General features: G+C 54.8%; 1 protein-coding gene and 1 long non-coding RNA gene across 4 annotated transcripts; both read left to right on the forward strand.

Moving 5' to 3' along the window:
• Window positions 1-636: 636 nt before the first annotated feature.
• On the forward strand, window positions 637-74,382 carry LOC101938240 (peptide methionine sulfoxide reductase MsrA-like). Of its 3 annotated transcripts, none has more exons than XM_065576975.1 (6): window positions 637-861; window positions 49,295-49,363; window positions 50,133-50,252; window positions 59,413-59,517; window positions 64,810-64,916; window positions 72,158-74,382. In XM_065576975.1, exons 2-6 carry the CDS (start codon window positions 49,345-49,347, stop codon window positions 72,332-72,334), a joined length of 528 nt encoding a protein of 175 aa, XP_065433047.1. In that variant the 5' UTR covers window positions 637-861; window positions 49,295-49,344; the 3' UTR covers window positions 72,335-74,382. The 3 variants fall into 3 exon arrangements, with proteins under 3 accessions (XP_065433047.1, XP_065433046.1, XP_005286214.3); XM_005286157.5 differs by lacking the exon at window positions 637-861 and adding an exon at window positions 32,345-32,511; XM_065576974.1 differs by lacking the exons at window positions 637-861; window positions 49,295-49,363 and adding an exon at window positions 32,344-32,511.
• Window positions 74,383-85,769: 11,387 nt separating this feature from the next.
• LOC135977264 (uncharacterized) lies at window positions 85,770-119,106 on the forward strand. The gene is made up of 2 exons (XR_010594671.1): window positions 85,770-86,845; window positions 98,424-119,106. It is a non-coding gene; the product is annotated as an uncharacterized LOC135977264 (long non-coding RNA).
• The last annotated feature ends 7,856 nt before the right edge of the window (window positions 119,107-126,962 follow it).

Consider the following 126,962-nt stretch of genomic DNA (forward strand, 5'->3'; position numbering starts at 1 on the left):
GAGACTCGTGGCTCCATTGCGCGGTTCCATATTTTGTTTTGCTCAGCAAATCCCGTTCTAGAATCGGCCGCAGGTTGCTTAGTGGGGGAGGGGGGGGGCTTCTTTTTTTTTTAAAGTCCTCAGCAAATATAATTCGATCTCCCACGGAAATCAGAAACCCGGAAGCACCAAAAAGACAGGTTCTTTCACGGGAAAGTCTTTATATTTTTTTTTAAATAACATGCTCCCCTACAATTGCACAAAATCCGATTCCCGTTTCTAAACTCCCATGATCCGAATTCCCATAGCTGCTTCTTGCAGCCGGATTCATCATGATGCCCCCAGTTTTCAGCTGATGCCCCGCCTCTGAACCCATTTTGGTTTTTTCCCCTACATTTTGAAGATTAGCTCATGAAAGACGTTAATTTCATGTCTAAGGGAAGCCCCAAAAGTCCCGTGAGCACTAAACGGACAAAGAGAAGCAAAGAAACGCAAGGCAGGTCCAGGCTGGAGCTAAAAACAGCCGCCCTCAATGACCCTCAGGTGGAGATCCGCTCAGCCTAGGATTTAAACTGTCCCAGGCGGTGGGCGCGTGTGGAATTTGCCTCCCCGCCTTTAAATCGATTGTAGTTGGGTTTGGTCAAGATCCCTGCACCTTGATCGGGTTTACTTTAACAAACCAAACCAAACTCCCCTCTCCATGATGAGTGTAAGCCCAGCGGCAGAGTTCACCAGATACCAGAGCAACCTCCTGATCAGGACAAACAAAATGAAACAAATCCCAAACTAGATCCAGGAGGCAGGTTGCAAGCCCTGCACTTTGTCCTCACAAGGACCTGTTTGGGAGTCAGCGGCACACCAGAGAGAGATTGACAGTAGAGGGTGAGTTTATGGGCAAGATTTGCTGTTAGGGTATTTATTTAGTCAGCTCTTGAACCGCATGGCTGGAATCTCTGTCACTCCTCACAGGACTTGTGTACAAATCAAATGGATCTGAGCTCATCAGAATCAGGAGGGTACATGTGGTGGGGAGCATGGGGCCTGACCCAAAGCCCACTGAAGTAAATTGAAAGACGCTGGTTGACTCCATTTGGGTGCGGATCGGGCCCTGGGTTAGATAGAAAATAGAGATGAAGCCATTGACAATGTAAAGCCCCATGTCACTGCAATATTTATTCACTCAGATCTAACCATCCAGTGCCTTTGTCTATTCTGCGGGCAGGGTAATGGTGGCCCCAGTCTCTCTTGGGTATTAGAAACAGCTTCTGTTGCAGGGATGGGCTGCAGGCCCCTCTGCAGAGCTCATGGGCGTGGGGTTAGAGGGTAAATCTCTGGCAAATGAAGAAGTGGTCTTGTGTTTCTTCCTCGAAAGGCAAAACAATCAAGCCAACCACAGCCGCTCTTCAGGTTGGTTTAATGCAGCTTGAACGTGGTGGGAAATAGGGAAGGTGCGGGGAACATGCTGGTTTCTGAGCCGTAGCCTTGTAGTTGTAAAGGGTAAGGGGGTTGCTGCACCTGTTGGTTTAAGGGTTTTGTTTTCAGAGCTAACAGGGGGATGTCAGGAGAGCGTGAGGCTGGTGCTCAGAAGTCCTGGGTGATGTCAGTGGCTGTGCCACTGAGTTGCTGGTTGAATTTGGGCAAGCCCCATAACTGCTCTGTGCTTTAGGTGGGGGTAATGACAAGGCCTTTGGCAAATGGAAACTGCTATATTATTATCGGATGCAAATAAATGAATGTGGTTTGCTATCCAACCCAAAACTTGCCCAGGGTGTCCAGATGCTACAGGCATGAGCATCTCCTAGAGTCTTGTCCTAGTAATTGCATAGTACTCTGCTATTTAAAATAGATTGTTTCAGTGTGGCTAATGCCAAGGCTTCAAAAGTCATGAATCAGCCCCACTCCTCCTCCAAAATCATGAGATTTACAAAAATATTTTTTAGTTTATTTTTATTTGCCTTTGAGCCTTCAGGATTCATGGGGTTTTGTTTGTTTGTTTCCCCCCACACTCATGAGGGCTAGCAATTTTTTTTTAAATGGAATCTGAGATTCTCATATAATCACCTGATTCCAGGAGCTGGGGCTTTAAGCAAACCACCAAATATCATGAAAGTGGGGATGAAATGGTGAGAATTGGCCACACAATAGTTAGGACCAATATTTTGGTTCTGAGCAGGATTTTGAGCAGCACTTGGCTTCAGCAGAAGCAGAGTTGCTTAGGCCTTTAGAAAATGCCACTTTTTGTTAAAAAGAAATGATTCTATTATTAGTAATATGTTCATAATTTGCTTTAAATGGGAACAATAGCTTGTTTGTATACCTATGCCCTGAATTCTCAGTGCAGGACCAGAGCTTAAATAATTCCCCTGCAGTCTTTGCAAACCCCTGAACGCCGCAGCTCCGCCTGAGAACCAAGAAGTGAAATTGACCCAACATCAACTATTATCAGCTATTTTCATTGTCTTATCTAGGTGGAATTAAAAATAACTACGATAAAAGCAGGCGAAATAAAAGGGAAAAAGAATTTTGAAAATCTAATGTCCCTTCTGCCCTAGCCATCTAGGGATGGTCTTGGTAACATATGAATTTTAAAATATATATATTTTAAATATAGTATTTCTATCCTGACTCTGTCCCTGTAACCCAATAGTAGATTTCTAACCTATAAAAAAACTGCACCCTGGTTTGGGTAGTAACACTAAACAGATCTCTGATTTGTTTAATAAATAAAATTCTTTCACTTTCATATGGCTAAATAATTACAGGTATTTTTAAAAGGAGATATACGCTTACACTCAGTACTAGCAGGCTGCTGTCTAGATGAACAAGACTTGTGCTTGTAACGAGTGGTATGTGCATCCTCTGAAGCCCGCTAGCCCTAAATTCTATGTAAATCGCCCTGATTTCTGCAGTGCGCTACGGCAAATCTTTTGAACTCTGCTGTGTTGTTAACTGATGGCAAAGCCCATTGCAGGGCACGTGGTTTTAATGAAATAAATCTTTAACACGCTGCATATGATCAACAACATTAATGCTTTAAATCACTTTCCTGAATGGCCATAACTAACCCTGCAACATTTTCTTCAGCAAAGGAATCCCTCCCCAGCCTGTACAGATCGTATGGTAGCATTGGGGGCATAGCTGGTTAGGTGCATAGGTGTGTTTGCTGACTCCCCGGATAGCAGGAGACAGTGGTGGCCTTTTGCTGAGCTAAGGTTGGGGAGAGAAATGGGTGCAGGAGAAGGTGACATGTGACTGTACCTGATGGGACAATGTATTATTAGCCTGGCTGCAAAAGTGTGCTAGATGCTTGACACGCACTAAAGACATGGGATGACATCTGAAGTCAATGGGACCAGCATTTCACCTACAGTCCCTGCCTCAGAGCTTACAATATAAATAAGCCTTATTTCTTCTCACCACAGCCCTAATCTAGTGGGTGAGGCGTGACATGGGGACTCTGACTGACCCTGGGCCTACTGTAATACACATAATAACTATAACCCCTTGCAAACAGAGACGGAAACACAAATCACAGGAGGCAGCTACAGAGGAGAGAGGAGCTCCTTAAAAAGCAGGAGACGAGGAGAGAGTTTTCTTATCAGCTACACAACAGAACAAGCTGAAAACAACACGTTCTTCCCAGCCTGGAAGTTTGTGACTGCACCGCTCTCCTGTGGGAAGCCATGCAGGGCCAGACCCTCAGCTACTGCAAACAGGTATCAGCTGCCTTGACGTCAATAGGGTGATTGAAGCCCATTTACTCCAGCCGAGGATCTGGTCCATGATGTTCTTTTGCAAATGGCTTAAACAAAGAAGCAACACAATCCACCCAAATTACAGACTCTGCAAACTGGAATGCTCCCGGAAGAGAAACGCTAGGGAGTAGCCGATGAACATCTGTTATGCTAGAAACTAGAGGCCCCAACTGAGATCAGAGACTTGCTGTGCTAGGGGCTGCACGGACTTGTAGTGAGACTGAGACCGTTTCTGCACTAAAGAGCTGAGGACTGAAGGAGACAAGGCAGCTACAGGATGGGAGAGAAAAGAGCAGCACCGAGAGGGGAGTGAGTAGAGGATTCCAGCTTGGTAACATTTTATACCCCGTTTACACTGGGGTAGTTGACCAGATGAGGCACCAAGCAGGGGCAAATGAGGCCTGGAGCCAGATCCTCTGTTGTCATCCATTATCCCAGTGCAAACTGGGCCTGCTCCGGTTCTGAATCGGTGGCATTCCACGCCCACTTGGCACTGGTGAAAGGGACCGGCCCAGGGTGCAAGGCAATGGGGAATCGGGGCCCCTCGTCTTAATTGGGTTGGTGTGAATCCCTTTGAACATGTACCCCTGGGCTAGTGGGGGGAGGCAGTCAGGCGGCTTGCTGGGAAGGGGAGAGACAGCGTGTGAGATGACAGCTGTAACTGTCACGCCCGCCCGGGGGAAAAGGATTTCTGTGGCAGCCGGCGCAGGGGGGCGTCTGTGGCAGCTGGGATCAGCCAGACGTTCCGTGGCCGCTTCTGTGTCTGCGGCCGAGCACGGCCTGGCACTGTAGTGCCGTGCTCGGGGGAGTGGGGTGGGGGGGGGTGCTGCCCTTCAGAGGAGACCTTAAAGCCAAAGGCCCTTCCCCTTGCTCCTGCCACAAGACCCTTATATGAGCTCACAAAGCATCAAGGCTATTGCCTGGCATGGGAGCCAACCGCGTCATTGTCCTAGCCAAGGCTCAACGTCCCCTCGCTCAGCACAAGCCATTCTAATGACCCAAGCTGCAGGGGCAGCGATTGCTGGGCCCCTATTGGCCGCTGCCCTGGCTTTCCCGGGAACTCCCTCCCAGCATCTAGCCCCTCCTGGCCTTCATAGGAGGGAGGTCAGGATCACTCAAGCGCTTCCAGAGCCCAGGATCTTCCTCGGTCAATGGGGCGGGGAGTCCGAGCCCGATGCATTGAGAGCGGTTTGCTGCCAGTGTCAGGGAGCCTCATTAAAATGGAAGGGGCTATAAATAAGAGATTAGTCATATTCGTTAGAGTGCATCATTTAAAGGGACAGCACCGGTTCTGACTCCACCTTCCTGGCACCTTCGAATCCGCAGGCCTGATCCTTGCCAGTGTCAATCAGGAATAACCCCTTTCCAGATTGGAACCGGGGCCCTGAATCTCTCCCCCCTGTTCATTTTCTCTCTCTTGCTCCCCCCCCCCGCACCCCCATCAATGATTATCATTGTGTCATTCTGCCCTGAAGCGAGATATTTCCAATCCCAGGAGGGGGCGGGGAGGGGGCTGGGAGAGGGAAGGGCTGCGGCTGTTTGTGTTGTGCAGATATTGTCTAATGGGTATTTTTAGCTGGAAGTGATGGGAGCCTGCAGGAGGTCAGCGAAGGCTACAGAGTCCCCCCCCCACACCTCCGTGGCTGTGCCTAGCCGAGCCCTTCCAGTCAATTAGCATGTCCGCGGGCCCAGGCTCTGCAGTGCAGCACACAAGTCTATCGACGGGGAATCGCAGCGCCCTGACCTTGATTGATTGGGATCCAAATCCGCTTGACAGCAATTAATTTTTTGAATTAACTGTCACCTCCTCCTGGTTCCCTCTCCTCCCCATGCCCGCCAGCCTCTCCCCCACCCAGGCCTGGCCCAGGCAGATGAGAATCTAATCAATATGTGTAATTCATTTCTTTTGGATGAGCCTTCTGAGAGCGGGCTGCATCAATCATGCTGTCACCAGCGCAGGACCCTGCCCTCCTCAAGCCTTAGGTCTGCTGCATGCAAGCTGAGGGGCTGGACCGGGGGGAATCCAGGTGTGTTTTTAGCGCTGGACTCGGAACCAGAAACCAGCCAGCTGCGAAGAGCCCCATGACATAACAGCGGGGATGGAGGATTCGATAGGCCGGAGGTAGGAGTGGGGGGTCTGTGTGAAATTCTATGGCGTGTTTCTGTTAAACAGCAGATCCGACAAGATGATCCAAGTCCCATCTGTCCATAAAGCCTACGAATCTCTATATTCTATTGCACTGCAGCCTCTTGGGTTTGATACAGGGGGAAACTTCCTGGCCTCTGTTATACAGGAGGTCAGACTAGAGTCAGTGGTCACAATGGTCCCTTCTGGCCCTAAAATCCATGGATCTAGGTTGTGCTCAGCTTCAGGCACCGTTAGGCTCTGGAGCTGACACATTAGCCCTGCAGGCCTGCCGTGACCCAGAAAGCCTGCAAGCGGGCACAGTCCGGCCAGCGGATTTCTCCACATGAGTCAATAGAGGGCATCCAGGCTTCTGCAGGGATGAGGCCGAGTGGATGGTTGACCTCCTCTTTGTAGCTCGGGTAAATACATTTGGCGTTCCCCGCTGGGTGTTTTACTCCTAGAAGCTGAATCCTGGCTACTTCCACTTAAATATATTTAAAGGGAAGGCAGTGCGTTTAAGTCACGGTTAGAGCAAGAGAGGCGGGGAGTCAGGACGCCTGGGTTCTCTTTCCAGGCCTGGAAGGGAAGGGAATGAGCAATGTTTAGCAGGGGGCAGGGAGTCTGGATTTTTATTTCCAGATTTGGGTGGGAGGGGTATGGTCCTGGGCCTGGGAATCAGGTCTCTTCGTTTTATTCCTGTTTGTGGGTAGGAAGAATATTGAGTGGCTGGAGAACTATTCTTGAAGCCTTCCTTTGGCTCTGCCACTGACTTATTGGATGATCTTGCGCAAGTCACTTCCCCTCTCTGTCTGTCTGAATTTCCCCAGCTGTAAAAGGGGCACGAGTCAGCGTTATTATCTCTACCAGGCCAGTTGGGAGGCTTAATGGGTGTTTTTTAAGCTCTTTGCAGTCCTCGGAGAAAAGGGTGCCAGAGACAAGCGAAGTGCTGGGATTAAAACGATCATTTAACGATCATTTAAATGAAATTGATCATAGTACCAGCAAGGAGAAAATGAAACGCGAGAGGACCAAACATGGATATTAGCATCCTCCGCTAATGCCGCTCCATGCTGCGAGGGCCACTCATCGCTGGTTATCTCTAATCATTCGACGCAACCCATATCTCGCTCGGACCTTGATGTGCAAAGAAATCTGTCAGGGGGTTGGCTCTGCTATGGAGCTCTGCGTGCTTGGGAACATCGTTCTGCTAGGCTCTGACACAGCCCACCAGCTAGCGCATCTGCAGCAAACCTGGCCTAGTTTGGGAGAGCCGGGACGGTGAGATGGGGAGGGAGCAGGAGTCACTTCATGCCACGCCCACTGAGTTCAGTCGAGTGACTGAGAGGCAGAGCTGGCGGGGTGATTTGAGAGCTGCTCCAAAACCCACTGACGTCAATAGGGGCCCTGCCGCTTGCAGGGCCCTTAGCAAACCCTGGAAGGGTAGTTTGCTGAGCCACCATTGAGATAACAGCAGTGACCATCAGTGCCACGGTCTTGGATAGGATTTTTCTGCCTTCCAGTGTTCCTCCCTGATGCTGTGGGATGAGTACGGGGCGAGGAGGGCACTCCCTTTTTTATTTTCATAGTTTTGGGGGTCATCCCGTGACCCACAGGGAGGCTGGAGACCCAGCTACCAACGGGATATGCTTAGTCATGCCTAATGAATAGAAATGCAAGTGTGTGATTGGGCAGCCTGCTGTCACGTGGCCCATTTGCACCTGACACCCCTGATCGGTCTGATTTTGGTAGGGTCTGTGTATGAGGGGGGAGGGGTAGCTCAGTGGTTTGCGCATTGGCCTGCTAAACCCAGGCTGGCGAGTTCAATCCTTGAGGGGGCCATTTAGGGATCTGGGGTAAAAATCTGTCTGGGGATCGGTCCTGCTTTGAGCAGGGGGTTGGACTAGATGACCTCCCGAGGTCCCTTCCAACCCTGAGATTCTAAGAGTCTTACATGGCCCTATTAGCTAGGTCCATTTCCCTGGAGTGGAATACAGAGTCCATGCTGGACCGGGCCAGGGTGCTCTGCACCCGGCAGGATTGAGCACATCAATTACTTCCCTTGAATCCACACAGATGGTTTCATATGGCCCTGCATGCGGGGGGCCAGATTCTGATCTCTGTTCTGCCATTGTAAATTCTGACCGGCTCCAGCTCCACTGACTTCAAGGGGGTTGCTATGGCTTGACGTCTGCGTAACTGAGAGTAGATTTGTAGACGCATACGCCCCATGGGCTTGATGCTGCAGCCATTAAACCAGCTAGCAATCCCGTTGACTCCGGTGCGTCTGCATTGTCAGTATTGGAAGACTGGGTCTCTAGCCAGAGCCAGGAATGAGATGGGAGAATTTCACAGAGAAATTATTCCCTCCTGTGAATCTCAGTCTTTTTATAGCAAGCGGGGGGTGTCACCACGCATGCACAGAAATCTCCAAACCAGCAGATTCCCCCTGTGAACTTGCCATCAACGTATTCACATTCTAGTTGCAATAAAACCTCAGGAGATTATTATTTTTTTTTCATCAGTCATACGCGAAACCCCTCCAAAATATTTGGCCTGGCTGCGTTCCAAGCAATCACATGATGCTTTCATTAATATCGCTAAGCCAGCCTGGTTTCCATTCTATTCTGGTGTATCAGGTGTTACTGATGCTCTCTATTTTATCCCATCAGATCTACATTACGTGGGGCCCAGATCTCATGATGATAAGCGCTTTCGGAATACCTAGATAATTATTTTGATTTTAGTTCCGATGAAGGGACCTTCAGTGTAAACCATTTTGGGCATCAACACGTGCCTAGCAAAAATGGGCCCTGTTTTGATTAGCAGCTTAAAGCTAATGCGACCTAGATGTTCCGAAGAAGTGGGCTGTAGCCCACGAAAGCTTATGCTGAAATAAATGTGTTAGTCTCTAAGGTGCCACAAGTACTCCTGTTCTTTTTGCGGATACAGACTAACACGGCTGCTACTTTGAAACCAATAATAACATGGGTGCTATTAAATTATTCTTAAAGACCCTTGTTCTGCAAACCTCGGCCTGTCTGAGCAGTGCTAACCTGCATCAAGCTACACAGCTGAGGCCTGATTCAAAATCTATTTAAAGACAACTGAAAGGCTCCCATTGACTTTGGTGGGTTTTGGACCAGGCCCTTCCCTTAACGGTTTCCGGAACTGGGGCCTTTGATTGTTTGCTCTTTGAGGCCGGGACTGTGAGCTCACGTGTTTGAGAAACGCTTAGCACATTTTGGGGATGGTAATTTAAATATAATCATGTCTATATGCATATGATATTAATGACAATACCCCCCAGCAATTTGACTTTTATAACTACCTAAGATAGGGGCCAATCCTGCAAACGTTGATCTACAGAAGCAGGGCCGGCTCTGGCTTTTTGGCCGCCCCAAGCAAAAAAAAAAAAACTTGCGGAGCGGCCGGAGCACGGGTGCAGGGGGACCAGCTTGGGGGGGAGGCAGCGGGCGGGAGAGAGAAGGGGGCGGCCAGGGCTACAGCAGGGGCGCTGCCACGCGGCCCCTCCCGCTGCGCCGCCTCCTGCCGCCTGCCGCGAGGGCTCCGCTCCGGCCGGTGGGGAGAGAAGGAAGAGGACTGCCCTGCAGGGCGCTCTGGTTCTCCGCGCCACCGCCCCCTACAGGGCGGCCGGAGCGGAACAAAAAAAACAAACAAAAAAAAAGGTGGCCGTGCCGCCCTAGGATTGGGCAGAACGCCGCCTCCAACAATCTGCCGCCCCAAGCACCAGCTTGCTCAGCTGGTGCCTGGAGCCGGCCCTGTACAGAAGTGTCCGCAGGGCTGAGCTCACAGATGGGTAGTTTTGTTAAATGGCTGTATGCATTTGCTTCGGTCTGCTGCTCTGTACTGACTTTTACTGGAGAGAGCAGTCCACTGGATTGTGTGGTGGTTGTGAAATTCAGTTATGCTGGGGATGGCTTGGGATGGGCATCTTTTGTGAATAATAATAATAATTAATAGTACACCCCTGTTTTGCCATCAAAGGCTTGGAGGGTGCTGCAGAGACCAATCAAATGCCAGAATAATTGAAACATAAATTCCTAATATAGAAAACCCAAATAAGGGCAATTCGGGTGCCTCCCCGCTACCACAATATCGATATTTAATTTGTTATTTAATAATAATATAGCGAGGAAGGTTGTCTCCCCCCAACCCCTTTTTTTTTTTGAGCGACTGCTAAATCTACAGTCCCCTTTCATTTATTTGGTGCTAATAGCCCATCTCTGGAGCTCACTTCTCTCCCAAACCCTGACATGGTGGTGGTCTTGAAAACCAATGTTTTCCCCAGAGATCTGACCAAGGCAATAAACCCGAGTCAGTACAAACAAGTCTCCGTGGAAGAGAATGTTGTTTTGCTTCATTTTTCATAAGGGATGTTGAGTTTGGAGGTGTAAGAAAGGAGCTTGCTCTAGGCAGACTGGAGATCTCCGCTATGCATGAATAAAAGGGGTTCTTCTATCTAATAGCCCTGGGAAGGCGACAGAGGGATCTCTTCTGTTGGGAGCGTCTCTGCTTTCTGGGGGATGTCCTTTTGCACTGGTGAGCTCCGTCGATGCTTCAGCTCGACAGGAGAAAACGAGGTGAGATTTCAGAGCAGGCGAACGGAAAGAGGCGAGCCGTGGCCTTTCTAAGCAAAGGGCTCCGTGTGGGCCCAGTCTCAGTCACGGCTGCCTGGCTCGTTTCCCATCAATCTGCCTTCCCCGGGAGTTCGCGGCGTTGCGGTGGGGCTACGGGTTATCGAGGATGGCACACAACGAGCGTGAAGCTGAGCTGGTTTGGCAGGAGGGACGGCGTTCGTCCAGTGCATCGTGCAAGGGACGGCATTCGATGGAAGCTGCCCTTCTGCGGGAAGGTGCTTCAATCCCTAATAACAAACCCATCTGCACTGCACCATTTCCGAGAGCTCAACCTCCAGGGCTACGGGCCTGATCCTGCCAGGTGCTGAGCATCTTCCACTCCTGCGGGAATTGTAGGATCCAGGCCCTAATGTTTTTTGATGGAAAGGAAACCCCCCCCCTTGCCTTTCACCCCTGGGGACCCAGAGTCCAAATCCCAGCTAATGGCCGCACATCAGTAGTGAAGACTGGCCAGCTTCATGACTGGTGCAACTCTGGTGACTTCAAGGGAGGATCCAGTGGTTTCATCCTAACCCGTAGCAAATGTTTCCCCGTTACGTGACACCACTGCACAAGAGGGGCCAGAATTTGATCTTAGTTGCATTGGTGTGAAGCTGGAGTAACTCCTCCGAAGTAAGAAATGACACTGGTGTAACTGAGCTCAGAATCTGGCCCTTTGCCTCCACTCAAGAGGCGGGATGTGGGACTGGAACAAGAGGGCAATGGTATGGTAGGGCTGAGGGGCCTGGGCTAAGCTGTGTGGGGAGCCCAGAACTGGAGGAGCAGGGGGGTGACTGAGGTGCATTGCTAGAGCTGTGGGGGGCACAGGACTGCTCTGTTGGCAGAGCTATGTAGGGGTCCACAGCAGGATTATCAGTGGATGCTGAAGGTCAGGAGTGAGGGGCATTGGCAGAGCTGGAATAGCAAGGGGGCCGCAGGTCATCAGTGAGGGGCGTTGGCAGGGTAAGAGGGGGCTGCAGGTCAGGAGAGAGGGTCCGTATGCTGCAGGCCAGGTTTGAGGAGCTTTGGCAGAGAACGTCGCCCAGCAGGGGCCAGGCCACTCTCTCCTTTCGTGAGCACTAAACACATCCACAATATTTCTTTTTAACGCAGTGTCAGGCTGGCTCTGTTTGTCCCCCAGCTGCACTCAACACTCTGAACTGCAATTGTGAAAGCCTTAGTGGGTCTGGCCTTAAAAATAATAAACCTGTCCATGGAAGGACTTGATTACAGTTTCAGTGACGTGCATTCACTCGGTGGCCCTCCAGTTCAGTGACTGATCTCAAAAGCTGGGGGAAAGGGGCCGGATTAACATTTTATCCCCATGTTTCAGTCTATTTTTTTATTCTTCTTTTTAAAGAGAAGGGAAGGTAAAAGGGGCTGGTTTAGGGATCTGAGCAGTGTGGAACCTATTTGCTTTAGGGGATGAAACATGTTTTTTTCTTAAGTGGAGAAAATGTCCCTTTTGGCTTAATAAATGCTATCTCCGGTAACACCACTTAGGAGCCTTCTACTCGGAAGACGTAGCGATTCTGCTCCTCTGAAGCAGGATGTTCTAAAGGATGTGGGGGTGCTGGCCTGGGACTCAGGAGACCTGGATTCTATTCCTGGCTTTGCTACCGGCCTGCAGGGTGACCTTGGGTGAGTCGCTGCCCCACTCCCTGCCTCAGTTTCCCCTCCCATCTTTGGCCTGTTTTGTGTATTTAGCGTGTCAGCTCTTTGGGTCCAGGGATGCATCCAGCAGAGAGCCAGCCCACTGACCAGCGCATCACAGAACCCTCTTCAGCCCCAGCATTTCTGTCTCTCTTCTTCAAGGACTGAGTTCTATTTCTCCAAAATAAGACAGTTCAAGGTAGGGCCAGGCTGTAGACCGTGCCTTTCCCCTAATGCTGGGGTCTCCTGCAGGAGCCTACCCATGCACTGCTGGTCTCACCCTCCAGGCCCTCTGCCTGGGAACCTGGGGCATCCTCACTGCTCCCTTCTCCTTCCTAACCCGCTCCTTGTAGGATCGCACTCCTGGGCCATCTAGTCACGACACATGGTAAACTGGGTTCTTTCTCCAGCACCTCTACTCACATTCCTCCCTGAAGGGAGCTGCTTGTTGGCTTTAATCACCCCATCTGGGAGGCAGCTGATTAGACCTGGCTCCCTTAAAGGGACATGCCACACCCCATGACCGATTCTCCCTCTAGGAAAGTACAGCACCTAGCACCGTGAGGGTCCTGATCTCAACTGGGGCCTCTGGATGCTGCAAGTGATGCAGATTCTTCATTGGCGTCATCCTCCTACATTGGCTGACTGTACATGGCTGTGACACCAGGGACGTGGGCAGCGCTAGTCCTGATTTACACCGGTGCAAGTGAGAGAAGAGGCAGGCCCGGGAGCTGTAAATTACCTTTTCTGACTCGACGAGAAAACTGATGCTAAAGGGATGTGCGTGTGTGGGAAGGAACCGGTGCTGAGCTGGTATAAACAAGCATGCCCGGAGGAGACCGTAAGACAGCTTGAGTGGAGGATTTCAAAGTTATTGTGACTAATCTCATGACGGCTCAATTGTTGTTGTTGTCTGTGGGCCCAATCCTCTCTCTGACGCCATAGGAAGAGGTGCCGGGGTTCAAACAGGTTTTTTTACTTTCATAACTGACTTGATCAGCCTGGCGGGGCCGGGGGCTACAGCCTGGCGGGGCCGGGGGCTACGGCCTCAGCACAAATTAAGCCCTGTCAGTCCTTGTGTTCCAAAAAACCATAGAAATTAGTGACGGAAAAAGACTTGTTGGGTCACCCCGTCCCTTCCCCGGGGTCTAGATTGTTCCCTACAGTCTGTTCTCCAGGGCTTTGCTAACGAGCCAGATATCCTAGAGTAAGAGGAGAAAAGGCCTTGGTCCAAAGCTCACTGAAGCCAATGGGAGTCCATCCCTGGCCTTTGGGCTGGGGCCTGACTCAGGAGTAACTGCAGGGAAGCCCATGGAGTTACTCCAGTGGGATGGAAGAATCAGGCCCCTTTTATTTGACAGTGCCCCACATCTTCCCTTCAAGAAACTCTTCTGTGATGAGGAGGTGAAGGCTTGGGTAAGAGGTCACCGTATCAATGGTCAGGATCGTTCAATGGATCGGGATCATTCAAAATGCTAAAACCCCAAAGCACAAGGCTGCTGTTACATTCGCGTGGATCTAATGTAGATCAAAGGCTGAGGACCCCGTGATTAATGTAACTTCAATGGGCAGGTAAAGGGGACCTAAGACTTTTCTGCTGAGCCAGACTTCTGCTGTCTGTGTGGTGGGTACAGCTTGTTCTCTCCACCCGGCTGTGAGAGAGGTGGGCATGGCCCTCTGGTTGTGGGGGAACAGGGCAGAGACAGGGAGGGCCTGCAAGAAACAGCCGGTTAGATCTCATACGGCGTGGGTAGACTAGATCTGGGGCAGAGTGGGGACTCGGGGAACAAATCCGAAAGGCCTCTCTCGGGCGCTCCAGCAAAACCCAGGAATCAATGGGAGTCTTGCTTGGCTCTGCGGCGGAGGCTCTCAAAGCCCCTTACAAAGGCAGATGAGTCTTGTTCTCCCCAATGCAGAGCTGGGGGAACTGAGGCACGAGGACTGGCTTCTCGAGGCCACCCAGGGAATCGGTGGCAAAGCCAGAAACAGAAGCCAGATCCCTCAACTCCTGCTCCCTCTCCAGAGCTCAGCGGAACAGGCCAGCTGAGACATTTATGGCGACGTGACTGAATCTGGGGTGGGGAGTGCTGTCCCCGGGGCTGCAGTGGCCAGGCAGCCCCGGTTATTTGTCTGCAGGAGGGAGGGTGGGTTTTGCGGAGACAATGATCGGGAAAGGGAGACCTTCCGCACAGGGCAAATAAATAAAGAATGTGCCCGTTTATTTTTATTTTTTTAAAGGACACTGTCTCTTTAAGCCCACCCCTGCTGCTCCCGGATTTAGGTCAGGTTCACAGAGCTGATGGTGAGAGCAAATCCCACACTAAACCCCGTTCAATTAAAACCCCAGCCAAGGGGAGATCATTGTTTGCTGCCCCATCCCCTTGCATAGACCCCATCCCTGTCGCCCCTTTCCCCCGTCACCCCACATCTGGGTCCAAACAGATGCTTCCCTGGGTACAAAGGAAGGGGGGAAAGCAACTGAAGGGCTCTTGATGTGACGACGACAATGGAAGAGCAGCTTTCCGTTCCTAGAAACCCTTGTCGTACATCAGCCTGCGGGATAAGGTCTATCTAATCTTCTCTGTCCACCCAGCTCCCATCCATCTCTGCTGGAGAGCTGTTGATTTCAGTGGCGTTTACACCGGGAGATGAACTTGGCCCAGTCCCCCCCTAACATTTTGGGCTAAAGATGCTTGGGCGACTTTTATTCTGAAACAGCTTTTTGGACTCCGGGGTGGAATGGAGCTTCCTGATTGGCTACTGGTGATGTCATAGCCCTGCCCATGCTCTCTAGGATGGGATGGCTTTTATTTTTTGTGTGCGCCCTTCATTTCCACATCTGTCTAATTCTCTCCTCAGGACGGTCCCTGGCATCGAAGCACTGGGCGATCTCTCCCCCTCTTGGGGGGCTGTCATGGCCACGGTGCCTTCGGCCGCCTTCCTTCCTCCTGCAATGACCGTCTGCAGCGCGCCCCAGTCCTTGCCCAGTAGGGGGCGCTGTTAGTTGCCCCCTCCTACTCTGCCGAGGCGCTCGCTGGGCATGCTTCCCCTGCCCGTGTCGCGGTGAAGATCCTCCGCTGGTGTAAATCAGTGGAGCTATGCCCATTGCACCAGCGAAGTCTCTGGCCCAATGGTTTTGCCCAGGTGGCACAGCCAGTGCCCAGACTGGCCGTCAGGTGTGGAGAGGCGTGATGCTCTCCTTTTCCCTTCCTAGTACAAAACCTGGGGGCACAGGGTGCCAGCCCACACCAGCTGATACCCACAGTCATATAGGGCAGTAAGGCTGGCTTTCTATTCAGCTCCTAGCTAAGTGTGTAGCTCCCCTCTTCCACCTCCATCAGGGGATCTTGCAAGAATTAATAGTCTCACAATCCCTACCCCCAACGAACACCCTTACCTTTATTTTACAGAGAGGGAAACTGACGGAGTGGGGCCATGGGCCCTCCCAAGGTCCTACCATGACAACTGGCACAATCCTTCCTTATGGACAAGCGAAATCCCCAGGGTGAGCTAAACGTGACCCTGCCTTTCTATGCATGCAAGCTCTGCAGCTCCCAGGGCCAGCCTGCCTATCTGATCTGTCTGTACTTCTAACGCCTGTCCCCGTGAGCTCTATGGGACTGCTGGTTCCCTCAGCAGAGCGCTCGGGAGGAAGGGCAGTTTGGTGGTCGAGGGACCAGACTAAGGCTTATGTGATCTGGGTTATTATTTATTTGTAGGGACCAGGACCCCACTGTGTCAGGAGCTGTCCAAACACAGAACAAAAAGGCAGTCCCACAGTCTAAGGGTTCAAATCCTGGTTCTCCCACTGCCTCCCGGCATGATCTCAGCAGGCCACTCCATCTCTCTCTGCCTCGGTTCCCAGTCCATCAAAGGCGATAATGAGAGCTGCTTTCTGGCCCCCTGGGGCTGTCCTGTCTCTTTGCGGGAGGGGCTGTCTCTCTTGCTCTGTGTTGGTGCAATGGGGCTTGGGTGGGGTCTCTAGGCCCTACTGGAATATAATAATAATAAAGGGTCAGGCCCAAAGCAGGGGACACAGGCACAGAGCAGCTGGTCTCTGCTGGGGTTTCCCAACCAGGGACGGCTGAGCCAATTTGGATCAAGAAAGGAGAATCCCCTGATGCCCCACCCCCTCCATTGCCCCAAACTCAGTCCCCCCCGGACAGCGCCTTCCCCCGGGGCTGAGAAGGTTTCCTATTAGTTTCCATTTCTGCAGCTGGTTGTGGCTGGGGGCAGGCTGGGCCACGCAGTTCTAGCAAGGCTCGGGGCTGAGCAGGAGGTACCTGCTAAGGAAAGAGCCAATCTCCTGGGTTGGGAAAAACCTCCCGGGACTCAGGCCTGCGCGGTGCCCTCTGTTCCTATGGACTCCACTGGGAGCTGGGCTTGGCATTTGCCTGGCACTCGATTTTAACCCTCGAACCAGGGTTGCCGGGTGACCAGTGACCCTGGCCTAGCCCCTCTCCCCTCTGAACTGGAATCAGGCTTTTCCCTCTGCGTCAGTTCAGGCTTTCACTCCACCCCTGCTCCGAGGGTGTGAGGGAGGGCTGAAGGAGAAGGGTAGTCCCTGAGGCAGGGTGCATTATGCGGGTGGAGGGCAGCTCTGCTTGCTTGGCTCTTGCTGGCTTGTTGAGGCCAGACCCCTTGGCTAAGGGCTTGTCTACGTGGGAGAATTTTTTCCAGTTGCACCAGTATAGTTCTCCCATATCACTCTCCATGTGGACACGCTCATTCCACTACGAGTGGCTTTTTCTTCAGTTTAGTTTAAACCACTTCCAAAGCAACATACGCTAAACCAGAGCATGGCCCTTTTGTTGCAGAAGGCGTGTGTCCACATGGGGAGTCATGCCGGTATAACTATTGCGGTTTAAATTCACACCCTGCTTTCCTGTGTAGACAAACCCTTAGGGATATGTGGCTTAGTGTTTGTTTGCATGGGCGTCTCTGCTCTCCGGATCATTAGCTAAACGGTAATAATGGTTCTGCAAAGACTAATCTGGCTCTCTCCAAGCCAGTATGCTCCCCCCCCACCCCCCGCCAGCCTCATCTCTCTCAGCCATGCTGTCTTTAATTACACCTCACAGAAGGAGTAGGCGCACACGTCCCCCATGGCACGTTAATGTGCGGCAGTGGAATGGAAGCTGTGTCACAGGGAATGTTACGTGGATGGATTCACCTACCAAGCAGTGAGGCTGCCCCTCCTTCTGTCCTCTTCCCCTGATCCTCTCCCTCAGACTAACCTCCGCCCCTTTTTCTCCCAGCTCCGAATTCCCTTTCCCCTGCCACCCCACCATCCCCAGTTACCCTATTTCCATCTCCCTGGCTTTATCATTTTAAACATTGGAATTTCTGCAGCAAACAACTGGCCAAGTTAATTGCATTTCACAGGGAAGTCAAAGCTGGGGCAGGAAATGGTGGAAAATCAGGCTGCAAGATTTTTCTGGGAAAAATAATTATTCCCCGCATCAGCAAAACTCTAGAAACAAATGGATCATAGAATCATAGACTATCAGGGTTGGAAGGGACCTCAAGAGGTCATCTAGTCCAACCCCCTGCTCAAAGCAGGACCAATTCCCAGCTAAATCATCCCAAATTTGGATCTTCCTTAATTTGCCAATCGTCTTTTCATCTTTGGCCATCTCATTTGCCAGCCCTGTTTTCAGTGGGTTTTCAGTTAGTTGTGTGGTGGTGTTGGGTTGTTGTTTTTTTTTTAAATGTTCCCTGAGGACAGTGAATGTAACATGTGCTGACTATCATGTGCTGACTGTGTGCAAATCAAACCCCGCTTGGGTTGGAGAAGCCTGTAGGTGAATTTCAAGGTCAGAGCTAAGAATAGACTAAAATAAATGAAAATCCTCTTTGCTGTGAGCAGAGAAAGGAATAAGACTGGGGGCTGGCAGAGGGGGCTTTTCATCCCTGGATCTCGAAGCTGGGGAGATGGCATTATCACTGTTGCATGGGGGGGAAATGGAGGCACAAAGAGTGGGGGAAAGACTTACCAAAGGTCATGCAGAGCCAGGAACAGAACCTAGCTATCCTGAGTCCCAGTTCGTGACCTGAGCTACTGGACCATGAAAGGCACTTGGGAAAGGGGAGGCTGAGATGCTGGATCTGGGTTCGCTGTTGCTTGCACCACATATGATGTGAGTTTGGTGATCTCAACCTAGTTCTTAGCGGGAGTTAGTCCTTGTCCCTGAAACACCCCTGTAGAATTGGGGACAAGCTGGGGTGCATGGCTGTCTCTGTTCTAGAGGGACCCAGGGTGGGAATAGCAGGATTGCTGCAGGTCAGAACTGAGGGGCTTCGGTGAGTGGAGGTGAAGTCAGGAGTGTGGATAGAGAGAGGGGTGTGGGGGGCAGGGCTTTCATAAGGCCTCTGTCTCCCTTGCCTGCCTCTCCCCAGTGCTCGTAGCCGTGGGCCTGGGTGGGAGAGGTGGTGGTGGAGGAGGAGGGAGAGGGGCCGGAGAAAGAGTCCCAGGGTTCTGACTGCATAAAAATAAATTGCTCTTTAAATCTAATCTCGGTGGTACCTGCCAGGCCAGGAGCTCTCCATGGTGCTGGCCTGGCTGGGCCCTTCCTGAAGCAGATGCAGTCACTAGGGAGCCAGCAGTGGTGATGAACGCTGGGCTCTGCACATCTGGGTCCATAACCTCCATCTTCCCCTGCTGGAGAGGGGCGAGGCTATGGGGCAGTGGGGAGACCAGGGGAAATGAGGGGGTGGGGCAGAGCCATAGTGCAGGAAAGACCACAGGGCCGGTTAATGGGCTGGCAGCAAAGGGGGAAGCAGGAGGTTCCTGGCCGATTCTATTGGCATTTTGTTTTGTCTCCTTCAGTCTAATGGGCCCATTTTGCCACAGGGGGGTCCACGCCCTCCCCCACCTCCCGTGGAGGTCTCTGCCTGCTCCCTGCAGCGAGGGAAGCTTCCCTTCTAGGCCCTGCTGCTCCCAGGGCTGGATGAAAGACTTTTAGGGTACTCTGCACTATGGAAATGGGGGCCCCCACCTTCCCCGGTCCCAGGGGGGGTGGGAGGCCCAAGGGAGCGGTTGGGTCCTGTCCCCTGGACTGTGACATGGCGGGTTGGATCCTGCCCCAGGGCGGGGGGAGAGAGAGAGTACTTGTGCAGCGGTGGCTGCAGTGCCATGGGGCTGGGCCGGCTCCCCTCTATGGTCCATTGGCTCTTTCCACAGCATGCCAAGCAATGCCCCACCCTGCCCCCTTCCTGTCCCTGGCATGGCTTGATGGCTGGCCCCGCCCTGGGCTGTGGGGTGGGGTGTTAATTGGGGCTGGCTGAGGGAAGTTTTGGGTGGGTGGGTTGCTTTTGTATTTTTTTTTCCCAATGGCCTCCCTGAGCTGGGGGCCCTGTGCCAGTGCACTGAGTGCACGTTGGTGAGTTTGGGCCTGGACCCCCCCTCCCCCCCGCCTTCTGGGGGTTGGGGTTATACAGTATCCTGGGGCTGCTGGTAAACGTGCCCCAGGCCACACTGAGTGCGCATGGCTGAGTCACTCGGAGCATCACGGAGGTGCCAGAGAGCTGGGTTCATTTTTTTTCTGGGTTGCTTTGTAATTCTGCAGCTGCTTCTGTATGTCCTGGCCCGCGGCCAGGAAGTGCCCAAACACCAAGGCAAAGGCCCATCTGGGGGTACCTCTGTGTGATCTGCCTCGAGGCAGAAAGAACCTGATACCTTGCTAGACAAAATGATCTCACAAGATCTACAGCCCAAGTCCTAGACCCAAGAGATTCAGGAGTCTGGAAATGATCCTGAACAAGATTCGTGAGAAGAATGGGCTGGTGGCTAAGGCACTAAACTGGGACCCAGGAGATTCTAGTTCAGTTTCCAGCTCTCCCACAAACGCCGTGTAACACATTGGGTGAGTTGCTCTGTACCTCAATTTCCCCATATGTCAAATGGGGATGATAATCATCCTTCCTTTTTCTGTTTAGACTGTAAGTTTTTGGGGGACTGTCTCTCTGTGTGTGACATACAGCACCTAGCCTAATGGGCCCCGATCTCAGCTGTGGCCTCTAGGTGCTACTGGATTATTATTAATAATAATCATACCTAACCTAGACGCTCAGTCCTCGGTCACAGAGTATCCTTCTGTTATAGATTTTTGGTGCATTCTTTGCCCAGCTTTTTCTCTGCATTCACAGATCTGTTCCTTTAAGTTGACCTGCCGCTGCCTGAACAAAATATATCTAATGAGACGGCAGAGGAGAGGAATTGATTCTCATCTGCAGAGCCAGATCTTCACGACTCGTTCCCTGCCTCGGCCCCTTTCATGCATGTCTGAAGCAGGATAAAATCCCGCTGACACAAATTCACAACCGGCTTTGCCTTAGAGGTAGCTTACGAGGCAGGGGCATTTTCTTAAGGGGGACCTTGGGTCTTTGTCTCTCCTTCAAATTGCTGAAGAAGAAATCCTGAGAAATGTAGTATTTCCCCTGAGTCCCAGCCCCTCCATGCCAGTCCCAATGTCGCTGAAAGAATAGGATATAGTGGTGCTGGATGTACAGGTATTGGTACATAGAACAATAGCATTTATAGTAATACCAGTGTATAGGCAGGATGGGATGTCTAGGATGCATCCAGAGAATTAGAGGTGTTGGATGAATATGGAAAGATGGATGGGTATTGTTCAGCTGAACAATAGGATGAGCAAGACATTGTGGGAGGATGGTCTTACAATAGGTTTCTTCCTTCTCCTACGTGCAAGATCCTATATCGATAGCAGGCTGGGGTTAGAGCATGCCGGTAGATTAGGCTGCAGCGAATGGATAAGCCTCTGGAAGGGATGTCTAGTGGCAAGGCAGAGCGAACAATGGAGGGGTAGGAGAAGGTGGACGGAATGTATAAGGTTGCAAAGAGGTTGTGTAGGCATCAGACTAGGGCAGGGCAGAAGGAACAAGGGGACATAAAGAGAATGTATAGAAACAGGCTGGCCAGGCAAAATAGGCGGCGACTAGCCGGGATATGGAGAAGGCGCCAATAAATTACTGAACGCAAGGCGGTATAACATCCGACGACAATAAGACGCGCATATGGAGAGAACTGTTTCCCTTTGGCTACCAAAACAATTCCGGACAGGTCCGTCTGTACATGCGGCTATAGGTGCGTCTATAGGTATGCTGCTGCCCGCATGAAGAGCTCCATAACCACCAGCTCCCCATTTGCCGCTTGAAGCCAGATCAGAGCCCCCCCTGCATCAGCCCCTTCCCAGAAAATCCCACCAGGTCCCCCCCTGTTCCCACCCCGCTTTCCAAATTTTCCATCTAGTCATTGAAACAATAGGGCATTGCAGGACAGTGTATAGCCATTTCCCCCCCCCCCCCAACAACCCCACCCACTCCCCCTCCCCAACGCCCACTGCATCATAATTACCTTAATGTTTGAACTGCAGAGCTCTCCAAGCTGCTGCTTTCTGGCAGAGAGAGAGAGGGGGAGAGCGAGGGAGAGCAGGAGGGAGGGAGGAGGAGGCTGGCTTGTAGACAAATGAAGCCCCAGTGAGAGCGCGAGCTTAGCGGTGAGCTGATGGGTGACATACGGGGGTGTCAGTGTTGCCTTTCGAACCAGAATGAGGCCACCACCGTTGTTAGGTTGTTGGGTCCCCCCTCCCCGCACCACCACTACACACCTGCCTGATGTGTGTGTAAATTTAACCTGTTCGTGACAGGCAGCTGCAGGCAGCATCTTTCATCTCACACCAAGCAAGACCAAGGCTGCAGTATTTGGGTCCCGAAGGGGGGAGAAAAAGCAAAGAGGCCGCTGAAAGCTCTGTTGGCTCACGCACTGCACGAGTTTCCCCAGGTCTCAGCTCAAATTCCATGGGATTGTATATTCTCCCTGTCTGGATAGGCGTTTGGGGTACATCCCTGTTTCGCAGGGGACGACGTTTTTAATGAGCTTGCTCCTGCGAGAAATGGTGATGTTATTATATTGTATTTTATATTATCATCACCTACATGCCACAGCTGAGATCTGTGCCCTATTGTGCTAGGCGCTGTACGAACACAGCGTGAGACAGTCCTGGCCCTGAAGAACTTGCAGCCAAAGGGCGGGAGGGGAAATAGCCGCAGAGAGGTGCAGTGACTCACCCAAGGCCACACCAGCTGTCATGGGCACAGCTGGGACTAGACCATGGGTCTCCTGATGCTCAGGGCTGTGTTCTGGATCATGTCAACCCTCAAAAGGTTGGGGGTTTGGGAGCGAGATCTCTTTCTGATCCAATAGGGAACAATACTGCGCCGGCAGGGAGGTGGACTGGATCATCTAGGACCTGACCTATAGGCCACTGAAGTGGCTCGACATCTTTCCATTGTTTCCAGTGGTTCTAGGGTTGGGCATCTGTGAGATTTTGTTTGTTTGTCTAGATCCAGTGGGCTGGTGTAAATCAGAGACCCAGCAGGTCCTCCTAACTCCATCCCACCAGGCAGGCCCCTGTGCTTGGAAATTACCCACGAGCCCCTACTCCTTGTGACAATGCTGGACGCTATAAGATGGGTGTCCCAGAATGCACTGCAGTGGCCCCTGAGAACTGGATGTGCCCAGATGACTCCATCCATTGTCTCCAGCTAAACCCACACCAAGGACCCGCCACGCTGTCACTGTCCCTGCAACAGCGTCCTGGCTTCGGCACTGAGCCGGAGCCCACTGAAATCAGCCAGTCTTTCCATGGACCTTAATGGGATCAGCCCCTTAGCGCAGCTGCAGTCTCAGAGGCTCGACCCTGATCTAGGGCCCCACGGCTCTGCTGTTTGGGCCCCACGGCTCTGAGCAGAGGAGGGAGCCTGTTCTGTAGCCACTTCCATGCCTCCCCCTGGCCAGAGACTTGCAGGGGGGCTCTTATCACAAGGTTCAGCGGTTTGCTGCCCTGGAGTTGGGAGGCCTGTGTGAATTGTTGAGAACGCTCTTGCAGCTGGAGAGGTGACCACTGCAGCTAGCTAGGCCAGGAATACAGGCTCACGCCCCTCTCCCGAACGCTTCTGCTTCTGGCCTCAGCGGGAAGCAAATGAGCCAGCAGAAAAATGTGATATTTCTGGGCTTTGAAGGATGCCGAGCAGGGTTTGGTTCAGGTTTTCCAGGGAAGTTCCTGGTCTGTTCTTAGCTTTAGCGAAAGCGGGAGCTGAATCAAACTCCCCTCCTGTTTAGGGGTATCTGCAACCTGATCCCAGCTTGGGCACTGCCCTCTCAAGAACGGCTGAAGGAAAGCCCTAGATCACAAAATCCTGCCTCTGGGGAAAACGTAGAACCAGATCGAAATGCATCCCACCCCAATCTGGATTTGTTCCTTCTCCTCACCCCCGCCCCTCCGGAGACACTGGGAGTGGCCGGGTCTCAGGAGAAGGCAGAAGGGGGATGGAAAGGAAGAAAGAAAAGAGGAAAGTGAAAAGGAAAGAAGGGAGAGGGAACGGAAGAGAGTCAGAGGCACAAGATGGCAGCTTGATAAAGGCCCTAAATTTTCGGGCAGCGCCCACCCCTGGAATATATACGCTCCTCTGAGCTCAACACGCATTTGCTCCTTCTGTGTTACTTTCTGAGCACGTTGTTTGTGAATAAATTGCTTGCACTGGGATTTTAATTCATTCTCAGCTGCAATAATCACTTGAATTTAAGATTCTTCCCCCCCCCCCCCACCTAACACACACTTTTACCCTGCAATTTAATCCACAATGCAATTCCCTATTGATGGCTCCTTTAATGACACAGTTTCTCCCGCTACGCAGCTTTCCCCCAGCCTTTCCTCCCCCGCCGAGCGGCCTTTATGCTTTTCATGTCATTTCAATATTATTGGAGAATCTAATGAACTTGGAGCTGTCTGGCTTGGTTTCCATTGTGTGGGGTGCTCCTCTGTTTCCTTCATCCCCTTCCCCCTCCACCGCTTTGTCTTTCCTTCCTTTTATTTTAAATTGATTTATAGGTACCTCTCCCCACCCGCCCCCATTTTATTTATCTGCTTCTTTTCCTCATTTCTTCCTTTGTCCTTGGTTATAACAACGTTGGGGGAGGGGGGAAAGTGAGGGAAGGAGGAAGCATTGGCAAAGGAAGATGGGAATCTCAGAATGTCCTGAAATCAATCCTGCACCCAAAGTTTCTGCAACGGGGGTTGAGCCGGGTTCTGCTCTCAGCCCTGCTGGTGGCAATCCAGAGTAAACTCAATGCAGACGCTCTGGATTTACACCCGGATCAGCCTCCTCTGCTCTGCAACCACGTGTTTATTAAGGAAGGACTAGATGACTCTGGACTCGCTGCGCCGATTCCCACGATAGTGCGTCGCAACGGCTTGTGCTGCTGCTTTTTGGTGCCCTGGGTTTTGAGGCCCAGCCGTAGCACCGGATAAAGCCAAGACGCTGGTGTAAATAACCTAGCCCTTTCAGCTGTCCTGCTTCTCCTCCTCTTCTCCCCTGGGCATTGCAACCAAACCCTGCAGTCAGCAAATACATTTTTAATGCCCTCTGCATCCTCTTACACCCGCGCTGACGCTCCACTAATGGCAGGCTGCTCCCTTTGGGGGCTGAGCCAAAACCCACCGGAGTCAGTGAAAATGCAGTGGCTTTGGATTAGGCCCTAAGCCTAAATCCGGCCCATTGGGTGTGCGGAGGGGAGAGCGTCCATCTTTGTAGCTGGGTTGGTGTGTGTGGCATTGCGTGCGTGTATGTCTGGGGGGAGGGAATGTCTGGTGCTGGCTGTGTGGAGCTGTAGGGTTTGTGTGTTTCTCTGACCGTGTCAGAGGGTTTGCATGTGTCTGCGTCTGACTGGGAGCATGCACAACACGAGAGGGGCTCTGTCTCCGGGGGGGTGCGGCTGTGTGTGTTAATAGCGAGCGTCCCAATTTCATTCCCTCGCCAGCCCCCAGCTCTCCATGGGGCCGGTTGGGGTGTGGTGAGTGGAGCCCCCCAGCTCTCCGTGGGGCCGGCTGGGGTGTGGTGAGTGGAGATCCCAGCTCTCCGTGGGGCCGGCTGGGTCATGGTGGGGACTGGCTGGAGCTTAGAGCCCGCAGCTCTCCGTGGGGCTGGCTGGGGTGTGGTGAGTGGAGCACCCAGTTCTCCGTGGGGCTGGCTGGAACATGGTGAGTGGAGCTCCCCAGCTCTCCGTGGGGCTGGCTGGGATGTGGTGAGTGGAGATCCCAGCTCTCCATGGGGCTGGCTGGGGTGTGGTGAGTGGAGCCCCTCCAGCTCTCCATGGGGCTGGCTGGGATGTGGTGAGTGGAGATCCCAGCTCTCAGGGGGGCTGGCTGGGTCATGGTGGGGACTGGCTGGAGCTTAGAGCCCCCAGCTCTCCGTGGGGCTGGCTTGGGTATGGTGAGTGGAGCCCCCCAGCTCTCCGTGGGGCCAGCTGGGTCATGGTGGGGGCTGGCTGGGGCTTAGAGCCCCCAGCTCTCCATGGGGCCAGCTGGAGCGTGGTGGGGGGCATGCCCAGAGTCCAGAGAGATGACTAGAGGGGAGCTCTGATGCCAGTTCTCCCCATTCTATAGTCTGCCACTGAATCTCTCAGCAGGAATGTGGGGACGTGGCCCATAGGTCAGCCCTGCAGCACCACATGGGTAGCTCATGGTGACCTAAGCGATTGCTCCCACTTACCCCAGGGCTGTGTTTGGCCCGCTCTCCCCGTGCACCAGCTGGGACTTGTCTTTTCAAGGCTTTGGGCTCCTTCTCCAAGATTTCATTTAATTTCTAAAAAAAAAAAAAGAATGAAATGGAAACAAAGGAGTTGCAAGTGCAATTAATGGAGCACCTGGGGAAGAAAGAGAGGAGCTGTGCCGGGGTCTCTCCCTCCATCAGCAGAGTGTTCTCAAGCACTCACAAAGAGCCCTTATTAATCACCTTTTGACATCAAGTAGGAAATTATAGGACACGGTTACACGCCTTCATTCAGGTGACAACCCAGCCCGGGCCACCAAGCGCAGTCGTTGTGGGGAAATTCAACAAAGAGGAGAGGAAAAAAAGAGGGCAGGTTTATACAACAGCCTGGGTCCAACGGCTGTTGTCTGAGCAACACTATGCCCTGGAGTTGAAACACGGGAGGGGAAAGTGAGGCAGGGATGGCATGAGCATGGCCAAGGGCACTGCTGGGAGGAAGTTCCCCACCGTAGGGCACTGCTTTGGCAAAGCTCACATTGCTTAGGTCAGTCGCTGGCATGGCACCGCTGGAGGAAGTTTGCCACACCAGGGCACCGCTGGGAGGAAGCTCCCGCTGCTGGAGCGCTAGCTGGCATTGGCAGGTTATGGGTGTGGGGGGAGCTGGCATTAGATTAAAATTCTTCTTGGTACCAGTGATGGCTAATAGAAAATAAACCCTCCATGGTGGGAAGGCACAGGGGGGGAGAGCTCTGTAGGGCTTGAATGCTAAGATAAGGAAGCCAAGAGCAGAGACTGACTGGGGGGGGGGGGGTGAGGACTGGGGAGGGGACAGGGCAGGAGGCCAAGAGGGAGGGACAAGGATTAGAGGCTGAGAGGGAGTTTGAACCAGACTGGGAATTAATGGGTTACGAAACCCGGAGAAGGAAACAAAGCTGCTGACACTAAAGTCCAAGGGTAACCTCTGTCTGGCTGAGCTGCCGAGTAAGCGCATTGGGGAGCTCAGCCCTGCCCCTTCAGGTCACGGCCTCGCTGATGATTGAAAAGTGCCCGGGGATGGTTATTGAGTCTCCAGGGCTCGATGTTCTCCCTTGTTTTTGCTCGCTGGAGCAGTGCAGTGGAACAGCTGCTGGTGCCCTCCTGATAGCGATCACTGGTGGGAGGCCTAGGTGGGAATCCAACCTTCCCCCTATGGGATAAAGCTCTAAATCCTCCCTAGGATACCCCTGCCTCCCCCTCCTGACTGGTCACGGGTCGGTGAGATGCTGCTTCTTTCCCACAATGGGTCCTGGATGGAGCATTTCCAAGCTCAGCCCCTGGGGGGCAGTCAGTCCTTGGCACAAGGTGCTGAAACGGCCACCAAGGGATCACACAAGGTGCTGAGATCCCACAGGCATGAAAGCGGCACTTCAGGCCAGGCCTGGTTCTCAGGGCTAAGCAGGCCCCACTGGGAACGAAGGGGGCGCAGCATCCTATAGGATCAAGCCCTTAGAACCGTTGTCACTTTGTGGTTTGGACATCTGGCTAGCAGAAACTCAACGGAGACCCACCCAACTTGTTTCACATGAGTCACCAACCAGGCATCAGATGGGTGTGATTTTTGCTCACTACTTTTCTGGGCTAGATTGGTGCAGCTGAGCTAGCCAGACCCCCTGGGAAGGAGTTGCCAATACTGAGAGGGTATTGTTTTTTAAGGAAAAATGACACATCTAAATTATTTGATGGAGGGGGGGGAATTTGAGCTGCAAAATTTACATTAAAAAAACTCAGTGGCACCAATGTATTTTAATTTTATTTTGTTTTATTTATCTGCTTTTAAAGAATCAAGGATATAATCCTGGTAGGGTTGCATTAGAGCAAACAGATGCTTTCGGTCTTAATGGCTTAATAGATTAAAAGAACAGCAGAAGAAGAAAGAACAAATGTAAAGTCTCCATGAATGAGAGAGCAAAGTGTGGGCTTCCCTTCTGTAACTGCTCTGAAATGAATGCAACACTGCTGCCGGACTCTACAGCCAGCACAGAGAGTTCTTAGTGGTTTAAAGGTGCAGGACACAGAAACATAATCCTAATATCATGGTGTCAAGTATCAGGGGGTAGCCATGTTAGTCTGTATCCACAAAAACAACAAGGAGTCCGGTGGCACCTTAAAGACTAAGGGATTTATTTGGGTATAAGCTTTCGTGGGTAAAAAATCTCGCATCTGAAGAAATGAGGTTTTTTACCCACGAAAGCTTATGCCCAAATAAATCCCTTAGTCTTTAAGATGCCACCGGACTCCTTGTTGTTTTTATAATCCTAACAGTTACCTGGCTAAACACAGCATCATTAGAGTAAATTATTTTGGGATAATCCTGAAATTATGCCAGGATCCACCAATTGTTGGTTCTTCGTAGCTCCAGAAGTCCCTGGTACCTCGCCTGTTAGGGATGGGTGTTAAAATAGAGCAGTTTCTTTTCCACCAAAACACCAATGAATCTCTGTTTATTTTGACTAGGCCTCATCTGGTATTTGATACATGGGCTAGGAATTAAATTAAGGCCACGGTTAGTCTGACGTGCCAGAGGCTGATTTTAAAGAGAAGCTGATGCCTAGTGAGGGGAAATCCTTAATTATAAGTGCCTTCCATGCAGAGGACCCAAAGTACTTCACAAACATGAATTAAACTCACACTACCCTGGGAGGTAGGTAGGTGATCTCTAATCCCTTGCAAAGAATCTAGATTAGTTCGAATCTACCCATAGATCACTGGACGTGGGTATATTATCCCCATGGGAGAAGCTGAGGCCCAGAGAGAAGTGACTTGCCCAATGCCAAATGCAAGACAGAGAAGGGGGACAGAACACAGGAGTCCTGGTTCCTTGCTCTAACCATTAGGTAACACCGCTTCTCTGTTCAGTTGCTAGAGCAGGTTTCATTAGTTAGACCAGCTCGCTAGTAAACTGCTTTCGAAAGGGCTAAGCAGCATGTCTGTCTTCTGCACCTTCCCTTCCCGGTATTTTCCCAGCAGGGATATATGCATGTCAAGCCGGCTCTTTGTTTCTTAAGAGTCGATCTGCAGCCCCTTCTGTTGCTTCTTCCTCCACCTCACATCATAATCCTCTGCTGGTGACATCACTGTTGGTTGCCATGGAGATGATTATGTCACCAACACAGGATTATAATTACTTCAGTAAGCAGCCGGAGTAGCCAGGCTCATTTAAAATTGGACATCTGAGCTGCAAGCCCTTCTCCTGGGTTCGGACCAGTGTGTGGATTGATACCATTCTCAGAGCACGCATCCAAACAACAGGAAGCAGATTTATGTCATGCCTTCCTATACAAGCTAACATTATTACATCCAAGAGAGTGTTAAATTGCGTGCAGAATACACCTTTACCCCGATATAACGCTGTCCTCGGGAGCCAAAAAATCTTACAGGTGAAACCGCGTTATATCGAACTTGCTTTGATCCGCTGGAGCGCGCAGCCCCGCCCCCCCGGAGCGCTGCTTTACCGCGTTCTATCCGAATTCGTGTTATATCGGGATAGAGATGTATATGACTAAATACCCTGATATGGTGCTATAGCATACAGATGTCAGGAAGAGGCACAGATTTATGATCAAGAGGCAAAAACGATGGCTGGGTTCCCATCACGGCTTTGGCACTGACTCGCTGTGTGAGCTTGGGCAGATCACCTTCTTTCTCTGTGCCTCAGTTGCACCATCTGTGAAATGGGAACAGTGACCCTGCCTGTCTGCACGGTGAGGAATAATTAAGTGCTGCTCATTACCCTCCCATGAACACATGACGCTCTGTGTAGGTTAGGGTAACCAGACAGCAAGTGGGAAAAATCGGGACAGCGGGTGGGGGGTAATAGGAGCCTATAGAAGAAAAAGACCCCAAAATTGGGACTGTCCCTATAAAATAGGGACATCTGGTCATGCTAGTGTAGGTGCTATTGTAATTCTCTGGTGAGTGTGTGTTACGAGACCCCCTCTGGGCTGATCCACAGAGGAGATGAGGTTTTTTTCAGTCTCTAGCTACACCGCTTTGGCTCTTCAGTTCATGCTGTAGTAGCTCTTGTTTTCAGCTTTGGAGGTCCCCAGTGAGTTGGCCAACAGGGCAGCCAACATCACACTATCATTCTTAGATGCTACTAATAATCCTCCAGCAATGTGCATGACATTGAAGAATACCTCTGTGAGGCATGGCTAGAAAGGGTTAAACAGCCTGCAAAATAAATAACCCTCAAAAGACATGTAGGGAGAGCATGTTTGTGTTTTTGTGTATTTCCATGTGTATGAGTAGGTGACAATGTAATCAACAGTCCCTGAGGTCTGTCTAATTCAGAGGTCAAAAGAACATCCTAGCATTTTAATTAATTGTAAATGTGGGATATCTCGGTATTCATCTCTCTTTGAAATGTATAGCAAATAATCTGAATGGTGGAGGAACAAGCAAATTGCCTTATGTTAATTCTATAGCTAAGTACCGGTGATGGACCTCCTTCAAAGTCATCCTAATTCCCTTTTGAACTCCAACTTGTCAAAAGACATGAATTGTATAAAAGTTCCTTGGGTCCTGATTCTGTCATCTCAGATCCGCTTAGGCTTCGTCAGGGGAAGTTTGAGTCGCAAGACTGAGGTGCCAATTATGCTGGTACGCCCTGAATATGAGATTTGGACATTGGACTATGAACTATTTCTGAAAGAACTCTTTGCAACCACAAAGCTCGCCATCTCTGCTATGAATCTGATCTTCAATGAATTAAACTCATGTCTGTATGTATATTGATTTTTTTTAACCATACTCCCTCTCTCTTGTTTTTGAATAAATTGTAGTGTAGTTACTAAGAATTGGCTGTAGTGTGTATTTAGTTAAGATCTAGAATATCCAATAACCTGGGAGGTGATGTGTCTGATCCTTTGGGATTGACAGAACCTTTTCTTTTATATAATGAAATAAGATTTTCAGAAATCATCATATTTGACTTAGGTACCTGGATGGAGGAGGCGTGAGGCTGGATCACTTTAAGGGAACCGTGTTGTTTGGATTTCTGAGTAACCAGTGAGGTAATAAAGAAGCTGGTTTATGCTGGCTTGGTAAATCTAAGTATTGGAATATCCACCGGTTTTTTGGGGATTGTCTGCCCCATTCTTTGCAGGTTTCAGAGTAGCAGCCGTGTTAGTCTGTATCCGCAAAAAGAACAGGTGCCACAAGTACTCCTGTTCCATTCTTTGCAGTTCACCCTAATTGAGTGACCATAGCTGGCTCCCTGGTCACAAGCTCAGTGAAAAACAGGGGAATATATTTGAATCTAAGGCTTTTCAGGCTGAGATGCTCCTAAGTGACCAGTGATTGGAGGGTGGCGGGGGGTGAGGAGAACTCTTGAAAGGGATTGTCAAACAGCATTGGGCAACCACCTCTGAAAATCAGGTGTCTCAAGTTAGCCATCCAAACCATGAGGCTGCAAATATTACTAGGCATTTTTGAAAATCTCATCTGAGCCCATAAACCTCTGGGCCTGGAAATTCCTCACCCTTCTGGAGGAGGGGAGGGGGATGACCAAAGCTGATCAGGTTTTTAAATCTGAAAATGGCGATGCCTCGAAACCAAAACGGTTTGCGGAAAAGAGTGGGGTTGGGCAAAGGGGTTTTTTTCCTTGACATGTTGGGGGGAAATTAAAAAAACGTTTTGAAATTGCCAAAAGGTTTTGTTTCTAAATGAAAAAAATCCCAGTTGTCCAGCTTGAAGCGAGTTTTCAGTTCAAAACCGAAGCGAATTACAGGAAAAATAAAAAAAATTGGTCAAAATTGAAACATTTCAAAAGGATCAAACCAAAACAGTTTGATGAACCCAAACCAATTTATTTCTTCAGATTTTCCGTTGGTGAAGATTTCCTGAGATTTTTACTCTTTGTCTCAATCCATGAGCATTTTTCTGTATCGGGGGTAGGCAACCTATGGCACGTGTGCTGAAGGTGGCACGCGAGTTGATTTTCAGTGGCATTCACACTGCCCGGGTCCTGGCCACTAGTCCGGGGTGGGGGGCTCTGCATTTTAATCTAATTTTAAATGAAGCTTCTTAAACATTTTAAAAACCTTATTTACTTTACATACAGCAATAGTTTAGTTATATGTTATAGACGTGTAGAAAGAGACCTTCTAAAAACGTTAAAATGTATGACTGGCACGCGGAACCTTAAATCAGAGTGAATAAATGAAGACTCGGCACACCACTTCTGAGAGGTTGCCGACCCCTGTTCTATACCATGAAAGTCTCCGCTTCCCACCCAGCTCTAGGGACGACTCAACAAGTTGCCCCATGTCAGGGTGATAGCCAGCTCCCCTAGACTCTGATCCTGCCATCAGATCCATGCCCAGTCCCAAGGATCCACTCACATGGGTCCAGGGCCAGGATTGGGGCCGCATGGCCCCCCTGGGACCTTTGTATGGACTTCATGAGCTTCCCCCCCCCTGCAAATCTTAAGCAGCAGAGATAGTGGTTTGCGTGGCATCTCCCACAGTCACACTTTAAGTGCATCAGCAGGATTCATTGTGAAAATCCACACGTCTTCCTCAGAGTTTTCCATGGGGCGGGGAGCCAGTCCCCTCTAACCCCGCCCCCTGTATTAGCTCCTCCCCTCTGGCCACGCCCACGGCGTTAGGAAGTTGCTGGCTAGTTAGTTGCACGCGGAGGCTGGACAAGGGGCAGCCCCATTACCTGCGTGCAGCCATGCCGGGCAAAACCGTGCTCCCCAGCCGGGGGGAGGCGCTGCCAGGCAGACCGCAGAGACACCCTGTGGCAGGTACTTTCCACGTGGGCTGCTGCGGGGGAGGGGTGTCAGTATTGGGGGGCCAGGTGCCTATGGGAAGAGGAAAGGAGGTGGGGGATGGGAAAGGAAATTCTCCCCCTCCTCCTGTCTTGCAAGGCTGGCTCCTTCCGGGGGTGCTAAGGAGGTGCAGGCTGTGCCCTGGGGGCCCAGGGGCGGGTGTGGGCTCAGAGAGGGAGGCTGGGAGCTGGCAGGGGGGTGTAAAGTCCAGGGCACGGCTGGTGGGAGTGGCTGTGTGGTAAGGGACTTTGTCTCAAGTTCACGCTCTGTGCCTGGGAAGTGAATCTTGGGGAGCGGGGGGCTTCCTTCCATGCCCCCCCCTCCCTCCAGATTGATTCACTCAGCCCAATCCTGCATGGAAGGAGCTGGGGGTGCTTGTGATGTTGTTTTAAAGATACACTACCCTTCCCCAACAACCCTGCCCCCCCCCCCCCCCCCCCCCGCCACACACACACTCCCCCTCCCATTGATTGCAGGGTTGTGGGGCTTGCTTGCACACATTTATACTTACAGGCAGCTCCAAGACTTCCCTTTGTCTTTGAGGAGCAGGCCCCAGGAAGGGAGGTATAATTATGTGCCACTTGTTTCATCTTTGGAAGCAAAGGGGCGCACTGAGTTGCGAGCTGATGGGCCAGGTAATGTTTGCTGCGGGGTGGGGGAGACATCGCTGCTCTCCTGCTAAGAGGTGGAGTTTCAGAGCCCCCTCTGCTTCCAAAGATCTGGGCCAGCCAGTGTCTTGGCACAGTGTCTTGGCACTGTGTCTCATGGTCTCTGGTCTGGTTTAAAGGTGACTTGAAAATAACTAGGGCCCAGTTGTATTGGACCCCTGAACTCAGGCAGAGCCCACTGGCTTCACAGGCTCCGCCCACACAGACCTGATTCCAGGCCTAGCCTTGCGCTACGTCTCTTTACTGTTTGGGGGGAGCCCTAAGCCGTGAAAACCAACGCAAACCTACGGGAGGCTCAGCGCCCGGCTCAACTGACTGGGGCTACGCTGCAGTTTTAGCTCTGATTCACTGCCATGTTTGGGGATTTGTTTGTTTTTTTGCTGTGTGGACGCACTCTAGGTGTCTAGGGTGACCAGATGTCCTGATTTTATAGGGACAGTCCTGATTTTTGGGTCTTTTTCTTATATAGGCTCCCCCATGCCATCCCAATTTTTCACACTTGCTGTGTAAACCCCCTCTAGGTGTTCCTCCCTTTTCTATGATGATGGTTTATAATGCAGGGGTAGCCCAACTGTGGCTTTTACAGTTAAAGTGCGGCTCTTGGGACCACCCCGCATTCTCCACTGGGGACCTTTGCCTTGCAGCAGGGTGGTGGGGTAGGGGCTTCTGCCCAGCAGGGAGGGGGGAGCCTTAGGGCTCAGCCCCACAGGACACGCCTGCCGGAGCCCCTGAACTTCTGAAGGTTTTCGGTGGTTCAGTAAGTGCGGCCGCCCCTGCTAAAATGCCAAGGAGCACTGGGTCTGGATGAGGACGCCCTGTGCTAAGCTGTTAGCCAATACATATAGTTAGGCGTAGTATACCCCATGTTAATGGGTATTATGTGCACAGTGTTAATAGGAGATGCACATAGGTAGGTGTTGGGAAGTTGTGTTGACTGAATGTCGTGTGCTCGTCCCACAATTCTGTTCACCCACGTCAGGCATCCCACAACACTTTGCAACGCTGAAGTCAGCTTTGGCATTAGAAAATAGGAGAGGTGTCAAAAGAGAAGATGCATGAATGGTGTGTCCTTGCCCAGGCTGGGAAGTACCTCTGCACCCAGATGCTTTGGAATGTGGTAAACGAGAGAGAAGGAATTGGTAGGAACGGGTGGGCTGGAGCATAAGTGAAGTATAAAGTGCTTTTAACTTGTAAGCAACCCTATGATAAAGAAAAGTAATTTTGAGGGTGGATCTTCGAAGCAAACCTACTGGGTGAGATGAACACGCTGCAAATTGCTTCCCGGAAGGCGGAGGGCATGTGTCTCCTTTTTGTATCGTACTGTTTTGTCTTTAGGCAGGAAATTGGCTAAGCTGGGTTATTTGGTCTCGTGAACATTTTTATTATTGAACCGCGAGTGCAGTCAATTAATCGGCTACATCAGTAGCGTTGTATAAACAGAAGAAAAAGACAATCCCTGCCCCCAAGGAGCCTGCAATCCCGCGCGTAACCCCGCAGGGGGCGTCTCTGCTGCAGGAGTGTTGTACGTTAATCGTCAATGTTCCTGTTGTGACCTAACGCTGGATCAGCTGTGTGCCAGCTCAGACAGTCCACGCCCCCCCACCCCCTGCCCCGCTCTTCTCCTGATGGACAAAGGCGGCCTCCAAAAGAGATTTTTGTTCTGTAATTTTTTTTTTTAACACTAAAAATTCAGGTCTTATCTACTCCTGGAAGACTCTATGGATGACTGGAGATCTTGTGTGTTGTGCACGAGTGGGGATGTGAGCCTTTTCTTTAGATTCTTGTGAAAATATTTTGTTTAACTCCAACGCCTTAGAAAAAGGGTTAGAAATTCATCATCCCTATCTTTTCAGAGAGAGCTCACCGATTCTAGCTCTACGCCATCAAATGAGTCCTCCAAGAAGACCAGATTTGCCATTCCTGATATTTCTAGGGTAGAAAGAAAGCAGGAAAGGAAAAAAAACCAAAACCCTGTTGTTTTTTAATAGAACAATCTGGACTGCTTCCAACATAAAGAAGCAAAACAGGGGCACAGGGCCATGTAACTTTCTTTGCAGGGCCCCTTTAAGAAATGCCCTATAGGGCTGGCCTTTCTGAGCTGCTGGCCCATAAGATTGCCTTGCAAAGAATTAGGGGGGGAAAGGGTTCCCAGTTACCTTCCAGTGGTGGATTAGCCACTGGGCCAACAGGGCCTGTGTCCAGGGGCCCTGGCCAATTAGGGGGCTCCTGGAAAAATGGGTGCACCTGCACCCCGACCTTCTCGGTGCTCCTGACGGGGAGCGGGGTCAGGGTGTGGGGGCTTGCTGCCCACCTGGTGCTCCTGCCAAGGACTGGGGCGCACCAGGCAGGGCAGGGGGTGGGGGAGACTGCAGGTGGAAGGAGTGGGCAGGGGCTCCCACTTATTCTGGCCCAGGGCCTCCCAACCCTTAATCCTCCTCCGACTCCTTCATTCACCCCGGTTTCTCATGATCCAGCTGTTAGCCATTTTTCTCCTGAAGCACGCTGGGAACTCAAACAGGTCCTAGAGCTGAAAGGATCAGGCAGCGAGGCTCTGATTTAGCGGCCGGGGCAGGGAGAGGCGTAAAGATTCGAAACGTGCACGGCTTACGTAGAACGAGGCGGTTACATTTGGCTAGAAGCATCTCACTGACGCCTCCCCCCAGAAGCCTTGGGGCAGCCCTGTGATCCTGGCAGACCCGAAGCGGCAGGATCGATTTGGCGTATGCCAGAGGTCCCAGCTGAGGTGGGCCCTGTTGCCCTAGGTTCTGTACGTACAGATTGAGAGAGCGTCTCTGCCCCCAGAGAGACTGCAGTTGAAATAGACGAGGCAGACAAAGGGTGGGAGGAAGGATGGGGGAATTGCCCACGGTCACACACGATGAGACTGGCAGAGCTGGGAATTAAACCCAGATCTCCTGAGTGCCAGTCCGGTGCCCACCTTCCATATACATTGCCGGGGAGACTCATGAGCGCTCGTTGTCACTGGGCTGGCTCGGCGTCCTGGCTCCCAAAATGCCCTCCTGTCGTCGTGTGGCTTGGCTGTGGCATTCTTCACTTCCTGTCCTAAACGGCGGTGTGCAGTCAGACTGCTGCCACCATGGTGATGGGGCGGGAGGGGATGCCTGGGGCTGTCTCGATACCAGAGCCGTAGGGGAAAGGCACTGTGTGAGCTCCTCCGCCCTAGGCAGGAGGGGGCGCGCCACAGGGCCCTGCTGAGGCTTTTGACAACAACGGGAGAGCGATGAGTCTTGTTCGTATGGTGTGCCTGGCAGGATGAACGCTGCAGCGACCAGTCTCCTTTTATTGCCCTTTCCCGGCTCTCTCGGAGGCTAGGCAAGAAAGTTGGCAGGCAGGCCAGGAGTCCAGGCCTTGCTGAGTCACTCGGCTCTGGCTTCTTCCCAGAGCAAAGAGCTCCCTTTTCTAGCACTAGGATCGGACGCTTCTGGCACTTGGGTGCCCCCCCAGAACAACCCTTCTCTCCAGGGCAGGAGTCTACCCCTTGCACCCGTTCCATTGCCTGCAGCCTTCCCCGCATCAGACCTGCCAGGGCACCCAGGGCCTGATTGGAGGCGAAAAGCCCCCCCGCTGGCTACCGCCCCCAGGAAATTACAGATCAGCCTTTGCTATTGCCATTAGCAAAGGCTGCTCTGTGTGACGTGGAACAGGGTCCGACGTGGCCGGTGCCAATGTTCGTTCCTGTGCCGCTGGGCCCGTGCCCGGAGCTGGAGGTAAAAGAGCAGCACTGAATCTGCTTGTGTCCTTGGCGCCTTCCCGGGGGTGCCTCATTAGGAAAGCGGGTTCTGTGTGGTGAGTGGTTGGCTGCTGGGACCTGGCTGAGACCCACTGAAACTCATTTCATGTATCAGCCCCATTGGCTGGTAACCGCCCCAGATGCTGCCTGTGCGGGGGGGCTGGTGGGACCCTGATGAAAGTGAGTGTCCCTGGGCCTCCTTTGACTTCCAGCAGCTTCCCTGGGGACGGGTCTGCAGCCTGCAGTGCTACAGCCTTGCCCTTGCCCCCCCTGCTCCCCAAGTGCAGGCCTGCTTACATTCCTCCCATGCCAGGGACTTCTCTGCCTTGGACCCTGTCTGCAGCTGGCGCGGTGTCTGGGGCCAACCCCACAATCCATCTATTCAGTTAGCAGCCCCGCCGAGCCATCCGCTGCCCCCCTCCCTCGCTGCGAGGGAAGGATCCTGGATTCCCACCCATGAGCTTATCCGTGGGGGAGACCTGTGGGAGGAGAGCGCTGGCTGCGTGGGGGTGGGAGCAGAGCCAGTCAGCCCCAGGGGGAGGCAAGGCTGGGGCTGAGGGCAGAGCAGGGCAGGGGAGAGCGAGGCTGTGGCCAGAAGTGGTTCTTTGGCCCTATGTTCAATCCCCTCCCTGGTAGGGTGGGGGGAGAGGGCTCTCACCCACGTCTGTACCCTCCCAAAGGCTCTGGGAGTCTGGAGGCCCAGTGACCAGCCCCGCAGTGGATTGTCAAGGGAGCGTGCCTGGGGGGAAGGAACCAGCAGGAAGCCCCCAGCGGTGCTTATCCCCGGCGTGTGTGTCCCGCTGAAGCCCCCCTGCGCCACGGGGCCTGTCCGACGTGCCTCGTGCTATTAGCTCACCCTGAGCATCCAGGCGAGAGAGGCTGCCTCCCATGTCCCCGCCCCCCCCTTCGCGCTCGGTCGCCCCCGATTGTATTCTGGGCTTGTGCCGGGGACTGTGCTGCGGAATGAGGCCCCGCCGCCAACAGGGCTCCCATCATGCTTATGTGGGGAGAGGAGGGTGGGCTGTGCTCGCCATGGCAACAGATGGTGTTGCTAGGATACAGCAGAGGAATGAAAGGATGAGAGGGATGCCCAGAAGCCTTCCTCCCTGCCCCCTCCGCCTTCTCCTCCCCAGTGCTCCCCACGTGTCTGTGGAACAAGACTATTCAGGAGATGCTGCCCCCCCGCCAGGCCGAGGGATCAGGGGAGCACAAGGGAGGGGGGGTGTACGAGAGTGCCACCAGGGGGCGCTGCCCTCCAGTGCCCATTAAGCCCTGTTGTTGTGGCTTTCTGGGGGAACGGGTCCCTGTGCTGCTGTGACATCTGGCTCCATGCGGTGCGTGAAATGGGCGCTATGTGTGGGGGACAATAGAGCGCTGGAGCTCGGCCGCGCCCCCGGGGAGGGTGGGGGGTTGCAGGTTTACGATTCCCAGAGGCCATTCCGAAAGCGTCAGGGTGTGGTTCTAAAACCGTGCCCCCTCCCCGACGTGTCCGGGCGCGTCTCCCGGGCGCCGGGTGAACTCTGCCCCCTTGGCAGCGAGGCGGCTTTGATGTCTTCGCTTGCGATGTTGGCAGCGTGCCCTGGGACCGTGTCTCTGGCCCCGGCGTGAGAGTGCTTGGCCTCCTACCCCACTAGGCTATTCAGATTATTCCTATCCATTTGTGTTGCAGTAGTGCCTAGAAAGGCCAGTTGTGCACCCGGCCTCGGTGTGCTGGGCACTGCACACTGGTTATTAGGTGTCTCACCCACGTGCCTAGCAGCTCCGGACCTGGACCAGGAACCCGTTGTACTAGGGCCGCACAAACGCAGAGCCGAAAGGCAGCCTCCGTCCCACGGAGCTTACAATACATGTGTGAGACGAGACGGCAGGTGCGGACAGGCCGGGAGCACAAGGAAAGAAACCCGGGTGTCAGGGCCTGGCGCGACTAGGGCATGAAGGGACATTGGCCTGTGCTAGCAGCATCGACTCTGACGCGTGCAGAGCCGGTCGTGGCGAAGCTTCATGTCGGGCTGCTAGGCTAGGCGTCGGGATGCAGCGTGCTCGCTAACGCGTCCCGCTGACACCCCCCCTCCAATCCTGGTATAGGAGGGATCTGGGAGTCAGGACTCCTGGCTTTTATGCCCAGCACTGCCACTGTTTTGCCAGGGGGGCTGGGGGGTGTTGTCTATGTTGCCCTGTTGCTTTCTGTGCCCGAGGAGTTTGCCCTTCTGCAAATGCGGATTGTGAACTTCCCCCGCACCCCCCTGTCTCCCCACATCTCCTTCCAGGATTTAGGCCAGGCTTAACCTGGCTTGTGTATAACATGATGTTAGGTTGCTGGTGAGCTTATTAATAATACATACATTATAATTAGAGGGGCAGTGTGGCCTGGTGAAAGTAGCACTGGATTGAGTCTCAGGAGACCTGGGTTCTGGTCCTGGCTCTGCCACTGGCCTGCTGGGTGACCTTGGGCAAGTCACGTCCCCGCCTCGGTGCCTCAGTTTCCCCACCAGTAAAATGCAGATAATGACTTAACTATGCTGAAGATCCCCAGGCAGGAGCCCCACCCCGGCATGTGTCAAAGCCCTTCCCACCCAGCTGTGTATAGATCGAAAAGGCCCCACCTGGGCACGCCCGGGCTGGGCAAGGTCAGGCAGGTATGTCATGAAGCTAAGCAGCAGGTCTGAGTGGAAGTGGGCGAGCCAGGCCCTCTTCCTGTGTGGTCTGTAGTGGGGTATTAAGAGGGTTTCCTTCTCCCAGCTGGCAGCAGGGGCTAACACGGGGCAGACAGACGTGAAGGCAGCCTGAGCTTTGGCCTCGGTCTCTGGCAGTGGCTGGGGGGAAGTTGTGCAGCCCTGCTCCCTGGAGTGGGAGGAACTCTATCCAGCTGGAGCCACTGGTTCTGGGGCAGGGTCCTTACCCAGGCCCCTCCCCTCTCCCTAGCAAATGAGGAGAGGGCAGCAGGGTGGGGGCTGGGCTAGCGCCAGCCTGGCTCTCTCTTAGAGGCCAGTTTCTCCAATCCCCGTGTAAACTGGTCCCCACAGCGAGTTCCCCCACCATCGCCCTCTTCCCCGTGATGCTCTTTCTACTCTCCCCCTCGGTTGTTAAATCAGGAGAAATGGGGGCGGACTGATCTCCCTGTGCCTGGGATCAGAGTAGGACGCCCCACTGGGAGTCAGATTAACTCTAGCGTGTATGGCCAGCACCTAACATAATGGAGCCATGGCTTTTGGTTTTTTTTTTTTTTGCTGGGGCTACTGTAATAGGATAATAGGTACCGATGGGATTTGGGAAGGGCTTGACTTAGGTAGGGGAGTGAATGATCTGTACCTCCCAGCGCAGGGTGCTGGCTAAGCTCTGGGGTTTCCTAGTTGATGCTTCAGGCCGGGAACTGGTGATGTGAGTGGGGAATGGGGATGAGGAAGGGATGGCTGCTCTGCAGGGAGCCGTGGGCCAGGTGTCTTAGGGAGGTGGGGGAGGAGAGTTGGGCTGACCCTCTGGTCAGATGAGTTGTGGCTGCTGCTGGGGGCTGGAAGTGAATGGAGGGTGCGGGAGGCAGGATAAGGCAAACCCAGGAAGCGTCTCCACCCCGCTGCTCCCTTCCATGAGTGATGAGACCCGAGTCCTGTTCGGTGTGTGATGGTCCTTGTGGCCTGCTGCCCCAGTGGCTAATCGCGGCCGAGTGGGGGGCTGGCAGGCCCATTCAGTGCCTCGCGGGCTGGGGTCTGCCGCAGAGCAGCTGGCTTCTCCCTCGATCACGCTCGAGTGAATGGGGCTGGGGGTGTGGAGGGAGGAGCTGGGCGCTGGCCTTCCGTCCCTGGAGACCTCTGTTCCCTTCCTCTTGGGATCACGAGGGGAAATGCGGTTGGTGGCCCCCCCACCTCCTCCCGGGGGCTGGCTCCCGCTCCAACGCTGGAGGGGCTTCGTGTGGGACTCGCGCCGGAACAGAGCCCCCCTGCCTCGCAGATGTTCACCCACGTCAGAGACCCCCCGGGCAAAGGCAGCTCCCCTATTCCTGCTGCCTGACGTGCCGGGGAATCTCCTCAGCCAGGGAGAAGGTAGATGAGGGTGGGCGTGGCAGTGCCTGGCTGAGGGGCCTCCAGCGCTGCAGGTGCCCTTCATGCGGATGCCCTAACCCCGCCATTGCTGGCCAGCAGGGGGCAGTGAAGGTGTTATGCTTCTGGCTGTCTCTCTCCGAGGCTGTATTTGCTGCAGGGCTGTATTTGCCCCAGGCCCCACAGGGCCCTCCCATGAGAATATAATATTCTATAATATTACAACTTTTTTTTTTGGAAGGGGCCCCCGAAATTGCTTTGCCCCAGGCCCCCTGAATCCTCTGGGCGGCCCTGATCTGCTGTGGTCTGTATCTGCCTCTTGTCTTGTTTGGGCTCCGGACTGGTTGCCAGGGAATGTCCCAATGATGCTCTGTGCCCTGATTACTGTATCCCTGGCAATGGGGGGTTGCTTTCCCCCCTTCCCCCAACTTTGTCACAGGGTTACAGTGCATTTCTAGGAACATAGGAATGGCCAGGCTGGATCAGAGCCCAGGGTCCTGTCTCTGATGGTGGCCAGCCCCAGATGCCTCGGAAGCAGGTATAAGCACCCCGCAACAGGCAGGTACGGGATAATCTGCCCCCTACGTTAGGGCTCATCCTAATCCCCAGTAATTGGAGAGCAGCTTGAGCCCTGAGGTTTAATATCCCTTCCCCAAATTGTGTCCTCATAAAAACTATCCAGCGCGATCATTATTAGTCATCCACGTAAATGTCCATTTCTGCCCCTTTTCCTAGTCTTCACCTCCGCCCTCTGCCAACCCCGGCAGGCACAGTCGCAGCATCACCAGCCCCAAGCGTCGAAGAACAATGCGGCAGACGCCTCCAGAATCACGAGCTAGGCTTTAAAAATCGTAGCTATTGAAAACCTAATAAACGGTGGAGGTCTCTTTATTTGCATTCCGGCACTGGAGTGCGTGCACGTGTGTGTGTCTGGGTGTGTGTGTGTGTCATAGTTTTAATCTTTTCTCCACACCTATGAGGGCTAGAAACTGCTTTTTTGGAGAGCGCAGAGAGCCTCATATCATCCCAGGACGGCAGGATCTGGGGGTTTAAGAAGAAACACCAAATGTGTTGCAAGACTCGGGATAAAATCCTGAGAGTTGTTAACACTGCAACCAAAAGCCGGTGAGAGATGGGAAGGTAAAAGGTGCTGGATAACGTGGCCGACGGGTGAGAATCCAGGAAGGCTGGGGATGGAAGGACGCTGCCACGTTCTGTAAGGCCAAAGTATTAGCCCTGAACGCGCAGCCCCTCAATGAACGCAAAAGCTTCCATGGTTTTTAACTTTGGGGGGAAATGAGCTTCTAGAAAGCTCCCTGAAATACAAGCAGGCCTCAGCGCTGGAAAAGCAGGCCCTGTTTGTTTGTTTGGGTTTTTTGCTACAATCCTGTTTTATTTAATAACGGACGATGCTGTTAATAAGGCCAGCAGGATAGTAAATAGATAGCAGTAGAGATGCTTTCACAAACAGGGTCCTGCCTAAGGTGAATCACAGGTGAGTTGGACTGGGTGCTATTTTCCTCTTCCAAAAGGTTTGTACCTTCCCTCAAGGTGTGTGTGTGTGTGTGTGTGTGTGTAGTTGGCGTTCAGAGGTGCATGGCTAGATGCTCAGAGATGAACTGCGGGGAGAGCGAAGGGTTCGGTGTCTGGGACCCTTGGCTTCCATCTCTGCAGTCGTCTTCGTGGGAGGCTGGGGAATCCGTCAGCACCAGTTCCAGATCGGGGGGCGAGTGGGGCTGCGGCAGGATGAGGCTGCCGGGCAGTGAGCTCTGGTGTCTTGTGGTGAGCACGGGCTCCTGCCTTGGTCTCCTTTCACCCAGGAAGGACCGGCAGTAGCTTGGCTTCTCCTCTCTTTAAATCCCCTGGGTGGGTCTGAGCCCTGTTCTCAGAAGTCACCAAGTGGCCTTCCTCAGAGGTGAAACTTGCATGTCATTTTTCATTCCTTCTCTGTCTCTCTCTTTCTCTCCTTCTCCCCCCACCCCCTCTTATTTTTTTCCCCTCTCCCTGTCCCATGATGCTCTGCACCTCAGCAGGCTGGTGCCATATAAAAGAGTGGCTGCTTTTGCTGCCCGCGGATGTTCTCACGATGGCAGGAGGGGGGGAAGAGCCTGGCACCGCTCAGATGCGAGATCTCCAGTTCCTGTCAGCCTCCTCCTTGCCTGGTCTTCTGTCGCCTTCTTTCTTCCTGCCCCACCCCCTCTCTTTGCCCCCTTCCCGACGTTCAGAAGCTCCCGGAGGTGGTGGGCACAAGGCGGGCATCTCGGAGGGGTCCGACAGGCACCGGCCCGCATGGTGGGGGGGAGGCCCGTGCTCAGAGGTTGGTAAACTGCTGCTTTTCTTTCTCTCGCTCCTTTTTTTTTTTTTTTTTTTTTTTAAGTAAACTAGTTGCTGTGAATTTTTGATTCTACTTTGTTGGCTCATGCCCTGGATCTGCAAAGCAGGGGAAACAGCCGGGGGGGGGGGAAGGGGGGGTTGGGGGACAGAGAGACACTAGGAGTTGGGATGGAGGTTGGCAAGGAAGGCGTGAGACAGAGGGAGAGAATAAAGCTGGCACAGGCTGGAGGGCTGCCAGGCTGCTTGGCAGCAATGCCAGGGGTGGCTCGGGGCTGATGGTGCGGTGTGCAGGGAGGGGGGAGATGCAGGGGGAGGAGAGATCGAGGGTAGGAGGTAGGGGGAAGTTAGGGGGGGCTCAAAGCTCTTGCTTTTTTGGGGGGGCGAGGGAAGATGATGCAAACAAATCTCGCCTTCCCACATATTGTTGGTAGCCATCGATGGCTGTGTGTGATTTTTTTTTTCCCGTGGAGCCGGGAGTGGTGTTTGGGGAGCGCAGCTCGCTCCTGCGCTGATTGAATTGAATCCGGGCCAAGGAAATTATGTAGCCTGCCTGTCCTCCTCGGGAAAGGGGAGAGAGCCAGAGCCAGGAAGGAATCGTCTGCGAGCTGCCAAGCCGCCCGGCCGCCCTGCCAGCGAAACGCCTCGCAGACCCGAGCCCGACTCTGGGCTTTTGTGTCTCTTCCCCTCCCCGGCCCCCAACTCTCTCCAGTCTATTCACATTTGGCTGCTAAACCTTCGGAGTCCTTAGCAGGTAGCCAAGGGCAGCTAGGAAAATCAGGACAAGACATCCCCACCTCCGCGGCAGCTATGTGTTTTGGAAGCAGAATAAAATGGCTCCAGTCCGGGTATGTGATCGGAGGGAGCTGGGGCTCGGGGTGGGGAATGGGGCTTGGGCCTCCTTGTAAGGGGCTGGGTTGCGTGAAGTCAGGATCTTTTCTTTACATTTGGAGGGTGCTCCCTTGTGCAACGGGTGGTGATCACACGTCCTGAGCTTAAGGTCCCTGGAGTCGCCGGCGTGGCCCTTGCCCTGGGCTCCGAGGTCTAGGAGTCTCCCTGGCTGTGTCCTGGCAGCCCAGGTGGAAGTGGGGGCATGGCGCGGGAGGTCGTGGCTAGAGCTGGGAAGCGTTATGTCTGCTAAGGTGGGATGAGGGCCATGGAGAGTCATTGTTCCACCTGACGGGATGGCTGGGGAAATATACAGACACTGGGCTCATCAGAATAGCCTTGCGGGCGGGGGGTGGGGGGGCAGGCTCCATGTTTAGCAGGGACGGGATGGACGAGTCTGATAAGCCCTTCTAGGAGCGATCGGCATAGTGGATCTTTCAGGTCAATTGAGAGCTCAATGTCTGGGCCTGCCGGCCTTCTGTAGGGCCCCCTCCATGTAGAGATGGTCCCGTCTGGCCCCTCTCCCATGCTGCACCCATCTGGCCGTCCGGGGTCGCTCTCGGGGGCTGCAGAGTGAGCTGGTGGGCATGGCCCCGGGAGAGGTGGGGGTGTGATTGGTTTATTCCCTTGGGATGGGACTGTGAACCGGTGCTGGCTCTTACTATCCTGCAGCGACACCTCCCAGAAGCAGGGAGCTGGTAGGGGGTGGGCAGCAGGGCTCCCTTAGTGACGATTCCCATAGCCCACCCCACTCGGTTCCCAGGTTCTGGCGGAAGGTCTGTTAGGAGAGCGTGTGATGCTGATGCAGACACAGTGTTAAGTGAATTCTGGCAGCGGTCTCCCCCTCGTGCGGAATTGCTTGCGTTGCTGCTAGGTTGCTTGGAGCTCTGCGTGTGGGTGTGTAAATCCGAGAACGAGGAGATCTGGGGAGGAGGAGCCCGGAAGACATTTAAAGCAAAGATCTTTTCTTCCAACCCTTTACTGGATGAAAGGAAGGAAGGCCGGTGCGGAGGGTAATGCGCTGCAGCGGGGGGGGCGGGGATCTCCAAGTTGTGCTCCCTGCTCTGACACCGACTCGCTGTCTGACCGGGGGCAAGTCGCTTAAGCCACTTTCTCTCCAAAAGGGTCTCTTAATTTTGGGTGCCCATCATGAGACCCCTTGGGCCTGATTTCTGAGCACATGCTGCTTCCGTCAGCTGTAACGGTGGCTCAGCACCTGATGAAAAATCCGGCCCAATTATCTTATGGCCGGCACCCGAAACTAATGGGACACCTTTGAAAGTGTTGGTCTTAAATGCTCCATGCCTCAGTTTCCCCATCTAATTTGTTCCCACCATGGGCCCACGTAGGACAAACTACATGCTGTGTGAATGCTACAGGAGCAACCTGCGTTCACATATTATCCCTCTGTGAAATCAAAACGTGGACTTGCATAGTAAAAGGGGTTCCTTTCATATAGGGAGGTCCAGACACACGTACCCTCCAGAAATATGGCCCTCCTGTGCCATCCTAACATGCATGCCCTTTTCGCTGGTGTGGCAGGCTTCCATTCATCCATCTTCGCCTGCCTACAGTTGACGGGTCGCTGATTGCTTTGCTGTATTGAACATCTCTTCACCTGGTAGTTTTCACTATCTGCCCTCTTGTGCACACCAGTTCTCTGTAGGACTTGGGGGCAGAACAGATCCTCAGCTGGCATAAAGCTAGGAGCCCCCAGGCTCCAATCTTTTCCTGCGTATTGTGCCAACAGGGTGGCAGGTACTTTGCAGATCAGTAAGAGTGGCTATCTGCTTCCTAGACCTTACCCGCCACCAAGACAAAGCAGGGATGGTGGGGCAGGGGGAGGAAAGCCCATGTCACTGAGTGGGGAGGTCAAAAAGCCTCTTGTGTTGTCCTGCCCTGTCCAGGTGTGGTGTTAAGCCCTGATGGGGTGGGAGAAGTGGGTTGCCTTGGAGCAGATGGTGGAGGCGTATTGCAGTGGAGTCAGGGAGGGGGTTGTAAGCAGAATGGGATGGGGGAGGCAAGGACTGGGCAAGGTGCTCTGGACTGGGGTGGGGCTGGTATTGATTGTAGTGACCAGACCAAGGCTGGCACGAGGCCAGGCTCCCTGTTCCCAGTGGAGATCCCTTTACTCCATTCCTCGAAAGAGTCCCACTTCAGCTGGTCCCCACACAGCTCTAACCTCAGGCGGACTGGCGGGGAGCACATGCACGCTGCTGCCTGCAGATCCGGCTCCCAGAGGCGCAAGTCTCTGGCGGGAGACGGGCTGTGGGTTTGAATGTAGAGCAGGGCGATTGCTTGTGGCTCCCTGTGAGCAACACTGCCAGAGAAAAAGGTCTCGGAGAAGGATGCTCTTCCTTGTGACAGCAGCTGTTCAGTGGCTGATCCTGAAAACCCTTCCTGGAGACGCGCTGCTGGGAAAGTGGGAAGGGCTGGGGGAAAGAGATCGCCTGTGTGAAGAGCCTGGGCCTGGACTAGTATGGTGGTGGGGAGCTGTGCGTTGGGCGTGAGGGGCAGCAGCAGAGCTGGGGTGACAGGACTGGAAAAGAAGGGGGCTGTGGGTTGGGCTTGAGGGGCATTGGCAGTGCTGGGGAAGTGGGGGAACAGGACTGGAATAAGCAGGTGCTGCAGGCTGGGAATAGGGGCATTGGCAGAACTCAGTGTGTGGGGAGGGGAGGGGCAGGGGGCCAGGACTGGAATAACTGGGTGGGCTGCGGGTCGGGATCAGGGTGCATCCCAGAGCTGTGTGGGGGAAGCCAGCGTGGTGTCTGCCCACACTGGCACCATCCAGTGCCAGGCAGCTCTATCCTCCTCTGCCTTGTACCGGCTCCGCCATAAATCATCTGAGCATCCTTCAGTCGGCTCCCGAGAAGCGACCTGCCCCAGTGGCCGGGGGAGAGAAGCCAGTTCTGCCTCCCCATAGACAGACACCCTTCTCCCCACAGCCCTGTTGAACGCCCGCCGCTCTCCTGCCTCTGGGAGCAGCCCGGCTCTTAAAGCCGAAGCAGCAGGCCTGAGGCCATTAAGCATGGTGATCTCCTGCCTGCTAGGAGGAGCTTTTGGCTTATGTGCCATCCTCATCCCATTTAGAGTGCATGAGCTGAGCTGTGTTAATCTGCCAGGGCTGTCTGTGCTCCTCACCCCGGGAGGCCCCCGCTAGGAGCATTAAGGCTGTGACGCTCAGCTGATCTCTCCCAGGCTGTCTATGAACATAGATTCTCCCATCTGTTGGGGGTGGGGGGGAGCTCTCTGCACAAGTTGTCCTCGCTTCTCGGCCCCGGGAAGATACAAAGGCTTAAAATAGAGCCCTGGGGAAGAGACAAAGGAGCAGATCGGGGCCATGCAGGCTAATCCCCAGCTGGCACTGGGGGCGTTGGATAACCCTATAACACGTCCGGGATTAGCAGGCAGTTGGGACTGTGGGGCTGATGCCCTGTGCGGCAGCATCCAGGCAAGCAACCGAACTAGTTTTAAGATCCATGGAGCTTGATTTGTGGATGGGGTGGCCTGCCACGCGAGGGGACTGGATTCTCTGACCCAGGAGGTCCCTTCCGGGCCTGTGGTTCCGACGATCTTCTCCGACCCCCGATGCCCATGAGCCTGTGGTTCTCTCTGGCTCTTGGCTAACAGCCTATGCTAGCCCCATGCAGGCTCTCCTGAAGTCCTGGCCAGGGATCCAGCCATTGTGGGATGGATGGTGGGCTACGCTACACCCTCTCCAAACACTCTGTTCAATGGGGCATCTAGATAGAAGGGGCTAAAGGCTCGGACCCCTGAGTCCTTGATGGAATTAACTAGTGTTAGGAACCTCCCAACTCTGCTTCCCCTTCCTGTGGTTCCGTCTGCTGTTTAGACCCTGGGATTCGGGGGTTTAGATGACTCTGAAGGGCTCTGTTTTTTCTATGCTCTCCTGGCATCTTTCCATGCCACTGGCCTTATAGGAACGGCTGAGTTACGAAGGTGAAATTCACCCCTGTGCAGCAAAGGGCAGGATGGGGGGGTGCACAGATCTTGAGTCCCACTTAACGCCTTCCCCATGGGGCTTGAGGGGCGAGTTTCACGCCGACTGGGGGGCTGATCATGTGTGCAATGGAGCCCGGGCGACAGGCAAAGAGAAGCTGCTGCACGGCCCCGTGCTGCGTTTCCTGGGTCTCCATTGCTTACCCACGGCCCGGCGTGTGTGTCCAGTCGCTGTAACAAAGGCGGCTCCTGGGCTCTCATGCCAGCTGAGCTGCTGGTGGTCTGCCTGTCACACTGGAGGAGGGAGAGTTCCTTGACCTTGTGAAAACTGGGGAATGGGGGGGCCCTCCCTGAAAGCCAAGTGCAAGAAGTGAGCTGAGATTTCCTGGCGGAGCGGATCTGAGTGCAGACAGCGTACTGCTCAGATCCGCCCCGCCAGCCAGCGGGTAGAGCCGTGCCCCTGCCCCGAAGAGCTGGCAGTCACCCCAGAGGTACCCAGCAGAAGCTGGATGGAAACGGCGAAGGAATGGGGCTGCTTAGGTGGTGGGTTCGTCGCAATGGGCCAGGCCCCAAACATCTCTTTGACCGGGCTGAGCAGGGCTGAGTATGCTCTTTGCGCCTAAGGGCTAAGAGCTCGGTGGGGCGTGGATCGAGGCGGGGGGAGTCCACAAGACCGTCTCTGGGCGAAGCTGGAGAACCCCCTGATGCAGCACAATGAATGGCGCCGACGGGTCTGGGATCAGCCGCTGCTGGTCTCGGCGTCCCAGATTGACAGGACTCTTGGGTCTAGCTGGGGGTGGGGATTCCAGGTGCCCCCCTCGGGCAGGCAGCTAAAGCTTCGGTGGCAAGCTTTCAGTACTTCGATGTGGCTTGGGCACTGGGCTAGGACTCGGGAGACCTGGGTTCTATTCCCGGCTCTGCCCCTGGCCTGCAGATTGACTTTGGGCAAGTCACTTCACCTCCCCATGCCTCGGTTTCCCCATCTGTAAAATGCGGGCAAAGATACTGTCCTCCTTTGGTAAAGTGCTTTGAGATCTTCTGATGGCGAGCACTGTATAAGAACTGGGGATTATGGCTATTAAAGACTTGGCAAAGGGGCTCATCCATGTCTGTCTCTCCTCCTGCAGCCAAGCATGCCGTCAGCGGGAATGCGACGCTCCCGCCGTTCCCAGAGGGAATGCAGATGGCCATTTTCGGTGTGTGGTTTGTTCCCTCTCCCTTCTCTAACTTGGCGGTGGGGCACCGGCTGGGTGAGAGTGCGGGCTGCCCCCTCCTCCTTCCCTCTAGAACTCGGGCCAGAACGGCAGCCGTCCATTGGGACCAGAATGGGCCGTCTGGGGCGGGAGGATGAACCATTGAGGTTGGAGATGGCGGGGGGGAGGGGGAGAGCTATCAGGCCCCCTGGAGTCTATTCTCCAGCCCAAGAGCTGAAGCTGCCCCCTCTGTCCTGTGGATGGTGTTCCACAGCCTAGATCTCACTACCGACAAGCAATTGCTGAGTCTCAGTCCAGTTCCTCACCTTCATTCATCACCTCTGGTCAGCCCCTCCACCCACTGTCAACAGCCCCTTCCTGGCGGGCCCCCGTTCAGTCCTGAAGGCTATTAAGGGCCAAGTGGGTCCCCCACTTTCAGATCAGTGGGAGAATTTGATCTGATCGGAGACTCTGTAGCACCCCGCTGGTCGCACGCAGCATTCACCTACCTCCTCTGCAGACCCTGTAGGTGTCTGCGCTGTTAAAAGCCACATGTTGAACTAGGGACCAACCCCGGTTGTGATGCCTGGGCGTGGCGTGCTCGTTGAAGTCAATGGCCGTTGCGCATGGGTGGCCTGGAGAGCAGGAAAGGGACCTGCCCCAAAGCAGGTTGTGTCCTGGCAGGGTTGGGCTGAGGACGAACTGCTGCTCCCTGGTTTCAGATTAAGCTCTTTGCATTGAATTAGTCTTCTCGATCTCCTGTTCTTTCCAGGCATGGGATGTTTTTGGGGAGCCGAGAAGATGTTCTGGAAGTTGCCGGGCGTCTTCTCCACCCAGGTGGGCTATGCAGGAGGCTTCACCCCAAACCCCACCTACAAAGAAATCTGTACAGGTAACACCTCGCTTCTTTTCTACTTGGGGAACTGGCTTCCTCCATAACACAGGCTGCAGGACTTCCCTGTGCAAACGAGAGCAGATCTTTTAGGAAAACATCCCATCTTGATTTTAAAAATGGCCGGTGATGGAGAATGACCCTCGGGAAATTGTTCCAGTGGTTAATGACTCTCACTGTTAAAAATGTTACTCCTTATTTCCGGGCTGAATGTGGCTCGCTTCAACCTCCAGCCATTGTGTTGTGTTAGACCTTCCTCTGTGAGATTGAGAAGCCTATTAGCAAATATTTGTTCACCGGGAAGGTTCTTATAGACTGTGATCAAATCACCCCTTAAACTTCTCTTTCTTACCTAACTAGATTGAGCTCTTTGAGTCTATCACTATATGGCAGATTTTCCTAATCCTTTAATCATTCTCGTGGCTCTTCTCTGACCCCTCTCCAATGGATCAACAGCCTTCTTGACTTGTGGGCACCAGAACAGGACACCGGATTCCTGCAGCAGTCACACCAGTGCCAAATACAGATGTAAAATAACCTCTCTACTCTTACTTGAGATTTCCCTGTTTATGCATCCACAGATTGCATTAGCCCTGTGGACCACCGCGTCGCACTGGTCATTCATGTTCAGCTGATTATCTACCTCCTACCCCCTTTCCCAAATCACGGGAACCGGCAGAGCTCCCCCAGAGTCGGAGTCCCCCATCATGTTCATAGGGCCTACGATCTGTGTTCCTAGATGGATGCATCTGCATTTAGACTTATTCAAATGCATATTGCGCCCAGCTTACTAAACGATCCGTATCGTTCTGGATTAGTGACCTGTCCTCTTTGTTATTTATCACTCCCAATTTTTGTGCCAAAGCTGCAAACTTTATCAGTGAGGATTTTATGTTTTCTTCCAGGTCACTGATAAAAATGTTAAGTAGTGTAGGGCCAAGAACCGATCCCTGCGGGACCCCACTAGAATCACACCCACTTGATGATGATTCCCCGTTTACAGTTGCATTTTGAGATCTATCAGTTAGCCAGTTTTTAATCCATTTAATGTGTGCCATGTTCATTTTATACCATTCTAATTTTTTAATCAAATCGTTGTGTGGTACCAAGTCACGTGCCTTACAGAGGTCTGAAGTATATTACATCAACGCTATTACCTGCATCAACCAAATTTGTAATCCCGTTTAAAAAAAATATCCAGTTAGTTTGACAGGACCTATTTTCCATAAACCGACGTTGATTGGCATTAATTATATTACCCTTTTTTAATTGTGTTAATCGAGTCCTATATCAGCCGCTCCATTATGTGGCCCAGGATCAAAGTCTGACTGACTGGCCTATAATTCCTGGGTCATCCCATTTAACCTTTTTAAATATTGGCATCACATCAGTTTTCTTCCAGTCTTCTGGAACTTCCCTAGTACTCCAAGACTTATTGATGATCCTACACGTGTCTATACAATGCCATCTGTCTCAGTGCTTTACACACTGTACAGTAACTGCTTCAGCTACTGCTGAACTGCAGCTGCCTCTGGGGTAGAACATGGCTGCTGTTAACAGCGTGCAGCCACGGGATGGCTCAGGATAGGAAGTGTAAAGTGCTGGATTCAGTTGAAATTGCAGTGAGAATTTAGAGCGTTAGAATGGAATTGACCAGTTCAGTTTGGTTGGGACATAGTGGTTTATACCCTGTCGTAGGATTTTTAATAATCATGGCGTGAGTGGAAGGTGCATGTCGGGATTTCTGCTTTGTCTCCTCCAAAAGATGGCAGCACAGTGCCACCTAGTGTGAGGGCATAGACTCGGAAGGAGAGTGCCGTCTAATGAATTGCCAGGCCTGTTTCCTGCAGCACTTGGCTTTCCCTTGGAGATCTGCCATCCGTGTTCGGCTCGGCTCCAAGCCGAGAACTGATGGGCGAGGAGGTAGGCTCCAGAGTGGTAGAACTACAAGTGCAACATTTTAAGTGGTGGCGCCAGGCTGTCAGAGCCCATGCTGCAGGGATGGCATGTAGGTAGCAGGAGAAGCAGCCATCCCTTCTGGGCTGCCAGCGCGAGAGGCTCCTCTGAGCCGGTGGATACTGTCTCGCTGACCTGCCAAACGCCCATTTCCCCAAGTGTGACTTGGGTTCAGTGAAGTCCAACGGGGCCAGTTTGTGGCTTTTCGCTCCCCTTCCCCAGAAGCTTATCCAACCCTAATGCGAAATGCGGCCTCTCAGGGCCCAGCTCTCTCATCGCTTTGGGACAGTGCTGGCCTTCATCTGCTGTGCAGAGGGGGAATAGCTTTGCTCGCCCTTAGTGTCCTGTCTTTTGAAGAGGCGGAGGGATACCTCTTGTGAGAGATGTGCCCTTTTAGGAAGCTCTCAGACGTTCAGCCGGGAGAGGAGGCCGTTGTCCTGTTCTAACACGGCCCTCTGGAAACAGGACCTGGGATGCGGTAAAGCAATAAACGAACATGAAGCCAGGTTGGCCCAGCTAAGCCAGCCATGCAGATCATGGGGAGGATGTTCAAGATGGTCTGATGGAGTGACCCAAATAGAAAGGCCTGGGACACAGGAGGTACTTGGGTCTGGAGCTACTGGGGCTTGCTCCGAAGTTTGGGCGTTGGGTCAGAGGATGCTTCCCATTGTAGCCTGAGCTGGGCTGTCTTGGGGAGAGGCGGCCACTCAAGCACCCCCAGCTTGTGTTAATAAGGGCTTGATTATCCGGTTGATGAGACCGTCAGCTGAGGGCTAATGTGAACCCCCTCTAACCACGGAACCAGGCTCTCCCCGGGCCCAGTCCACGTGGGGCTGAGCCATAGGGGTGGGTCCGGCTGTGATGTTTCCTAAATCCCCAGGGTGATCAGATCCAGGGCCTGGCTCGAAGGAGTGGCACAACAGACATCCCCACCCCCAGGCTGAATCCCATGGTGCCTGCCACATTCTGAGCCATGGGCCCCCTTCCCCGACAGCACCTTCTGAAGCCCATCAAGCAGTCAGCGGTCACAGGCTGGACCGTGTGATTGAGAAGCCGAGTGTAGGACCTACATCCCAGGCTTGCGGCTGCTCCCTTTGTGATTAGCTGTCCCGTTGGTGACTGTGTGCCCCCAGTGTTTAAGTGAGTTGGAGGCTCGGGGAAATGCCGTGGCTCTCTTGTTCTGAGGTCCAGAGATCACTGTGTACAATACCCTGGAAGCAGGTACCCGACACTGGGCTTTTGAATGAGGCTGACTGGATGAAATCTAAACTCCTTGCACGGGGGGAAGGAGGGAGGAGGTGTTTTTCTGGTGGTCTCCTTTGCAAAATGACTGGAATCTGACCATTCAACTCCGTGACTTCTTTCCCCTCCCCTGAGCATCACCCACTCAGCAGCAGGGCTAGGAAGTTAATGCAACCCGCGTGCGACTTCTGGCTCTGCCATGACTCTCCATGTGACCTTTCTCCAGGCCTCAGTTTCCCCATCTGTCAAGTGGGAATGATACTGACCCAGTCTCTGATTTGCTTATGGCTTTCCCCAGCCGTAGGTTGCCTAGCCCCTGTTATCCAGAACCTCCACTAGATTCTAGAGCCACTGTCCAGAGCAGCTGTTAGCATGAAATTGAGGGGGGGGTTGTTAACGAACAGCAAGAGGTGCTGCAGTGTGGTGTGCTAATGGATTAGCCTTCCTAATAAATTCCTCCCCCCCCGCTCGCTTCCCCTTCTCTCTCCAGCCCCGCCCCCTGAAACTCATCAGAAATCTGAACAGACGGTTTCATGTCTTATCTGCAAAAACATTCCGCACACTGGTGCGGAGGATTACCTGTCTGCAAGAAATATTATCCGCGTCTGTCGTCTCAGTTCTGGGTATTAACATAATGCAGTGGGGGAGGGAGCGTCTTATCCGCCCGCACGTAAGGAGCGACTGCAACGACTGCGCAAAGCGGAGGCGGTGTCCCCCCGGGTGCAGGGGCACTGGCGGGAGTTTGGCGGGGCTGGGCAGGTCAGGTGAGCTGGTGTGAGGGCGTGGGTGAACGTGCAGACGGCTGCTGCTGCCAATCCAGCCCAGGTTGGTGACGGTCAGCAAATCTTTGTTGCCCAGTGCACTTTGGTAGCAGGTGAAATGAGTTTGCTGGGTCTCCATCCAGTTCCTAGCGGGGTGAAGGCTGAGATCACAAAACGCACCACTGCAACGGGTGCTGTTGGCTCCCTGAACACCTTGTTGGCAGGTTGAAGGTTCAATAGGTTGAATGATCCAGGGCAGGCGGTGCTGGGGCTTGGGGGACAGTGGGCTGGGGTGCTGCAAAGGACCTGTCCCTGCTCTGCCTGCTTTGTGGGGGGGAGAACCTCTGTCTGCAAGACTGTCAATCCAGCACCTTTCCCCAGCCCCGCAACTCACCCGCTTGTTAATTTCAGCCGAGAGAATATTCCCTTTGGGAAAAGTCCCCCGTCGAAGTGAATAGAACATTAGAATTCTACACGATGGATTAAAAAAAGAAACAGCCTGTGGGAAAGATCTCATCTGCCATTAAACTCGGTCGGTTGTAGAGTAATTTCTGCAGCATCCAAATGACTTCACCCCTGCTAAATCTGTTAGGACTTTCCCCATAAGGGCTTATGTAAGCCAGTGTCTCAGATCTTGTGAAATCTGGTGGGGGCATTTATGCTCTGCCATCTCTACCCTAGCCCCGGTCTGTGCTGAGCTGGCCACGAGGAAATGGACTGTAGTTACCAGGCGGCTTCCAAGCTCAGGCTTCGTCTGTACTGGTAGCCGGAGCTGGGGAAGCGGAAGACAAATCCCCTAGTTTGTTGCCCTTCTCTAGCACTTTCTAGCCAAAGAGCTCCATGCTCCCCAGCTGCTAAAGGCAGTGAACTTGTGCAGCCGGCCCAGGCCAGATGCATTGTTTACCTGCTAACTGCGCTGCTGGATGTTGGGACTCCCATCCAGGAAACCGCAGCCTCGCTCGGCCCACTTAGCCTGAGGGCCCGTTGTGCTGTCCCGGTCGGCAGAGAGAGCGGACGCTCCTGTGGGCGGATCGTGACCCTCTCTGGTAGGCGGTGGAGTGATGCGTAGCACTCCTGCCCATGGGGCATTTGCCGTACAGTAACCACTGTGCTCTGTGTCCCCCTCCCCCCCCCATTTCTGCCCCGTCCCGGCAGCACCATCCTTGGAGCAGGGAGTAGAATCCGAACGTTGCCAATGAACGGGAATGTGGCTGGCTCTGCCGCTGGCCTGGAGCAGCGGAGCAGTGCAACAGGACGTCTCTCCTGTCCAGCCGGTGGGGATGCTGGGCCCTGGTCCAGGGAGTGATGAGGGAAGATTACTTTGGGGCGGGGGGGAGTGGGCAGGACCCACAGGGTCATCAGATAGCTGAGAAGCATGGGTCAGGATGGTTGTCTTGGGTGGGGAGGTGTCCGCCCTGCCCCTGTAGGGAGAGCTAGTGGCTGATCCCAGAGAGGCAGAAATCTGGAGATTTCCTGAGGAAGGTACGGTCAGATGCAAGGTTCAGAATGATCTTTCTGGAGCAGAACAGCCCTTCTGGAGGGGAGGGAAGTATTGATGTTCTCTCTCCCCCCCTCCCGCCTCCCCCCCCCCCCCCCCCCCAACACCTCCCCGGCTTTGCAACACTTGGAAACCTCTGCTGCTTGGTGGCCTGTGGTGGGTCCCTAGCTCACCGGCATGGCTCTGCTGTGCATCTCTCCCTGGAGATGCTTTTCCTCTTGCCAGCTGGTTGGCGGAGGCTACCAGACGGTGCTGGCCTCCCTCTGTACATCTCTGTGCTGGGCAAAAGCGACATCTCAACGTAGCCTGACTCCCGGGCTTCCCCCTTCCTTCCAATGCAGCTTGAGCTGGGTCGGGGGCTCGGCCTTGTGAAGTGGGGCTGGGTGAAATGTATCTGCCAGGCAGCCTAGGGGCTGCATTGCTTTTAAAAGCCGTTTGCAGAGGTGAGGCCATTGCTTGGCACTAAGGACACGGCTGTGGCTTACCAGGCTACAGGAGTTTGATGGAGTGCTAGCATCCCTGGCCACTGAACCCTGGACCGGGCAAGTCATGCAACTGGGAGGTATGGAACAAAAAGCCATAGTGAAGTGCAGGGCCCCTTGGAGTCAGGAGGCCTGGCTTCTGCTTCTGACTCTGCCACCGACTGGCCGAGTCGCTTTAGCGAAGTCACGCCACCTTTCTGCGCCTCAGTTTCCCCCTTTGCAGCGCAGGAGTACGAGTCAGTCAGCTTTGTGCTGCCTACTCAGATCCCAGGATGCAAAGAGCTATAAATGGTGGACGCTTCCGGCTGCTGGGTGGCGAAGGAAAGCGAGCGCAGTGGGAATGGGGAGATCCTGTTTATAAACGATTTGAGAGACGGCTGAGCGCTCCTTGTGGCTTTAACTGCCAACACTAGCGTCAGCCCGGCTGCGTCGGAAACACCGCAACATCTCTGCTGCTGCCTTAGCCGGGCTTTTCCCCCTCTGGTGTAGCAAAAGGGGGGAGTTGTTGCCTGGAGAGCAGAGCTATCGGCTTCAATCACCTGGGTAGATCACAGAACTGGTTGACGGCAGCCGTTGACGCCATCCGGCATAACCATACCGGGGGTTGGGCAGGGGCCGGAAGTTCCATTTCACAGAGATTTTGAGACTTTGGCTTAGTTCTGAATCTGAGCAAAAACTAGAAAAGTTGAAGAAAAAAATTGTTTGGACAAAATCAAAGCATTTTGTTTCCATTTTAAGGGGTTTAGTTTTGTATTGTGGTTTATATTGTACTAGCCCCATTGTGCAAGGAGCTGTACAAACAGTTCCTGAAGCGCTTACAATCTGAATAGGCAAGACAGACAAAGGGCAGAAGGGGAATCAGTGGCGCGCACAGAGGTGATTTGCCAATGGTCAGTGGTAGAGAACCCAGGGTGTCTGAGTCCCAGTTCAGTGCCCCACCCTGGAGACCAGCGGTTCTCAGCTGGGGGGTCTGCAGCCCCCTGGGGGTCCTGTGCAGGTTTCAGGGGATCACCAAAATAAATCAGAGAGCAGGGCTAGCATTAGACTCGCTCGGGTCCAGGACAGAAAGCTGAAGCCCAAGCCCTGCCACCTGGGGCTGAAGCCAAAGCCTGAGAATTGTGGGGTCCCCTGTGGCATGGGGGTCCTGGGCAACTGCCCTGCTTGCAACCCCCCAAGGCCGGCCTTGGCTTTTATATGCAGAAAACCAGCTGTTGTGGCCCCAGGCAGGTCATGGAGTTTTTCTAGCATGTTGGGGAGGCCTCAGAAAGACACAGGTTGAGACCCCCTGCTGGAGCCCCACGCTGCCTGCCCTTTAGATCTGGACCCTACGAACTGATCTAAAGCAGACTCTCTGTCTTATGGAGCCTATGACACACACCTAGAGAGTGCTGCCTCCATGCCATCTGGGGCAGACTCGCTAGCCACAACAGAAGCGAGAAAGTGAAGTCCCTTTTCTGGGCGCAGCCGCCGGTCGGTCTCTCTGCTGCAGGGCGGTGGGGTTTGCACAGCCAGGGCTGTGCCCCTTGGTGGGGGCTTACACCGGATAATAGGTCCTAGCAGCCAGCGGCGGCTGCCCGTCCCCGCCCCGGCTGCTGGCACGGCTCGCTGGGCTGTTTGTGTAGCAGACTCAGTCATCGCCTCCGTGGGCTCCCCACGCACCCCTTCCTTCCCCAATTTCTATGCTGGCCCCCACCCCTCTTGAGGTTGCTGATGCTAAAAAGACCAGTGTCATCTCCCAGCCCCTCAGGGAGGGGGAAGCATCTGTAGCATTAGCAATCTTTAACTATCCCCACCCTTAACTACTGAGTGTCCCAAGCACAGTCCCCACCAAGGAGAGGGTGCAGTCTAGTGGTTAGAGGAGGAGAGACCAAGATTCAGGCCGCTTGGCAGGTCTGGGAAGGGAGCATGGCCCAGTGGTTGGAGGAGAGGAAGCTGGCTTCTGTTCCTGTCTGGGGGGAGAAGGGGGTGCTGTTGCTGGTAGAGCAGGGGGATTGGGAGTCAGGACTCCTGGGTTCCCGTCACTGCTCGGGAGGACAGTGTGGTTTAGAGGTTAGAGGAGGAGACTGGGTGTTGGGACACTGTGATCTGTGACGATTCTGGCTCTGCCACTGACTTGGGGTGTGACCTTGGGCGAGTCACTCCCCTGCTCAGTACCTCAGTTTCTCTGTCTGTGAAATGGGACAGATGCCTACCTGCCTCGGGTGCTGGAAGGTAGGCCCCATGCCTGTGATGAAAGGTGCTATAGAAGGGCGAAATGGACTCATGGAATGGCTGCTGTGATCTAGCCGGTGATGGTGCCGTTAATTGGGGGGTTGGGGGGAAGGGTTTCTCTCACAGCAGCCATCCAGCGATTCCATTTCACCCTTCTAGAGCGGTTTTCTGCAGACTTGAGGGTGTGTCCCCTCCCACACACCGTACCGCCATCCTAACATCTCTGGCCCTGCACTCCCCTCCCTTTGGCCCTGTCTTGTGATTGCTGTGCTCCTGGGTGCCAGGGCCTGACAGTCCAGTGAGGTGCAGTCTCCCCCCCATGCAGCTCCCTCTGGCCCCCCTGCCATTCCAGGCCTGTCCCTCCCCTGCCCCCCCCTCTCCACCAGGCCACCTTCTGCTCCAGCATTAGCCCCCTCCTGGGCAGTGAGCATGGATGACGCCACGTCACGTGATGGGCTCTAGGCATAGAATTGCCGAACTTCTTCTCACCTGAGCCAGAATTGGCGTGGGGTGTGAAAGGCACAGCTCACCGCCGCCGAGCAGCATCCCCTCTCGAGCAAGGGGCGCTTGAGCGCTGGGTAGGAGCTGAAGCCAGACGAAGACGGACCGGAAAGAAGGCACACGTGTCCAGCCATGAGGGCAATTAACCATTGGTTTCCCGAGAGCTGTGGTGGATTTGGATTCTCCGTCACTGGCCATTTTAGAATCAAGATGGGATGTTTGTCTAAAAGATCTGCTCGGGGGATTATTTTAGGGGCGCTCTCTGGCATGCGTTGTATGGGAGCTCCGACTAGTTGATCCCAGTGGTCCCCTGTTGGCCATGGAGCCTATGAATCGTGGTTCAAATTGCTTTAAAACCCAAAGCTTGGGGACCACAGAACAGGCCATCGCTCAGCATCTTGGGCTAATTTATCACGGGCGAGCGTCCTCCTGCAGACGGATTCCTGTGGCCGGGGGCAGAGCTGCTGCTGAGCAGAGGGGACTGTTTAACCTCTCTCCTCTCCCCCCAGGTCTGACCGGACACGCGGAAGTGGTCAGGGTTGTGTACGACCCACAGAAGACCAGCTACGAGGCCCTCCTCAAAGCCTTCTGGGAGAACCATGACCCCACCCAAGGTAAGGCTAGGGGACTCTGTGTCCGTAGGGTCAGCGAGTGGTGCCAGAGGCAGCCGCTGTAACCACCTGTGTAGACTCGGGTTTTTGGCTGCAGCTCCTTTCCCCCCTCCCCCGCCCCCCATCGTCAGCAGAGATGGAACCTGAGCCATCTTCATCCCCCATACCACCGGCCTGGATCTCTGCAGTGCTCTTGGGGCTTCGATCCTGCCCCTAGGGGGCGACAGGAGCTTAAACCCATGTGACTCTTGTCCGCATTGGGTGGTTGGGGATGAGAGAGACGTTCTCTGCTCATGGTGGGTGTTGCCTGCTTCCATGGGCAGGGAAGACAGAGATGTGTGTAATCACAATCAGGGCAGCCTGGAGAACTAGCCCCGTTGTGCCAGGTGCTGCGCACACACCTAGTGAGAGAGTATATCCCCGTTTTGCAGATAGGGGAAACTGAGGCGCAGAAGGATTCAATCCCTTGCCCAAGATCTGATACGGGGAGTCTGGGTCAGGGCTGGGGATTGAACCCAGATCTTCCGAGTCCTAGTCCAGTATCTTACCCACAAGCCCTGACTCTCCATCCATGGGCTGCATTGGAAGGGAAGGACCCTCTGGGACCCACAGCCATTGCTTGGGGCGGGGTGGGTCTGTCTGAGGGCCCCCAGGCAAAGCTGGGTGGTTCCCTCCCGCTTTGAGATCAGCGCTACTTAGGCCAGAAGGGATCGTCACGACCATCTAATCTGACCGCTAGAAGTCACCGTGTCTTGGGGGGGCCGGGGGCACACACTGAGGAGGGATGCCGCATGGACCAGGTGCTGCTATTAATCCCTCTTCTGACCAGGCCTGCCACATCTTTCTATTGTAAATCACGTGGTCTCATTCCACTGTCCACAGCAGTTCCAGCTCCACACCCCACCCCCCCAAAGGGTTCTCTGTCTCTTTAAATGCCTCTAGCCCCAGGATCGCTCTGCGGCACTGATGGGGATGCTACAGCTGACAAGGGGCCTCGGGAAGCCGGCGGGGGGAGGGGCTCAGCTGCGCAGAGGTGGGGGTATTAAATAAAGAGGAGGCGGGGAGGAAGGACTGTTTGAAACCCCCCTCACGTCGGCGGCGGGGAGGGAAGGGGGAGAGGCCAGGCTGGGGCCCTGTTGTACCGAAGCGTAATTTTAATGAGGAGATTAGCAGTCTCTGCGTGTCGCTGGCCGGCTTCTAATTGCGTGTTTGTGTTTTAACGGGCAACGTGTGCCCGTGCCGCGGACGGGCAGTAGTGGGGAGGGGGCGCGGCCGGTGCCACCTACAGGCCCCGAGGGAGGCCGGTGGCTTGTGTTCTGAGAGGGCCCGGTCCAGAGCTTGCAATCGACCGGAGAAAGGGTGGGAGAAATGGAGCCCATGGGGGGTATGGGACTTGCCCACAGTTTTACCCCGCACAAGACCCTCTAACTCCTGATGTAAATGGCCCAGGCTTGGCTCTGCCACCTTGGTAGCAGGCTGGCTCCTGACCAGGGCTGGCTCCAGGCACCAGCGCAGCAAGCAGATGCTTGGGGCGGCCAAGGGAAAGGGGCGGCACGTCTGGCTCTTCAGCGGCAATTCGGCGGCGAGTCCCTCTCGGAGGGAAGGATAAAGCGGCAGTGGTCGAGCCTTTTTTCCCTCTTTTTGCCATTTGGGGCGGCAAAAATGCTGGCGCCGGCCCTGCTCTTGACCATAGGCCCCCCGGCCCACCGAACTCTTAACAGGCCTGGCACAGAGGGCAGTCCTGTGCCCTCTCGTGCCTTCCCCCCCCCAGTCTGGGAGCCTCCTGGGGCTGAGGCCATGGGGGGGGGGGTCGCTTTCCCCCCATCGAGCCAGCTCCGTGCTGAGCAGTCCCCACTGGGCGCCCAAGTTACGCACGCAGGTCCCCGTGATCCCCCAAAGTTGGGAGGCGCTGAGCAGTTGCTCCCATGGGGTCCCCAGGTCTGGGTCCTGCTGTAGGGCAAGCGTGGGGCCTCTGGCCCCAAACAGCTTCTTTGGCCTCTGCACTCTCTTTGCCTGGCTCCTTGGCTAGCTCAGGGTATTTCCCATCTGGTTTTGTATGGCCACCCCTTCCTGCTGGCTGCAGGCCCAGTGCCCTCTGTACAGACTGCTGCCCTTGGAATAGCGCCTCGCAGCTCAGCACGCGTCCCCTGTATTCAGCCACTCACTCTGTGGCGTTGGGCCCTGAAGCCGTTGGGGTGGAGTGGGAGAGGAGATTGGTTAACCCTCTGAAGGAACACTCAGAGCCCGGGCTGGATTTACAAGCCCTTGGACAAGATGCACTTGGCCTCAAAGGGCTGCAGGGGAAGGGGTGTGAATGGTCACACGTCTAGCCTGAAGGTAGGGTGACCAGACAGCAAGTGTGAAAAATGGGGGTGGGGGGCAATAGGCGCCTATATAAGACAAAGCCCCAAATATCGTGACTGTCCCTATAAAATCGGGACATCTGGTCACCCCAAGCCTGATGCAGCCCCTCCTGGCCGATGTCCCCGCTCGCTATAGCATTGCTCATCTGCGGCACTAAGTGCACATCCCTCAGCTTCACAGATGGGGAAACTGAGGCACAGAGGGGTGCAGTTTCTTGCCCAAGGACATGCATGGTAGAGCTGGGAATTGTGCCATCCCAATGCTTGGACCTGTGGTGCTTCTAGACTCTCCCAGCACCACCAGCTCTGAGGTGCTCCCTGGCTCTCGCCTCTGCTGCCCCTTGCCTGCAGCCTCTGCGAGGAGCACCCGCCGTGGGACCAAAGTCCTCCCAGAAGGAGAGAGGCGAAGAAGGATGAGTAGCCCTGGGCAGGCTCCTCCTAAACACCCCCTTTCCATGTCCTGTGGGGACCAATTGGATCTTTATCCCCCCCCACACACACACCCTGGATGAACTGGACTTTCCTTGTTTAACCAGATCACCCCCAGCCATGCTGTGGAGACAGGATATTGACACGCCAGCACAGGGAGAGTTTAATACCCATCCGTGGCTCCGAACGTCCCTCTCTTAGCGTGTGATGCCAGGAGCCTTCCAGCTACCACCAGCCTGACCGTCTGCCCCTCCTGCTCACCCCGTGCTCTGACTCCCTTCTCCGTGCAGCTCAACTCGCGTCTCTCTCTGGGGCAGCTGGACTAGCAGGGGCAGGGAACAGCTCCACTGTCCGATCTCCCTCCACCCTGTGCTGCCTGGTAACAGAGCCTGAGCATGGCATGATGCTGCCTTCCCTAGGCCCCTCCTGGCAGCTTGAGGGCCCCTACGGCCAGTCCAGCCCCTCCTCCCTGGAGCATCTGGCTGAGAGGATGCCCATGGGGCCTCCAATCCCTCCTCTGCCCCAATAACTCCTAGCCCCCCTCCAGTGCGGCCCGTTACTGCACCCAGCGCCATTCCCAGTGAGTGGCAAACCTGAACACTGTAATTTATGCAGATTAATAACCGGCAGCAGCCACTGGGCTGACAAGGAGCTCAGAGGGTGCCTTAGATTTGTGTACAGCTGTGATTAACAGCCCATCCTGTGATGGGAATAGTAATTGGAGTGGCTGTGTAGGGAGGTGGGGGGGCTGTGTGGTCAGCCATGCCACTGATTTGACTTCCTGGCCTGGGCTGAGTTCTCCCTTTTGGAGTTCCTGGTCACTAGAAGGATTGGGTGGGGGCCGCATTGAGTCCAGTGGAGCTCTGCCGGTTCCCGCCGGCCGGGCGTCTGTATGGACCGACTCCGGGGGAGCTCTGCCGGTTCCCGCCGGCTGAGCATCTGGCCCCACCGACTCCGGGGGAGCTCTGCCGGTTCCCGCCAGCTGAGCATCTGGCCCCACCGACTCCGGGGGAGCTCTGCCGGTTCCCGCCGGCTGGGCGTCTGGCCCCACCGACTCCGGGGGAGCTCTGCCGGTTCCTGCCGGCCGGGCGTCTGGCCCCACCGACTCCGGGGGAGCTCGGCCAGTTCCCGCCGGCCGGGCGTCTGGCCCCACCGACTCCGGGGGAGCTCTGCCGGTTCCTGCCGGCTGGGCGTCTGGCCCCACCGACTCCGGGGGAGCTCGGCCAGTTCCCTGGGATAATGCTATTTCCCCTCTTCTGAAGCGGGTTATGGCAGGATTCTCCGAGCACCTGGGGCCCCTCCCAGTACTGGAGGTGGGGGGCAGCGGAGCTGATGGCTGATACTCTGCTGGGACCTGGGAGGAAGAAGAGGATGAGGAGGGCTGAGACGGAGAATCCATCTCAGGGCGAGAGAGGCTAGGGGCTGGATTGGGAGGAAAAGCTCCTGGTGGCCCTGGGTCCTGTTTAGCCTGACTCTGTCCCCCTTTCGCTAGTGCTGTGAGGGGTGTAACCCATTCGGGGCCGGGGGTGAGGGAAAGGGAGGTTCAGAGCATGGTAAGACTGGCTTGTGTGTCCCCTCCCCCTGCAAAGAGGCAGGGCCTAGTGGGACTGAGAGCCGGGAACTCCCTGCTTCCAATCCTGCCTCATCTATCGACACCTTCAGGGAAGCCGCTTCCCCTCCCTGTGCCTCAGTCTCCCCCAGCTCACAGGGACCCTGCTGACCTACCCAGTGGTCAGTTAAGCACTCAAACGGTGCCCCGCCCACCTGTCCATTCAGTCTCCTGATTGGCTCTTCAGTTGATGAGATGGGGCAGGCTACGAGGGTAGACCAATGGCTGGTCTATTTGGCCATGTCCTTCAGGTTAAGGATGCAGGGGGGACTCTGCCCACATCCCTTTTCTGTGGATAGGAGTCAGCTGGCAGGGGGTGCCAGTTTAGCACCACTCAACAGTGCTCTAGTCACTTACGCTAACCTCTGCCGCTGCATCTCTGGAGGAGCGTTCACGCAAGGTGCAGTGGTTAAGGTACTGGACTGGGACTCAGGGGATCGGGGTTTAATTCCTAGCTCTGGCACAGATGTCCCTTGGGCAAGTCAAATCTCTCTGGACCTCAGCTGCCCATCTGTAAATTGGGGATAATCCTTCTTTTGTCTTGTCTAGTTGCAAGCTCTTTGGGGCAGGGACTGTCTCGTTAGGTGTCTGTACAGCGCCTAGCGTAGCTGGGTCCCTGATCTCGGTGCTGTCGTAATAATGGACGCGCCTATCGGCTGCTGAGACAGTGTCACGGTTTGTTTGAATGGTGGAGCAGAAGGCTGCTACTGAAAACCAGCAGCCCACCCTGAGTCAAAGGAATCAGACAGGGTGTGCCAGGTTAGCCCTTGAGTTCAGTGTGAATGCTCTTTTTGGGGGGTGAAGGTTAAACTTGGGCGCCTCTCTTTGGCGATCCTGGTGTGCCGTCTCACGGGGCACCCTCTGTCCCCTAACGTGCGGCTGGCTGTCTTTCAGGCATGCAGCAAGAGGAGGATGTGGGCACACAGTATCGTTCGGTCATCCACACGTTCGGAGCCCAGCAGAGGGATGCTGCCCTGAAGTCGAAGGCGATATATCAACAGGCAGGTTTGGAGCAGAGGCTGTTCCTCTGGGATGGGGTGGGGCGAACCAGCTGCTTAGCGTCTCTTACGCATTCTCTCGTCCCGCGATGAGCGACGGCTGGGAGCTGCTCTCAGCATTCCACTCACCTGCAGGTGTAAGGGGATGCTCTTCTCACAGACTTACTGTCCCCAAAGATCTCCAGCTCTCAGTAAGGCAGGGAGCCAGTGTGGGAAATCAGTGGGGGGGGGGGTTTCCATCCAAACTCTGACCTTGATCCCAAACTCTGCTCAGCATCCCAGAGTATCCAGGTATTTCTGCTAAAATGGGCGGTGAAATAGTGAACCATGTTGCCATGTATATCACCATCAGTAGGCTCCAGAGTTAACACAATGTGACTAGGGAGCTGTTCGCGTCTCTCAGCGGCTGCTTCAGACTGCTTGCCAAAGGGCTGGAAAAGCTTTGTTTGCAGCTGTCAGGCCTAGAAATGTCACTTGTTAAAGCCCTGGGAGCGCCCGCTCTGCAGAACCCGGCTGGAGTGGCGTTGCTGTAGTGGCGTTGCTGTAGTGTGCTGGCTGTATCGACCGTCTGCGCTGGGGCTGGGGCCGCTGCTGTAGTGCCGAAGGAGGCTTCTCGAGCCAGGGCTGCTTTGGACCTTGCTCTGTGGGTGCAACGAATGCCGGGAGTCTCCCTTGGTGGGGGGATGGGGGAGCTGTTCCCCTTGCTTCTGCTGTGTTGGCACATTCCCAGCTGCTCCCCCTCCCTGTTGTGGGTAGACTGTGCCCTCTGAGCTGTGTCCTGTGGTGGGGAGGGACGGGAGGCAAGGCCTAGTTAGTTAATTACCCCGGCAAGGCCCTTCCTGCCTTTCTGATGAGGAAGGGGGCTGGGGGAAAAACCAGTTTCCTTGGCAACCTGCCGCCACGGCAACTGGCAGCTGGGGCTGGGAGGGGGCCATGGTCATTGACTGAGACAGGTGCAGCATCCCCTGAAAATGATTCACTGCCTTAAGCGGTTTGCCCCCAGCCGCTGTTGCTGGGACAATTAAAGGCGACCTGTTTAAATCCTCACGTGCCGGGCAGACGCGGTGCGCGTGTGGGGAGGGGCGGGGGGGAGCACGATGGGTCGCGGGCAAGGCTGGTGGAGCGAGTCTCTAGTGGGCTGCACAGCCGTGGGCTAGTCAGTTGCAAGATCAAGGGGCTGTGTTTGCAACAGCGGCCCCTGCGATCTCTGCTGGGCGCTGAGCTGTGCCGCAGACTCTTGTGGGTTGAGCAGATCCTGCGGCGGCAGGGCACCTGGCCGGGAGCCAGGGGAGCCAAGTTCTAGACCTGGATGTGCCATGGACCTCCTGTGGGATTGTGGGCCAGGCCTTGTCTGAACTAGCATTTTAGCCACGGGCACAAACTTACAGGCACAAACTTGCAGCTCTCCTCGGACTGATGCTGGGGCAAGCCACACTGGTACAGATGTACAGCTGCATCTATGAGAATCCTAGGGGCCTACACCGGTGTAGCTACGCGGGGGCCTAAATCTAAGCATAGACAAGGCTGAAATCACTGCTTCTTTGTGCCTCAGTTTCCCGGTCTCTAACGAGGGGGGGGGGTGATCCCTACCCATTCATTAAAGTGGGTCGGGCTCCACTGATGGAAAGAGCAAAACGAGGGATTTTATCCCCTCTCCAGACAGTGAGCCTTAGCCCTGCTCTACCACATTATATCTCCCCGGGGCGGGCTCATCTGTCCAAGCAAAGGTGATCTGGGGTTTCCCATTCGCACGCAGCAGCACGGGTGACAAAAAACGAGCCGTTCCCATCTCCCTGCCCCTCTGGGAGTGAGTGCGCACCGCATGCGCCCCCACTCACCCCCCCCTCCCGTCGGCCGTCTGACTGCTTCATCCTGGCCAGGACGTGGGCTGACTCCGGCGGGTGTTAGCAGCCCCCCGTCCCCTGTTCTATTGTACAGCCGAGTCCTGGCTCTTCTCTAGAGCAGGGACACGCCGGGGAATCGCCTAGGAGAATTGTCCGTCGGTCCCTTAACGGCTAAGCCACATAGACACCTGCCATAAAAAAGATCCATGTAGGACCCGATTCTCAGAGGTGCAGAGCGCCAGGAACTCAGGGCGCTGCTCGGCGGAGCATCAGCGCTCATGAAAATCCAACCCATGCAGCTATGGCCTTCCTGAGTGGTGATGGGCTGAATTCTGCTGTTTCCACGGTGACAGCGGGCCCGGCTCTGAGCCGCCGCGCTGGCACGGATCCAGCGTCCCTCCATCTCCAGGGGGTTACGGTGGATTTCCAGAAGCGTGACGGAGATCAGAATCCAGCCACGTCTCGGGGATCCCCGGTGACATGTAATGAGGCTCTGTGCCAACAGCTCTGCTTCCCGCAGCCTATTAGCCATGCAACGATATTCCCTGGCAGGGGGGGAAATATTCCAACGCCCCATTCCCGAGGCTCGGCCTGGGCCTGGACTCAGTGACAGCAACAACTTTGCATTTATTAATGGGACTAAGGGAGCTGAGCAGTGTGGTTGGCAGGTGCCTCCTGGGATTCTGGCTCCATCACTCTCTCCTCTCCTCTCCCTGCCCAGATTCCACCTCCAGTGTGAGGAGAAGAGCACCCAGCGTAGCACTGGCCGTCTCTCCCGGGACAGCCCTGGGGCCTCTTCCTCAGCTGCCGTGGTGACAGGCGTGCTGCCGATGGCCTTCCCCGCTCCTGGGTTCTGTTCGTGGCTCTGTGACCTGGGGCAAGTCACAGCCCCGCTCCGTGCCTCAGTTTCCCCAGCTGTAAAATGGGGTAATGCCCCTGACCTCCTCTGTCATTCTCCTCTCAGCTCTGTGGATGAAAAGTGCTAAATAAGAGCTTACCTGGCCTCTTAGCCGGCCACTAAACTCAGCCCCGCTCCCTGTCCTGCATTTCCTCCGCAAAAAATACCCAAAGCCCCCACCTAGGCAGAGAAGAGCTGGGGCCAGACCTGATCTGGGCAGGAAAGGGACACGGATCCCATGGCCATGTGCTGCTCTAGAGGCCAGGGCTGAGGCATGAGGCTGAGGGACCTTGCCCCTGTTCCGGCGCTAGAGGCTGTGGCTCTCCAGGGCCCGCATCTCATCTCTGCGTGGGCTGCCACCAGCAGGGGGTTCGAATCCCCCTCCCTTCATTTGCGGTGGCCTGTAGCGTGGGGCTGCTGCTTGCTGGGTTGCCACCGCGGCTCCTCCCCCAACTTCAGGCCCTGCTGGGTTCCAGTTAATTAACTGGGCCTCCTTATCGGCTCCCACACCCGGCGTCCCCCCTCCTGCATGTGAATTAACTCTGCCTGCCGATAAGCTGCCTTGTTCTGGGCCCCGGAGAAATGCAAGTCTCCCCCCTCTCCCTCCATCCCCCCCCATCCACTGGAAAGTCTCCAGTGCCACCGACTCCTTTAATGCAATTAACGATGCGCCCCACATCAAAGAGCTGGCTGACTGGCGAGCGCTGATGGGAGCCACAAGGGGCTTTCCCCCAACTGGAGACAAACCCCTCCTCTTCTCCAGTATCCTCCTCCTAATAGATACCTGCGCCCTGACATAAAACCCCCTTCTCAGCACCTCCGCCCATCACGGCTTGGCTCAGCGGGTGATTGACAGCGGCCCTGGCAAACGGCGTTCCTCCTTTTCTTGGAGCAGCCCTTTCAGAGGTAGCTGTGTCCAGGGGCTAGAACTCGGGGCTGGGCGGCTGGAGATCTGGGTTCTATTCTGTCTCTGCCATAAACTGACTCCGGGGCATCTCTGCCTCAGTTTCCCCTCATCTGCCAAATGGGGATAATGGTACCGAGGAACCTTTGCAAACAGCCAATAGGAATGGGTGCCCTATTGTACCAGGTCCTGTATGGACATAGTTCAGTCCGGACCCTGCCCCAGAGGGCTTGTACTCTGAGAATATGTCTACATGCGCAGTAAGCCCGAGTGTGCGTGGAGGGGCCTGGCTGAAGTGTCCACACTGCATTGGAAACCTGGGTTTACAAGGGCTGACCCTGGTGCTCTCGGTCGTGCTAACACGTCCGTGCTGCGCAGACCTTGTGACTCGGGTCTGCGGCTTGCCCTGTGTCCACACTGCAAAATGACAGGGCTTAGGCCGGAGTCAAGAGTGGGATTTGGGCTCTGATCCACCCCCTAGCAGGGTCCTATGACCTGGGTCCTGAGTGCTTACTGAGCCAAGTCAGACACAGCTCACAGGCTTCCCCGCTGGTCCAGTCCGGGAGCTTGGGGCAGAGGCTGGAAGTGGGGCTTGGGCTCAAACTGGGTAGACGTAGCCTGTGGAGACAAGCAACATAGGAAAGTTCAGGGGGGAGCAGAGCTGCACCTAGAAGTATCCATGCTCTATAAGAGGATTTGCACAGTAAACATTAACAGAGGTCCTCAGGTTACACTCCTGGCCCCTCCCGCCTTCTGCTGCTTTGATTTGACTAATTCTCTTCCGATTTTGGTATGTTTTCGCTGCAGCAGAACAGACTCCCCAGCCCTCTGGCAGGAAGGCAGTGTGATCTAGTGGGTAGAGCAGCTAAGACTTTTGAGCACTAGCCAGGGAGTTTGACCAGAGCACAGATGCTGAGAATTAGGACTCCTGGGTCCTATTCCTGGCTCTGTCGCTGCCTGACCTTGGGCAAGTCAGTTTCCCGCTCTGTAAAATGAAACTAACAATCCTTAGCTCCAACCCAGGGATGGCTCGGAGGCTGCCCTCATGTGGGCTAGAGAGAGAGAGAGAGAGAGAGTGTGCTCGGGAGACCTGTTAGTAAAGGCCTTTGAAGTCCTTGGATGAAGGGGGTGATCAAGGACCAAGTCATTCAGCATAAAGAGCTGCACAGCTGGGACTGGTGGCGCTTGTGGGGTTACTGGCTCCATGGAAGCCAGCTGGAATACTGGAGATCTAATATGGAAACACTCCCCTATGGATGTAGGACACGCTTCTCCCTTAAGGGAAGAATGGTGGTTCTCAAGATCTTTTTCCCCTTCACCCCTTGCCCCACATAAGCCTTTGTTGGAGAACTGAGCTCTGCCCAGTAAGTGTGGGGGCACTCGGGTTCTTAGTGCCGGGCTTGAACCAAAGACCTCAGGATCTAAAAACAGGAACGACTCATGCCTTTGCTAGGGGCTAGGCCCCTTGGGTCAGAAGAGCAGCTGCAGTAGGAGACTCATAAACATCTTAGGAGGGCCAGCCACTAGAGGGAGACCAAGCCCAACATTCGTGTACTGTGGATTACTAGAGGCTGATGGTATTGCGAAATACCCACTCACTCACCATCACGCAGGGGGGGCAGAAATTGCTAAGCATAGCGAGAGTCCAGTCACAGCCTTGGGAGCCCCTGCCCATGGTCACCTAAGGGCAGCTGCTGGAGGAGAAGCCGGATCCCCAGGTAGTGATGTGGAGGGACAGCTCTGAAGAGCGCATTCACCCCTGCAGTCGCGGTAAGGGACCTGCCTCCATGCGTCTGTCTAACTCTGAGGCCAGACCCCTGTCCTGGCCCTCTCCCAGAGAGCCCAATGCACAGAGTCGCGCCTGTGGCTTAGCCAGCGGACCATGTTGAGGGCTAGGATTTCAGGGGGCGTATCCCAGGGGCCTTAGCGCCTCGGCACCTGGGGCCGCTGTAAGAATTAGTTTGTGATGTGATGTGATGTGATGTGATGTGCGAGAACTTGTCTGTCCTTCCCCGGGCGGGTGCAGACGCATTTTCAGCCTCCCCCATTTCAGCAGCGGCATTTCCAGCCTGGCGGGCTCCTCGCTTCTGTCCGTTCCACGCCGCAGGTCTGCTGGCTGAGCGGCTCCCGCTGGTGGGGGCCTGGCTGGTGTGGTGGAGCAGGCGTTCGGCGGGACGCTGTCTGAGACGCAGAGGGGTTCGTTCACGGCAGGCTGGAGAGGGGCGCCCCAGGGACGCCCTCCCTCGCCTCGTCTGGGCGGCTCTCAGCTCAGCACGCCTGGTGTTTTGCAGAGCGTGCGTGGAGGGGCCTGGCTTGGTCTGAGCTCAGACCCTGCAGAGGGGGGTTTGTGGTGGGGGTGAACTGTTCCCTTCTTACCCCACAGCCTGCCCTGCCCTTCCCCCTCTTTCCTTCCCTGCTGGGATCCCATGAGCCCAGTCTCCCCTCCCACACACACACTCTGGGGTGACGGATCTGCACCAGGGGCTTTGCTCACGTAATGCCTCTGTTTGGGGGTGTTAGCCGGGTAGCCGCCAAGCCAGGCTTAGAACCCGTTAGGGAAATGGGTATCTTACAGCCCCCTTGTGGCCATTCTGGTGTACTGCCACCCCTGCACAGTTCCCATTGGTATCCAGTGTGGGCCTAGCAGGGCTGGAGGAGACCCTCAGAAACACGGTTCTTGTCCATTGGTTCGGTGATGACAGCAGCTGCCGAAGGAAAGGGGGTGGCGGGTGCAGCCCGAGTCCTACATTTCTTCTCTGGCAGCCTGGCTGGTGCTCATCGGCTCCGGTTCTGTTATTCTGACACATGTTCACGGTGGGCCCATCGCTGAGGCGTCTGGGCTGGACGGGCAGGGAAGGTGCTGTGGGAGCTCTAGGTGGGTAGGGTTTGTGTTGGCTGAAGAGGTAGTTTGACACGAACACCTCAGGTCTCCCAGTGAGGCTAGCAGTTGCTGGCAGGTCTCTTCCTAGCCCACTCCTTCAAGTTCCTGCTCCTATTTTTAAGGTGGCTTCCTTTTGGGGGACTTGCCTAGCGGTCAGAGCAGGGGACTGGGAGTCAGGACTCCTGGGTTCTATTCCCAGGCCTTCAGCTGACTCGTCCAAGGCCATATACCAGTGTAAACCAGGGTTCACACCTGCTGCCTGCCTCCCGGGGTGCCGCAGGGCTTAACAGCTGCACGTTGCTGGAGCGCTTGTTGGCCAAGAGTGTCCCTGAATGGAAGGGAATAGAAAACGCTTCCCGCCCCTCCCCCCCGATCAGATTCCCTGCCTACTGCTGCGTATGCCCAGCGCCAGTCCCCGTGCCCCCCGCCCCTGCTCTGGGAAGGGGTCCTGGTGTCAGGGGCAGCAGTAGCTGCTGTCATTTGTCTCTCCCGCTAGCTGCCCCTGGAGTTTGCCGGTGGTGTCCCTGCTGCGGTTCCTTTCCCCAGATCACGTCACCGCCTCTGCCCCAAGCTCCCGGACTGGACCAGCGGGGAAGCCTGTGAGCTTCCCCCACAACGCCTGTCAACCTGTCTGCCTGTCTCCAGCTGGGGACGCCGCTTGCTCCCCTGCCAGGAGCGCTAAGCTTGACATCCTTTCCTCCTGTCTCCTCCCGTTAGGAGCTGGCCAAACGGCAGCTGGGGCCCATCACCACTGAAATCCAGGCAGCCGGGGAGTTCTATTACGCAGAGGATTACCACCAGCAGTACCTGCACAAGAGCCCCAAGGGATACTGCGGCCAAAAGGGGACCGGCGTGGCCTGTCCCATCCACCCCGCAGCTGAACAAGAGTCATGAAGGGAGTATGGCTGGGAGCCATGGTGATCAACACCCACGAGCAGTTGCCGTGGGAACGGAAGCAGCCTAGTACCTCATTTTAAGCGCCCCTCGGGAGCGCAGGTGGCTTTTCTTTTCCCGGCCACCTCTGGACCCAGCTGGACGGCCTGATTCACAGACGTGACGGGTTCTGCACCGGGGAAACTGCCCCTTGAGTCCCTTCCTGCCCTGCGTTTCTGGATGGTTACCATAGCACTGGGGATGTCCAAGGGTCTGAGCCCCAGCGAGGCCCCAAGGTTCAGAGATTACCCCTCGGTCCTGATCGCTATGCGGTTGCCTCCAGGCTGAGATGGGGGGTCTTGCCCTGGTCCCGTTGGCCCTGATTGAAGAGGAAGCCTCCTGGAGCTAATCCTGCACAACCACCAGCCTTCTGGCTCCTCGTCCTGATCTGCTCACACCTATGCCCCCCCCTTCCCTCCAGAGCATCCTCTGGGGTCGCTTCGATTCACTGGGAGGCTGGAGCATAGGAGAGGGGGGGTAACTCGCTTGCTAACCGCCTGGAGAATTTCCTTGCCACGGCCATTACAGCATCTGTCACACATGGACCAGCGGGACTGGCCGCGGGACGGGGCAACCTCGGCACCACAATGTGAGGCAAGGCCAAGAGTTTTGCTGCTGGATTTGGGAGGGTCTGGACAGACTGGGGACACAGGGACCTCGGGGCAGGCAGCAAACGCTCTGCTCTCTCCACCTGGCTTTGCTAGACCCCCCTGCGAAAGCTGCAACCCGCCCCTGCGGCCAGCTAGAGCCTCACCCCTCGTGTGTGGTGGAGAAGGAGCTGGGCCATGGCTGAAGGCCTCCCCATGGTTGAGGCCTCCCCATGGAGAGAGCGGGGACCTATTAACTTGCAGCCGTTAGACTCCAGGCCAAGAAGTCCCCTCTCCTGGGGCTTAGCCCTGGCCTCTAGCCTCCCCCTCCCTCATCACCCTTGACAATGATACCAAAGCACCAAGTCTCCCAGCTCCACTGGTCTCCTGGATCCCCAGTGGCCCGGCGAATGAGACTCCCCAAGCAATGGACACAGGTGCTGGCCGGGTTAGCAACCAGCAACCCTGCCCGTCCCATGAGCAGCAGGGTTTGTTAACGTGCCCCGGGGGCAGCCGTGAATGGGGAGAGCTTGTAATGGACTCTGCCCCAGGGGACTGGGAAAGCAGTCACTGAATCCCTTTGGTGCCTGGTTCGACCTCCTCCCGATCTGAACCCTACCAGGGGAGGAGAGACATCTCGTGGGCTGCTGTCTGCTCGCCTGTCCTTTACTCTCTGCTCTCCCACTGCCTGGGGAGCGATGCTAGCCTAGGGCTGTTCCCGCGCTCCCTGCTGGGGCTGCCCTAACTCATATGGTCCCACTCCTCCATCGGGATTCCCAGCCAGTGGCACACCCCCCAGCCACTTATTTCACCGACGGTTCCCCAGGAACCTGCAGTTCCCCCACCCCCGCATGTCAATTGCTTCCTCAGGGCCTGCTGGTGCCCTCTGAAGAGTTTGCTCCTTGCCCCTCACTGCAGCGATTGCCAGCCTGGCCTCGCCCTCTAGCTGGGCGGGAGATCAACTTCTTCCCTACGTCTGCCTGGCCCTGCGTCCTCCCTGAAGCTCCTGCCGGTCTTTCTAACCCAGCCAGCTCTGTCTGACAGGCTGTCCTGCCCCTGAGCTCCCATCACATGCTGCCCTGCCCATGCCCAAACCCACCACCCGGAAGGCAGATAACTAGGCACAGATGGGGCTGAGCCCAGCTCCCCTTAAAGGGCCAGCCCCCCTCTCTCCTGCCCTGACAGCAGCAGGCACCACCTAGTCTGCACCAGCAACGAGACCCTGTGCTTGGCGCCAGGGTTGCCTACTGCTGGCGGGGGAGCGGGCGTTGAACTCCCCTGGGCAGAGAGGTGGCATTTAAATTGACGCTCACCCAGGTGGGGCCGGCCGTGTTCATAATTGGCCCTGTGCCATTTTGATCCTCTGCAATGATCCAGCGTCTCTTGGGCTGCGCTGAATAAATGAAGGGATCGATTTATTGACGGCAGGGGCTCGTGTTGTGTCTGGGCTGATGAATGTGTTGGTGTCTCTGCGCTGATGCAGCTCCTAGCCTGGGTTGGGGATTGATGGGGGCGTGGGGGGGGGCGTGATGTTACAGGGGCTGGGGGTAAAAGGGCTAGTGTACAGCAGGCTCCAGCAGCCAAAGGTGCTGGCTTGCTCACCGCTCCCGTGCCTGGTGGTGCAGTTACAAGACGTTGCCCATTCAGCGCACAAGTGTGAAGTGCCCATGGCTTTCATGCTTGGGTAGAGAAAGGGGGAGTTAACTGGGCGTCAGATGTAACGAATCCTTGATAGCTCTTGATCTCTGCACCCCTTCGCCACTAGCAATTTCCCGTTAGGTTCCTCCTGCCCTGAGAGCACAGACTCCTGCCTCTAGCGCCAGAGGTGAATCCCCATTAGCAGTATAGAATCTATGACACGCCCAGTGGGAAGTTCTCATTCTGTCCAGCAGAGGGCAATAGTGCCCAGTACAGTCCATGCGCAGTGACGGCTCCCCTGCGGCGCTTCCTTTCAGCAGCGAGGAGCTGTGATTCTTGGCCGGGAGGCCGAACTGGTGTGTGGGAGGAGGAAAAGAGCCATAAACCCGACCACCCACCGAAGCTCCCTCGAAAGTCTGGCGGAGCCTGTCTGCCCTGAGTCTCCGTGGAAGTTACCTTGGCCGGGGCCCAGCAAAAGGGGACTCCCCCTGCCTCATGTTTCATCCCAGGGGGACACTTAAAGCACCGCTGCAATGCAGCTGCCACTCGCCGTAAAGCCCCCCTCTCCAGGAGAATGGGGGACCCATAGGGCCAACCCCCTCCCCAAAACTAGGCCAGAGGCCGGCCTCTTTCCTCAGCACCTCAGTGTTGATCTCCTCCTCTTTGCCTGCCCCGTATCTTCCTCTCTGCCTGAGGCCAGCTTTCCAGGCCTTGTCTGTGAGCAGGCAGCAGAAATCCCAAGGTCACGTCCGCACGGGAGTGTCATATGGCTCCGGTCTCACGGGCAAAGGCCGCTAATGGGGATAGGGGTTGGGGAGAGAAGTAGGGGCGGGGATGGATTATTTGGAGGGGGAGGAATCTGGCCACGGCTGGTTTTAAAATAGAGCCTGTCCTTCTTGAATCGGGGCAAGTGATTGAACCGTTCATTGCCCTGGAATTCGCCTTGTTCATTTGGGCTCCGGCGTGGGCTCCCCCATGGCAGTGATGTGGGCACACTGCCAGCAGGTGGTGCTGTTACATTGGCCACTCCGCTCAATGCAGCCACGGCTAGCAAGTCACGCAAGTCCCCCCCTTAGAATAAGCCGGCCCTCCTAAGCATTTGTAGGCGATGGGATTTATTGGAGTGCTTTAAAAATAAAACACGCGTGTTTTCAGAGCTCTCGCCCTGCCCGTGAATCAGGCTGTGGAAGGGGCAAAATGGCTAAGAGGCAGGGGCTTTCAATAGAGGCCTCTTAATTGAATTCCGATAAGCAGGGGAGTGGGTTTTGCTTTGATTTGGGGTGGGGGTGGGAGATTGGCTGGCTCAGAATTCATCTTCATTAAAGCCCGCCGTGTGCCTGGCTTCGACCGGGAAGGTGCCCCGCCCCTGGCATCCTTGAGCAGCGGGCCCGAGAATCCAGGCCTAGGTTTTATGTCTGCCATAAAAATGATATTGACTCACTTTGGTCTGCCGTGTGTCTGGAGGGAGGGGTTTCCCTCCTCCATCTATAACCGGCTTTAATACCGGGGACAATCTCAGCCAGATTTCTGTGCCCATCTACACTACTTTCTGTTTCTAAAAGCTCTCCTAGCCCCCCCCCCCCCCCCCCACAAGAGCTCTTCATGCTTCTGTTCTGTAGAGTGGGAGGACAGGTAGTTCCATCCCTGTAGCCTCCAAAGGGTTAATCAGGTTATTTATCTTTCAGCAGGTGCAGCTAGTCCCGTGGAGTAGACGCTCAGGGTGTGTGGGCTGGCTCGCATCAGTGCTGGGGCATGTCCCAGCTGTGGCTGTGACTCACAGGGTAGGTCACCAATGCAGGGAGTTGGGTGGGTTTCAGCCTGGCTTCCCCCCCGCCAGTGGTGGTCCTCTTGCAAGCCTCCTGCACAACGGAGCATTTCTGCTGCACAAGGGTCTCTGGGTACCAAGGGCAGGGTTGGAGCAGGTCAGCAGGAAGGTGTGTTGGCTATGCCGGAGGACGGAAGCTTGCACAGCACTCGGCTGTGTCCTTTCCCTACCTTTAGCACCACAGAATAATACCTAGCTCTTCTAGAGCGGCTCTCAAAGTATTTTGCAGATGGGGAAACTGAGGCATGGGGAGGGAAGTGACTTGCCTACGCTTAGCCAGCAGCAGAGCTAGGAACAGAACCTAGGTCTCCTGAGTGCCAATCCAGTGCGTTATCCACTAGCCAGGGGTTCTCAACCTTTTTGTTTCTGAGCCCCCACCCCCCATGCTATAAAAACTCCATGGCCCACCTGTGCCACAGTAACTGGTTTCCTGCATAAAAAAGCCAGAGCTGGCATGAGTGGGTACCAAGCCAGACAAGTGCCTGGGCCCCGCAAAGCTAAGTTCTCAGGACTCCGCTTCAGCCCTGGGTGGCAGGGCTCGGGGGGCTGGGCTACAGCCCCATGTGGTGGGCTTCAGCTAGTCACCTAAGAGGATAAGAGCCTACTACAGTGAACAGCTAGTAGAGTGTCTCCCTCAGCTCCAGCACTAGAGGCATAAGCCGTCAGAGATAAAGATCCCAGACTCTGTTCCTGCCCAGGGAGCCATGGGGGTGGGGGGATATTGCCCTTAGAGATGGGAAAGCCCCTGGGAGGGTGGTTCCCAGGACTTTAGTTTAACTGTCTGATGAGGACCATTGTCGCATTTAACCAGTGAACTAAACTCCACCTCCACTGAAGTCAGCGAACTTACAGCAAGGGTGAACTTGGCCCGTGGGTCTCTCTGTCCGTGCCCTGCTGAGCTCTGCTCCCTGCTTTCATGTCCTTGGGGCTGAGCCCACGCTCCTCCCCGCCCTCCCCCCAGCTGTCCGGCACGTGCGAACGCAGTGCCATTCGAGCCTGTGTTATGAGTCCCGGCCAGCTCCCTTGGGGCCACTGCCTGCCTCTTGGAACAGGTGGGAGTGTTGGCGGCGCCATGGATTGCTGCTGCCTGACCCACCCCTCCAGGCCTCGCGGGAGCAGGGAATGGGTGGCCATCGGCTCATCTGATATCCAACAGCACCTGCCCCATGTGCCACAGTGTCCCTGAGCCCAGGAGGTGGGACGTGGTGCTCACACTGCCCGGGGGCTGGGGCCTTGCCCTGCACTTGCTGGAGGTCAGCTTTGCTGCCCTAGCCCCGGGGCCGGTGCAAGGATATTTTGCACCCTAGGCGAAACTTCCACCTTGAGCCCCCTCCCCCCCAGAGCATCGCATATTATAAACTGTCAAAAATGAATACTGCATAAGGTGGCGTTGTTCATTAGAATTAATCCAAGGGGGTCAGAGGAGATGATCACAACGGTCCCTTCTGGCCTGGGGGAACCTATGAGCAAGGAGGAGGCTGAGAATGCCCCCAGCTCGCAGGGTCTCTAAATGTTCCCAGGCTCTGAGTACTTCGCCCTCCGGGGGGGCAAGGAGGGCAGAGCCGGGCTCTCCCAGGGAGCAGGTGAGGATCTCCCTGGGGATCAGGGCCGGCTCCCCGCATTGGTGTTTGGAAACGGCACCTGCGCCAGCCCTATCCCCTCCGTCGCTCTGCGGGGTTTAGTTTCGCTTTCCCTCGCCCCAGGAGGCGGCTGGGCCCAGCCCCAGCCGCAGCGCATTGGAGGGTGTAGCTCACCTGAACTCAGGACCGCGTCCTACCTCCCCCAACGGCTCCGTCCCTCGGCCGCGTTGGTCGCCGCGCCCGGCCAGCTGCCTCCTCCTTGCTCCGCCGCAGGCTCCCACTGACTGTCCTGCACGGCGCCCCTTGCTGTGGGGGCGGGTTTGTTATGGAGGCCTCACTCCCCGCCCTGTCCCGCTCAGCTGATTCCCGTGACACCGGACACCGCTTTTTGGCACCCCTAAATCTTGGCGCTGTAGGCAGCCGCCTAGTTCGCCTAGTGGTTACACGGGCCCTGCCTAGCCCCCTTGCCTCTCCCCTCCCTGCCCCGGCCCAACTGTCACCTCTGGGTGCTGAAGTCCCTGCCGTCAGTGCAATCAAAGGCAGCTCTAGATTTCCTCCCTCATCCCCACCTGCAGTTGCTCAATTCTTGCTGTGAAGCTTGTTAGCTGGGCCTTGAGGCCCCGGCCTCTCCACGTTACGCGCCCTGCTCTGGGCCAGGCCTTGTAAATCAGCCGGGCCTCCCCAGCCATCCCCATACACACACTTGCTTAGCCCCCTGCCTGCTGACGGCCCCTTATGGCTGGATCTCAAAGCACTTACAAAGGAAGCGAAGGACTGTCTCATCCCCACTTGCCAGGAAACCGAATCATGCAGCCAGGAGGGGACTGGCCCGCGGTCGCACCATGAGTTGGTGGTAGAGCAGACTCCAGGCCTCCTATGCTCTGGCCACTGATCGATGCTTCTGCAGCGCCGATGTCTGTGAGAGGGGCGTGATGGCATCGGAAACAGCGAGACTCTGCGTAGCCCCCGGTCCTGAACCCTTGGGGGAAATGGAGTTTGGGCGTGTAGTGGAGCAGAGCAGGGTAGGTGTCTGGTAGGAGGCCAGTGACTAGTGAGACAGTCCCTAATCACGAAACCCCCTTTTCCCTGGTCTCTCCTCTCCCCTCCCCCATAGTGAGGGGGGATTTGATAGCAGCCTTCAACTACCTGAAGGGGGGTTCCAAAGAGGATGGATCTAGACCAGGGGTCGACAACCTTTCAGAAGTGGTGTGCCGAGTCTTCATTTATTCACTCTGATTTAAGGTTTTGCGTGCCAGTCATACATTTGAACGTTTTTAGGTCTCTTTCTATAAGTCTATAATAGAGAACTAAACTATTGTTGTATGTAAAGTAAATAAGTTTTTTAAAATGTTTAAAAAGCTTCATTTAAAATTAAATTAAAGTGCAGAGCCCCCCCACCCCCCACCCCGCCCCCGACCAGTGGCCAGGATCCGGGCAGTGTGAGTGCCACTGAAAATCAGCTCGCGTGCCGCCTTTGGCACGTGTGCCGTAGGTTGCCTACCCCTGATCTAGACTGTTCTCAGTGGTGGCAGATGACAGAACGAGGAGTAATGGTCTCAAGTTGCAGTGCGGGAGGTTTAGGTTGGATATTAGGAAAAGCTTTTTCACTAAGAGGGTGGCGAAGCTCTGGAATGGGTTACCTAGGGAGGTGGTGGAATCTCCTTCCTTAGAGGTTTTTAAGGTCAGGCTTGACAAAGCCCTGGCTGGGATGATTTAGTTGGGGATTGGTCCTGCTTTGAGCAGGGGGTTGGACTAGATGACCTCCTGAGGTCTCTTCCAACCCTGATATTCTTTGATTCTATGATACCCCAATTGTACCAACCCCCCCGCCCCAGCCCCATTCTACAGGCCATCCGAACGCGCAGCTGGGTGAGTGCGCCTGGCCCCTGTTACCCTAAGCAGCTGAACATCTCCAAGCCTTTACTGTATTCATCACCCCAGGCCTCCTGCGTTGTGCCCTAGCCTTTGGGCCACCCTTGCTTTATGGCTGACGGGCGCAGGTGTCTGGCACCAGGCAGTTCCTTTCAGAATCCGTAAAGGGTCATTTCAAAAAGACTCCATGGTTGCCTTGGCTTCCGAATTTGTCCTTGCCCCGTTGGCAACAGCCGATGGTTCTCTCTCCTCTTGTGTCTCTGCACCAGCCACCAGTTCAGAACAATTGCTGACGGGTGTCCTTTAAATGGAAGAAGAAAAGAGCACATGCCCGCCCCAGGAAAACAGCCTGTCAATTGAGGTTAGAAGCTCAAACGCCCCATGCTGGTTGGAAACTCCAGGTGATTCACAACAGGAAATGTGTGTGTGTGAGAGAGACAGGTGCACGAGAGATGGGAGGAGGGTGAGTCAGAGCCTGCGGCCAGGAGGGGCGATGGGAAGATCTGCTGGCATGTACCTCTCTCAAGGGGTGGGTAGAGCACCTGGGCTGTTTTACTGCGTGTAGGGAGGGGCCCCACTGATCTGGCTCCAAACTTTCCCCTGAGGGCAGCTGAGCAACTAGCAGTGGGTGGCTGCTTAGAGAGACAGTGTAGCCTAGTGGAAGGGGTCCAAGCCTGCGAGTCAGGAGGTCTGGGGTCTGTTCTCTGACCTTGGAAAAAGTCACCTCCTCTTTCTGTCTGGTCCATAGATTCAAAGACTAAGGGACCAGCCAGTCTGACACAGGCAAATCATTTCTGGTACAGCTAACCCTTGCCTGGATTGTAAAAGGAGAATTCACCACAACCCGCGAGTGGTGACCTACCCACACTGTTAGATGTACACCTTATTTCACCCTCTGCCTGTCTTGTTGGTGGCATGTGAGCTCCTTGGGGCAGGGAGTCCTGTGGCACCTTTAAGACGAACAGAAGTATTGGGAGCATAAGCTTTCGTGGGTAAGAACCTCACTTCTTGCATCTGAAGAAGTGAAGTTCTTACCCACGAACGCTTATGCTCCCAATACTTCTGTTAGTCTTAAAGGTGCCACAGGACCCTCTGTTGCTTTTTACAGATTCAGACTAACACGGCTACCCCTCAGATACTTGGGGCAGGGAGTGTGTGTCTGTACAGCACCTAGTGCAATGGGTTGGAAGCTCTGGGTGTTGCCAAATGACTGAGGGAGGCTCCAATGAGCCTAGCATTGGGACTGAGTCTGGAGCCATGGGGTGCTTCGATTCAGGGTGTGGTCGTGTCTGTCCCGGGAACGCCTCAGGAAGCTGATGGACCCGGCCCTCCCGGCCCAGCCAGCTGCATGGGAGGTGGAGATGGAGCTAGTATTTGACCCTGGTTTACAGGGAAGCTCCCTAGAAAACTGCCTGTCCATCCTCCCTCCACAGCTGTATTGTTTGATCGTAGCCCTCCAGGATGGCAAGGCAGCTGCGGCTGGCTCCTTGACCTGGTCTCTCTTCCCACACTCGGACGTTCCCAGGGGCCAAGTGACCCAGGCACTGTGTTTCTGGAGGCATGGCCCCCCCGCCACGTCAGCCCTGGCTATGTCGCGGGCGGGGGGAACTCTTTGACACGGTGACCATATTCTAGCCATCGAAGGCACCTCCAGAGCTGCCTCGGGCCGGGCGAGTTGAGGCAGGCGTTGGGGCTGCAGGGAGACCCGGGGCTGCCGCTCGTGCCGCAGCCAGAATTTCATGGTTTAAACTCTTGCTTTAATCTGAGTCTGCAACGGGAACTCCGATCCCTTTGGGGGGCTGGGGGCGTGGGGGGGGGGGGTTCTGTTTAAACCCCTGGAGGAAGATGATAGACCAATCGCAACGGCCAGGCCTGGCACACGCGGCTCGATCTCTACCAATGCGGCTGGGTCCTTCTGAGTCGCAGGCCTCCCGGCGCAGCTCGACCAGCATGCAGCAGGCACTGCTGGGCCAGTCCCGGGCGTACCCGTTGGGCTGAGCACCACAGGCCCCCTGCTTTCTAGTGTCAGGCTCTCCGAGTCCTCGGCCAATGCCCCTTGACCCCGCTTGGGGAAGTGGGCGTGAAGGCCGGGCCTGTTCAGCACACGCTGTCCCTGGGCGGTGTGTCTGTCTCTCATGCCTCTCTTGCTGCAGCTGGCGTTGTACATTGGGGCTTGGGGGGGGGGGGCGGGGAGGGTGTTAATGAGGGAACAACAGGAAGCTTCAGTCTTTTATTAGCTGCTGCGCTTTGCAGCTGGAGGTGAGTAATCTGATCTCTGCGGCGTCCTGTTTGCTCCTCTGAGCCCCGTTCCTCCACTCCCACTCACCTGCCGCTGGACCAGCCGCGACCCACACCCTCCCCTCCCGCCCACGCACGCCCCTCCCCTCCCCGGCGCTCCCCGGCCCCCCACGTGCCCTCGCACAGCTGCCACAGTTACCAGGAAAGCAGCTGCCGGGGCTCTGGCGAGCGCTGGGCTAGCGGCAGCGCCTCGCTGACGCCCACTCACGTCCTGTGTGGAGCCGGCACGGCGGCAGCCCCCCCTTTCCTGACGCGCTTCTTGTTTCCGTGCGACCTGCCCTCGAGCCGGTGCAGCTCAGGCGCGAACTCAGCGGCCCACCTCGGCGCGCTTGCGGTCTGAGCAAGCGGCCGGGGCCTTCCTCCCACGTGGGGCTTGGCCAGTCGATGCCCACGTCAGAGACCGTGTGGGACGCTGCCCCTTTAAATTGGCATTCAGGGCAGGGCAGAACCGAAGGAGCATGGAGTTCGTTCGCCTCTAGGTTCAACTTCCCCGGCTTGTGACCATCTGGGGACCCGGAGGGGAGGAGGCTGGTGGCGGCTCAAATCGGTGCCGGAGGATGGGCGTTGATGTTGCACATTCCACCGCCGATGGGTGCTCGTTGGGGCCCTGCCGTTAGCACTGAGGCCAAGGAACGAGTGTGGGCAACGTCCCGCGGCCCCCCACATCGGGCGGCACAGCCAAAGATTGCTGGATTCTAGCTTGGCGCAGCGGCCGGTGGGCAGGGTTCTGCTCAGTGTCCCCCCACTCGGGCCCTGGTTGTTCTCCAATGACTTCCCCTGCCCACAGGGGCTGGAACTGGTTGCCAGGATATCCAGGGTTTGCAGTTTGGTGCAATGGCTCTCAGCTCCCCCACTGTACAAATTGTTCCAGCCCCCCTGGCCTTGCCTGTTTTTTGCATTCTTTGCCCCAGTAATTCCCTGATCCCAGTTCTTTCATAGCGTTCCCCCTCCTTACGTTTTTGTGGAGGGGTGGCTACGGGGGGTCTCTTTGGGGGCCCCCCAGCCCTCCAGGGATCACCCAGACTGCCCTCTCCCCTCCGGTTCACTCGGGGAGGCAGAATGATAGGGTCCAGGTGAGGGAAGCTTCTCCCGCCCACACCTGCTATGGGGAAGTGACCCTCACTCTCCAGTGTCAGCTCCACCCCTTTGCACTGGCCCTGGGGTAATTAGGGTACATTTTAAAAAGAAAAACCTCAGCTGTGTGGCGGGGGGAGTTTGAGCCATAGTAGCAGAGCACAATGCTCTACAGAAAGGCTTTGTGGGCCTCCCCTCCTGGTCTTCCCTGGCACTAACACAGTCATCCTCCCAGCACCCACCTGGGGCAGATAACTGTCACCTCCAGCTGGGGAAACCGAGGCACCGAGCGGTGACAGGACTCCCCCAGGATTGCAGGGGGAGTCACGCGCAGGACACAAATCGCTTGACTCCCAGCCTGCCGGTTTAACCAGTAGGCCATGCTTCCATGGGAAATCGTACCCACCTGCGACGGGAGAGATGGGCAATGTAGCAGCCTACAGCCCGGAGCAAAGGGAGAGCTGTGCTGTCATGCCCCATGCACTTCCTGCCTGTATGTCCCTTTGCCCTCCCCTTCCCAGGCGGAGGGGGGCTGCCCATGGAGAGGTGGCTGGGTTCTCCTCCAATGCAAACACTGCTGCTGCAGGCTATCTGGCACCGGCGCTCAGTGGGGCACGGAGCAGCGGGAGCTGCAGCCGGGCCGTGGCGTTGAGGGTATCTCAGGCCAGCCTTGTGCCCAGCTACACCCTGTCGGGTGTTGGAAGATGAGGCCAGGGCCAATTCACTGTGCAGGTCACCACATAAGGCAACCTGTGCCCAATGACTCTCTGGGACTGAGAGGGCATGTGTGGCTATTGCAACTGAAACAAGGCATTGGGGAGGAGCCGGGCTGTATTGTCCCGGTCCCTTGCTGTGACTCCATCGGCCTACCCCTGGTGATTTCAGCTGCTGTCGGCCCTCAGCCCCTCCCCAGCTCTCCTCCAGCATTGCAGCGTATTGCATCACCACCGACCCCCCCAGCTCTGCGCGTGGAGACAGACAGCGCTCGCTCACAGACGCTCTGCTCCCCAGCTGTGCAGGGATCCAATCTGATAAAGGAACCTAGATGCTGCCAGGCGGGTGCCGAGAAGATGCCGCTGGGGCCTGTCTCCAAAGAGGAGCTGCCACGTTGCAGTAAGCGTGGGCAATGCCGGGGCAAGCTGCTTCCGGGCTGCCCTGCCAAGTGGCTCAAAAGGATCATTGTTACAGGAGCTCTGTCACACTGGGGGCCCATTTTGCTCCTTGGCCTCTCCGTATTATTATTTATATTCCAGCAGTGCTGAGAGATCGGGGCCCCAGTGCACGAGGTGCTGCACAGACACGGAGTGAGAGCCAGCCCCTGCCCCAAAGAGTTTCCGTGGGAGAGGGAATGAGTTGCCCAAAGCCCCTGGCAGAGCTGGGAATAAAACCTTGGTCTCCTGGTACCCAGCCCACTGCTCCCTCCACTAGACCCCCACTGCGTGCTAAAGTAACTAACCAGGGGGCCCATTAATGCCGTGGAGTCAAACAACCGACCCTCTCCAGGAAAAGCCAGGGTAGCCCTCCCCCACAAACTACCCACTGAAAGCATCAAGCCCCCGCATGCCTGCAGTGCAAACCAGCCATGCACCTGACTTACCCCATCAGGTGGAGATTGCTGTTGGCTTCCGGGCACTCAGCCGTACACCTGTGTGACTCAGAGCAGAATCTAGTTATGTGCCTCTTGGGCTTCCCAAAGCCACCAAGGACTCAGATAACCTTCTCTACACTGGGAGATGACCCATGGCAGGCAATAGGCATCGATTCCTGGAATTGAAAATGGTTTGGCCGCCACAGTAGACAGAGGCTAGGGTTTCTGTTTTAAAAGTGCAGCCGGAACCCTCGCGTCTTAGGGTGTGTCTACACTGCAGTCAGGGGTGTGATGGCTGCAGGTGCAGACAAGCCCAGACTAGTTTTAACCTAGCTGACCCGGGCACCAATAGCAGTGATGCTACGGCAGCCCAAGCTGCAATGTGGACTAGCCTCCCGGTAAGCACCCAGGCTCTCGGGCGGGCTTGCATGCAGGGAGCCAACTCCCTCGCTGCCTTTTGCAGTAGTAAGGCTGTTAACCCCAGTGCTAATTTCCCCTTTGAGTAACGTATCTTCTGCCCACCCAAAATTCCTGCTAAAACGTCAATTGGTGGCAGTCGTCTTCGCCTCCTGCTCCAAATGGTTGGGTAAATCCAGGATTGCTAGCCCCAAGCATTCAATTCAAAAGTAATGAGTCAGGCTGCAAAAGAAAAAGAAAAAAGACCTTGGCTTAGAAATCATGAGAGTGTTGTAGGCTAATAAATGTCACAATGTAGTGGCCTTGTGGGGGTTTTGTGTTGGTGGAGAAAAGCTTGAAAACACAAAGTTAGAAGCTCTGTTTTTTGACTGGAAGCTGTGATTCTCACATAATCACGTGACTCCAGGAGCTGGGTCTTGAAGAGAAACTCCAAGTAGCATGAGACTTGCGATACAATTGCTAGAGCTGGGTGACGGAGTGCCCCCCCCCCCCCGCCACACACACACACACACATGGCCTGAGCAGGTTAAAAAGGGCCAATTAACCTGGTAGGCTGCCCCTGGGGGAGAGCCAGGATCTGATTAAGTCTAATTGATGATGAAGTCCAGCTGGGCAAGGGCAGGCTGGGGTTTGTATCAAGCCAGGAAGTTGCGAGGAGGAGGGTACAGGGAAGGGCTCTCCAGACACTCCCTAGACTAGAGACACGGGGAGTTGGCTAGGGACAAGGCGGATTTCTAGGGGAAGTGTAAGTCCTGGGATCTGGCTCTGGACTAGGGACTAGTGAGAAGCTGAGATGGGTGAAGTAGCCCCTGGGAGCAGAGGAAGCTTAGGCTGGTAAATCCAGAGATGAGCCAGGAGAGGGAGAAAGAAGGTAGGAAGGCGCCCAGGGAAACGAAGCCCTGGCTGGGATGATTTAGTGGAGGTTGGTCCTGCTTTGAGCAGGGGGTTGGACTAGATACCTCCTGAGGTCCCTTCCAACCCTGATAGTCTATGATTCTATGAAACAACTGCCAGACCGAGAGAGAGCTAATCCCCAGCCCCAAGGAGGCGCCCCAGCAGCGAGCGCACCCCGTTACAAGCTGGCCACGCTTTGAAATGTCTCTGTGCACCATGAGCTGCTGCCACCTTGCTCAGCACCGTGCCGCCTAGCAGCCGGCTGGGGCGTTGTCCTCTCCTGACTATCGCCTGCTGAATCGCTGACGCCACTTCTGGCATCAGCATGTGCTTTCCTCGGAGGCCTCCTGTCCAAATGCCGTGTAACCAGATGGGGCGTAGGGTGCTCCAGGCACTGAAATCTGCAGGCAGGCTCGTCTTTGGAAGGCATCATGTGAAGCTGTGAGTCTCCACGCTCCCAGCTGGCTGGATCGCTGCACTTTTAAATACCCATGAATGGAAAGGACGTGGGCAGATGAAGACGGTACGAATGGCCAAGGCGGAATTACCATCGCCCTGTGTGTCATTAGAGACGCCTCTTCGATCTCGCATTTCAGGATGGCTTAAGCGGCTTACGGGAAGGGGGCTGGATGGACAGCGGTCTTGGCTGCATGCCCTTCCATCTCTACATGGCCTCTTTGATTCCAGCCGGGTTCTTTGGTGAGTAGAGACCGACACGTTGTGTAGCTCGGGTCAGGGACTTGCCCCAAAATGTCTGCTTCTCTGGATGCCTTGGGTGTGTCTGATTGGGTCTGGAGAGAAGGCTTGGTTTGATACCGCTTTCCTCCAAAGCAGCTCACACTTGTGCCACCAAATCAGTGAATCCCAGGTGTATTTTTGCACACCCCTGACCGACAGAGCTGTGCCGACAACACCCTCAGTGTAGACCCAGCTGTGACAGACAGGGCAATTTCCTGCAATATCTTTGGGAGATCTCACTGTATTCAGTTGATCTATCATTGGGGGTCAGGGGTCATATATAATTCCATGAGGGGAGGATTACCAAGAGCCCCCATGAACTAAGAAGGAGGGGGATTAGGCAAATTCACTAGTTGTAACCACTCCAGAGAGGTACCACCACCTGGACAGGCTGCATGTACTGATTCAAACTGGATTCTCCGGATACCAATACACAAAGAAGAGACTTTGGGATAAATGAGGTCTTTCTGATCCAGCAACCAGACAGGGCCTTCTGTCCTAGAGGGGCCCGAATCCTCCCTGGGAAGGGTTGGAAGGACTTGGGCCTAGTGGGGCCCCATAAGACTGGCAGGTGACACCTGGTGCGCGTGTCGGAACGTCTCTTGGTTTTAATATGTTTTCTCGGTCATGCTTTCACCTTAAGAATAAATGTGCTTGCTTAGAAAGGGCTTTGTGGGGAACTTGTGACTGCTGGCAATTACAACTGTGCGTGGCCTTTGGCGAGAACGCAAAGCGCGGCTGCTCGGCTTGTCTTGGCAGTCTGGCTCGCTGGGGATATCGCAGTGTAGGTTGATGACTGTGCAGCCTGGAAAAAACCTGGTCAGGAGGGAGAGAGACATGAGTCTCTGCTCAAGAGAGGTGACGGCTGAGGAGCCGAAGGCCTAGAGGGGGTGCCCTAGAAGGGGGACTACGGACGGGAAATACAGGTGCAGTCGCCCTGAACTGTATGCTGCTGTGTCTATCTATGCTGACATAGCTCTGTAGTGTAGACGTAGTTTCTGCTACCTTCCAGGTCAGGCTAAGGCACACAAGTGGGGGAAGCTTGCCCCGTTGCTGTTTGTGTGCTGTCCCTATGCTCAAGGAAGCTGAGATGGCAAGTTTGACAATCCTGCCTTCCATCCCCCTTCGAATTCCCTGAACACGCCACACCAGCAGCAAGCACCTGTAAAGGTAGGAAATGCATCAGTGCCGCACAGCGCGGGCCCTGGGAGGCCCATTGTCAAACATAAAAACAAGCAATCAGGGAAGAAAAAGAAGCACCCAAAAAAGCCCCTTATCACGCCACCAGCAGATGGGGAGAACTGGCGCCGCTCGCCTTTCAGGCCGCGCAGCCCTGATAAGGTCTCGGGTAATTATAATCAGAAGAGAAAAGTGCCGAGGTAGAAATAACCAGATAATGCTGAAGGCTGCAGGAGGCCCCTGCGCTTCGCAGGGCAACTCATGTGCAATCCCCACAGCCACAGCAGAAGAGGGAGCGGGCGGATGCTGCATGGGGGATGGGGCGGTTTTTACGTTTTTCTCTGCAGAAATCCTGTCTTCGAACCAGCCGTGCGCCCCTCTGCTCCGTCCCCCCGCCTCCACTAAGTCGGTGTGTGAAAAATCCACACCCGAGGGCCCTAGCGAGGCCGAGCTAACCCGCGGTGTAGATGCAGCTAGGTCAATGGAAGAATACGTCTGGTGACCTAGTTACCGTCACGCGAGGAGGAGTTTCTACAGCGACGGAAAAACCCCTCCTGGCGGCGTAGGTTGCATCTACACTAGTGCGTTACACCGGCAGAGCCATGGTGCCGGAGTTATACTGCGGCAGTCCCCATAGTGTAGACAAGCCCAGAAGAGTGTGTTCTTCTGCCTCGTGTTGTCATTGACACTGGGGCAAAGTGGGTCAGTCGCAACCCAGAGCGGCTGTCTTTGCACCCGCTTCACACTCTGTGCTGGACTTGCCTGTGGGCAGGACAACGGGCGATCTGGGGTAACTATTTGTACCTTTCCCTAGAGGGCGGTGGGGCTAGCTAATTAAATCATGCACTTCGGGGCAGGTGCCACATGAGGTGCTGGGCCATCGCTGGGCTCCTAGGTGCTGTGCTAATACACATAAGAAGAGCAGTGATGATAAGGTGCTTTGAGATCCTCAGGTGCTGTCAGAGGCCAGAGTGCGGTTTAGTATTACCCTCTTGCTCAGCCTGGCCTTTGGTCCATCCAGAACTGCCTGTGTGGCTTTCTCTGACCCATTTACCTCCGTCCCAGCTCGGAGGCATCAGAAGTTCTGGTGGAAGCTAATGCAACAGAAAGACGGGTTTCAGCGTAGCCGCCGTGTTCGTCTGTATCCGCAAAAAGAACAGGAGGACTTGTGGCACCTTAGAGACGAACACATTTACTTGAGCCTAAGTTTTCGTGGACTCCATATATATGCTACAATATCTGTTCCAGTCAATGCATCCGAAGAAGTGGGCTGTAGCCCACGAAAGCTTAGGCTCAAATAAATGTGTTCGTCTCTAAGGTGCCACAAGTCCTCCTGTTCTTTTTGCAACAGAAAGAGTTGACTGAGCAGGTCCCAGGCCTGCAGCCACCTGGGAAAACTGGAGTCAGCATGTGTTGTGTGTGACGTCCCGTTTCCTTTGGACTTGACGAAAGGCAGGTCTCCACCTGGGCCCGTGTGGCTGGTGCCCCGTACCTGCCATTGGGGCATATTCACTGCGATCCCTAGGGGGCAGCACCCCTGCTGGGCTCGGAGCTAACGGGGCAGGCCCTGGAGCCTCCAGCGGGACATCTCTGGGTCAAAGCACCAGGCTCCATTTCCCTTCCCTCCTTCTAATCCCTTGACCCTGCTGCCGGCATTACCCTCTCAGCACCTGCGTTCTTTTTGCTCGGTGCCCCAGTTAGCGAAGGGGACGCTGATTTGAGCCCCTCGCCGGCGCAAACACTGGATCGACCTCTAAAAAGCAGGTGGGGATCACCAGGAGTAAAGTGACTAGGGGTGACTATGGGGGTGAGATCTGCTGCCGCTCGCCTCGCAAGATTTGCCTTCAAAAGGCTCAGATTCCTGGTCCCTTGAGCAGAAGCCCCCCCGCCCTCCTCCCGCCAGCGCTACAGGTCTGTGTGTGTTTGTGTGTGTGTGACTACATAGAAACCAGCAACCGTCTGTGTGAAGCTGGTTCCTTGGCTCTGCATTCTCCTCTCTGTGTGTGTGTGTGTGTGTGTGTGTGTGTGTGTGGTGCCATTACTTGCAGCAGCCGTGGCTTGGAAGAGGGGGCAGCAGAGGTCTGGTTAAAGTGGAACCGGCAGGTTTCCAAGAGGCTTTGCAATTAAGATTCCACTGAACACTCCATTTACTGTAAGAGAATACAATAACCATGGATCACTGGGCGCCTGGTTTTTCTGGATCGGTGACAGTTGAGGCAGTGATGCGTGTTTCTGACCAGGGTTAGAAGAGGAACGGTCATAAACAGCCCGCTGGGGGGGAATTCACCCCAGTGCTGAGGGCCTCAAGGGCTAGGCATTCCTTAGGCCCTCGATGGGCCTCAATCCGTGTTGCCGATCCCAGCCCAGAGGTGGATGTGGCTGGAGACCAAGCTCCCCTAAGGGTGGTGGAGTACCTGTCCTGGGAGTAAATTCAGGACTTTGCTCCATAGGGTTGCTGGTCCAGCACCTTACACTAATGCTAAATTCACTGCCTGCGGAAGTGAAGTTGGCTGGTCCGGTGGTGCGAGAGTTGGTTTGGGCTGCGGGGGACCGAGGTTCTGTTCCTTCTCTGCTTCAAACACCGTGTGACCCTGGGCACATCCCTTAGCCTCTCCAGGCCTCAGTTTCCCCTCTAACGTGGGGATAGTAGTACATCCCAACTTCACAGGGATAAAGATGTTAGAGCGGGAGGGGCTCAGGTACTCCCTGGCGGGGGCCACATCAGTACTGTAGATAGATGATGGTTGAGCCTCTCTTTGAGAGGAAGGCGGTGTTACTGTAGTGTGCTTAGCCCCGCCCAGGCAAAGCCCCTGGCTCCTCCCACCATCACTCAAGCCTTGGCTTGAATGTAAGGGGCTGATGAGGGTAACAGAGGGAAGACTGGTTTTAGGGTTGAAGCATTCGGTGGGAAGCAGAACTCCGGGGTTCCGCCACTGACTTGCTGCCTGACCTGGGCAAGTCGCTTCTCCGCTCTGTGTTCAAGTCTCCCCTCGGAGCGGTGCTCTGGGACTTACTGCATAAACGCTTGTCAAGCGCTTTGAGATTGTCAGAGGAAAGGGTCTGTGAAGGCACCAAGCGGTGTTATCACAAGGAAAATCATAACAGGTTTCCAAGGTGAGAAAAGAGCTGGTCTCATGGGTCGGGCATTGGACTGGCACTCAGACATGGGTCCTGTTTGTGACCCTGTCCCAGACTCCCTGTGGGTGAGTTGCTGTCTCAGCCAAATCTCTGTGGGCCTCAGTTTCCCCCTATGTAAATTGGAGTAGTGATCTTCCCTTCCCTCACAGAGGAGCTGTGAAGATAAATTCAGTGATGTTTGGGAGGTGCTCATATAGCAAAAGGGGTGGGCCATGTCTGTGTCACGCACTGCATCGGGCCCGATCCTGCAGTCCTCACTCCTGCTGATCCCAGGCTCTCTGGGGATGCCGGGCCCGATTCTCCTCTCGCACAGGAGTGGTCCAGCACCGGCCCAGCTAGTGTCAAAGCAGGGTGAGCAAGAGGGGCCCTGGCTGCAATGGGATTCACACACAAGGTCCCATTGTGCCAGCCTCAGGCCCGCCTCCTGTTTCAGTGGGCGACCTTTCAGCAGCTGCTCCAGCGCTGACCCAGGCTGACCCATTGGCTAGCTAAAGGTAGCAGGCTCCTGGCAGGCCACGGGCTCACACCTGCAAAGAGCAGTGGACGGGTTGCATATTTCTCTCTCTCTCTGAAACCTGAGGGAAGAGCCACATCTGGGCATCCAGCTAGAAATAGAAAGCACCTGTTTGCCAGGCACCGGGCTCACAGCCCCGCTAACTGGACGAGACCGGTACGAAATGGCCCTTTCAAACCCAGCCTGGCCTGGGATCCTCTCCCAGGACTCACTTCTCCATTTATTTATTTGTTTTACCCCCTTGCATCTGAGCCACCTGGTGGGTGCAGTTCCCTCCAGCGCCTTTTGGGGTCACTGGCGAGCAGTGTGAGGGGAGTTACTATCTTCCTTTTGCAAGGGAAGGGGGCACAAGTCCCCCTTTCTTCCCCCCAGCGCCCAGGCAGGTGGGTGCGGGAGCCCAGTGCAGAGTCCGCTGCATGTTGGCCAGCTGGGGAAGCTCTGCAGTGTCCTGGCAGCTCACCCTGAGGGGATGTTGACCCTGAAATCCCTCTAGAGACACAGCTGCAGTGATTCAGTGTAGACGCTCACAACCGCCACGGGGGAGTAGTTAATTCACCTCCCCGAGAGGGAGTAGCCTAAGATTCTTTCCGCAGCCTAGCGCTGTCTACACCAGGGCTGAGGTCAGCATAACTGTCTCCCCACGGTGTGGACTTTTCACCCGCAGCTATGCCGATGTCCGTTTTCTGTGTAGACCAGCCCGGAGTAGGCTATTCCTGCCCCGCTCCCAGGCTGAAGGACCATTTTGGAGTGATAAGTCTCTGGACCGTGAGGCTCAAGAACCCTCCCTTCCCCCCAAACACCTGTTTGTGGTGCAGTGAGCCCCTCCCACCAGCCCTGCTTATCAGCCTGGCTCCACCCCACCTCTGTGGCTATTTATACAGATTTGCTAATATAGCTCGCAACCTCGCTATTGTCATTTCAAACACTTTAAAAGTTCACCACTTCCTTTCGCTCCCCTCCGCGCCAGCGCCCTCGCTCGCTCTCTGTCATTCACCAGCCCTCTCCTCTTATTATCTTCCTCATTCATCAGTTCTCTTGCTCTCTGTCACCATCTCTTCCCCCCCCCCCCCCCCATAGCTCTGTGATGAAGTCAATGTGCAGGAGATGGTGGTGGGTTTCTAGGGCTGAGCAAATGCAGCCAGAGATTCAGCATTTCTTTATTTCACTGATCTGATTATTCATTCTTTCTATTACGGGAACCCCCTAGGAGCATTGGGGCCTCGCTGTGCTAGGCGCTGTACATACACATAATAAGAGACAGTCCTTGTCACAGAAAGCAGAGTCCCTGCAGCTGCTTGCTTTGGTGAGAGCTTCTGAGTCCAGAGCAAAGCCCTGAGTCAAAGCCTGACATCAGGGCGCGGGGGGAGCTGGAAGCGAAGTGGGTGCAGCGAGATGGGGTGCATGGGGAATGGCAGTCGTGGGGCCGGATGGATGTGTGGGGCTCAGTTTTAAATCCCGGCGCCCTGCGTGACCCTCAGAGAGGGGCAGATGTTCAGCTCCTACTGGTTCAGCTAAAGAAGGGCCGGCTTTTGCGACGGGCTGACCACTCTGCGTGTCGGCCTCATTTGCAAACCTGGCGGTAAGTGTCGCCGCTGGGTCCTTTTGAAAATCTGGCCCTGAGCTCTTTGGAATATTTGCCCCTCAGTCTCGCTGGGCCTCAATTCCCCTGTGGAAAACGGGGATCAGCCTGACCCTGCCGCAGGGTTCTGCGCTGCTTGTGAGGTGCCCAGATACCATGGTGAGGGGAGCCTAGGTATGCAGCAGTGGGTGACGGAAGAAAGTTCCCGCTGAGTGATCCCTGGAGCTGTGGCCAGACCACTAGCGTCCCGGCTAGTGGCAGAGGTGTGGGCAGTGATGATGCATCTCTATTAGGAAATGGTTTTGGGAGGGGGGGGACTCCCCCTAGTGCTTTAAACACTGCCGCAGTTTTTCAGCCCGGTCTGGGCCAGAACTTGGCTGCAAAAAGAAATGAAAATCAAGAAAAAGAGAAAGCGGGGGGGGGGGGGGGGGGGTGAAAGTGGGAAAGTAGCTTTCAGATCAGGAGGTGGGGAGGGACTGAGAGGCAGGGAGGGGGGCTCCCCCTGCATTCTTGCAGCTGGTGGCATGGATGAGGAGATTCCCCCACACACACACACACACACACCCCACCACCCCGACTTGCTTTGTCCTGATGGCCTCCCTTTGGCTCCCGTATGTTTCAGGGTGAGCGGGGATCCTGGCTCTGGAAGGATGGGTCCTGGCTCGGTCCCCTGCTCTGACACAGACTTCCTGCGTGACCATAAGCCAGCGCCTTTGGGCCTGATTTGTAAAGGTCGCGAGGTGCCTAATTCCCATTCAATGGGTTCCAAAAGACCTTTTCAAAATCTGGCCCTTGGCTTCTCAGTGCCTTAGTTCCCCGTCTGTAAACTGGGGATATGGGCAGTGCCCATCTTCTCAGGAGCAATGGGGCGCACGAGGCGCTCAGATCCTATGGCGCCGGGGCCCTGTCACTGCCGTGGCCAGGGAGATGTACCATCGTATTATCCCTCGGCATGCGATCAAGAGCGGGAGAGAGTCCATGCGACGGATGTACTGGGATCTCTTCTCACGCCCTGGCAGCCCCACTCCGGTGTCCGGTGGCCTTTCACCACTGGGCTCCCGGCGAGCGGGTGGGTCTCAGAGCCTGGGCTCCCCCACAGCGGGAACGTTGACACGCTGTTTTTAGCTGCATAGCATGAGCCCCGTGAACCCAAGTCAGTTGCCCAGGACTCTGAGCCTGGCTGCCGTGCTTTGGAGTGTAGACGTCCCCTCTGTTCCCACCTCCCAGATCCTTCGCCGCCAATCCCTTCTGTTTCCCATGCACCAGACGGTGCCAGTCTCAGGGCAGCGGCCTGGCCTCTGCTGTGGCTCCGCTTGGGACCTGCTCACCTCCAGCTGGCACTAGCAGAGGGCTCCAGGGATCAGTGGACTCAGAGTCACGTGAGGGCTCCAGAGAAACGAGGGCATTTCGGACTACCTGTCCGGAGCTACAGCCACGTTCACAGGGCCCCGCTCCTGCACCGGCACTCCCAGCTGCACGTGTCCACGGAGCTGCGCAGGCCGCCACGCGTGGGCGCCCGAATGCAGTCACAGGCATGCTGACGTCGCAGGGAGAGCCACAACCCGCGGGGGCAAGCTCACGCACTCAGCATCGGGGCGTTCCAGGCAAAGGGCCGTTCCCAGGCTTGTTCGGAGGCCTACGTGCATGATCACAGGAGTCTGAGCAGTTCCAGGCGCATTCAGGGCCGGTGCATGCACTCCCTGCAGGGGCAAGATTGGGACACTTATTGGCCGATGCACATAGGGGCAGGTGCATGGGCCGGCAGGCCTGTGGGGCCATGCGTGACGCTCATTCATAGGGACAGATGATCCTAGGCTGAGGCCCTGCATTCTTCAGCTCATGGCCTTTTCAGAATGACCCTCCCTCCCCATTCTCAAGGCTGCCTCGGGGTCTGCTCTGAGGCTTGGGGTGTGAAGGGGGGGTGGAGAATGAGGGAGGACCCCCCACACACACTGTCTTTCCTTCCCCCCCCACCAAAAAAAACCCTTCCCTGATCTTTCACCTCAAGCTGTGGCCAGTGCCTCTTTTAGAAAGTGAAGCTGCCTTCTCAACTAAAAAGATGAGAGAGAGAAAACTGGCAACCCCATTTCCTGCCCCGTGCTCTCTCTCTGTCTCCAGACACCTGGGGCTGCAGCTGCGTGAAATCCACGGCTTGTTTTTAGAGGTAGAGTCAAAAACACCAGAGAGCAAAAGGGGCGGGAGGGGGAGGTTTGACGATCAGACGCTCCAGAAAATGATTTGAATCTCGTTCAGTTGCTGGGTGGAGATTTTTGGGGGTAGGGGGTGGGGGGAACTGATTTCAGTAGCGCCAGCCCCAAGTGTTCAGGCCCTGAAAAATCATGAGATTGTCTTACAAATCACGAGATTTCTTTTTTTTTAAATCTTCTTGGGTGTTCTTTCTGTCCGCTCTTGAGGGTGCACTGGGGTCGTGTTTTCAAGCTTTTCTCTGCAGCCACAAGGGCTGGGAAAAAAACATTTTTTGAATTTCAATAAATGAAAACTGAGCTTGTCCCCTACTCACGTGACTCCCAGCCTGGCTTTAAGAAACAAACCAAAACCAAATGTCACAAGTCTTGTGATAAAATCGTGAGAGCTGTTGACACATTGCCTCACCCAGAGTAAAATCCACCTCCGCACAACCCCCAGAACTCCCATTTAAGCCCATAGTCCAGGCCCCAACTCAGGCCTTAGCTCCAAGGAAGGGGAGGGATAGCTCAGTGGTTTGAGCATTGGCCTGCTAAACCCAGGGTTGTGAGTTCAGTCCTTGAGGGGGCCACTTAGGGATCTGGGGCAAAATCAGTACTTTGTCCTGCTAGTGAAGGCAGGGGGCTGGATTCAATGACCTTGCAAGGTCCCTTCCAGTTCTAGGAGATAGGGTATCTCCATTAATTAAACTTCAAGAGCTTTCATCTCATAACCCTGTGAGGTAGGTTGAAGGATATGAAGGGAGCTCCTCACCCACTACTGAAATGCAGCCACCTCTAAGGTGGAAAGCAGCCATTGTTTATCAGCACAGAGTAATACTATGCAACACTTTAGGACAGGAAGTGAAGCAGAATCCAAGTGCCGGGGGGGAATTTTGGGAGGCGGAATGTAATTAACCAGAGTGGAATAAGGCCTACCTGCTTTGGGTAACAGTGTTGCCAACTTGCATTAGTTTTATCATGAGTCATAATTTTCAGTATATTTTTGAAAGCCCCAGCTCCTGGACTCCAGAGAAAGTCTGAGCATCTCAGCTTTCATTGACAAGAAAAAGCAAGTTTCTAGCCCTCCTGGTTGCAGAGAAAAGCTTGAAACACGTGCAACCTAAAGGTTCAAAACCAGGAGAAAATTAAAAAGAACCCCAAATGTGACATTTATTTATATATGATTTTTAAGCCAATCTTGTGATATTTTGGGGGCCTGACTCATAAGTTTTGAAGGTGTGAAGCTAGCAACACTGGTTCTTGCTCCTGTGAAAAGTGCACTGGGACCACCCACAAGCGATCAGGACCATTCAGTTTTCCCTCTCCTACTTCCCAGCAGTACCCCCTTGTACCATGATTTTACCACAGATCGTGTGGTATCTGGGGCTTTTTCTTAAATCCTCAGCTCCCGGAGTCACGTGAAACCGTGAGAATCTGTGCTCTCATTGTCAAACAAGGTAAGCTTCTAGTCTTTGCGGTAACAGAGAAAAGCTTGAAAATGTGACCCCCTAATGGCTCCAGTGCCAGGAGGCAAAGAAACAGAACTTGCCATGTAAAATCTCATGACTTTTGAGGGCCTGGCACTGCTTGTGCCTCGTTGGCTCAGGGCTGACTGAGATTGAAGCGTGTTAAGGACTGAATGTTCAGCCCCACTTCCCGCAGCACGTGGGGGCTGCCCAGGCCCAGAACTGCCCACCTGACCCCTGTCGACCTGTAACCTCTGAGAGCAGCCCCACACGAGGTGATGGTAGTACCCATCCGGACAGGTGTGTTCTCCAGGGGCCCAACTTGAGTTCCAGGGAGTTTTTCCACTGACTCCAGTGGAAGTTGGATCAAGCTCTGAGCCTGGCGTGCCTGCCAGACAGAGGGAGCGAGTCGGCCTGTGGAAGCTGCCATCCTGGTCTCTCTGTCTTGGTGCCCTGGTGAAAGGTCTGCGTGGTTGGATGTTGCACAAGCCGCTGTTGTTATAGTGAACCGGGGAGGGCCAGGATGAATCCAGCCCAGGGCCCCGGTGTTCTCAGTCCCTGTCCCTCTCTGCCATTCCCTTTGTTGGCCTCCTTCCCACCCCATCTCTCCTAGGGCCTCACTCCTGATGGCTCCGGCTGCATAACCCAAAGGGGGAATTAACACACACAGCGCACGGTCAACCTGTGGAACTCCTTGCCAGAGGGTGTTGTGAAGGCCAAGACTATAACAGGGTTCAAAAAAGAACTAGATAAGTTCATGGAGGGTAGGTCTATCAATGGCTATTAGCCAGGATGAGCAGGGATGGTGTCCCTGGTCTCTGTTTGCCAGAAGCTGGGAGTGGGCGACAGGGGATGGATCACTTGATGATTCCCTGTTCTGTTCATTCCCTCTGGGGCACCTGGCATGGGCCACTGTCGGAAGACAGGATACTGGGCTGGATGGACCTTTGGTCTGACCCAGTCTGGCCGTTCTTATGTTAAAAATCAAGAACTAAAACAAGCCAACTGGCATCTCGGCATTCGCCCAGGAGAGGAGCAGCTGCAGGGCTGGCCCAGGTTGCACTTCTCCATTCCTTTCCTGCTCCGGTGCTTTCCCTGTCAATAATCTCTGCTCAGCTAGCACCTGGGGAATGACACACCTTTTAGCTGCTTGCCCAGGTGCACGGAAATAGGTCACTCTGCTGATGCCTCGAGGGCAGGGGAAAGAAAAATACCGTTGTAGTGCTGAGATACCCAACCCAGATCAGGGCCCCTTTATGCCAGGTGCTGCACAGACACATAAGGAGAGACAGTCCCTGCCTCAGAAGAGTTTCAATAGACAAGAGGCATTACTTTAGAGTGGAAGTTCTTGCAGGCAGGGAATGTCTTTTTGTTGTGTCTGTACAGCGCCTAGCACACTGGGGTCCTGGGCCATGACTAGTGCTCCTAGGGGCTACCACAATTCAAACAAATCACAATTATTATCCCCCTTTTACAGATGGGGAACCTTGGCACAGAGACATTCAGTGACTTGCCTGGAATCCCAAAGGAAATTTTTGAACCGGCATCTCCTGAGTCCCAGCCCCCTGCATCACCACAAGACTATCCTCCCTCCCTTCTCCAGGAAAACACCCTCCAGGGGTAAGTAGGGTAGAGCTGAGTGAAGACATCCGAGCTAACGATTTCCATGCTGGAGGCCTTTTCTGTCTGTGGAGCCTTACAATTTGTTTGTCCCTCAAAATTATTTGCCAAGCACTTTTGGAAAATCACTAGGAACAATGGGATCATTTGACACTGAGTCAGGCCAGTAGCCCACTGAATCCAGTCTCCTGACTCGGCCAGTGGCCAGGACCAGCCACTTCAAAGCAAGGAGCAAGAACCCCAGCGTGGACAATAATGGACTATGTTATGTGTACAGCACCTTGCACAATGGGGTCCCGGTCCATTCCTGTAATACAAATAACAATAATATAATAACTCACCCCATATCCCATATACATTTCAATCCAATCAAACGCAATTGGGTTTTCCCATTTGTCCATAGAAATGCCTGATCCTTTCATGAATCCTGCTAAATTCTTGGCTTCAGCAAGACCTTGTGGCAATGAGTTCCACAGGCTACATGTGCACTGTGTACCAAATAAACCATTTTCCTGGCTCATTTTTAAATACGCTGCCTTTTAGTTTCATCCTGTGGCCTCTCGTCCTTGAAATTAGGAGAAAGTGTAATGGCGATTCCCAGTCCGGGGCGCATTCGCAATCACTCAGTGTTCCCGTTGTGTTGTTTAGACATGGAGGCCTCACGGTATCATTTCTGTCCTGGGAATGGATGAGCATAATTCTTAGGATTGGGTTTCCAGTGCAAATGCTCTCATGGACGAGATGGCCCCTTGAGGTCCCTTGCTGCCCTACATTTCTATGATTTCTGTGATTTACGAGGCTAAAAAAAAAAAAAAACCTACTCTCCGCAGATGTTCTCTACTAGTTGCTTCAAATTTGCTGCTTCTGTGAAAATTCCTGCCTCATTTGCTAGAATATTGACCTGTAGCGAACAGTGAAATGGAGGGACATGCAGGCGAGGGGAATGCAGTTATCTGCTCCAGGGAATATCAGCGGGCGAAGAGCTGATACAGCCCCAGCACACGGCTGATACAAACACTGCAGCCAGTTGCTGTTCTGTGTATTCTCATGGCCTAGTGGATAGAGCACTAGATAGTGACTCGGGAGACCTGGCTTTTGTTCTCAGTTCCCCATGAGACCTAGGGCAAGTCACTTCCCTACTCTGTGCCTCAGTTTCCCCATTGGTAAAAGAGGGCTAATGATAGTGACTTCCTTTTAAAGTGCTTTGAGATTGACACTGCTCTGCTCAGTAAATAAAACCAGAGTTAACCGCATGTGTCCCCATCTCTGCGCCAACCCCCACATGTTCATTTATTCAACAGAGATTTTTGTAGGTGATGGAGCCATGCATGGGGGAGCTGCACTGGGGCCCAGACTGTGGCGGGGGCTCCCAGCAGCGTCAGGGCTGGCAGCGCGGTGGCCCCTCCACACACAATCCCTCTGGGGGCCTTGGCATGAGTGCAACGGCCTCCCCATATTCCCAGCTCCAAGGCGTTCTTCCAACCCAAGCGAGGCTGCAGCTCTGGGACGGTTCGGCTGTGGGGGCGAAACGGGGAAGCCGCTCTGATGAGGCGGGGAGGGGCTATTCCGGCAGGGTCAGGGTATGTTGGGGGGGGAGACCGTTCGCAAGCGGAGCCTGGCACAGACCCCCTCGGAGGGCGACATTCTGGCGGGAGCCTCTGCTGTCTTTGATACGTGTTCCAGATGGCAGGGCAGACTTGCTGGAGTCAGGCGGATGCCGGAATGTCAGGGCCAGCTGGGTTCTTCATTTCCAGGTGGAAGTTCTCAACTCCCCTCTCCCTTTCCCAGCCGGCTCAGCGCAATCCCAGCCCATTCGTTTCCATCGCTGTCAAACACAAAGTTGGGACTTGATTCCCGCCGCCCACCACCACTGTTCAGTTGATTATCGGCGGAGGGGTCACGCGAGTGACATCACGTGGCAAGGTGAGCGCTTCACAATATCCCTCGGCGCTGTGGGGCCACAGGGCTGGGCGGAGGGGAGCGCTTTTCTGCTCCAGAACCAGGGGCTTCCGATTCTGACCCAAGACCTTGTTGGATCTCAGCCTGAATGTTCCCCTTTTGCCCCATCCAAAACCCCTGCAGAATTTGGTGCGAGTAGCAATCTTTCTTTCAGTGAGAGCCAGGGCTGGGAGAGTAGAGGGGGCTGCAGGCCAGGAAGGTGGTAGCTCAGCAGGGGATCAGGACTGGAGTAGTGGGGTTGGGGGCGGGGGGCTGTGTGGGTATCAGGCGGGAGTCTGGCAAAGGGTAGTTTGCATTAAGAGCACAAATACAGAGGACCATGTAGGGTGTAGTCACACCCCGCCCCGCCAGCCCCACCGGTGGAAAAATGGACAGTAACATAGACACATGCACATCCCTATTCAAACAGTAATACAGGCACACACCCCTTCCCAGCGTAATACAGATGGACAACAAAATACACACATATCCAAACAGTACAATCGACACAGACACACCCACACCCAGCTGTCATACAAATAGTAACACACACACGCCTATAAAGACAGTAGTATGCACACCTCTGTGCAGAGACGTGTACACATCCCCAGATGCTCACACATGCACTTGTACACCCAGTATCACACACACACACACATATGCACACACTGAGTCAAACACACTCACAGACCCTGGTGGGGAATATGGAGTCAGAGTGAGATCGGTCGTGGAACCAGAACTCCACATTTTCCCCCTTTTTCAAGCATTTTTTTTTAACTATAGCATCCTAATCAGGTTCTTCTGAATTAAGTCTATCTAATTTCTACTAACATTAATGCCTCTTTTGCCTACCAGGCCAGTGTAAAGTACCCTGCAAATCAGGCCCATCTTCTGTGGGGTAGGGAATCCACCTTTCTGTCTATTGATCGATTATGTTTTATTTGATATAGCAGCAGCGTTAAAGGGCCCCCATCAGGGATCAGGGCCCCACTGTACAAGGTGCTGTACAAATACAGAACCCAAAGAGCTTCCCATCTAAGGTTAGGATGAGAGACAACCGGTGGACACAGACTGACGGGAGGAGACCAAGAAAACAGTGAGATCGTTATGAAGAGCATGAGACGCAGCCTGTCACAGCACAGCTCCTTGCTGTCCAGGGTTTTATAGGCATCCCAGGAGAGGAGAGTCCCCAGGAGGGATGTGAAGGAAGATGAGATGATGGGTGTCTATCTATTGAGCTGTCTAGCTACATTCTTTCTGCCATTCTCTCTTTCCCAGGCTTGTTAACGGGAACAGTTTCCTTTTATTTTAGGCAGGCACAGGGCTGTACTTCTATTCCTCCCCCCCACACACACTCTTTGTCTATTAGATTGTAAGATCTACCAGGCAGAGGCTACCTCTCGCTATGCGGATGTACAGGACAAGGAGGCCCTGGTCTCAGCTGGGATCTCCAGGGGCTCCTATCATATAAATAATAGTGTCCTAGGTACGTACACATGAAAAAGGAAGCTAAGAGCAGGGGCTTCGCTGCTTTTGCAGACAAAGGCAGAACACGATCCAATGGCGGGGAGTTGAAGTTAGCTGAATTCAGCCTTGAAATGAACATGCCGTTTCCTAGCACTGAGGGTAATGAAACATGGGAAGGCTCACCAGGGGAGGTGGGGGGCAGACGCGCCCCCTACGTGCAGTCTTTAAAAGGAGATTCGATCTCTTTCTACAAGGCAAGCTCTCTAGTCCGGCTTCTGGGGGAGATTCTCTGGCCTGGGCTAGACAGGAGGTCAGGCGAGATGATCACAATAAGCCCTTCTGGCTTTAGTGTCTACGAATCTCTGAAATCTTACTCCAACTCCTGGCGCGGGTCCCGTGTGGTTCCGGGCAAGTGGCTCCATCTCTCTGTGACGCGGTTCCCCATCTATACAAGAGGGAGGCTACTCGCTTGCTCTGTCTGGGGTGGTTAGAGTCAGGGCGGGGGCACCCAGACTAGCTGGCCTTGCGTACTCCCAGAGGCTGTGTCTGTACAGCGCCTAGCGCAGCCGGGCCCTGATCTGCGGCTGCTGCCTCTTGGCCCTGGGGTGACGCCATTTGAAAGCGATGGCGTGACGCTAGCGAGAGGCGCTTCAGAGCCCTTTGCCTCTTTATTTCCAGGCTCCAGCCACGCCTGCAAGAGCCCAGTGCCTCTGACCAGCTGTGCTCACATCTGCATCCCCAGCCCCTCCTTAGACTTGTCCTGCTGGGCATGGCGGGGCAAATAACAATGAACCGCTGGAAAGCGATGGCCCATTGTGCTTAGCCCCGGCGGGTTAAACAGTCCCTGGGCAAGCAGGGCTCCTCAGACAGTGGGGTTTCTCACCAGCCCTGATTGTCCATTGACGAGTCATCTGGGTTTGCTCCTTACCAGCTCATTAAAAGCCCATTTTGCCTGGGGATTATCCCCACTGTGTGGTGCCTGTGGACGCTGGGGCTTGATTATTTGGCTGATAATGGCCCTCCCCCTTGCTCCCCCCCCTTTGCAGTCTGGCTGAGGTCTCACACACATCACTCCCCTCCCCCCCCGCCCCCCACTTGCCCTATCCCAAAGAAAATCACAGGCCAGGCCTTGCGAGGCACCTTCAGATTCCAGCTCTGGAGAGGCAAAGAGACGCCTGTGCGTGACCCGCAGAATCTCACCCCCACACACACACCTCGGCTCTCCTCCGTCTTCAGCCCCTTCCCCCACGCCCAGCGTCAGGCCTGCACACCGGGCTCCCCCCCCTGCCACCTTGCGCCTAAGATCACTTTCCCGCTTCCGGAGCCCGTGGGAGTCAGCGGGATGGCGCCGCTGCGGGGGAGAGGAGAACTGGGCCCCTGGTGTGGCAGGAGCCCAAAGCTCCCCACTAAATCTACGTCTCGCTAAGATCAAATCATTGAGCTCTGGGCCCTTCAGAGCACCTGGGTGGGGCACGGCTGGGTTCTCTTTATTAAAGCCCGCGATGTACGTGCGGCTGCGTACTTCTTCCCGCCTGCACCTCAGTGCTACGTGATGGGCTCCCTTCCCCTCCCCGGGCTTTGCCTCCTCTGGGCCAGGCTGCAGAGCCATCCGGGCAGGGCGCTTCCCCAGCCTAGCTCTCGTTGGGGGCTTGTTTCCCTTAGAATTGCTCCTGTTAAATCACTTCCCACCCCCGTCCAAACCCTAAACCTCCTCCCTGTTCGCGTCGCTAGGGCAGAGCTTGGGTGAGTTTATCCTGAGTTCTGCTCCCGCGCGCTAGGGTGCAGATCGGCGGCAGGACACAACAGGCACGGGCCGCTGGTTCTCCGGTCATCCGGCGTCATCATCAAAGGGCTGCAGCCTTCAGGCAGGTCAGCCGCCACCTGGCTCAGTCTCAAGCCAGGTCCTGAGGGTGGTCTGCCTGGTTATTCAGCTTATGTCCATCAGTGTCCCACCAACACGTCCCCTGATCCCACAGTGGTTTATCTTGCCATGTGCCCGTTTGCTGTTCCTTGCCTGGACATCACCTAGCGCTGCATACAGGAGCCCTCGCCATCCCGGTCGCATGCACCTTCCTGGGACAGTCCTGCTGCTCATCTCCGGTACGACGCTCCGACTTGCAGGGGCAGGCACCAAGAAGCCATCCTGCCACTGTGCTGAGGCCGACACGGCCGGGGGCCTTACCGAAGCTTTGGTGTGAGGCTCCCATTTTCCACCTGCAGATCTCCCAGCACTCTGCAAAGGTGGGTGGGGACCATTCCCTCCGTTGCACAGAGGAGAAGAGACATGGCCAAGGTCACGCAGCAGGCCAGTGGCAGAGCCAGAAACAGCATCCAGGTGGCCTGATAATGATTCCCGGTCCAGTGCCCTCCTTCCTGCCACTGCAGATTGTGAGGCTACTTCGGCCCTTTCTCTTTGTCCTCTTCCTCAGCGATGGCGATGGGGCAGCCCTGGTGTGCACGGTGCCGCGCAGACAAAGGCACTGGTTGGTGAGGAGGCTTGCAGCAGCAGATACACTTGCGCGGCCAGATCCTCGGCGGGTGTTAGCTGAAATGAGTGGAGCTGAGGACCTGGCCCTAAGCGGTTACAAACACAGCATGGTTCATGGGCTGCTCCCAAGGGGCGGACAGGGCGCGCCTCGGGGAGACTGGCTCTGGGGCGGAGGAAGGCCGCTTCCACCGGGGTTAGGGAGAGGCGCAATTGAAACGGGCAAATCTGGTGGGGTGCTGACAGAAAGAGGTGGACACGTGTGATTCTGGAGCCAGCACGGCCATGGAACGGGGCATTCGGGGACGGAGTATGCCAGAGGGGAAGGGCATGTTGTGGGGAGGGGAAGGGCCGGGCTCCCAAGCACTCGCACTCAGCAGCGAGGGAGACTGTACTGGGGCGGTGGAGGGTGATGGGTTTGGGGTGAGGAGACTGTACTGGAGTCAGGACACTAGGGATGCAGGAAGTGATTTGCACAGGGGAGGAGGAGTATCTGTAATGGCCCAATATCCCAGTCTGCCCCCCGCCCCCCCCCCAACCCCCCCACCCTCCCGGTGCAAGCTGGGAGCTCTCATGGGCATGGCCCTGCAGAGAGACAGCTTGACCGGAAGGACACACCCCCCCCGCCGTGCCGTGCCGTGCGATTGCCTTCACCTGTCACCTGCTCTTGGTGAATGGAAACTTTGTGTCAGAGAGGAAGCCGGGCGGCGGCTTGCTGCAGAGGTTGCTGGCTGGGCAGCTGTGCATGGGGAGGAGGGATTGGGGATGTGGGGGGAGGGTGCCAGGCTGCATGGGCATCGCAGCCCCGTTTGGGGCCCTGCCCGAATCTAGGGGGTTGGGTCAGCTCCAGACCAGGCCATGGTGTGAATCCCGTTGTGAGACTGGTGTGACACTTGTTTGCTGGTCCTTGATGGACAGGAGATCTTACCTCCTCAGGGGCCGCTCATGGACACTGGGCCATGGACACTGAAGTGTTCTTTCAGCCCTAGAGGTGCCCCCCACCCCGGGGTCAGGGCTAAGGGGCATTATCAGGGCTCTGTGTGTGTGTAGGATAAATGTCTCTGTCTGAGCTGAACCTGGATGAGGACAGGGCTGCAGGGATAAGCTGATGTCTTTCACTAGCACGAATGACACCGATAACAGGAGACACTGTGGACAGAGCACAGGGCTGGGCGTCAGGAGGGGCTGCGTCACTTTAATCACTCAATGCCTCAGCGTCTCCCGCGGGGGAATGGAGCTGCGAGGCTGTCATAGCTTTGCAAAGTGGCCAGAAACACACGGCTACAAGTGTATGTATGGTTTAAAAAACCACTGGGCCCTGACTCGGCGCCCTGTTTTCCAAACCCATCGAAGAGCATCCTCCCTTTGTTTCTAGGTCCTAGGCGAAGGCCTCGATGCCTTTCGCTTCGTTTCTAGGCACCTCCCTGCCTTCAAATCCAAAACACCCATTTCCCAGCTGACGGCTCCATTATCTGCCGCGTTCTGAGAAAGAGGGGTCGCCTTTGAAGGTCTTCTGCTTTTTTTTCGGGGCCCGGCAAAGCGACCGAGGTCGCTGTCTCTCTCTGTGTTCTTATTTATAGCGATCTATGTATTTTAAGGGCTTTTTGACGAGTGAAAGAAAATAACAATTCAGGTTAGTTTGAAAAAGCGCCTTAACCACCACAGGAAACCAAATTGTACAAATGCAGATGTGAGTGGAAAATACTCTCAAGATGGCAGATTATTGGCTTTCACCTTATCTAAAAATAAAGTAGGTTATTAGAGGCTGATAAACGCTGAGATAAAGCGAATGTTTTTCCACCGACAGAGGAGCAGTAATAGCTCACGCAGGATTTAGGGGGAGAGGAGCTCTGGCAAATGTATAGGAAAAACGTGTCTTGAGAGCCCGCTGCAAAGAGGTTGTTCCCGCCATTCGTCGTGTTATAGTTTCAGGCGCCGGGTTTGTTCTTGTGTATTTTTTGTAAAGGGCCAGAAAAACTGGTGGTGGAGCGGGCTTGTGTGCGTGCCATACCGCCCTCTACTGGACGGCGCATGGGTTCCTTCCATTGCACTGCTCTTCGCTGAGTTCCTGTGTCCTGGGCGCCGTGGTTTAGCTCTCATGTGGCTGGCTCTAGGTGACAGTCCCATCAGGCCAAGTTCATCCCGGCTGGAATGCCACGGACTTCGTATCTGGCCCAGTCTGTTCAAGGCTTGGCTTTGTTTCAAGAGCAAGACCCACCAAGCGGTCTGATGCTGCAGCTTTAGGCCAGGGCTGCGCTAGGAATATTGGCTCCTTGAGCAGTGTCGGTCGGGGTGTGAGGTTCGTTTCCCAACGTTTCTCTGCTGGCAAAGTAGTCGCAGTTGTAAGACGGAGTTTGAAGATGCAGCTTGGTCCGTTTATGGATGGGACTCTGTTGCCCCTTCCAGTCCTATGGAGTACCAGCAAAAAAGGGCTTATGCTGGGAGGGTTTGCTACTGGTGTGGCTGTACCTGCCAATCTGCACTAGTGGAGAACAGGGCTTCCGGTGTGTGTAGGAGACCTGAATGCTGTCGGTTGCGCTGAGTCTGGCGCTTTGGAGCCGGAAGCTCCTGATTCTGACTCTGGCGCCTTTGATGACCTTGAGGGAATCATGTCACCGCCCCGTGCCTCAGTTTCCCCACTTGTAAGGTAGGATTATAACCTACCTGCCCGCCCCAAATGGCTGCTTGAAAGCTGCCGAATCTCTCTCCTCAGCAGTGTTTTCAGTGCACCTCACTATGTGTAGAGCCCTGCATGGATACAAAACGTGTATCCGCCCCGCAGCCGAGCCACGACCCGCAAAAATGATCCGTGGCTATAAAGCGGCTCTCCGCGGATTTGCAGGGCTCTCGCTATGAGATACTTTGCTCTCGTCTCGTGCTGGGATCTCATTGGGGATCTCAGAGCACATCGCGGACGTTAATGAAAGCACCGGACAAGCGCTAAGTAGCGCTGCTAGCGGGGTTCCCGAGTTAGAACCTGGCTGCTCACCCGGCCCGGGCTGCGTGAGACCCCCACAGAGCTCTGCCCGTCTAGCAGGCTCTGCAGCCTTTGTCAGCACATCACCGCTGGGTCTCACCCACATGCATCATGCTCTCCTTTGCCCCCACCCTGTGCTGTAAGGGAGCGGCTGCCCCCTTGGGTGACTGGCCACCTGTGCTGGCCCCTGACAGGATATTGTAGGAGGGAGAGGTGTGTGCAGAAGTTGCCATCAATCTGGCGGCTTCTTTCCTCTGAGTCACCAGTGGCCCAGCACCTGTGTGTGACCTCGGGTGAGGCGCTGGAAATAGACAAAGAGGCACACACACCTGCAGGGCACACTGTGTGTTTTCATTCTCCTCCCAGTGAAACCCATGTCAGGAATAAACACCAGGGACGCTGATTAACAGCACATTGAAGCAGCTCCCCTCCCTCGTGCACTCACACACAAACCCATGCACAAACACACACAACCTGTGCATTCGGGCACGCCTCTAGGCGCACACGCCTGCGTGAACACAAACAGACACATACCCACCAATCCATGTGCAGTAACACCGAGAGATAGGCCCACACGGACACATGGACATATTGACAAATAACACGTGTGCCCACACACACACACACACACACACACACACACACACACACGATCAGAGCCCTTCCTGTAGGCCTGAGAAAGCACATGCAGAATGCCACTTGTTTAGACAGGCACAAATATCCTTGCAAGCACCTGCAGACAGACACACAGGCTGGGCCATGCACCGACAGTTACACATGCAAACACACATTTATAGTCCCATGCATTCTCCCCTCCCCCCTTCCACACACACACGTTGGTGCCTGCACACCGACATCCCTGGAAACACAAACAAATTCGTGCCCATGCACACGTGAACACATACGGATGCACTCGCATGCCCACATTGATGCATGCGCCCACCCAGGCTCACAATTGCACAGGCACACTTCCCGTAAATACACGTGCACCCACACACACGCACAAACACTTGCACACGTACATGCGCGAGCACAGTTGCACACATAAATGCACAATCACCTGCATGCAAACCCACTCGTGGGCTCCCAAGTCCACCGACGCCCGGGGCACAGGCATTAGGCAAATCACTTGCCCATGCCGAAGGCCTGGTGCCGAGAGTTTGGAGGCTGCTTCCCCATTGCCCTTCGTCTGTGTTCCTCCTCCTCGCTTACTTACTTTCCCAAACCTCACCTGGCCTGGCCTTTCTGGGCTCAGCCGGTCACACTCGCGTGCCAGTTGCCACGCGCTAGAGCCAAGACAGGGGGCAAGCGGGCTGGCCCAGGGACGATGCAGCACGTTGCCGCCTGGAGATCTGAGCTCCGACAGCAGCGGGACGCACCGAGCGTAGGGACTGTCTGACTTCTGCCCCGCGGCAGCATTGCCTGCACAGAACATTGATCATGGGCCCGTGTCAATTCGATGGCTGGCCCTTTAAGGCCACAGATCAGCTGGCAGTTAGATGGGGTGGGGCTCAGCTGGAGAGGAGATGGCTGGGACAGCTCAGTTAGGGAGAAAGCAGGTGGAGGGGGTGGCTGGCCCTGTGGGGAAAGGGGAGCCTCAGAGGCAGGCCCTTGGAAAGGCCTAGCCAGCCCTGGCCCCAGGGAGAGGAGGGTAAGGATTTGGTCTGGAAGGAGGCAGTCAAGGGGGTGGCTCATAGGGAAGAATTCAGGAGGATCAGTGGCCCTTGAAGAGCAGAGAGGAAGTCCTGGGGAGGTGTTGCTGTGTGAATGGAGTGGGGAAGACTCTGCAGGGGATTGGGCCCAGGAAGGGGGGGTGGAGTTTGTCCTGTGCTTTGGCTTGGCCTTTGGGAGAATCAAAGTGCAGAAGAGCCCAGGTGGGGAAGATCTCCCGTTGGGCCCCTTTTCATTTGTTGGACATTACTGGTTGGGGACACTGGGCACCATGGATGGGGGCCGAACTGGAGAGCGACTTGGCCGGAGATCAGCATCACCATTCCAGACCGCCGAGGCCCGAAGATGGAATTGGGTGGAGGCGCTTGCAATGCTGGGCCTTGCCAGGAGGGACGGTGAGTCTTTTTCCAACTCACTTTGTTCACGCCATGCCTTCTTCCATGTCAGCGTTCGGGCAGCGTATCCGTAGCTTCCTCCCATCCCTGTGCCTGGATGGGAAAGTACAGCCCCAGAGATAGGTGTGGGCAGCAGAACTCAAAATTCCCTCAAGGTTGCATCTAGAGTTCTGTTTGGCCTTCCCCTTAGATAGCTCTACCTGCAATTCCTGCCTTTTCCATGGGGCAGGGGGATCTCTGAGCACTTTGTATACACTAGTGCCTCCCACCGCAGCCCCTCTCACGTTGGTATTCTCACCATTGCGTAATGGGGGAAACTGAGGCACGGAGCGATGAAGGGGCTTGCTCAGTGTTCTAGTGATAGAATCCGGGTCTCCGATCTGTGGTTCCACCACTGCATCGTGCTCCTTCTATACTGCACTGGTGCCTCCACGCCCTGGAAGGGGACTGAGGGCCCCGGGCTCCTAAGTCAATGGGAGGGCAATGGAAGTGGAAAGCCCTCCGTGTCAGGCTCTAGGTCAGCATGACAGCTCTTGGCCGGGCTGGGCGATGAAGGGCATGAGCTCACCTGGCTTGTGATTGCGTCTGCTTTCCTCACACCAGGGCAGCAAGGGGCCCATCCCCAAGCCACTGCTTAGTTGTTGGTCTCTTAGCCCTGAGGATAGCCCTCACGCTGGCCGTTCCCCCTGGCAGGCTGCTCGACCGTTCCCGTCCCAAGCTTCCTCTGCCCATAGCAATGGTGTCCAGTCTCTGAGAGCAGGTGGGCAACTGGCATCAAACTGGGGGCAACTGGTCTTTGCTCCTCTCGCCCAGTGAGATGTCTGGCTGGCTCCTTTCTCTTGGCCTTGCCCGGAACTGATTTTGCTGACGCCTGAGTTACCGAAGATGGGATGGTCCGAGCGCCACCCGTTGTAAGATACTAAAACCGGTGTGAATCAGTGACGGTTAACAAGCAACCCTACGATAATAAACCGGGGTGTGCTCAGCCCTGCAGAGCAAAGCGATGTGCTGCACCCTACCGTAACAAACCGGTGTGTGTGTAACCCTACGATACTGCGCTCAGCCAATCCGACGCTAACAAACCAGGGCGTGCAACTGAGTGCCTGTGAGCAACCCTACAATAACAAACAAGATGTGTGCATCACGTGACAGCAGAGAAAAAAGAAATCGGTAAGGAAATGCCCCGCATTAAGCTCCCACAGGGATGGATATGAATCAGGCAGGGCGCGAATATATGAAAAGGTACCTCGACTGTTCTAATGGGGAGCCTGTGGTTATCGTGTGACAAACAGCAGCCCCGCTCCTGGGAGGTCAAGGCTAAATACGGCGGCTTTCTCTTAGGGCGGCCGCTCAGGAAGATGACAAAAGACAGCTCTCAGGAAGGAGCTGGGAGTCCCTGCTTGTCTCTTTAGGCCGCTCCGATGCGGTGGGCCCAAGCAGTCCAGCTGTCCATCAGGCAGGTCGTGAGAAAGGAGGCGCAGGCCAGTGTCCCGGTGCAGGAAACAGAGCGTTTAGAAGGCAGAGACTCTGGGCTGCTGGTACCACATCCTCCAAGATGAGCGCATGAGATAGCAGGCTGCAGGAAACAGCTGTCAGGGAGTCCCAACAACGGACTCTGGGAAAATCGGCCACCAGCTGCTAACATTTGCTTATCGCTTTCACTCGGTGTGCTTCTCCCCCCCCCCCCCCCCCGGCCCCGCCCTCTGATCTTCTGCAAGGCCTGGCTAGAGAGAGGAAAGGTTTGCAGAGAGAACCTTATCCACGCACCCAGATATGATCCCTGCACGTCGGGAACGGCGGCTTTTCATTGGGTTCGCTTTCGGACCTGACGATCCCAGCGAGCGCATGGAGGCCTTGGGATGCAGGCTCCTCAGAGGACGCTGTGAATCACTCCCCTGGCGCCAGCCATCCACACGTCTGTGCCCTTTCGCATCCTGCTCTCTTCTCTCCTTGGCCTTTTGGTTTTGGTTTTCAGGATGCCTAGGATTTGTTATAAAACCTTGACTTCCTTTTCAGCAGTGGTAACAACCCTCCCCCTCCAACTCCCCCCTGAATGTAGGAATGGTGCTAATGAAAGAAGTGTCCTGTGGTGTGGCACCTGGGAGGCTCCAGCAGACCCCAGCTACTGTACACACAAACTCTGAGACAGCCTGCCCCAAAGAGCTTAGAATCTAAGGCAGACCAAGGGGGGGAGAGGAAACTGAGGCACGGAGAAGGGAACTGACTTGCCCAAGGTCACACAGTGCTAAGAGCAAAGCCCTCGCTCCTAGTCCAGTGCCCTACCCACTAGATCACACTGCCACATTCAGCACTCTTCATCCAGAGACCTCCAAGCCTTTTGGAGAGGAGAACAAGAACCAACAGTGTCAGGTCCTTCCCTCCTCCTGCCCCCTTTGGAACAGGGACTAGGAGCCTAGGGCAACAGGGCCCTGATCCTGGGTGGGGGCCCTCTAGCTGTTAGAATATAATGTGTCCTTTGATTGTGAGCAGGGACCATCCTTCTTAGTGTCTGGCAAGCAGTGTGTACGTTGTAGGTACTTCCCTAAAGAAAGAAATAACAATAGATGGGGTAAACTGAGGCACAGAGCAAGTTAGCAGCACAGCCAATAACCCGGGGGTCCTGACTCTGTCCTGTGCCCGGTCTGCCCCTCTAGCTGCTTAAGTCATGGAGGCACAATAACCGCTCCATAGAGCAGGTTGGAAAGAGGCCGATCGTACGCCCTGTATTTAGCTTCCTCTCTTTAACTCCTATTATTGTATATTACATCATAGGCTATATTGATAGAAGTTCTAGTAAAAGAGGGAGAGGGTCCTGAGTCCCTGGAACTGAGGGGAAGGCAATGTGAACTGCAGGGACTCAAGACCCGTCAGGATCAGACCCTGAGTTACTGTGGGCCTAAACCACAAGAATTTATGAAAGTTAGCAGCAGGTCAGCGGAGCGTGGCCCGGACTTTCTCTGCTAGCTCTCACACGCTTGGTAATCCTCCCCCTGCTGGCTTTGCCATGGGCCAGGGACACCTGTGTGGCCTGACAGGCCGGCGCCAGCACTGAGACCTGTTGCTGTTCTAATCGCATTTGAAAAACCAAACAATTAACATACGCGGTGTGGATATTGCCTAAAGAAATGGGTGAGGCCCTCCCTGGTTCTGAGCATCCCTGATCTTTAGGAGAATTCAGAATCTGGATTCCTATTAAAAAAACAAGACAAAACCATGATCCCACCGGAACTGCACACCAACAGTAGGATTAGAACTCACCTCTTCCCATGCTCCTAAAGCAAAGACCCTGCCACTGGAGCTAAATCCCCACTGGCAGCTTTGAGTCTATGAAACACAGTTGAGTGGCTCTGAATCCATCCAGCAGAGGGCAGCACGCATACACATTCTCACCCTCACTGCAGAGGATAACGGGGGGGTGATTGGGTTGGTACAGCCCCACATCCACTTCTTCTCTCCCCAATTAGATTTTCTCTGAGCTGCTGGTTCCCCCCTTCTCCAACAGTAACTTTCATACCCGCCCCCTTTGTCTTTCTGTTGCACTTCCTGCGCAGCCATTTGTTGTTTGATAATAGGGGCCTGATTTCCAGTCTTGGACACAGCTGCCGGCCAGGTACGATTCCCGTACTCTCCTCTCTATCAGCGTGCTCCAACCCTGTCCCTGATGGATCACTGCAAGGGGTGAGAGGCCAGGTTAGTACATGGCCTTGTGCCACCAAGAGGGTCCGTCATGATGGAGCTGCTCAAAAAAGGGACAAATCTGTGCCCTAGAAAGGGGACTGAGACTTGTTTCACCCAAGCCGCGGAACAGCCAGCAGAAGGTCACGACCAATAAAAAGCTGCTGCCCGGTGCCAAACCCCACCTACGCACCATGCCGAGGCGAGATGCCACCCCCAGCAGATAGCGCAACTCTTTGCAATATGATTATCCCTTGCTTTTTGACGAAAGGGAAAATAAGCATTTAAGTGGTCGTCATTAGCGTTCAGAGTGAACGGGGCTAAACTGGGGCGGTTCACACCTCATTCCCAAGCAGACGTCGCCGCCTCTTGGCACTGGATTCACAGGGTGGAGGCTTTCTTTGCAACCATAACAGCTAGAGCCTTGGTGGTGGTGTTAATGAAAGCTGAGATGCTATAGAACCTGAAGCAAAAAGTGGTGACTCGCCAAGCTCTTGCAAGTCAGCCCAATCCAACCCCTGGCCAGAGTATTTTTTCCTTTCTGTGCATACGGGGTCAAAGGTGAGAAATCACCTAACACTACAAGCCCTCCGTGCAGGGAATTTCCAGTAGGAGCATGGAGGGCAGCCCAGAACTGCAGATTAAATACCCAGCCATGAAGGGGATTATCCCACATTCTCTCTGTCTCTCATTCGACCATTCAGGCCTTGATCCTGCAAGGCCTTGCACAGTAGGGAGCTGGAACTGCTGGGCTCTCATGAATGGGGCCCATACCCAGGCACTAGTAAGGTCTCCCACCCGGAGTGGGAGGAGCTCGCCATCCTGCAGTCCTCCTTGTGCTGCTGAAACCTATCCCATTCCCCTCCTCTCGGGCTGCCTTTCTCAGGAGTCGGTTGGTGGCCCTCTGGTTAAAGCAGAACTGGGGTTCCCTGTGCTCCCCTTATTCCTCTGTAATAATACACTGCTTTGCACTGACACAGCCCCATTCACACCCGAAGATCCCGAAGCACCAAGATCCATCTGCCGGCTCACCCCTTGCTCAACCCGCAGCGCATCCTGGTGCAGCATTCCAACCCCAAATGCTCAAGATCATGAGTCCGGCTCGCCAAAAATCACGAGACTGGCTTTAAAATCATGAGATGATGTAAAAATAATAGATGTGGTGCTCTTTTTATTTGCCTTCTGCTTTTTGAGCCTTTAAGGCACACTGGGGTCACATGTTGGAGCTTTCTCCCCAGCCACGGGGGCTAGAAACTTCATTTTTCTTTAAGAACGAAGGCTGAAATCTGCCCATATTCACTTGACTCCAGGAGCTGGGGCTTTAAGGAAACCAATAATTATCACGAGACTCACGACAAAATCATGAGTGGGCGGCAACACTGCCGTGGTGTAGCCCTTTCAAAGGAAGGCGCAGGCCTGGTCTCAGATACACCCCCCTCGCCCGCAGGCTTTGTTTGCAATGGAGAAGCTGCATCAGCCCCCAAATCTCCACGTGTAGCTCCCGCAGCGGCAGGTTCTCTGTGGCCGAGGGTTGCCCGGGTTGGGGCGGAGGTGAGGGGTGGGAGAGAGCAGAGGTTCCCGCGCTGGGCCCTGTGCTGTTCTATTTCAGGCCTCGCTAACGGATTTCCCTTCCGGGTGTCTGTGCCTCGGGTCGCCTTCCAAAGGCACCAACCTGTCCTGGGCTGGGGAACCTCCACGGGGACGCACGCATCACCTCTGCAAACCCGAGTGCCCCGGCTGCTCCCACAAGGATGCCCTACGCAGCAAGCGGCGTAGCCCGGCTTCTCTCCCCCCGCCTCGCCCCATGCACGGCTCTGGCAATATGGTTACGAACTGCATTCCTTCCTCTTTCCCACACACAGGCAATCAAAGGAGCCAACGCCACTCGTGATTTTCCCTGTGTGCCCCCCCCCCCTCCCTACCCAATGACTGGAGACGCTATTTTTCACTCTGGTCTTTAATCTGTTGTTACAAAATAAAGCCTCTTTTGTTGGGGGGGCCGGGAGAGCAAAGCTGCTGTGAAAGGAGCCGAGGGTCCTGATTGCTAATTATGCATGGTGCATGTTGATGGCTTGATTGTGTGTCCTGCAGCTGCACAGACAGCAGAGAGCAAGGGAGGGAGGGCGAGAGGAGAGAGGCAGACAAGCTGACGCCAGGCCTTCAACTCTCCCACCCATTTGCAAGTGCTTCTGGTATTGTTTTCAATGGCCTGGCCCCAGCACCTGGGTTCAGCTTGCAAGCACAGCAGGGACCATGTCGGAATCTGGGGGGGACAGCATTTCTGTGCAGGGCAGGAGGGGAGGGGGGGAAGAGTTGGGAGGGGGGGGGAGGAAAAAGCCCTGTTGGATTAGAGTTGTTAACCCCTTGCTTTGGAAACAGCGAGAGGATCTTGTGGTGGAGAAGGAGATGCAGAACCCCCCCACTCCCCCGCACCTAGGCACCCAAACAGCATGGGCCAGCGTGATCTCACAGTAGCAGCAGGGAGCCTTGGTTGCGATCCGGACCCCCGCCGCGCTAGGCGCTGTACGTACATGCAGTGAGGGACTGTCCCTGCCCTAAAGTGCTGACAGTCTAGATAGGCAAAGGGTGGCAAACAGGAAGGATTGTTGTTCCCACTTGTAAAAAGAGGATCTGAGGCCTAGGGAAGGGAAGGGACTTTGCCCAAGGTCACGCAGCAGAGCTGGGAACAGAAGCCAAACCTCTTGATTCTTCGCTTTAAGGGCTAGCTGCCGGGCTGTGGTGTTTTTATACTGAACTCACCCACCCTTGGAGAGTGTGGGCCTCTGTCCCCGCACGCTGGCTAGTAACTGGTTTGCACAAAAAGATAAGAGTCTACTACAGCTATCCGCTTGAGGAGCTGCTCCTCGAGCTCCTTAGTTCAAACAGTCTAGATTCTTGCTTTCAGCAGTGTGGGTCTGTTTCAAACCCCAATGCCAGCCCTCACAGAGTTGGTTATGTGTGCACATGGATGTGAATGCAGAGGGGATGCGGGCACAAAGATATACACAAACATCCCTCCACAAATGCACACACGCCAAAGACACATGTGCACACACAGCAGGGCGTGTAGACTGAGAGCTAGTTAAGAACATGTGTGACCTGCACAGAGTCTCATGCACAAATACACATACATCCATGCAGCCCTGTTCATAGGCACGCCCAGGCGAATGCGTGTGGTCAAGACCACAGCTGCACACGGAGAAAACATGAAACAAGTGCCGCTTGCATAGAGCGGTGCACTTGCGTGAACATATACGCAAACACACACACAGATGCCAACATGTCCCCACACGAATGCATTTACAGGCACAGGGCTGCACACAACTGCTCGCTGACAGTGAGACAGTCAGCTTAGTGAGGAAGGATGGTTAGGGGACTAGCCCAACACCAGCCCAACATGCTACACTTCCCGTGTGACCATGGGCAAGTCGCTTAGCCTCTCTGTCCCTCTGCTTCCCATTTGTACAATGAGGATAACAGCCCGGCCGTACTCACAGGGGTGACAATAAACATGCTGAAGACTGTGATGTGCTCAGATACTAAGGATCTTGGTATTTGTATAGATCTATCCCAGAGCGTGTATATGTATTTTTATAGACAGGCCAGCCTTTGATGTGATCTATTCTCCTTTCCCCTACTCTTACTCTTGAATCCCGCCCAGATAGAGAGGCAGAGGGGGAGGGAGCAAAAAGGAGGTCATTTTGAGTTGTCATGAGCGAGAGTCGTCCTAAGAAATATAGCTGTCAAGAAACAGAAAGTAAGGAAGTGTTTGTTTACTTCTCAGCCAGCTTGTATGGCAGGGATGGGCAAACTTTTTGGCCTGAGGGCCACATCGGGTTTCGGAAAATGTATGGAGGGCCGGTTAGGGGAGGCTGTGCCTCCCCAAACAGTCAGGCGTGGCCCGGCCCCCGCCTTCTATCCGACCCCCCCCTGCTTCTTGCCCCCTGACAGCCCCCCTGCCCCCGGACTCCTGCCCCATCCAACCGCCCCTGGAATTTCCATCCCTGACTGCCCCCTGCCGCCCCATCCAACCCCTCCTCTCCTTCCTGACTGCCCCCTGGGGACTCCTGCCCCCATTTAACCCCCCTGTTCCCTGCCCTGTGATCGCCCCACCCCTATCCACACCCCTGCTCCCGACCACTCCCCTGCCCTCTATCCAACCCCCCCGCTCCCTGCCCCCTTACCGCGCTGCCTGGAGCACCGGTGGCTGGCGGTGTTACAGCTGTGCTGCCCAGAGCACTGGGACAGGCCGCGGCTCTGCAGCTGCACTGCCCCAGGAGCTCGCAGCCCCGCCGCCCAGAGCATTGCGCCCGCGGTGCAGTGAGCTGAAGCTGCAAGGGAAGGGCCGGAGGCTAGCCTCCCCGGCCAGGAGTTCAGGGGCAGGAGGGTCCCGTGGGCCGGATGTGGCCCGCGGGCCGTACCGTGTCATGGTAGTCAGCGAATGGACACGTGGAATCGCTGACAGCTCGTTATGACGTGGGAAGTGGATTTGAGAAAAGTGCATATGGTACCAATCTTCCGAAGAGGGAAGAAGAGTGCTCCTGGCAATTATCATCTGCAAATGGAGCTTCTGTCCTTAGGAAAACAATGGAACAAATATTAGGACAAGTAAAAGAACACTATGCATCTAGGCCAAGATTTGCAAAGGGGGCTAATGCTTTTGGGAGTCTCATCTACTTTGGGGGGGGGGGCAACTTGAGATGTGCTGAAAAATGAGGCCCCCTTTAAAGGCGTCTCATGTTGGGCACCTAAAAATTGAGGAATCCCAAATCCCAAATCTCTTGGCTCTCCTGAATAGTTGAACCACCAGCCCGACTTCGTAATAAACTACTACTTGGCTCTTACAAAGTGTGTGTGGGGTTTTTTTTTTTTTTTTAATCAGTAGATCTCAAAGTGCTTTAGAAAGGAGGGCCAAAGCGTGCTTATATCTCTATCATAAGCCTGTAGCTCTTATGGCTGTGAAGAAAGCCTTGAAAATGTGAAGCTTGTGTTATCCACACAGCTATTTCTGCCTGTGTTTGCAGAGAGCCTGAAACAGTAGCTCTATGGTGTGAATTGCCCCCTTAATTTCCATGGGTGCTAAGTCAGCTGCCTTTACTGATACTTTAAATGTCCACATTGTTAATTACTTTAAGCATGTAAGCAAAAAGAGGGAGTTTTGTATGACCAAGACCTGTGCATTGTTCTGTGAGTAACCACTCATATTAGGGAGACCTTTAACGCCAGGTAGGAGGACTGAAAGGGGGTGTAATTGCTTTCATTTTCCTGAAGTGACTCTTGGATTTCCAAAGCCTGGGAAACGCGGCCTTACTGAAAGCAACAGATGATGCCAAATTGCGAGAAGTTACAAACGCAAGTGCTTGACAGAGCCCTGGAGAGATGAGAAATGCAGGTGCAGTGTAACAAAATGGGATTCAGCTCTTCATTTTATTAGGGATTATGTCTGTTGCGGTAGCATCTAGGTCCCTTAATTAGGGATCACTGCTCGGTGCTGTACACCCAGATTATTGCTATTCTTTTATTTCTGTTTCACAGCACCGAGGAGCTCCAGTCATGGACTAGGACCCAAATGTGGAAGGTGCTGTACGTTAATATTGCTAGGTGTATTCTAGGAGCCCCAGTCACAGGCCAGGGTCCAAGTATGCTAAGCATTGTGTATCATTATTGGTATTTATTAGGTGTATTACGGTAGCACCTAGGCACTCCAGTCACGGACCAGGGTCCAAGTGGCGGAGATCTCACCCTACAGCCGCCTGTCACCGCCCGATCCGCCTCAGCCACTCATCGCCGGCCGGTCCTCTCTGGGTCTCAGTGTCTCCCCTCCCGCTCCGGCCGCCGACCTGCAGATGCGCCGTGTCAGCGGCGGCCGCCGGCCATGGCAGCAGCCCGCGGAGAAGCGGCCGCACCTGCGCTTCTCTGTTTGCGGCGGTGTCGGTTCCACAACTTGGCCTCGGTCACAACAGAACCCGAGCCGCCGCCGCGACCCCTCCGAACCTGCAGGCAGCCCGGCCTTTTGGCTAAGATCAAGTGTAGCACTGTGTATTATTATTATTATTGGTATTTATTAGGTGTATTACGGTAGCACCCATAGGTGCCGACTCCGTGGGTGCTCCAGGGCTGGAGCATCCACGGGGAAAAATTGGTGGGTGCTCTGCACCCACCGGCAGCTCCCTGCCCTGTCCCCCTGCCCCAGCTCACTTCCGCCTCCACCTCCGTGAGCGTGACGCCACGTCCTGCTTCTCCCCCCTCCCTCCCAGCACGTGCGCCACGAAACAGCTGATTCGCGCGGCAAGCGCTGGGAGGGAGGGGGGAGGAGGAGGAACGCAGCGCGCTCAGGGAAGAGGCGGGGCCGGGGTGGGGATTTAGGGAGGGGTCCAATAGAGGCAGGGAGAGGGCGGAGTCAGGGTGGGGCTGGGGGGCGCAAGCACTCACCGGTGCCAACGAAAGTTGGCGCCTGTGGTAGCACCTAGGAGCCCCAGTTACAGACCAGGGTCCCGCTGTGCTAGGTGCGGTACAAACACAGAACAAAAAGACTGTTCCTGCCCCCAGAGAGTTTACACATTAAGATTAGATAAAATGTGACAGGTGAAGAAACAGACAAAGGGGATGGAAAGACGTTAGCTAGCGCAACTCACAGTTTTATCATGAGTCTTGTGCTGTTCGGTGTTTTTCTTAAAGCCCCAGCTTCTGGGGTCATGTGAGACTCTCCCCTTCCAGTTCAAAGAAAAGTCAGATTTTAGCCCTTATAACTGTGGGGAGAAGCCTGAGAACGTGATCCCCTAAAGTCTGTAATACCAGAAAGTAAATTAAAAAAAACCCAATTTTATTATTGTTTTTGAAAAAAATCTCATGATGTTTAAGCCAATCTCATGATTGTCTGAGGCCTGATTCATGGTTTGCGAACCCTTGAGCTGACCTTGCTGCCTAGGGGTGACTGCAGGCAGCAATTGAAAACGGGAGTTTGCAAGGCGATTGTGGCCCGGGGGGCTGCAAAGACATAACAGAACTGAGCAGGTCTGCCCTGTTTTTGCTGGAGGACTGGACAACTGGAGTGGGAGCTTTCCCAGCCCTCTGCTGAAGGGGTGTGTGTGTGGAATCTTTCCCATAGAGTGCCTTTCTCCCTAGTGTTTACCAGGTGTTTGTCAGGCAGGTGTTCAAACAAAAACATCTTTTGAAACAATGGGACTAAAACTCCCCCCCCCCCCCATTGTCCAGCCTCTATCCTGTTTGCAGTAGCGCATTCCCATTCATTCTCCAGCCCATCGGCAAGAAGAGAAGAGTCCAGATTTGCCTCTCTAGTGCAAACCTGCAGGACTTTCTTTGAACCCTTAGGGCCTCTCTAAAGAAGCAAAACTGGACACAGACCCTCCCCCCCCCCCTTTGTGCTTTGCAAATCACCTTTTGCTAACTGGTGGTAGCACAGGGACAGATTTTGGCCAATCCCAATAGTCCTTCCCTTGCATACCACCACCTCTGGACTGCTCCAGAATGGGTATGGAATGGGCAGGGCTGTTGCTCCAGCAAGGTGCTGCCTCTGGCACTCTCCCCAGGAGATGGCCCCTCTTCCAAGGGGAGGAGTTCTGTACACCTGTCTGATCTGGCCCATAGACGTTGGAGGTGGAGAAAGGCCAGGGCTGTACGCCATTCCATGGGGAGCACGCTTGTCTTTGCTTGCATAGGCAGGAGCTGGCTCTGTGAGGTGGGACATGATCCTGCCACGTGAAAGGCACCAAACTGCCTCACGCTGTGTGTCGCTACTTGACCCTTCAGCATTTCCGCAGCGTCTAAGCTGGGAGTAAGTTGCACGTGAGCTGGCAGCGTAAGAAAAGGCGACTGGATTTCATTAAAGGAGGGGAAAACCTCGAACACAGGGAGCCTGTGTGGTCTAGTGAACCGGGGCCTACTGGGAGTTAGGCGATCTGCATTCTAGTCCCAGATCTGAAAGTGACCTTGGGCAAGTCACTGTGCCTCAGTTTCCCCTTCCACCCTCTCGAGGTTCTATAGACTGGATGCTCTTTGGAGCAGAGACTGTCTCACTATGTGACAGCACCTGGTGCCATGGGACTGAAATATTGGCTGGAACTGTTAGATGCTCCTGTAACACACCCATAACTGGGAGCTTTGCCACTGAACCACTAGGAGCAGACCTGGCTCCAGAATGAAGTGCACAGTCGTCTGTTTTTCTCTAGCTATGTTTTTCTCCTGTTATGTCCTCCTGGTTTTATTGTCCCTAGCACTGGATCCCAAGTGCCGCCCCTCTTCCACTGCTTCCCTGGGATTCTCCCCGAGGATTTTACTGCGGGCGACGATACATAGAATTCAACGGAGTCCGGGCTGGGTTTTCCTGGCTGCAGACAGAGAGTGGCTGGTCTGGCAGAGCAAGTGCCAGTTCACTTGCTGGGGACAAGGTCCCCGGCTTTATCGGCCCCGTGAGAAAGGTGGTCTCTTGAATTATTCAGGCCCTTATCCCTGCTGCTCGCGGATTTCTGGCCTCCGGGGGAGACCATCCCTGGCTGATGAAGACATTTCTAAAGAGCAAAGGGACAGAGCCTGTGACACTTACTCCCAGAAGGCCTCCCCCTTACTCATGCCAACACTCCCCGTGAGGTTAGTGTGGCCAGTGAGTAGGGGTCTGGAGGATTAGGCCTATGACAGGCGTTCTCCAGAAAAACTGCCATGAGGAGGTTACCCATTGTCCCCCCACACACCTTCCTGCAAAACACTTAGGCCCAGATCCACAAAGGTATAGAATTGTAGCACTGAAAGGGACCTCGAGAGGTCATCTAATCCAGCCCCCTGCATTCAAGGCAGGACTAAGTATTATCTAGACCATCCCTGACAGGTGTTTGTCTAACCTGCTCTTCAAAGTCTCCAATGATGGAGATTCCACAATTTTCCTAGGCAAATTATTCCAGTGCTTCACCACTCTGACAGTTAGGAAGTTTTTCCTAATGTCCAACCTAAACCTCCCTTGCTGCCATTTAAGCCCATTGCTTCTTGTCCTATCCTCGGAGGTTAACGAGAACAATTCTTCTCCCTCTTCCTTGTAACAACCTTTTATGTACTTGAAAACTGTGATCGTGTCCCCTCTCAATCTTCTCTTCTCCAGACTAAACAAACCTAATTTCTTCAATCTTCCCTCATAGGTCATGTTTTCTAGACCTTTAATCATTGCTGTTGCTCTTCTCTGGACTTTCTCCAATTTGTCCATGTCCTTCCTGAAATGTGACGCCCAGAACTGGACACAATACTCCAGCTGAGGGCTCATCAGCGCAGAGCAGAGCGGAAGAATGACTTCTCATGTCGTGCTTACCACACTCCTGCTGATACATCCCCGAATGATGTTTGCTTTTCTTGCAACCATGTGACACTGATGGCCCAGGCCTCCTGAGTCTCAGTCCAGTATCCTTTCCACTAGGCCAGGCTGCCTCTTTTCTAAAGGGAGCCTCAAGCCAGGGCCAGACTCCCATTCTGCTAGGGCTGTACAGAGAAGGGAGACGGGTCCAGATCATCCACAGTCATTTGTAGAGAGGATGAAGGGAGGGGACTGGCTTCGTTTGGAGACAGGGTGGCCACATGGGATGGGACGAGCTCTGCTGGCTGCATGGTACAGCATCCCTGAGCCAGGTCCTGCTGTCGGTTACACAGTGTGGAGTTACTCCAGATGTACAGCCCGGCAGCTGAGAGAAGAATCCATTCCTCTGTGTCCTGTATCCGCAAGACTGGTCAGCCCTCACCAAATGGAGCCTGGTCTGGGTGGACTTGGAGATGCCCCATGCAAATCATTAGCCGGCAGTGAGCTAAGAATACTCACTCCCCAAGCGCTGTTCTTGGCTTACTCTTTCACTCGTAAACAACCACATTCTCCAAACAAAGGCGGCAAGATGCAACCCTGTCTAAAAAGGAGCTAACTGAAATCAATGGAAGTTAGGAGCCTGCATACCTACATCAGGTCCTGAGTGTACACACACACACTCACTCACTCTCTCTCTCTCTCTCATATCCTGGGTAAATCAGGAGTCACTCCATTTTAGCCAGTGGACCTGATTCTGCTCTCACTCACCCCGGTGTAAATAAGAAGAGAAGCGGGCCCCGTGCCCCTGGATTGTCCGCACCTCCAGTTCTACTCAGGGCACAGCATTCTTGTAGGTTGGGGTGCTTGGGGAAGTCTCTGCTGGGGGTTAATCCTCTCTCCAAACTATCTGTTTGCTGGGGACCACCTTTGCATTGCCCCAGGCTGGTCTGGCTTTCCCAGTGATGGGGAGACAGAGCCTGGGGGCAGGAGGGCGGGTTGATGTGGCTGTTTGTGGTAGATGGGGACAGGTGAGCCCAGATGCAGAGGGGGCTCTTCTATGTCCTTTGTAAAGTTAAGAGACCGCAGCTGTCCGTTTGTTCACAGCGGCAACTGAAGCTGCCTCCGCTCCCCAAATGGACCACCCCTAAGGGAGAGGAGGTAGATCTGGATGGATGCCCATTCAGTCCTCTGGCCGGCTACAGCCAGGGGTGGTGGCTGCTTGTGTGGCACACAGCCTGATCTGCTGGGAACTAGATCTCCTCCCCGCCCCCCATTCCACACATGCCACCTGAGCCCAGTTTCCATCACTGCTAACCTGAGCCAGATTCGGAGCGGTGACCTCCAGGTGAAAGGCTGACCCTGTTACCAGCCACCTGAGCCCTCCAGGGACCGGCAAATGCTGCCTGGTGCCACAGAGTGTTTACTCTGCAGCAGGTTGCAGGGAGGACACCAGCACTAAGAGGCATAAGCTCTTTATCCAAACCCGGTTATCTTTTATCTCATCTGTTTGTTGGCTTCTTGCAAGGTCCACATGTTGTCTGATGACAAAGCTGAGTGGGGGCAAAGCATGGGGGCTGATGGCAGAGGTGATGACAGCAAAGCAGGAAGGGTTTAAGCGAGGATCATAAATCACCAAGAGGGACAGACAGGGCCTGATTCACCTCTCACTCACAGGGACTCCACTGAGGCAAGGAGGGATACGCCAGTGCAGCACATCGGGCCCAACGTTTCCCGATCGTTCGAAAAAGGAACCGGGGGGTGGGGGGGCGACGCTTGCCAAACCAAGCCAAGGGCAGGCTGCCATCAGGCAAGGGCAACCTTTTGCTGTTTCATTCCAATGTATCTCTAGGGAGGAAGCAGGAAGTGAAAGAAGCGTTATGTGGCTTCTTTGGTGTCTGCGTCTCCTGTTAGAGGCAATGTGGTTGAATGGCTAGAACGCCACTCTGGCTCTCCGGAAACCTGGGGTCTGCTCCCAACTGGTCCGCTGGCCTGCAGGGTGACCTTGGACGAACCCCTTTGACTGTCTTGTCTATTTAGATTGTAAGCTCTTTGGGGTAGGGACTGGCTCGCACCACCTGTCTGGACAGCACCGTCCTAGCACAATGGGGCCACAATCTTGGTTGGACTCTCTAGGTGAGGTTGGGGTTTGTCATCTGAAGGACATAGGTGGTCACAATACTCTGCTTGCCTATAGCATTTTCCATGCACCCTAATATTAGAACATAGGAACGGCCCTACTGGGTCAGACCAAAGGTCCATCTAGCCCAGTGTCCTGTCTTCTGACAGTGGCCAGTGCCAGGTGCCCCAGAGGGAATGAACAGAACAGGGAATCATCAAGTGATCCATCCCCTGTTGCCCATTCCCAGCTTCTGGCAAACAGAGGCTAGGGACACCGTCCCTGCCCATCCTGGCTAATAGCCATTGATGGACCTATCCTCCATGAACTTATCTAGTTCCTTTTTGAGCCTTGTTATAGCTTTAGCCTTCACAATATCCTCTGGCAAGGAGTTCCACAGGTTGACTGTGAATGTTTGTGAATGAAGACTCTCAGCATCCGTGGGAGTTAGGCCAGTGTTGTTATCCCTGGGGGGAAACTGAGGCACATGAATGTGTAGTGACACAGCCAGGGTCGTGCAGCCAGTCAGTGGTAGGAACAGAACTATTCTTAACTTGGCATCCTGTGCTTTAACCACTAGGCAAAGCTGCTTTGGGGAAGACAAACAGGTTTAGAAACATAAGAAGCCGCCGCCTCCTTGCAATCTCTGGTTCATCTCTTGAACAGAACCTGAACCAAACCTTGCTGTAGGCTCTGAAATGTATGTCGGACTTTCCCTTCCCGCCCTCACAAATATCTCCCATTGTTGTGACTGTCTCTGTACCCTGGGCTACTAGCCACAGGAGTGGACCTAGGAACATAAGACTTCCCAGTGGATCAATAGCCCATCCAAATCACTATCCTGTCACTGACCATGGCCGGTACCAGATGCTTTAGAGGAAGGTGAGAAATCCACATAGACAGTTTTGCAACCTTCATCCCATAGGGGTAATTCGTTCATAATGCCAGTTAGTGGTTGGCTTATGCCCTAACATCTGACCGTTTATATCCCTTATAGATATTTATCCCAGTGTGGGTGATGCTCTTCTTGCAATAGAAATGCCGAATGATTTTAGGAATCCTCCCCAGCTCTTTGCTTGGCGATATAATGGAGTCTCAGTAAGTCCCACAGGTTAGTCAGACGTTGTATTTGAAAAGCTTCATTTCCTTTAGTTAATTGTGAAGATATTTTACAAACCTCCCGATGAAGGCTGCTCCCATCAGATTTCTAGCCCAATGTGGTAGCTTTTAAATGGTTCATATCGTTAACTTTAAACATCCAGAGTGACGGGTGCTAAGCCAGACTCAAAACCCTTTGATGTTCACCCGCCACTTGTTTCTGGGAGTGGAACCATCACTATTGTTATTATTTGTGCTGCAGCAGAGCCTCGGAGCCCCCGTCACGGACCAGGGCCCCAGTGCGCTAGGTGCTGTACAAACACAGACCAAAAAGATGGTCCCTGCCCCAAACAGCTTCCAATCTAACCTGGTAGCTGCCTATGCTATCCTAGCAATGCAGGGCTGGAAGGGACCTCGAGAGGTCATCTAGTCCAGCTTCCTTCATCTTTAATAAAGTCCGCTGTGACTTTGCTCCCTCTCCTCCCATGATTTAATCATTTAAAACAATGGGTAAAGAAGATGAAAGAAGATGTCTGGCTTACTCTGGAAACACTACTGAGCTATAGCTATGAAGCTGTCTAATGCTGCGCTGGCTTCATGGCACAGCGTCCCTGAGCCAGGTCTTGCTGTCGGTTACACAGTGTGGCGTTACTCCAGTTTTACACCCCGGCAGCTGAGAGAAGAATCCATTCCTTTGTGCCCTGTATCCACAAGACTGGTTATCGCAGCAGCAATCGCAGCACATGGCGCCTGGTCTGGGTGAACTTGGAGATACCCCGTAGAAATCATTAGCCAGCGAGCGAATCACTCCCCAAGCGCTGCTCCAGGCTTACTCCTTCAATCTGGTTCTCCAAACAAAGGCCGCAAGAAGCAACAGGGTCTAAACATGAACTAAGTTCCCCTTGGCAAAAAAAGCAAAAGAGATGCTTCTCTTCAGGCTTGATCCAACAATGGAAAAGTTCCCATGGACTGATTTGCCAGTAAGATGAACACGGAGGGGGGGGGGAAGCACCCATGCAGCACCGGCCTGCTGGAGTTGGTCATATTTTTGGAGCAACTGGTTGAGAAGCTTGGAATTTAAGATGCTCCTTCAGTTGGGTTGAACGATTCTAAAGAATCTGAGAACAATTTTGGTTAAAAAACACAGTAGTTTAAGATAGTCGACAGGCCTAACGGAGACTTTTTAATTGCTAGTTTCATCTTGTCGCCCTATAGTTAGAGGAAGGAGCAGGCTGTCATGCCAGATATCCTAAATGATGTCAAATAACTTCTTTCCAGG

Source organism: Chrysemys picta, chromosome 23 (assembly GCF_011386835.1).
Source record: "Chrysemys picta bellii isolate R12L10 chromosome 23, ASM1138683v2, whole genome shotgun sequence".
Lineage (NCBI taxonomy): Eukaryota > Metazoa > Chordata > Testudines > Emydidae > Chrysemys > Chrysemys picta.

What these genes read in the sequence shown, in the direction of transcription:
- LOC101938240 (XM_005286157.5), top strand. Translation starts at nt 32,439, where the DNA reads ATGCCGGGCAAAACCGTGCTCCCCAGCCGGGGGGAGGCGCTGCCAGGC. An exon ending in CTACAAAGAAATCTGTACAG is followed by an intron (nt 50,253 to 59,412) that starts GTAACACCTCGC and finishes CTCTCCCCCCAG; the next exon opens with GTCTGACCGGACACGCGGAA. An exon ending in CGAAGGCGATATATCAACAG is followed by an intron (nt 64,917 to 72,157) that starts GCAGGTTTGGAG and finishes TCCTCCCGTTAG; the next exon opens with GAGCTGGCCAAACGGCAGCT.